Source organism: Aquila chrysaetos, chromosome Z (assembly GCF_900496995.4).
Source record: "Aquila chrysaetos chrysaetos chromosome Z, bAquChr1.4, whole genome shotgun sequence".
NCBI lineage: Eukaryota > Metazoa > Chordata > Aves > Accipitriformes > Accipitridae > Aquila > Aquila chrysaetos.
The window spans coordinates 56,968,051-57,106,185 of NC_044030.1; the positions used below are offsets into that span (position 1 = coordinate 56,968,051).

Sequence of the window (138,135 nt, forward strand, 5' to 3'; positions counted from 1 at the left end):
AATCTTTCAAAACTAATGAAAAAGTAAATGGTTTCCTTCCCTTTCACCCTCTTCATATCATGTTCAGAAGACAAAGTAATAAAGTACAGCATAATCAGGGCACTGGGAATGAAGTGAATAAGCCATTTGCTGGAAAAGCAGTTATTCTCTCAAATAGGCAAAAAAAAAAAAATCTGATGTTGCTGTGTTCTTTCTTGTATACAAATACAGAACTAAATGGTTTGGGTTTGCTGTTTTTCTGTGGTTTTGTTTGTTGTGGCCCTCAAGAATGCGAACTGAAATGTTCCCTGACACAGAGAAGGACAATATACTAAAAAGGAACTGCTGTCTGAAACATTTCCAATGTCAAAGAATTCTAAATCATGCTAAGCATGTGCCATTCTTGTACCACTCTTCCTAGGCCCAGTAATGTCCCAACCGCCACCTATTACTGACAGCATCTTTATGCATGAGAGGGGCAGCATTCTCTCAAGGACATTCATAATTTACAGAGTTTTCATTGCACAGCTATTAGTGAAAAACAACCTTGACAGCTATTTTTCTGTGGGTGTTTTTTTGTTCTTTCAGTACGAGATGACTTTGCATTTTATGGAGAGAATACACGAGACTTTCTGTTCCCAGAGCACAAGCTAACTCCTGCATATCCTGGTGTGGATAGAGAATTACTGATGAAAACTTCTCCATATTTCCCAGGAAGCTGGCTCTTATCATATGTGTCTGAAGAAAGAAGGAATTCAGCTACTTAGTAGCAACTTTGTGAGGACTGGGTTTTGACTATCCCTTTGGTCCTCTTGAGCAGAGGGAGATGTTCATGAGCTCTTTTGAATATGGAAGTGCCTCAGAGAATGTACTGGGTTATGTGCTATCCTAACAATTAAATCTGTTAGCCACAGACAGTAAGAATAATCCTCTCTACATAGGCAGGTTAGAAGCCCTAACAGGAAAATTTTGTGTTCAGCTATGTATCTCAATCCACAGATTATGTGAAAGGACCTGGCGCTTAAAAGATTTTCAAGTTTCTTTGTACCAATTGCCTTTGAGGACGTCAGCTTTCTATCCATTTTGTTTCTTTCATGTACGGACCTTGTTTTTTCACTCTGCCTGTTCTCACTTATCTCCTGGGGATCTTTCATTTTCATATCTTTGTAAATCCTTCCAGTGCCCTTTCTTGCCAGGGGTCATTGTTTCCTGAAGCAGCAATATCAGCCTAAAAAGATTACATTTTCATCCCTCTCACTGTGTTATGGATTGGATTATGCAAAAGAAGCAATAAAACTGACTTGAATTTTATTAATCTGAGTCCGTTGCAGCTTAGAATAGCTTTGAACAGAGAGGAGCATCCTTCCTGCAGACTCAATTTTGCATTGATTCATTCAGAAAGTTCTTGTAATTACTCTACAAACTAGGAAAGCCATTATTTCACTTGAAAAGCTGGGGTTTCATGCATAAATTGCAGATACAGAAAATACTAGACTTAAGACAAACTAACTGCTAGAAAGTTATGCCTAATACAAGAACACTTTCTGTACATTTAGAACAGAAATTTAGAAATATATGCTCTGGTTAACCAAATGTTAAGTGTATGATTCTTTAGCTTGGTCCTCAAGAGCCAGCTGAAGGCAAACCAAGTGACCCGCCAGATGGATGAAGGAAAGGCTGTGGATGTTGTCTACCTGGACTTCAGCAAGGCCTTTGACACTGTCTCTCACGGCATACTCCTTGAGAAGCTGGCAGCTCATGGCTTAGACAAGTGTACTCTTCACTGGGTGAAAAACTGGCTGGATGGACAAGCCCAGAGGGTTGTGGTGAATGGAGTTAAATCCAGTTGGTGGCGGGTCACAAGTGGTGTTCCTCAGGGCTCAGTATTGGGGCCAGTTCTGTTTAATATCTTTGTCAATGATCTGGACGAGGGGATCGAGTGCACCCTCAGCAAGTTCACAGACGACACCAAGTTGGGAGGGAGGGTTGATCTGCTCAATGGTAGGAAGGCTCTACAGAGGGATCTGGGCAGGCTGGATCAATGGGCTGAGGCCAATTATATGAGGTTCAACAAGGCCACGTGTTGGGTCCTGCCCTTGGGTCACAGCAACCCCATGCAGCGCTACGGGCTTGGGGAAGAGTGGCTGGAAAGCTGCCCGGCAGAGAAAGACCTGGGGGTGCTGGTCGACAGCCGGCTGAATAGGAGCCAGCAGTGTGCCCAGGTGGCCAAGAAGGCCAACGGCATCCTGGCCTGTATCAGAAATAGTGTGGCCAGCAGGAGCAGGGAGGTGATTGTTCCCCTGTACTGGGCACTGGTGAGGCTGCACCTCGAGTACTGTGTTCAGTTTTGGGCCCCTCACTACGGGAAAGACACTGAGGTGCTGGAGCGTGTCCAGAGAAGGGCAACCAAGCTGGTGAGGGGCCTGGAGCACAAGTCTTATGAGGAGCGGCTGAGGGAGCTGTGGCTGTTTAGTCTGGAGAAAAGGAGGCTGAGGGGAGACCTTATCACTCCCTACAACTACCTGAAGGGGGGTTGTAGTGAGGTGGGTGCTGGTCTCTTCTGTCAGGTGGCTGGAGACAGGACGAGAGGAAATGGCCTCAAGTTGTACCGGGGGAGGTTTAGATTGAGTATTGGGAAAAACTTCTTTACTGAAAGGGTTGTCAGGTATTAGAACAGACTGCCCAGGGAAGTGGTGGAGTCACCATCCCTGGAGGTGTTAAAAAAACGCATAGATGAGGCACTTCAGGACATGGTTTAATGGGCATGGTTGATGGTTGGACTCGATGATCTTGAAGGTCTTTTCTGATCTAAATGATTCTAAGATTCTATGATTCTATTCTATGATTCAAAGAAGGTCATGATATTGGTAAAGGAAAGAAGATTTGGGGGTACCCTCAGACTAGCTCAGATCCAGCCAGAGAAAAGGCAGCATCACTTCATTTCTCTGGCTGGTTCTGGGCCAGTCAGATGCTGCCCTCACATCACCTATTCCCTTACCAATATGTCATCACCTTCTTTGCCTTCAGATGGAGAGCTTGTTTCTTTGCTTCTTCATCACTGCTGCTTCTGTTTTCTCCTCCTCTTTGAATAAGGGTAGAGGCAAATGTCGTTTGAAAGTACTGTACTGTGATTTCTGTCACTCTTGTAGAAGAAAGAGGAACTGCTAGAAATGCACGATTGAAAGTTGAAGGCAAGTGAACAGATTTTTTGTTTGTTTGTTTTTTTGTTTGTTTGTTTGTTTTTTAGAGATCAGTAGTGTCTTTTACACTATTTGTCATGGCATTACCTGCCTTGAAAGGCAAACTGGAATTCCTTTTTCACATCATTTTGGAAAGTGTCCTTTGGGCCACCCTGATCCACCAGGAAGACTAGCATGCAAATGGAGCTGCTAATCAAACAGTAAAGAGCTGTGTGTCTTCTCTGTAGTTCAAAGGATTCTACTTACCTTTCTTCACAATATTGGCTTTATGAGGAAATACGCCTCTTTTAGTCACTTTTGATTCTGCAGTTACAATGAAGGTCTTGAAGTGTTCTGATTATAAGGGGGATGAATATGCAGTGATTATGTTTGTAATCCTTTCCCCTTAACTGTTATTTTTAAGGGAATAGCACCAAAAATAGAGTTCTCCACAAGAATAACCATTACAGCGCTTCCACTTCAGTACATAAGGACAAATTATGTATTAATGGTAAGGATTCAGACCTGGTTACAATTTTATAACCTTTGACTGAGTCTATTTGAGTCTAGCTTTACTGTTGCCTTTGTATCTAGATACTTTAGACAGCAATGGTAGGTAAGATTTAAGGCCATGCTAGGGGTCCTAGATTTTGTTGTAACAGCAGCAAATCTGACTGACTGAACAGAAGTCATCCATTTCTCAGTTTGTTATCTGCTATCCCAGATGCTCTCATTTCCTAATTCTTAAGCAATTCTTTCCAAGGAAAGGCCACAAAACCAGATAATTCTTGCATTGCTTTCTATGGAAGATAAGATTTGATGTTGTTCTGATTTGATGGCATTTCACTGCCTCCTGTCTGTTGCTGACAGCGGTTTATATTTAGCTTTTATAAATGTTTCTCTTTGCATGCTTTTGCTTAGTGGATTCATGCTTCTCCTATTTATCATTGCATCCTCTGATCCAGACTGAATTGCAATCAGTTAGTCCTCCTCTGAGAAAGTGCTAGCAGTGCTTTCTGTGTTTTGTTTAGTGGCTATATATCTAATAGGTTATCTATTAGATAATATCCTGCAGGGACAAAATTCTGCCCTCCCTGCTGGAACAAAATACTCACAGCAGATAAAGTACTTTTGTTTAAGTAACAGCTGCTGAATTTGGCCCCCATAAATTGTCTCTTGACCTGAGATACTTAAAAGGTTTAGTTGAAGCTCCCGCAGAAGTCAGGATTTCAAGATTTTAACCAAAGTTCTGAATTTTCTAAGCTCACAAGTGTTTTTCTGAAGTACTTCATCCTTCTCTGAGCTCTGTGACAACCAGGAAACAATATTTCAGGACTGAGCCCTAGATGAGAGGTTATGCCACTGAGATAATGTGGAAGAGGATGGGATATATAAGCCCATGTTGACTTATTTCTGGTTTTGACTTTGCCACACTCTAACACATGATCACAGATTCTTCCATTTTGTACATACAAAGGTCCAAATTCTGCTATCGTATGGTCAGTTACTACTGAATTAATTTTGGCTTAGAGCTTAGTCTTCTTTGCAGGGAGTTACAAATGGCTTGTACCTGTTTTTTCTTAGGTAATTGTGAAACAGTGAATTCCTCTGCCAGGGCAAAACCAGAACAAAGAATCAAAGATCTGCATCTGCATCACCAAAACAAAGGAACTCATCACTAACACAATGCAAGACATCTGTGAAAAGGGATAAAAGCTACGGGGAAGGCATACAAGGTCCTTAAAATCACAAGATCCTTCTCTAAACACTAGAGACCGCTTCTGTGAACTCTGCAGAGAAAACCGGCAGCAGCCATCAAGACTGAGCCTGGGGTCTGCTGAGTGCAAATTAGAAAGTGAGAACAAGCCACTATTTGTAGTCAGACACGTAAGTTCTAAAACTGCTGTACTGCATTGAGAAGGTGAGTTTTTGTTAGTATTAATTTCATCATTTTTGTCTATCCTGTCTTGAACTACTAGATCAGCAGAAGACTGAAGAAATTTAGCAACAAATTTGAAAATATAAACAGAAATGTTTTTTTGTTCAGGATGTAATTGGCCTGTCAAACTCACTGACAGCTGGTGGAAATCAGGTCAGTCAGTTAACAACATTCAGGAAAGGAAAAGATATTACAAACAAAGAATTCAAAGACACATTTATATACTATAAAAATATAATACATTTTAACCCTCGCCTTTTCTTTTGGACATAAACCAATCCGTACATTTTTGTACTTGGTAAGGAATCCATGGGCAGTTTATTTCATATTTTTGAGACAGTCCTTCTGCTTCTTTCTGAAATCTCTGGGACTGGTTGTACTTACTGACAGGCCAGTAAGCTGAGGTACCTGATGATATGGCAGTGTTTGTCAGTCCCCATGGTTCTACTTAGATCCATCAAAGTCTTTTGTTAGTCACTGAAGTTAGTGGAAAGTGTTTCTGGGGTTTCATCAATAAACCTTTGAGTTTAGCCAGTAGGGTGTTCCATTTGCATGCTTCGAAGCACTAACAATTACTAGGACAGTGTACTTCTGACTATTTGCCTGGTTTAGAGAGAGGGAAACAGTGTTTCTCAGGTGATCAGTACTTGCAGGCTAAACTGGTCGCTATCTAGAGTAACTTATATTTGCCTGGGTCCTGGTCTTGTATTCCGCAGTGCTATTCCAGTGTGCAAATGTTTTACCAGCCCTATATTTAACAGTCATGTGTATATTAAGTGTTTCCACAAATATGTTAATCCGTGACAGGTTACATTCTTTAAATCCAGCTTTGTATGAGAATACTGAAATCATTCAGCTTGAGATGGACTTCTGGAGGTCACCTAGTCCAAACCCCACTTAAAGCAGGTCCAGTTAGATTAAGCTACTTAAGGCCTTGTGCAGTTGAGTTTTGAATATTTCCAAGGACAGAGATTTCATAGAATCTCTGGGCTGACCACCCTCATGGTAATAAAAGTTGTCCTTGTATCTAATTGGAACTTACACCATTTGTTCTTGCCCTTCCACTAGGTATCTCTCAGAAGAGCCTGGCTCAGTCTTCTCTACATCCTCGCACGAGGTACTCATAGACAGCAACACAATCTCAGAATCACAGAATTGTTTAGGTTGGAAGAGACCTCATGAAACCATTTAATCCACCCCCCCTGCTCAGGGAGGGTCAGCTAGAACATGTTGCCCAGGACCATGTCCAGTTGGGTGTTGATTAAGTCTGTGGATGGAGACTCCTCAACGTCCCTGGGCAATGTGTTTGACCAGCCTTACAGTAGAACAGTGTTTTCTTGTGTTCAGATGGAATTTCATGGTTTTTAATTTGCGCCCATTGCCTCTTGTCTTGTCTCTGGGCGCCACTGCAAAGTGCCTGGCTCTGTAATCTTCATTCCCACCCATCAGGTATTTATACACATGAATAAGATCCCCCCTGAGACTTCTCTTTTCCAGGCTGAACAGTCACAGCTCTTTCAGTCTTTCCTCATATGAAAGATGCTCCAGTCCCCTAATAATCTTTTTATGGCCCTTTGCTGGACTTGGTCCAGTAAGTCCATCTCTTTCTTGTACTGGGGAACCCAGAACTGGACACAGTTCTCCAGCTGTGGCTTTACCAGCGCTGAGTAGAGAGGAAAGATCACCTCCCTCCACATGCTTGCAATGCCCTTCCTAATGCAGCCAGGAGGCTGTTGGCTGCCTTTCCCATGAGGTTGCATTGCTAGCTCATGGTCAGTTTGTTGTTCACCATGACCCTAACTAAAGTCTTTCTCTGCAGAGCTGATCTCCAGCCAGTCAGTCCACAGCATGTACTGGTGCCTGGGGTTATTCCTGCCCAGACACAGGATTTTGCATTCATCCTTGTTAACCTTCATGAGATTTCTCTCAGACATCCTTTTGTCTGTCTGAGTCCCTCTGAATGGCATCCTACGGATCAGCTACTCCTCCCAGTTTTGTACTGTCTGTGTACTCGCTGAGGGTGCACTCTGGGTTGTTGGTGAAGATGTTAATGGTACTGGCCCCAGTATTGACCCTTGGGATATGCCACTAATGACTTGCCTCTAAGCCAGTGATCACAACCCTCTGGGCCTGACGGTTCAGGCTATTTTAATCCACCTCACTGTGCACTCAATCTAACCCATACTTTGTCAGCTTTTCTGTGACGATGTTATGGGATGCGGTGTCAAAAACCTTACTAAAGTTGAGGTAGATTGTATTGGGTCTGGCTGACATGGAGTTAATTCTCCCCATAGCAGCCCTTGTAGTGCTGTGCTCTGTCTTGGTAGCTAGAAAGGTGTTGATAACACAGCAGTGTTTTGGCTACTGCTGAGCAGTGCTTGCACAGCATCAAGGCTGTCTCTCCAACATTGCCCCCCCACTGGCAGGCTGGGGCTGGTCAAGATCTTGGGAGGGGACATAGCCAGGACAGCTGACCCAAACTGACCAAATGGATATTCCATACCATATGATGTCAGCTCAGCTATAAAAGCTAAGTAAGGGCCGGGGTTGGGGGGGGCATTTGTTATTTACGTTTGTCTTCTGGAGCAACCACTATGAGTACCGAAGCCCTGCTTCCCAGGAAGTGGCCAGGCATTGCCTGCTGATGGGAAGTAGAGCATAAAATCTTTTCTTTTCCTTTGCTTTCATGCACGACCTTTGCTTTTGGTTTGTTAAACTGTCCTTATCTTGACCCACGAGCCTTTTGTTATATTTTTCTCTCCCCTGTCCACTTGAGGAGCGCAACTTTGGTGGGCACCTGGCACCCAGGCAGGGTCAACCCACCACAGTCCTTTTTGGCGCCTGAACAGGGACATGACAATGGTGGTTTTGCATTAAGCATGCTATAGGTGTAGTAGTTATTAAGTGGCAAGCTCCTGTGCGGGTCATGGAGTTTGTTGGCTGCTTTGCCTATCTATTTTGCTGAGCTTGGAAACATGTTAATACAAATAATGGCTATGTGCTTTGTCCTAGCACTGATGGCTTTACAGTGCTGGGGGAGCTGTTTTGTGGGGAGGATGAAGGAACTTGGGAATATGCTGATACAAACAATGGCTATGATGTGCTTTGCCCTGGCATTGATGGCCTTGCTGTGCTGAGGGAGCTGTCTTGAGGAGGAGATGAGGGAATACATTTCCCTCTCCCTACCTGAGATTGATGTGGATGGTTTTGTTATGCAGGCTCCCTAGGTCCTTGTTCACCCTTATGTGAGCTGTTCAATACTACTAATTAATACTGGTGGTATATTATGGGGTTTGTGGAATCTGGTCTCGTCCTGGTATAAGAGAAGACAACTTTTGGGTGAGGCAATACTGAAATGTGCCCTCAAGCAGCCAGGCCCTGGGTGGCAGGGTGTATGGAAGGATTTGGGCAGATTCCTAGGACGGTTATCACCTCCCATAACCTGGGACTTTACACCTGAACAGGCAAGCAACCCTGGCAAATGGACACAACACCTGACAGAGGGGTGCCTTGCCTACACCAGTGAAAACCAGCAGCTTCTCACACTGTACTGGCGCCTGGCCTGTGCCTATTGAGCCTCAGTTCAGTACTCTCAGAGGACTGTGGTTGAGGCAGGGACCCAAACTGCATCTGAGGACACCATGCTTGAGATAGGAACCCAAACAACAACAGCTACAGTAATTGCCTCAGTAGTGAAAAAGAAACAGTGGACAAGGAGATCAATGGGTCCATATCATCAATTGGTAAGGGGAGAGGAAGAAGAGGAAAGGTTTGATCAAGAAGCCAGTCCTTCGACAAAGAAATTGGAGGAAGGACTGAGAGAACTTAGGAAGTGGAAACTACCTGGTCCTTGACCTCGTCAGAACTTTGAGACATGTGGAAAGATTACAGCTGCCCACCAGGTTAGTGGATTGCTGCCTGGCTGCTCCAGTGCTGGGATAACGGGGCCGACAGCCAGCAACTGGAAGGTAAGGAAGCCCAACAGCTGGGATCCCTTGCTAGAAACCGGGGAATTGAGAGAGGAATTGGAAAAGAGGCAGCAATTTGCAGTGTCTGGAGACGGCTTCTCTCAAGTCTGAGGGCAAGATATCCCTTTGAGGAAGATCTTGTGAACTCCTCAGGAAAGTGGACTGCTGCAGATGAGGGCATCCAGTACCTGAGAGAGTTAGCAGTGCTGGAAGTCATCTACAGTGATCTAGATGATGATGAGGTCTCCAAAGATCCAGAGGATGTCCTGTGCACACGGGCCATGTGGTGGAAGGTGATTCAAGGTGCCCCAGTGTCATATTCTAACAACATCCACTGCTCTCCCCTCATCCACCAAACCAGTCACCTCATTCTAGAAAGTTATCAGGTTGGTTAAGCATGGCTTCCTCTTCATAAATCCATGCTGACTATTCCTGGCTACTGTCTTGTGCTTCACATGTTCGGAAAAATGGCTTCCAGGATTAGTTGCTCCATTATCTTCCCAGGGATTGTGGTGAAGCTGGCCAGCCTGTTGCTCTCTGGATCTTTTTTCTTGCCGTTTTTGAAGATAGGAGTGCTTTCCTCCAGTCTTCAGGAACCTCTCCCAGTTGCCATGACGTTTCAAATATAATTGAGTGAACTTTCAATGACATCATGCATCTCCCTCAGCACTTGTGGGTGCAACCTCTTATGCCCTATGAACTTATGTATGTGCAGTTTAAGTTCTCTTTAATCTGTTCTTTCTGTGGAGGGTAGGTCTTGTTCCAGACTTTACCTCTGGTGTCTGGGGCTTGGGATTCCTCAAGGACAGTTTTACTGGTAAAGACTGAGGCAAAGAAGGAACTGAGTATCTCAGACTTTTCCATATCCTTCCTTGTCAGCACCCCTACCCCATTCAGCAGGGGCCCACATTTTCCCTAGTTTTGCTATTTATGTACTTGGAATCCTTTCTTGTTCCCCTTCACACCCAGAAATGTTGCCAGATTCAACTCCAGGTTGGCCTTGCCTTTCCTGGTGCTATCGCTGCAAGATCAGACAGCAACTCTATACTCCTCCTGGGTCACCTGTCCCAGCTTCCACTCCTCATACACTTCCTTTTTAAGTCTGAGTTCAGTTAGGAGCTCCTTACTCACTCATGCCAGTCTCCTGCTGCTTTTCTTTGATTTCCTACTTGTTGGGATGGAGCTTTTTGATCTTGGAGGAGGTGATCCTTGAATAGCAGCCAGCTCTAAGAGAACCCTCTTCTTTCCTGGACCATATTCCACAGGATTTTTCAAAGCAGATTCCTGAAGAGGCCAAAGTCTGCTCTCCTGAAACCCAGGGTTGTCGTCCTGGTTTTTGCCTTGACATTGCCTCTCAGAGTCCTGAACTCCAAAGTCTCATGGTCCCTGTAGCCAAGGCTGCCCCTGACCTTCACATCCAGAACCAGTTCTTCATGGTGTGAATTAACCAGTAATGTAGCATCCCATGACCTTTTTGAAACATCCACGCAATACTTAGCAACAGACTCCTAATCGTGCTGACCTGAGTTTTGACTTCATACTCTTTGCCATCTTACTGCCAAACATGTTAAAAAAGAATCACGGACTCACAGAATAACTCAAGTTGGAAGAGGCCCACAAGGATCATTGCGTCCAACTCCCTGCTCCTTGCAGGACTACCTGGCTCTAAACCATATGACTGAGAGCATCGTCCAGATGCTCCTTGAACTCTGACGGGCTTGGTGCCTTGACCACTTCCCTGGGGAGCCTGTTCCAGTGACGGACCACCCTCTCAGTGAAGAACCTTTTCCTAGTGTCCACTCTGAACTTCCCCTGACAGAGCTTCCTTCTGTTTTCTCGTGTCCTATTGCTGGTCACTAGAGAGAGAAGATCAGCACCTGCCCCTCCACTGCCCCCCGTGAGGAAGTTGGCAGTGAGACTTGCTGAGATCACACGAAAGCTCCAGCCTGTACCTGGCACTGGGGAACACTACCAGTCCTTTGAGGGGATTTATATTTTAGCATGGAAAGCAGAGGAAGTGTAGTGACTGGCTATCGGGACTATTGGTCTAGCACTAAGCATCTGTCTATTGATGTAATCAGTGCTTGGAAGGGGGAAAAAGGAGTCTTTTTCCTGCTTGGGGGCAGGGATCAAGTCAACAGGAATTGGGAGCCGAGGACGTGTTTCTCTGAGGAAGGAAGAACCTGCCTCTCACAGCAACAACTCTGATTGCTTCTTTCATAGCAGCGTTTCTTAACTTCTAAAGGAAGACATCTTGCTTTAGACTGATTTTCACTGCAGAGAGTTGAGGGCCAGTGCAGGAAACTGACAGCAGAAAAGTTGTTCTCGCTTCCAGAAATAATATGTCACTTCATATTCCTAAAACTTGTGTATGTTTCTTGCTGCACATTTTGTCCTGCAACTTTATGTTGTGTGGGAAGTCTCTAGTTATGAAATTAAATCCCCAAAGCAGAGAAAACTGTGTTTTAGAGGAGGTGATTTTACAAAAAATGTTTGCATTATGCTGTGTACATACTTTCGCACCTTTGAGGAGAAAAAAAAAAACGGACTAGAAAGGGAGGACAAACGAGTTTATTGTTGTCTGTGAAAGCTGGAGATGCTTTACATTAGAGCGAGGTTTTGTACGTTAAGAAGTGCATCTTCCTGTTATTTCTTCATTTTTACGTGGACTGGTCTAAATCATTCAGTGAAGTAACCTTGCTGTTACCTTACCGTAAGGTGAAGCAAAGTGCGAGAGCCGCACAAGATTCTCTTAAATTCCATGTGAAATGAGGTACTTGTAATTTGCTGCTGGTAAGAATAGAAGAGGGCTAATACCGCTGTTGGTATTACCACCTATCTCAAACAAATCTTTTTAAAACTAAGTGCAGGCTTGTGCTGTTTTTCAGTTCAGATGAACTGTTCACAAAAGAAAACACGGTTTGGGATGGACAAGCAGCAATACCTGGCTAGAAGGGGCAGAAGGTGAACATTTAGGCAGGAGTTCCAGCAAGTGATTTCCCCCTTGTTAAGCAGCACAGGCCTCTGAAGAAAACCGATCTTGAAGTCTTTCTTCTTCACTGACTGAAGCTGTATGTCTTAGTCCAGTTGTTTGTTGTTCCAGTGCGGACCTCCGAAGGTCCTCATCCAAAGTCCATTCGCATGAATAGAAATACTTGGCCGGGGCGGGGGGGAACGGGGGGGGGGGGCGCGTAGCCGAATCCCTGCGTCAGTATGATGTTGTACCAATTTTCATGTGTCATCTGTTCTGCCCCTTCTCACATGCAAGCTATTCATAACCCAGTCGGCATACTGGGAAATGGCAAAAATGTCATACAGGCTAGGACGATCTGTACACTTCTTTTCTGAGAAATAGCTTGGTACAAATCAGTCCTTATTCACGCATATTTCTTTAGAGTACCCAGAAGTTTAAGAGGCATTATCTAATGGAGGCAATTTCACAGTAGCAGTTTCTCCAGATGGAAAGACTGCAACACAAGTACATCATGTAACCGAGATTACAAAGAGCATTTCCTGTAAGAAACATTTTGTGTGATATCTTTTTTACTTTAGTGCTAATGTATTGAAAGTACCAATATAAGATTAATTGCCAATCATAGTTGCGGAAATACTTCTTTTTTTTTTATAGCTTCATCTTGTGATAACTGTGAAGCGTCAAATACCTCAGTTAAGGTAATTGCAAAATAACAAGTCGAATATTGTGTCTCTTCTGTTACTACGTATTCTAACAGAACAGTTCCACGAGGAGGGTTGGTGGTTCAGAAGACAGTAATGGGTAATTCTAGTTATCTGTCTCAGAGAAAATGTGAAGGACCGTGATACTTTGGCATAGGGAAGATGAAAGCCCCACAGAAGTAAGCAAAGCTATTAAAAAAGAAAGAAATCACTCAAATCCTTAATTTTGCAAAAATATAGTGATAGACGATACTGAAGTTTCCCTGCCCAACTCTACAACTGTTTACATCTTCACAGACCACGTTTTAGTAAAAACTGTAAAGAAGCCTAACATCTAAGTGTCCTAAAACTAGGGCGGAAGGGAGGAGAGCAAACGACTCTTTGCCAATGCCTGCATTTCACTTGGAGGTATAGTAAGTAAAAACATACTCGTGTCAGCACTAGTCTAACTTGCTTGACTATTAGCAGCAGCAAAACCCGTGTAATATGATCTTGAATGGGAGTTTCTTGTGCAAATACAACCTTTGGTCTAGGATTTCTTGTACGGTTGCTAAAGAAAGTCACTGCTAGCACACTAAAAGACCTGAACTGACTTGAGAACCAAGTCAGCATTTTGTCATATGCTGCATTGCTACATCGGACTACACGGCAGTTGTACCCAAGAAGTTGTAGCTGTGTCAAATGTGCGGAAGTCTTTCACACAAAAGCTGTAGCTGGGATACATCATTATAGCAACACGATAGAGGGTTGCTTTGCTCTCAGTCATCACTTCAAACCTACCTTAGATTAGCAGTAGCAGAAAGTAATTCGTATTGATAAGAAAAGGCTCTAGAACCATTGCTCCGCATCTGCAGGTGCAGCCATGCGCTGAAAGGTTTTGTGTCCTGACCATCTCTGTCGAGTACTGCTCAACCAAAATACCAAACTTGTAGCGGAAAAGCATGTTTGCTCTTCGCGTGTATTATTCTTGGTCATCCTCTGCCTGTCATTCATTGACTATCCTCTAGGTTCAGTCAGACTCCAGCCTTTGTCGCAAGGGACTGGTAGAGCCAAATATAAAGGTGTTTCATCTATTTTTCATGCCCGCTCATTAATAATTGAACTGCATCTGCAGTAACATCAGAAAGACCATTGAACGGACAACAGTGAAGCAGCAATCATCTAAGGTAATTACAGCCAGAAAAAGGTTTGACATCTAGTCCCAGCTAAACATCTCAGCTCTTTCCATAGATGATGTTCCTTCATAAAATCACCATCTAAGGCAACTGGGGTGTATCATATACCAGCAGTTCTTACCTCTCTTCACTGATTATCTAACGTGGACGACTAGTCAAAAGTGGATGCCAAGCTTTCATGTGGCCAATGTCAAGTGAGATGAGCAGCGCGCATACTAAACTGCAGCTGGTATTATCAGAGGAGCCAGATTAACTTTGAAGTGAACCATACCACATCTCATCACCTGTTCTAGAGACTAGTATTTGCCTTCAGCCATTTTCTTTATCCTCCTCTGAGTAAAGGATCCTTGAAAGGCATAAGATAAGTGTCTGATGAATGGCAGGCTTTTTGGAGAGGCGGTTTTAGGCCCTATCAATTAATGCTGTTGTTTTTCTCTCAAATATCAGGCATGCTACTAATTATGTCTGGTATCAAAGATGAGATCAAACGGTCTTTCAATATCTCCCTGCTCTTCACTGAACCAAACTGCTTCCATCACAGAGTGGGCTGCTACTCTGTTTGTTTTTCATTGTTTAGTCCCAATCCACTTGAACTCCCGCTTTGCAAATGAAGGTGAAAGTGCAGGTTTTGCAAAAACCTCTCTCAGGGCACTTCCGTGTGGCACGTTTTTCCTGATTCCCTCACGTGTCAAGGGCCAGCTCAACTAGTTGGGAGGGATGCTCATTAGCTTAATGCAGCAAAGTAAGCTTGTGTACGTAAAGACAGGAGCAGCTTGCTCATGTTTCCTGTGGTGTCCTACCCTTCTACGAATGAGACGGTATCTCGCTAAAATAATGAGTTTAATTAGCTTTGTCAGCCACTCATCAGCATGAGGGATTCTGCCTATTCTTGTTAATTATGGGCTATAGTTTTAAGGGCTTCCATTTCATGTGCCTCACAGTGGGTCTGCATACCTGGTTTACGTTTGGTGTTACAAATTTTCAGCTCACCTCTAGCGTCCCCCTTATTCTTCCTTTCCATAAAGTGGATGGCAACTTCTCCCTTCCTTTCTTTCCCCCGTTGCTCTCTTTTGCTATGTTATGTGTCAATTCTAGTTACGGAAATTTGTTTCCTTATTCCCCAGATGATCAGGGAACCATCTGAACAGGCTACTTCTGAACATGATTCATCATCTCTTGGAACAGATGGACCTGTGAGTTACTTGCATTATACTCCCAGTCAGAGGGATTCAGCTTTCCACCGTGCAGCTTCTTCTGCTACCTCCCAACACCTCAAGTCACCAAGTCCTGTTGGGAGTCCCTCTGCTTTTCAAAACAGGTTACTAATTCTTAATCAAATCAGTTACCTGAGTGACTTTGTGCTGTGAGAACACAAGCTGAATGACCAGAAAGATTCACTTTCTGACTTCTTGGGTAAACTGAACTTAGGATTCTCAGATAAACTTCAGTAGGAAAATTGTGACAACTCTTCAGGAAATGCTTTCTTTGTACGGCTATGTAGAAAAGCCATGGCTGACCTAGCAAGTCTCCTTCAGTGGCTAGGACTAGACACTTGAGAAGGGGGTGTGAAAACCCACGTAGAATACAACTGCGTGAAGAAATACCCTGAAGAAAGTTCTTGTCTCCCCTGTCAATTGATAGTTGCCTTTACGCCCTGAAATGTGAGATTTATGTTCCATGCAAATTCTTTATTTCTGTTTATGATACGCTTTCATTATCATGAAATAATTTTCTGCAGCTCCCTGGAGAGTTCCGCAGTTGAGTGATGCCTCAGGTAGACAAATACAACGGATGTGTTCCCGTCCATTGGTTTCACTTTTATTGCTTCTGAATTTCACAGTGTGTGCTCATGGTCCTTGTCTGGAGAGGAACCGAGATGCAGTTGCCCTCCTCTCTAGCAGACAGCCACCTGTGTCATTCTGTTTGAACTGGATGACCCTCCCTTTCAATTTGTGTAGGAAGAACGCCACGCGCTCCATGCATGAATGCTCATTTGGGTCAGGAATTTTTTGTGGGATGAGCATACGGGGTTAAGAGTACTTTCTGAGAAGCGTGAGCAACCATTCTCAGTGTTTGGAGGGGCATTGCCTGGCTTTGGGTTGGAAAACCCGCAGCATCTATCCTGTGCTCTCCTTTAGGCCCAGCTCTCAGAGCAGACAGAGTCACTCTGAGCAGTGAAATACTAGACACGATTGGCCGCCAACTTTGGGGAGGAAAAGTAGGTAGACTCCCACTTCTACACAGAGTCGCTTCCTTCTCATCTATGTAGGGCAACTCTGTTATGCTGTTTCCTTGCAGGACCTTTGGAGAGCAACGTGCAGTGGTACCCTGTGGAATGCAAGTTTATACCAATTTCTCTGAGCAAAGGTTCAGCTTGGGTATCTGTCCTCTACCAATGCTACTGAGTGAGAGAGCGCTTTTGAGTGTGGCAGGTCTTGCTTAATAGACAGACAGATAGAATAATGTTGCTGACTTTCTGCAGCCATATTCTGTACCTTCCAGTTCAGCACCTGCCATCTACCCTCATCGTGACTCGGGTGAAGCGAGTCTGATCTAAAGTTACTCGCTCCCCAAGAGAAGAAAACGGCAACTGCACAGACAGTTCAACTTCTCGGCAGGCCGCATAAACAAGCCCCAAATGTAGTCTGACCCTGGAGGATACAGTTTGGAAAAGTGCTGCAGGAGCTGCACCCGTATAAATCCCTTGCCTTGCTGCTGCTTTGCACAGGGGAGAGTTTTACTGAGCCTTCACTATTCTGAAGCAGGACCAGATTCTGGTAGGCTCTGAGTAACAAGGTTTTGCCCCACATACATACTGTCTTGAAGGGACCGTTTTGTTTCCCTTTATGTACTAAGCATACTGGGGATGTGTATTTCCTTCCACACCCATCATGCATCTGCGTGCAAACGCTCACATGGGCACACCAGGACAGAGTATTTTTTCTATCAAGGAAGGCTATTTTTTTATCGCTACTCTTTGAGACCTCAGTCCAGCACTGAAACACAGGTAATCTCAATTTCACTACGGTGAAAAAACAAGACGACTCATGGGACTAATCACAAGAAGTGCTTTGCCGGAGGAGTCCCTTGGTCAGGAGTGGTTTCTTCCTGAACCATTCTGTAGTTGTCGGGGCCTGATTTCCACATCCGATGTAGAGCCTGTTGGACATGAGGGCTGATGGGGAATTTGGGAAAATGATGGCTAGAGTGGGCTGGTCTGCCTTTGGCAACTTAGGGAAATTTCTCTCTGGCATGGAGAAGCCCCAAGAATACAATGTTACTGTGCAGCCTTATGAATGGCCTTTTCAAGCCAATTTTACAGACATTGAAAACAGATTTCCATTAACCCATAACTTGGAAGAGCAAATGCAGAGGAGTAATAAGAATTGTGGTGTTCTGTTCTGTTCTGTTCTGTTCTGTTCTTGTTTCGTTCTGTGTTATTTAAGTGAAGGGGCCTTCTTTTGTAAATGTGATGCCTTTTATTCAAAAATATGAGCACTCCTGCCATGCGTCAGTATTTCACCTGGGTGGATTTTATCTGGGAGCCTGCTTTGTCATATCTTTGAGCAAATGAATTACTCAGCCTTTTCACAAATGGATTTTGAATCACAGAACCACAGAACAGTTGAGGTTGGAAGGGGCCTCTGGAGGTCACCTGGTCCAACCCCTCTTTTTTTTCCTTAGGTCTTGAGGTTCACTCTTTGCTTGGGCTTTCTGATGCTTTCATTAAACCACATGGTATTTCTGTGAGGTGGTTAAGAGAGGCATTATGTCCACCTTAAAAATAAATTGCAGAACCAGCGGGAAACGCTTTATCTTCATCCCAGCTGGATATCGAGGTAATGGCAGAACAGGCAGGAAGCTGTCGAGGGATTCAGGTGCTAAGCACAGGAGCTTGATACCATTTGGGATGCCTTGGTCTTGCTTGAGTCTGAAACCCTTTGTGAAAAGTCTGTTTCTCAAAGCTAATTCTTAAGCCCAGTTTGCTCAGAGATCATTGTTTAGAACTGTTTTGGATAAAGCGCTCTTCCAGATACTCTGGTTCTTGGGCAGAAAAATTATTCTTGTTTCTGCAGGTGGAACAGCTCAGTGACTGCTCAGAACATGCTGAGACTGATGCCTCTATTCCACCTGGGTGGGGGCTTCTTTTTGTATTATACTGTGTCATATCTCTTACTCAAAGATAAAATCTTTAAATATCAAAATCTAAATTTAAATGTGAATTTAAATTTTATGTCTCTAGAATTTCTTTTTTTACTATCTGATGCTGGATAAGAGTGGCTAATTAATTATACTGTGGTCTCAGCTAGAATTTTCACAAAGGTATGAACTTACTGGCTTATTACTGATGCAGATGGAAGTCTTTGAGTCCTTACTCTCATCTGTATTTTCTCTAGGCTAGGCACCTGAAATTACCACTAAAATTCTACAGCACTGGAACTGGTGATCTGGAAGGGTTGCATGTTTATAAAAAGAGTAAAGACTCTTTGCCTGCTTAATAATTATATCATATATTCTTCCTCCTACATAAAAAACCTTGTTGAAAGGGATCTTTAATAGATGTAGTTGGAGCATCACTTTTAATAAAATACTTTGAGTAATTGAGAAATACACAGGATTTTATTTTAAATAATTTAATGAAATCTTGTAGGTTTTCGACTTAACTGAATGTTAAATTTTCTGGGAAACACAGTTAATCTTTTATGTAGGAATGATTTATCAGAGTAAAAGAGGCTTGCAAAAAAAACCCAAAACACAAACCACAACCATATGCCATATATAAATAGTGGAATAAGCCCTTAGTCTTTGGAGGGGTGCCAAACTATGGAGAGCAGTACCGGCTCTGGCAACGTCTTGGTCTAACAAAGACCAGCCTTCTCCAGTGAGTAGTACCAGTTGATTTGGACATAAAAACATGCCCTGCAAAAGCTGGCCCTGTGCTGATCTAGAGATTCAGCAGGACACCTGAGGAGCACCCAGGGTGTTCCTGTGCAGACTGACACCAGTCACAGATGCAGTACAGCTCATGAGCATAGTATCACACCGGCATGGCTACAGTGGTTTCAGACCTCAGCTCAAACCTGCCTTTCTGACGGCACTGTACTAGTTCAAGATGAAGCTTTTTAGAGGGAATCCTCCCTCTAGGTTGCTTCATGTAGATATTATTCTTGGCTACATTCCTTCAAAAAGAAGGGACAGCAGCACAGCAAGGAGGTGGGATCCTACAGCACAGTGAAGCAGAAAGCAGATGAACAGACAGGTCTCTAATAGTGATAGAAGGAAACTTCCTGTGGACCTGGGATGATTGCTGAAGAGTAGCTGTTCAGTTGACTAAAATCAACCCAGCAAGTAAGGACTTATCCTGGACACTGACAGCAATCAAGGGGAGGGTCTCTTATCTCTCTGCAAGCAGTCTGTCTGCAGACATGTAATGGAGCACAAACTATACTGGATGATACTCAAGTCTCTCCAGGCAACTATCCCAGATAAATAACCTGTGTGCTCCTGAAGCTTGACTGGTTGGTCACAGATAACATCGAGAGGGATGGTGAGCAGGAGAATATGATCATCTCCTGGTAGATTAAACAAGCAACCTGTTGAATTTGGAATCTTCTTAATGGTCTTTATGGAAAACCACTTTAAGGTATACATTTAAGCAAGCAGATCACTTAGGGGATTTTGAAATAATCCGTAAGATTCTTCATGGCCCGGAGGCTCTGGTGTGTGAAATATAACAGGATACAAAAATGAAATGTTTTTTATTAGAATGATCACCTTGTTCTGAGGTAGTTTTGTAAGGTATTGAGTTAGCAATATCTGGTTTATTACCATCTCAATAAGGTATGTTCTGGATATTTTAAACACAGCGTAACCAAAACTAGCACTCAGTCGCTGAGGCAAGCAGCTCCAGTGATGGCAGGATCTGCAGCGGAGTGCTCCAATGCAGTGCACAGGGCAGGTTCCAGAACCGGGGGAACCTCATGGGAGCCAAGAGAGCTGCCGGGAGCCCGCAGCTTGCGCCACAGCTGCTGACAGGACCTGGGCAGGGCCAGGAGCGATGGCAGCCAAGCCGCCACACCTATAAAAGAAGGCCCTGGGGTGCGCTAGTGACCAGGGTGGGCAAACAGGGTGTGGGGTGGCAGGCTGTGCAGGAAGGGCCCGGAAGCTCTGCCAGCTCGACCAAGGAGCAATGGTATCCAACCGGCAGAAAGCCATGGCCTCTCTAAGCTCTGCACCCACCACGACAGACACAGCTGCCCAGGCAGAGCTCTGGTGGGAACGTGCCACCACGCCGGTGCCAGGCTGCAGGCTGTGCCCTGCTCTTACGCCAGTACCAGAGTGCAGCGGTGAGCACACCTGTGGGAGGTGCGCCCAGGGAGAGGAACTCCTCCACTTAGTGATAGTGCTCTAGGAGGAGATGAGTAGGCTGAGAAGTATCAGGGAGTGCAAGAGAGAGATAGACTACTGGAATTGCACCATACCATCCCTAGGACAGGCCCAACAGACAGACAGAAAGCATGATACAGAGGATTCCCTATCCTCTCTCCACGTGGCTGAACACAGTGACCTAAGGGATAGGGGCCAATGGTGACAAGTTCCTGGCTGGCACAGCAGGTGCATCTCCTCTGTGGCTACCCCACCTTCCCAGGTCCCCTGGCATAGTAAGTACAAAGCTCTGCAAGTGGAACCCAACAATAACGAGGATGATGGTTCATCAATGTGTGGGTTTCAGACTCAAGCACAGACCATTCTGATGTGCTCTTTTAGAGTTACTAGAGTCAGTGTCACAAAGATAAAGGAACTGATCCTGTGTCCCGAGTAAAACGAAAATCCCGCTGGATTTGATGTAAGTCTTGCATAGGTGAAGACTCCAGGATGTGGCCCACTGGTTCTTCATACTCTGTGTTACTCTGTGTCAGCCGTCTCAACCTGGCCATGCAGACAGGGTTCTGAGGCTGAGAGGACAGCCCAAACTCCTTGTTTCCAAGAGAAGCTATGTGAGGAATTGGCCACATGACGGGCACGCTACACTTGTCGTCACACTGCTCAGGACACTGTTTAAGTGACTGTAAGGAAACCCTCAAGACTGCTTTCAGTTACATGCAGGCAAATCACCTAAAGGTAAGACCACTGCACAGGGGCAGAATTTGGTCATTTTTCACTCACAAAAGTTGAATATCAACAAGAAGATTAAAATCAAGCATGGCTAAGAAAAAAACTCATGCAAAACCCTTAGTATGAATCTGCTGGCATTTGGGAAGGATGTGTTTAGTCACCATGTTTGGCCTTTACAATCTCAGTGAAGTGCACTAATGCAAAATTAGAATATGCACACGGATTCTGCAATTGTTAACTGTGCTGAATTTATGTAGACTGCTTTATGGGAGTTTCACTGAGTTGCAGGATAAGAGCATCTGCCGTTTGATTTGATGGCTGCATGCAACTATAACGCCTCAGAACTGGGACTCAAGCAAAGAAAAAACGTGCAGGAATGTGACCCTGGAGAGAAAGGGGCCACTGCAAATACGGTCTCTTACTCTTCAGCAAGTCTTAATCACAGGTTTTTCAGTTGTATTGCCACCAAAATGGACAGCGGTAGTTTTTACTGTATTTTGCCAGTTTTACTCGCTCCGTTGGTACAACAGAGCTGACAAAGACTTCTCAGAAAGTCCAAGAGAGCTAGATGCTCCAATGCCTTTATGATGCACCAAAGTTCAATAGCTTAACACCTGCCCTCTTTCAAAATCTAATCAGAAACGCTACACAAAATTCCCAGTGCAGAATCTATTTTCCATGCTGACACAGGTGCACAAATGAGGGAGACACCCACCCTGTGAATCTTACAGAAAGCAGTTATTGGCAGACTTTTAAAACTGTTTTCATGCACAAACACAAAACAGAGAGAGAGAGAAACCAGTGAATTTCATATGTCCTTTTTAGAACCCTAAGTTTAGAGTCTGAGTGACTGGATAGCTAAAAACATGGAAGAGGTGGCAGTCACTATCACCTGCAGTTCCAGAATGAGGAAATAGGATCGCTTAGACTATTTGCACTACAGTTTCTCTTGCTGGTACTGTAGCTCACTTACAATCTTTCTGGATCTGGAATAAATCAAGTATATCAAAAGGCTAAGGCTTAAGCTGCTTACCTCTCTAATAACAACTACTTTACTTCTTTGAGTTGTTGTACAAGGAATGCCTCAGAGAGAGAGAGACCTTCTTTCAAGGACATCATCAGTTTCATTCTTAGAAGCTCCCTACCAAAGACACCTCAAGTTAATTCATTGCTTACCTTCAAGAGAACTAATAAAAGTATCTAGTCCGAAGTAAACCTTTCACTTGTTTCCAAAAGAGTTGAACCAGTTCAGGGCAAAAGACACTGTCCTCTGCCCCTTGCAGCCTTCTCAAGAGTTGGGTGCCTCATTATTAAACCGTATTTTGGCAAGACAGGGCCAAACGAAACGCCAAAAGAAATTCACTGGGCCTATGCCGCCATCTAAAGGTCTCTGACTGACAGAACAGCTACACTGAATATAATGGGATTCTTTGGGATTACAAACTTTTTATCACCAGAGAAGTGTTTTATGTACTTAGGTAAGCAGCAATCAACATTCCAAAGGGCCGCTGAGAGTCAGAGGACAGAAGACAACCTAGGAACCCATTCCTATACGTTTCGAATATGCTGCAGGGTCAGTTCTCAATCTCAAAGTCATTCCTGCGTAAACTCCGCCGAAGTAGATGTAACTACACAAAGTCTTAGTCTGCTTAGGACAACTGCAGAAAATTGACTTCCTCGTTAGAAAATGTAATGCTGGTGAGAAAAAAACCAGTTTGATTTCATCAAGAATTTTGTTCTTCAGTGTTTGAGGTCAGATACAGTAGGAAGACAGGACAACAGCAGCTGCTATCACGCTCACCAATAGATAAACTATTGCTTCTGCTGGCTGTCTTTTATGTGTAGCACTTTCTAATAGTAGGTTCATAGGTTTTATTGCTCTCCCTCCTCTGTTTCATAGTTGAGAGTGAAAATAAACTCTTAGGTTCTTAAGGGGATTGGCATACTACGCTGCTCGGGGAAAAACTAGGACTTCCAGTTGAGAGTGGAAGCTGAGTATCTATGACAGTAAGCACTATGTATTCATGATGCTGTGCCTGAAGTATCAGTTGTGCAGTTTTCCACCTCCTCCCATTCTCAATTCTTGCTAAACAAGTTTATTCTGGGTACTGAATTTTCCCACAGCTGTATTGTTAAGTATAAACAGATTAGCAAATGCCATTTCAGGTGCTGAAACAAACAGCGGGCAATCATGCTACAGGCAAATTTAGTGGAAATACCAGGTAAATACAGATAAATTTAGTGGGAAATATCATCCGAGGGCTTGGAGTTTGGTGACGTAAATTTCCCTGGCTGAACCATCTGACCCTATCCCGGTAGACACTTTTAACTGGTAAGTAATTAGGGAGCTGTGAGCCACGTGCCTCTTTACAGCAATTGCTAGATGTGTTAAATAACGTAGTCTGTAGAACTAGAAAGTGAAAGGAAATGTTAATTTGATTTCTGTGTCTTGCACTGGGCTAGCAACACTGATTCATTCATCGTCGTTCATACGTTCCCTTTCTTTTCTCTAGGGTGGTTCCTTCAGGCTACTCAAGGCTAACCAAGACTTGCGATGTTTGCGTAACTCCAAACCATAAACAGATCCTACCAATTAGCTAAACAATGGGAAATCACCTCAGTGAAATGGAGGGCCTTATCCTGAAAGCCTGACTCATACAAGATCTCTTACCATCTAACTCCTACAATGTGATAAGCATTACAGTCTTCTCGTTTAGGCTGTTTTACAACCCAAAAAGTTAGAGAGCAAGAGCATGAATTCTGTCACTTCTGCCATCCGAGGTGGGCAACTCCCATTCACAGTCTATACAGAAGAGGGAGCCATTCCCTTGACTGTGAAATAAATACCTCAGGCTTGGATTTGTCATTGAAATAAAAAACAGTGACAGACTGAAATAGCCTTCTGTCTGCCAGTGTGGAACAGCAGGGTTGCAGTAGCCTTTTTGGAAGATGGGGAGAACAGAGACACATGGACTGTAGGGAAAGGCAATGTTCTGTCAGACCAACTATTACTACAGTAGCCAGAAAAAGAGAACAAATACAGTGATTCACCGGTTCTCTTGTCAATGACAATGGGCTCACATGGACGCAGGGGTTTAGTCCTTTGTTTTTGAGGTCCCAAGTGCTATTTAAACCTACATGTTTTCTTCTGATGCTACAGACACCACTGCTGTGCTCATTCACAAACAGTAATCCAAGACATCCCTTCTAGCCTCTGTTCTGTGGCACTGTGTAGCAACACAGCATTCCTGGACTTGGCCAACCTTGTCAGGCAGATAACTGGCTGCCAACAACTAAAAAGGCATATGTATGGACCAAGGGTAGAATGGTAGCTAAATGGGCAAAAATCCTGACATGCCAGAAAGGGTAGATAACCAGGAGACACTGTCAGTCAGCACTGGTGGCCCTTGACCTGTAATGTTAATCCTCAGAGAAGCAAGCTGCTGCTTGGCCTGTGCTGAGGTGAGGAGATTCCGTTGATTTTCTCCCAGCTGAGATCCAAACAGGAATTTAACCTACCAAAAGAGATCCAACAGTCATATCTCAGTTCCCCTCTGGAGTGACATAATTTGATCCCTTTGGGTACATTATTTCTAATGCCTCATTCGTCACATCCCTTCAAACCATCATTTAAAATCATGATGATCCCTGCATCCCTTCATATCAAATCCCCAAATAGGGACACACACAAATAATTCTTCTTTTGTCCCTTTTCCCTTTCTGGCTACTTATTTCTTCCTGCTGTTTTCCTTAGGTCTTATACTCCCAGTGGAGCTCTCGTGCCCTCTCCTTCACTCCCAGCTCCTGTTCCATTACTGCCCTCCAGACTTGTTCTGTTTTCCTCTGCATTCAATGGTCTCTTCCCTGTATAGCCACGCTTCCCCACCTTATCCTTTCTTCCAGTCCTCTCTGCTTCTCTGCGTATTCCGTGAAGTCTCTTCCCCCACACTTCTGCCTTTGTTTCCTCTCTTTCTCCCTGGACACTCTTTCCTCCTCCTCTCCTCTCTTCTCCTGATAGCTACTCCTGCCCAAAGCAAAGGTTCCACAGGGCAAACACATTGCTTCCACCCCATCAGCCTTGCCCTCCTGCGCAAACTGCAGGGTCTAGACCTTTGGAAGAACACAAGACAGATAAGTCTGCCAGACATCTCAAAGCAAAGTTCGTGTTACTGCCATAATCTCCATACAGTCTGGACATATATGCCATGTAAGAATTGCACTGCCATGGGAACCAGTACCAAGGTGAAAACAGCAAAGAAATGAAGACACAGGGTAAGACTGACTTGCAGTACCTTCCTGCTGGGAGGTTAAGATTCTGGGGCCTAAATACAGGCAGCTTTTCTGGCATTTTAGACAGAAAAGAGCAACCAAACGCCCATGCAATGCAGCGAGACATGAGGGAAGACCGACAGCAGGCTCATGTTTGGCAGCAGCAGCCCACACAGGATAACCCAAGGCATCCCAAATGGTATCAAGCTCCTGTGCTTAGCACCTGAATCCCTCGACAGCTTTCCTGCCTGTTCTGCCATTACCTCGATATCCAGCTGGGATGAAGATAAAGCGTTTCCCGCTGGTTCTGCAATTTATTTTTAAGGTGGACATAATGCCTCTCTTAACCACCTCACAGAAATACCATGTGGTTTAATGAAAGCATCAGAAAGCCCAAGCAAAGAGTGAACCTCAAGACCTAAGGAAAAAAAGAGAGGTTGGACCAGTTTTAAAAGTCTGCCAATAACTGCTTTCTGTAAGATTCACAGGGTGGGTGTCTCCCTCATTTGTGCACCTGTGTCAGCATGGAAGATAGATTCTGCACTGGGAATTTTGTGTAGCGTTTCTGATTAGATTTTGAAAGAGGGCAGGTGTTAAGCTATTGAACTTTGGTGCATCATAAAGGCATTGGAGCATCTAGCTCTCTTGGACTTTCTGAGAAGTCTTTGTCAGCTCTGTTGTACCAACGGAGCGAGTAAAACTGGCAAAATACAGTAAAAACTACCGCTGTCCATTTTGGTGGCAATACAACTGAAAAACCTGTGATTAAGACTTGCTGAAGAGTAAGAGACCGTATTTGCAGTGGCCCCTTTCTCTCCAGGGTCACATTCCTGCACGTTTTTTCTTTGCTTGAGTCCCAGTTCTGAGGCGTTATAGTTGCATGCAGCCATCAAATCAAACGGCAGATGCTCTTATCCTGCAACTCAGTGAAACTCCCATAAAGCAGTCTACATAAATTCAGCACAGTTAACAATTGCAGAATCCGTGTGCATATTCTAATTTTGCATTAGTGCACTTCACTGAGATTGTAAAGGCCAAACATGGTGACTAAACACATCCTTCCCAAATGCCAGCAGATTCATACTAAGGGTTTTGCATGAGTTTTTTTCTTAGCCATGCTTGATTTTAATCTTCTTGTTGATATTCAACTTTTGTGAGTGAAAAATGACCAAATTCTGCCCCTGTGCAGTGGTCTTACCTTTAGGTGATTTGCCTGCATGTAACTGAAAGCAGTCTTGAGGGTTTCCTTACAGTCACTTAAACAGTGTCCTGAGCAGTGTGACGACAAGTGTAGCGTGCCCGTCATGTGGCCAATTCCTCACATAGCTTCTCTTGGAAACAAGGAGTTTGGGCTGTCCTCTCAGCCTCAGAACCCTGTCTGCATGGCCAGGTTGAGACGGCTGACACAGAGTAACACAGAGTATGAAGAACCAGTGGGCCACATCCTGGAGTCTTCACCTATGCAAGACTTACATCAAATCCAGCGGGATTTCGTTTTACTCGGGACACAGGATCAGTTCCTTTATCTTTGTGACACTGACTCTAGTAACTCTAAAAGAGCACATCAGAATGGTCTGTGCTTGAGTCTGAAACCCACACATTGATGAACCATCATCCTCGTTATTGTTGGGTTCCACTTGCAGAGCTTTGTACTTACTATGCCAGGGGACCTGGGAAGGTGGGGTAGCCACAGAGGAGATGCACCTGCTGTGCCAGCCAGGAACTTGTCACCATTGGCCCCTATCCCTTAGGTCACTGTGTTCAGCCACGTGGAGAGAGGATAGGGAATCCTCTGTATCATGCGTTCTGTCTGTCTGTTGGGCCTGTCCTAGGGATGGTATGGTGCAATTCCAGTAGTCTATCTCTCTCTTGCACTCCCTGATACTTCTCAGCCTACTCATCTCCTCCTAGAGCACTATCACTAAGTGGAGGAGTTCCTCTCCCTGGGCGCACCTCCCACAGGTGTGCTCACCGCTGCACTCTGGTACTGGCGTAAGAGCAGGGCACAGCCTGCAGCCTGGCACCGGCGTGGTGGCACGTTCCCACCAGAGCTCTGCCTGGGCAGCTGTGTCTGTCGTGGTGGGTGCAGAGCTTAGAGAGGCCATGGCTTTCTGCCGGTTGGATACCATTGCTCCTTGGTCGAGCTGGCAGAGCTTCCGGGCCCTTCCTGCACAGCCTGCCACCCCACACCCTGTTTGCCCACCCTGGTCACTAGCGCACCCCAGGGCCTTCTTTTATAGGTGTGGCGGCTTGGCTGCCATCGCTCCTGGCCCTGCCCAGGTCCTGTCAGCAGCTGTGGCGCAAGCTGCGGGCTCCCGGCAGCTCTCTTGGCTCCCATGAGGTTCCCCCGGTTCTGGAACCTGCCCTGTGCACTGCATTGGAGCACTCCGCTGCAGATCCTGCCATCACTGGAGCTGCTTGCCTCAGCGACTGAGTGCTAGTTTTGGTTACGCTGTGTTTAAAATATCCAGAACATACCTTATTGAGATGGTAATAAACCAGATATTGCTAACTCAATACCTTACAAAACTACCTCAGAACAAGGTGATCATTCTAATAAAAAACATTTCATTTTTGTATCCTGTTATATTTCACACACCAGAGCCTCCGGGCCATGAAGAATCTTACGGATTATTTCAAAATCCCCTAAGTGATCTGCTTGCTTAAATGTATACCTTAAAGTGGTTTTCCATAAAGACCATTAAGAAGATTCCAAATTCAACAGGTTGCTTGTTTAATCTACCAGGAGATGATCATATTCTCCTGCTCACCATCCCTCTCGATGTTATCTGTGACCAACCAGTCAAGCTTCAGGAGCACACAGGTTATTTATCTGGGATAGTTGCCTGGAGAGACTTGAGTATCATCCAGTATAGTTTGTGCTCCATTACATGTCTGCAGACAGACTGCTTGCAGAGAGATAAGAGACCCTCCCCTTGATTGCTGTCAGTGTCCAGGATAAGTCCTTACTTGCTGGGTTGATTTTAGTCAACTGAACAGCTACTCTTCAGCAATCATCCCAGGTCCACAGGAAGTTTCCTTCTATCACTATTAGAGACCTGTCTGTTCATCTGCTTTCTGCTTCACTGTGCTGTAGGATCCCACCTCCTTGCTGTGCTGCTGTCCCTTCTTTTTGAAGGAATGTAGCCAAGAATAATATCTACATGAAGCAACCTAGAGGGAGGATTCCCTCTAAAAAGCTTCATCTTGAACTAGTACAGTGCCGTCAGAAAGGCAGGTTTGAGCTGAGGTCTGAAACCACTGTAGCCATGCCGGTGTGATACTATGCTCATGAGCTGTACTGCATCTGTGACTGGTGTCAGTCTGCACAGGAACACCCTGGGTGCTCCTCAGGTGTCCTGCTGAATCTCTAGATCAGCACAGGGCCAGCTTTTGCAGGGCATGTTTTTATGTCCAAATCAACTGGTACTACTCACTGGAGAAGGCTGGTCTTTGTTAGACCAAGACGTTGCCAGAGCCGGTACTGCTCTCCATAGTTTTGGCACCCCTCCAAAGACTAAGGGCTTATTCCACTATTTATATATGGCATATGGTTGTGGTTTGTGTTTTGGGTTTTTTTTGCAAGCCTCTTTTACTCTGATAAATCATTCCTACATAAAAGATTAACTGTGTTTCCCAGAAAATTTAACATTCAGTTAAGTCGAAAACCTACAAGATTTCATTAAATTATTTAAAATAAAATCCTGTGTATTTCTCAATTACTCAAAGTATTTTATTAAAAGTGATGCTCCAACTACATCTATTAAAGATCCCTTTCAACAAGGTTTTTTATGTAGGAGGAAGAATATATGATATAATTATTAAGCAGGCAAAGAGTCTTTACTCTTTTTATAAACATGCAACCCTTCCAGATCACCAGTTCCAGTGCTGTAGAATTTTAGTGGTAATTTCAGGTGCCTAGCCTAGAGAAAATACAGATGAGAGTAAGGACTCAAAGACTTCCATCTGCATCAGTAATAAGCCAGTAAGTTCATACCTTTGTGAAAATTCTAGCTGAGACCACAGTATAATTAATTAGCCACTCTTATCCAGCATCAGATAGTAAAAAAAGAAATTCTAGAGACATAAAATTTAAATTCACATTTAAATTTAGATTTTGATATTTAAAGATTTTATCTTTGAGTAAGAGATATGACACAGTATAATACAAAAAGAAGCCCCCACCCAGGTGGAATAGAGGCATCAGTCTCAGCATGTTCTGAGCAGTCACTGAGCTGTTCCACCTGCAGAAACAAGAATAATTTTTCTGCCCAAGAACCAGAGTATCTGGAAGAGCGCTTTATCCAAAACAGTTCTAAACAATGATCTCTGAGCAAACTGGGCTTAAGAATTAGCTTTGAGAAACAGACTTTTCACAAAGGGTTTCAGACTCAAGCAAGACCAAGGCATCCCAAATGGTATCAAGCTCCTGTGCTTAGCACCTGAATCCCTCGACAGCTTTCCTGCCTGTTCTGCCATTACCTCGATATCCAGCTGGGATGAAGATAAAGCGTTTCCCGCTGGTTCTGCAATTTATTTTTAAGGTGGACATAATGCCTCTCTTAACCACCTCACAGAAATACCATGTGGTTTAATGAAAGCATCAGAAAGCCCAAGCAAAGAGTGAACCTCAAGACCTAAGGAAAAAAAAGAGGGGTTGGACCAGGTGACCTCCAGAGGCCCCTTCCAACCTCAACTGTTCTGTGGTTCTGTGATTCAAAATCCATTTGTGAAAAGGCTGAGTAATTCATTTGCTCAAAGATATGACAAAGCAGGCTCCCAGATAAAATCCACCCAGGTGAAATACTGACGCATGGCAGGAGTGCTCATATTTTTGAATAAAAGGCATCACATTTACAAAAGAAGGCCCCTTCACTTAAATAACACAGAACGAAACAAGAACAGAACAGAACAGAACAGAACAGAACACCACAATTCTTATTACTCCTCTGCATTTGCTCTTCCAAGTTATGGGTTAATGGAAATCTGTTTTCAATGTCTGTAAAATTGGCTTGAAAAGGCCATTCATAAGGCTGCACAGTAACATTGTATTCTTGGGGCTTCTCCATGCCAGAGAGAAATTTCCCTAAGTTGCCAAAGGCAGACCAGCCCACTCTAGCCATCATTTTCCCAAATTCCCCATCAGCCCTCATGTCCAACAGGCTCTACATCGGATGTGGAAATCAGGCCCCGACAACTACAGAATGGTTCAGGAAGAAACCACTCCTGACCAAGGGACTCCTCCGGCAAAGCACTTCTTGTGATTAGTCCCATGAGTCGTCTTGTTTTTTCACCGTAGTGAAATTGAGATTACCTGTGTTTCAGTGCTGGACTGAGGTCTCAAAGAGTAGCGATAAAAAAATAGCCTTCCTTGATAGAAAAAATACTCTGTCCTGGTGTGCCCATGTGAGCGTTTGCACGCAGATGCATGATGGGTGTGGAAGGAAATACACATCCCCAGTATGCTTAGTACATAAAGGGAAACAAAACGGTCCCTTCAAGACAGTATGTATGTGGGGCAAAACCTTGTTACTCAGAGCCTACCAGAATCTGGTCCTGCTTCAGAATAGTGAAGGCTCAGTAAAACTCTCCCCTGTGCAAAGCAGCAGCAAGGCAAGGGATTTATACGGGTGCAGCTCCTGCAGCACTTTTCCAAACTGTATCCTCCAGGGTCAGACTACATTTGGGGCTTGTTTATGCGGCCTGCCGAGAAGTTGAACTGTCTGTGCAGTTGCCGTTTTCTTCTCTTGGGGAGCGAGTAACTTTAGATCAGACTCGCTTCACCCGAGTCACGATGAGGGTAGATGGCAGGTGCTGAACTGGAAGGTACAGAATATGGCTGCAGAAAGTCAGCAACATTATTCTATCTGTCTGTCTATTAAGCAAGACCTGCCACACTCAAAAGCGCTCTCTCACTCAGTAGCATTGGTAGAGGACAGATACCCAAGCTGAACCTTTGCTCAGAGAAATTGGTATAAACTTGCATTCCACAGGGTACCACTGCACGTTGCTCTCCAAAGGTCCTGCAAGGAAACAGCATAACAGAGTTGCCCTACATAGATGAGAAGGAAGCGACTCTGTGTAGAAGTGGGAGTCTACCTACTTTTCCTCCCCAAAGTTGGCGGCCAATCGTGTCTAGTATTTCACTGCTCAGAGTGACTCTGTCTGCTCTGAGAGCTGGGCCTAAAGGAGAGCACAGGATAGATGCTGCGGGTTTTCCAACCCAAAGCCAGGCAATGCCCCTCCAAACACTGAGAATGGTTGCTCACGCTTCTCAGAAAGTACTCTTAACCCCGTATGCTCATCCCACAAAAAATTCCTGACCCAAATGAGCATTCATGCATGGAGCGCGTGGCGTTCTTCCTACACAAATTGAAAGGGAGGGTCATCCAGTTCAAACAGAATGACACAGGTGGCTGTCTGCTAGAGAGGAGGGCAACTGCATCTCGGTTCCTCTCCAGACAAGGACCATGAGCACACACTGTGAAATTCAGAAGCAATAAAAGTGAAACCAATGGACGGGAACACATCCGTTGTATTTGTCTACCTGAGGCATCACTCAACTGCGGAACTCTCCAGGGAGCTGCAGAAAATTATTTCATGATAATGAAAGCGTATCATAAACAGAAATAAAGAATTTGCATGGAACATAAATCTCACATTTCAGGGCGTAAAGGCAACTATCAATTGACAGGGGAGACAAGAACTTTCTTCAGGGTATTTCTTCACGCAGTTGTATTCTACGTGGGTTTTCACACCCCCTTCTCAAGTGTCTAGTCCTAGCCACTGAAGGAGACTTGCTAGGTCAGCCATGGCTTTTCTACATAGCCGTACAAAGAAAGCATTTCCTGAAGAGTTGTCACAATTTTCCTACTGAAGTTTATCTGAGAATCCTAAGTTCAGTTTACCCAAGAAGTCAGAAAGTGAATCTTTCTGGTCATTCAGCTTGTGTTCTCACAGCACAAAGTCACTCAGGTAACTGATTTGATTAAGAATTAGTAACCTGTTTTGAAAAGCAGAGGGACTCCCAACAGGACTTGGTGACTTGAGGTGTTGGGAGGTAGCAGAAGAAGCTGCACGGTGGAAAGCTGAATCCCTCTGACTGGGAGTATAATGCAAGTAACTCACAGGTCCATCTGTTCCAAGAGATGATGAATCATGTTCAGAAGTAGCCTGTTCAGATGGTTCCCTGATCATCTGGGGAATAAGGAAACAAATTTCCGTAACTAGAATTGACACATAACATAGCAAAAGAGAGCAACGGGGGAAAGAAAGGAAGGGAGAAGTTGCCATCCACTTTATGGAAAGGAAGAATAAGGGGGACGCTAGAGGTGAGCTGAAAATTTGTAACACCAAACGTAAACCAGGTATGCAGACCCACTGTGAGGCACATGAAATGGAAGCCCTTAAAACTATAGCCCATAATTAACAAGAATAGGCAGAATCCCTCATGCTGATGAGTGGCTGACAAAAGCTAATTAAACTCATTATTTTAGCGAGATACCGTCTCATTCGTAGAAGGGTAGGACACCACAGGAAACATGAGCAAGCTGCTCCTGTCTTTACGTACACAAGCTTACTTTGCTGCATTAAGCTAATGAGCATCCCTCCCAACTAGTTGAGCTGGCCCTTGACACGTGAGGGAATCAGGAAAAACGTGCCACACGGAAGTGCCCTGAGAGAGGTTTTTGCAAAACCTGCACTTTCACCTTCATTTGCAAAGCGGGAGTTCAAGTGGATTGGGACTAAACAATGAAAAACAAACAGAGTAGCAGCCCACTCTGTGATGGAAGCAGTTTGGTTCAGTGAAGAGCAGGGAGATATTGAAAGACCGTTTGATCTCATCTTTGATACCAGACATAATTAGTAGCATGCCTGATATTTGAGAGAAAAACAACAGCATTAATTGATAGGGCCTAAAACCGCCTCTCCAAAAAGCCTGCCATTCATCAGACACTTATCTTATGCCTTTCAAGGATCCTTTACTCAGAGGAGGATAAAGAAAATGGCTGAAGGCAAATACTAGTCTCTAGAACAGGTGATGAGATGTGGTATGGTTCACTTCAAAGTTAATCTGGCTCCTCTGATAATACCAGCTGCAGTTTAGTATGCGCGCTGCTCATCTCACTTGACATTGGCCACATGAAAGCTTGGCATCCACTTTTGACTAGTCGTCCACGTTAGATAATCAGTGAAGAGAGGTAAGAACTGCTGGTATATGATACACCCCAGTTGCCTTAGATGGTGATTTTATGAAGGAACATCATCTATGGAAAGAGCTGAGATGTTTAGCTGGGACTAGATGTCAAACCTTTTTCTGGCTGTAATTACCTTAGATGATTGCTGCTTCACTGTTGTCCGTTCAATGGTCTTTCTGATGTTACTGCAGATGCAGTTCAATTATTAATGAGCGGGCATGAAAAATAGATGAAACACCTTTATATTTGGCTCTACCAGTCCCTTGCGACAAAGGCTGGAGTCTGACTGAACCTAGAGGATAGTCAATGAATGACAGGCAGAGGATGACCAAGAATAATACACGCGAAGAGCAAACATGCTTTTCCGCTACAAGTTTGGTATTTTGGTTGAGCAGTACTCGACAGAGATGGTCAGGACACAAAACCTTTCAGCGCATGGCTGCACCTGCAGATGCGGAGCAATGGTTCTAGAGCCTTTTCTTATCAATACGAATTACTTTCTGCTACTGCTAATCTAAGGTAGGTTTGAAGTGATGACTGAGAGCAAAGCAACCCTCTATCGTGTTGCTATAATGATGTATCCCAGCTACAGCTTTTGTGTGAAAGACTTCCGCACATTTGACACAGCTACAACTTCTTGGGTACAACTGCCGTGTAGTCCGATGTAGCAATGCAGCATATGACAAAATGCTGACTTGGTTCTCAAGTCAGTTCAGGTCTTTTAGTGTGCTAGCAGTGACTTTCTTTAGCAACCGTACAAGAAATCCTAGACCAAAGGTTGTATTTGCACAAGAAACTCCCATTCAAGATCATATTACACGGGTTTTGCTGCTGCTAATAGTCAAGCAAGTTAGACTAGTGCTGACACGAGTATGTTTTTACTTACTATACCTCCAAGTGAAATGCAGGCATTGGCAAAGAGTCGTTTGCTCTCCTCCCTTCCGCCCTAGTTTTAGGACACTTAGATGTTAGGCTTCTTTACAGTTTTTACTAAAACGTGGTCTGTGAAGATGTAAACAGTTGTAGAGTTGGGCAGGGAAACTTCAGTATCGTCTATCACTATATTTTTGCAAAATTAAGGATTTGAGTGATTTCTTTCTTTTTTAATAGCTTTGCTTACTTCTGTGGGGCTTTCATCTTCCCTATGCCAAAGTATCACGGTCCTTCACATTTTCTCTGAGACAGATAACTAGAATTACCCATTACTGTCTTCTGAACCACCAACCCTCCTCGTGGAACTGTTCTGTTAGAATACGTAGTAACAGAAGAGACACAATATTCGACTTGTTATTTTGCAATTACCTTAACTGAGGTATTTGACGCTTCACAGTTATCACAAGATGAAGCTATAAAAAAAAAAGAAGTATTTCCGCAACTATGATTGGCAATTAATCTTATATTGGTACTTTCAATACATTAGCACTAAAGTAAAAAAGATATCACACAAAATGTTTCTTACAGGAAATGCTCTTTGTAATCTCGGTTACATGATGTACTTGTGTTGCAGTCTTTCCATCTGGAGAAACTGCTACTGTGAAATTGCCTCCATTAGATAATGCCTCTTAAACTTCTGGGTACTCTAAAGAAATATGCGTGAATAAGGACTGATTTGTACCAAGCTATTTCTCAGAAAAGAAGTGTACAGATCGTCCTAGCCTGTATGACATTTTTGCCATTTCCCAGTATGCCGACTGGGTTATGAATAGCTTGCATGTGAGAAGGGGCAGAACAGATGACACATGAAAATTGGTACAACATCATACTGACGCAGGGATTCGGCTACGCGCCCCCCCCCCCCCCGTTCCCCCCCGCCCCGGCCAAGTATTTCTATTCATGCGAATGGACTTTGGATGAGGACCTTCGGAGGTCCGCACTGGAACAACAAACAACTGGACTAAGACATACAGCTTCAGTCAGTGAAGAAGAAAGACTTCAAGATCGGTTTTCTTCAGAGGCCTGTGCTGCTTAACAAGGGGGAAATCACTTGCTGGAACTCCTGCCTAAATGTTCACCTTCTGCCCCTTCTAGCCAGGTATTGCTGCTTGTCCATCCCAAACCGTGTTTTCTTTTGTGAACAGTTCATCTGAACTGAAAAACAGCACAAGCCTGCACTTAGTTTTAAAAAGATTTGTTTGAGATAGGTGGTAATACCAACAGCGGTATTAGCCCTCTTCTATTCTTACCAGCAGCAAATTACAAGTACCTCATTTCACATGGAATTTAAGAGAATCTTGTGCGGCTCTCGCACTTTGCTTCACCTTACGGTAAGGTAACAGCAAGGTTACTTCACTGAATGATTTAGACCAGTCCACGTAAAAATGAAGAAATAACAGGAAGATGCACTTCTTAACGTACAAAACCTCGCTCTAATGTAAAGCATCTCCAGCTTTCACAGACAACAATAAACTCGTTTGTCCTCCCTTTCTAGTCCGTTTTTTTTTTCTCCTCAAAGGTGCGAAAGTATGTACACAGCATAATGCAAACATTTTTTGTAAAATCACCTCCTCTAAAACACAGTTTTCTCTGCTTTGGGGATTTAATTTCATAACTAGAGACTTCCCACACAACATAAAGTTGCAGGACAAAATGTGCAGCAAGAAACATACACAAGTTTTAGGAATATGAAGTGACATATTATTTCTGGAAGCGAGAACAACTTTTCTGCTGTCAGTTTCCTGCACTGGCCCTCAACTCTCTGCAGTGAAAATCAGTCTAAAGCAAGATGTCTTCCTTTAGAAGTTAAGAAACGCTGCTATGAAAGAAGCAATCAGAGTTGTTGCTGTGAGAGGCAGGTTCTTCCTTCCTCAGAGAAACACGTCCTCGGCTCCCAATTCCTGTTGACTTGATCCCTGCCCCCAAGCAGGAAAAAGACTCCTTTTTCCCCCTTCCAAGCACTGATTACATCAATAGACAGATGCTTAGTGCTAGACCAATAGTCCCGATAGCCAGTCACTACACTTCCTCTGCTTTCCATGCTAAAATATAAATCCCCTCAAAGGACTGGTAGTGTTCCCCAGTGCCAGGTACAGGCTGGAGCTTTCGTGTGATCTCAGCAAGTCTCACTGCCAACTTCCTCACGGGGGGCAGTGGAGGGGCAGGTGCTGATCTTCTCTCTCTAGTGACCAGCAATAGGACACGAGAAAACAGAAGGAAGCTCTGTCAGGGGAAGTTCAGAGTGGACACTAGGAAAAGGTTCTTCACTGAGAGGGTGGTCCGTCACTGGAACAGGCTCCCCAGGGAAGTGGTCAAGGCACCAAGCCCGTCAGAGTTCAAGGAGCATCTGGACGATGCTCTTAGTCATATGGTTTAGAGCCAGGTAGTCCTGCAAGGAGCAGGGAGTTGGACGCAATGATCCTTGTGGGCCTCTTCCAACTTGAGTTATTCTGTGAGTCCGTGATTCTTTTTTAACATGTTTGGCAGTAAGATGGCAAAGAGTATGAAGTCAAAACTCAGGTCAGCACGATTAGGAGTCTGTTGCTAAGTATTGCGTGGATGTTTCAAAAAGGTCATGGGATGCTACATTACTGGTTAATTCACACCATGAAGAACTGGTTCTGGATGTGAAGGTCAGGGGCAGCCTTGGCTACAGGGACCATGAGACTTTGGAGTTCAGGACTCTGAGAGGCAATGTCAAGGCAAAAACCAGGACGACAACCCTGGGTTTCAGGAGAGCAGACTTTGGCCTCTTCAGGAATCTGCTTTGAAAAATCCTGTGGAATATGGTCCAGGAAAGAAGAGGGTTCTCTTAGAGCTGGCTGCTATTCAAGGATCACCTCCTCCAAGATCAAAAAGCTCCATCCCAACAAGTAGGAAATCAAAGAAAAGCAGCAGGAGACTGGCATGAGTGAGTAAGGAGCTCCTAACTGAACTCAGACTTAAAAAGGAAGTGTATGAGGAGTGGAAGCTGGGACAGGTGACCCAGGAGGAGTATAGAGTTGCTGTCTGATCTTGCAGCGATAGCACCAGGAAAGGCAAGGCCAACCTGGAGTTGAATCTGGCAACATTTCTGGGTGTGAAGGGGAACAAGAAAGGATTCCAAGTACATAAATAGCAAAACTAGGGAAAATGTGGGCCCCTGCTGAATGGGGTAGGGGTGCTGACAAGGAAGGATATGGAAAAGTCTGAGATACTCAGTTCCTTCTTTGCCTCAGTCTTTACCAGTAAAACTGTCCTTGAGGAATCCCAAGCCCCAGACACCAGAGGTAAAGTCTGGAACAAGACCTACCCTCCACAGAAAGAACAGATTAAAGAGAACTTAAACTGCACATACATAAGTTCATAGGGCATAAGAGGTTGCACCCACAAGTGCTGAGGGAGATGCATGATGTCATTGAAAGTTCACTCAATTATATTTGAAACGTCATGGCAACTGGGAGAGGTTCCTGAAGACTGGAGGAAAGCACTCCTATCTTCAAAAACGGCAAGAAAAAAGATCCAGAGAGCAACAGGCTGGCCAGCTTCACCACAATCCCTGGGAAGATAATGGAGCAACTAATCCTGGAAGCCATTTTTCCGAACATGTGAAGCACAAGACAGTAGCCAGGAATAGTCAGCATGGATTTATGAAGAGGAAGCCATGCTTAACCAACCTGATAACTTTCTAGAATGAGGTGACTGGTTTGGTGGATGAGGGGAGAGCAGTGGATGTTGTTAGAATATGACACTGGGGCACCTTGAATCACCTTCCACCACATGGCCCGTGTGCACAGGACATCCTCTGGATCTTTGGAGACCTCATCATCATCTAGATCACTGTAGATGACTTCCAGCACTGCTAACTCTCTCAGGTACTGGATGCCCTCATCTGCAGCAGTCCACTTTCCTGAGGAGTTCACAAGATCTTCCTCAAAGGGATATCTTGCCCTCAGACTTGAGAGAAGCCGTCTCCAGACACTGCAAATTGCTGCCTCTTTTCCAATTCCTCTCTCAATTCCCCGGTTTCTAGCAAGGGATCCCAGCTGTTGGGCTTCCTTACCTTCCAGTTGCTGGCTGTCGGCCCCGTTATCCCAGCACTGGAGCAGCCAGGCAGCAATCCACTAACCTGGTGGGCAGCTGTAATCTTTCCACATGTCTCAAAGTTCTGACGAGGTCAAGGACCAGGTAGTTTCCACTTCCTAAGTTCTCTCAGTCCTTCCTCCAATTTCTTTGTCGAAGGACTGGCTTCTTGATCAAACCTTTCCTCTTCTTCCTCTCCCCTTACCAATTGATGATATGGACCCATTGATCTCCTTGTCCACTGTTTCTTTTTCACTACTGAGGCAATTACTGTAGCTGTTGTTGTTTGGGTTCCTATCTCAAGCATGGTGTCCTCAGATGCAGTTTGGGTCCCTGCCTCAACCACAGTCCTCTGAGAGTACTGAACTGAGGCTCAATAGGCACAGGCCAGGCGCCAGTACAGTGTGAGAAGCTGCTGGTTTTCACTGGTGTAGGCAAGGCACCCCTCTGTCAGGTGTTGTGTCCATTTGCCAGGGTTGCTTGCCTGTTCAGGTGTAAAGTCCCAGGTTATGGGAGGTGATAACCGTCCTAGGAATCTGCCCAAATCCTTCCATACACCCTGCCACCCAGGGCCTGGCTGCTTGAGGGCACATTTCAGTATTGCCTCACCCAAAAGTTGTCTTCTCTTATACCAGGACGAGACCAGATTCCACAAACCCCATAATATACCACCAGTATTAATTAGTAGTATTGAACAGCTCACATAAGGGTGAACAAGGACCTAGGGAGCCTGCATAACAAAACCATCCACATCAATCTCAGGTAGGGAGAGGGAAATGTATTCCCTCATCTCCTCCTCAAGACAGCTCCCTCAGCACAGCAAGGCCATCAATGCCAGGGCAAAGCACATCATAGCCATTGTTTGTATCAGCATATTCCCAAGTTCCTTCATCCTCCCCACAAAACAGCTCCCCCAGCACTGTAAAGCCATCAGTGCTAGGACAAAGCACATAGCCATTATTTGTATTAACATGTTTCCAAGCTCAGCAAAATAGATAGGCAAAGCAGCCAACAAACTCCATGACCCGCACAGGAGCTTGCCACTTAATAACTACTACACCTATAGCATGCTTAATGCAAAACCACCATTGTCATGTCCCTGTTCAGGCGCCAAAAAGGACTGTGGTGGGTTGACCCTGCCTGGGTGCCAGGTGCCCACCAAAGTTGCGCTCCTCAAGTGGACAGGGGAGAGAAAAATATAACAAAAGGCTCGTGGGTCAAGATAAGGACAGTTTAACAAACCAAAAGCAAAGGTCGTGCATGAAAGCAAAGGAAAAGAAAAGATTTTATGCTCTACTTCCCATCAGCAGGCAATGCCTGGCCACTTCCTGGGAAGCAGGGCTTCGGTACTCATAGTGGTTGCTCCAGAAGACAAACGTAAATAACAAATGCCCCCCCCAACCCCGGCCCTTACTTAGCTTTTATAGCTGAGCTGACATCATATGGTATGGAATATCCATTTGGTCAGTTTGGGTCAGCTGTCCTGGCTATGTCCCCTCCCAAGATCTTGACCAGCCCCAGCCTGCCAGTGGGGGGGCAATGTTGGAGAGACAGCCTTGATGCTGTGCAAGCACTGCTCAGCAGTAGCCAAAACACTGCTGTGTTATCAACACCTTTCTAGCTACCAAGACAGAGCACAGCACTACAAGGGCTGCTATGGGGAGAATTAACTCCATGTCAGCCAGACCCAATACAATCTACCTCAACTTTAGTAAGGTTTTTGACACCGCATCCCATAACATCGTCACAGAAAAGCTGACAAAGTATGGGTTAGATTGAGTGCACAGTGAGGTGGATTAAAATAGCCTGAACCGTCAGGCCCAGAGGGTTGTGATCACTGGCTTAGAGGCAAGTCATTAGTGGCATATCCCAAGGGTCAATACTGGGGCCAGTACCATTAACATCTTCACCAACAACCCAGAGTGCACCCTCAGCGAGTACACAGACAGTACAAAACTGGGAGGAGTAGCTGATCCGTAGGATGCCATTCAGAGGGACTCAGACAGACAAAAGGATGTCTGAGAGAAATCTCATGAAGGTTAACAAGGATGAATGCAAAATCCTGTGTCTGGGCAGGAATAACCCCAGGCACCAGTACATGCTGTGGACTGACTGGCTGGAGATCAGCTCTGCAGAGAAAGACTTTAGTTAGGGTCATGGTGAACAACAAACTGACCATGAGCTAGCAATGCAACCTCATGGGAAAGGCAGCCAACAGCCTCCTGGCTGCATTAGGAAGGGCATTGCAAGCATGTGGAGGGAGGTGATCTTTCCTCTCTACTCAGCGCTGGTAAAGCCACAGCTGGAGAACTGTGTCCAGTTCTGGGTTCCCCAGTACAAGAAAGAGATGGACTTACTGGACCAAGTCCAGCAAAGGGCCATAAAAAGATTATTAGGGGACTGGAGCATCTTTCATATGAGGAAAGACTGAAAGAGCTGTGACTGTTCAGCCTGGAAAAGAGAAGTCTCAGGGGGGATCTTATTCATGTGTATAAATACCTGATGGGTGGGAATGAAGATTACAGAGCCAGGCACTTTGCAGTGGCGCCCAGAGACAAGACAAGAGGCAATGGGCGCAAATTAAAAACCATGAAATTCCATCTGAACACAAGAAAACACTGTTCTACTGTAAGGCTGGTCAAACACATTGCCCAGGGACGTTGAGGAGTCTCCATCCACAGACTTAATCAACACCCAACTGGACATGGTCCTGGGCAACATGTTCTAGCTGACCCTCCCTGAGCAGGGGGGGTGGATTAAATGGTTTCATGAGGTCTCTTCCAACCTAAACAATTCTGTGATTCTGAGATTGTGTTGCTGTCTATGAGTACCTCGTGCGAGGATGTAGAGAAGACTGAGCCAGGCTCTTCTGAGAGATACCTAGTGGAAGGGCAAGAACAAATGGTGTAAGTTCCAATTAGATACAAGGACAACTTTTATTACCATGAGGGTGGTCAGCCCAGAGATTCTATGAAATCTCTGTCCTTGGAAATATTCAAAACTCAACTGCACAAGGCCTTAAGTAGCTTAATCTAACTGGACCTGCTTTAAGTGGGGTTTGGACTAGGTGACCTCCAGAAGTCCATCTCAAGCTGAATGATTTCAGTATTCTCATACAAAGCTGGATTTAAAGAATGTAACCTGTCACGGATTAACATATTTGTGGAAACACTTAATATACACATGACTGTTAAATATAGGGCTGGTAAAACATTTGCACACTGGAATAGCACTGCGGAATACAAGACCAGGACCCAGGCAAATATAAGTTACTCTAGATAGCGACCAGTTTAGCCTGCAAGTACTGATCACCTGAGAAACACTGTTTCCCTCTCTCTAAACCAGGCAAATAGTCAGAAGTACACTGTCCTAGTAATTGTTAGTGCTTCGAAGCATGCAAATGGAACACCCTACTGGCTAAACTCAAAGGTTTATTGATGAAACCCCAGAAACACTTTCCACTAACTTCAGTGACTAACAAAAGACTTTGATGGATCTAAGTAGAACCATGGGGACTGACAATCACTGCCATATCATACACTTCCTCTGCTTTCCATGCTAAAATATAAATCCCCTCAAAGGACTGGTAGTGTTCCCCAGTGCCAGGTACGGGCTGGAGCTTTCATGTGATCTCAGCAAGTCTCACTGCCAACTTCCTCACGGGGGGCAGTGGAGGGGCAGGTGCTGATCTTCTCTCTCTAGTGACCAGCAATAGGACACGAGAAAACAGAAGGAAGCTCTGTCAGGGGAAGTTCAGAGTGGACACTAGGAAAAGGTTCTTCACTGAGAGGGTGGTCCGTCACTGGAACAGGCTCCCCAGGGAAGTGGTCAAGGCACCAAGCCCGTCAGAGTTCAAGGAGCATCTGGACGATGCTCTTAGTCATATGGTTTAGAGCCAGGTAGTCCTGCAAGGAGCAGGGAGTTGGACGCAATGATCCTTGTGGGCCTCTTCCAACTTGAGTTATTCTGTGAGTCCGTGATTCTTTTTTAACATGTTTGGCAGTAAGATGGCAAAGAGTATGAAGTCAAAACTCAGGTCAGCACGATTAGGAGTCTGTTGCTAAGTATTGCGTGGATGTTTCAAAAAGGTCATGGGATGCTACATTACTGGTTAATTCACACCATGAAGAACTGGTTCTGGATGTGAAGGTCAGGGGCAGCCTTGGCTACAGGGACCATGAGACTTTGGAGTTCAGGACTCTGAGAGGCAATGTCAAGGCAAAAACCAGGACGACAACCCTGGGTTTCAGGAGAGCAGACTTTGGCCTCTTCAGGAATCTGCTTTGAAAAATCCTGTGGAATATGGTCCAGGAAAGAAGAGGGTTCTCTTAGAGCTGGCTGCTATTCAAGGATCACCTCCTCCAAGATCAAAAAGCTCCATCCCAACAAGTAGGAAATCAAAGAAAAGCAGCAGGAGACTGGCATGAGTGAGTAAGGAGCTCCTAACTGAACTCAGACTTAAAAAGGAAGTGTATGAGGCCGGGACAGGTGACCCAGCAGCGATAGCACCAGGAAAGGCAAGGCCAACCTGGAGATTTATCTGGCAATGTTTCTGAATGTGAACGCATGGAGGTAAGTTTTTGTTATTGATAGCTTTTCCCTATCATTTTATAAAGAGAAAGAGGGTCTTCATGGGAAAGTAATCCTTGCAGTTTTAAATTTAATTTTCCTCTGAAAATGCAGAATGTAGCATCACCATGTAATTATTTTTTATTTAATAACAAATTACCAAGCTTCAGTGACCATGGAAACCCATGGATCAGTCAATTGCTTTTATAATTTTAGCTCCTTTTGCTGCATCATGGTGACAGTTGTCTTTATCTGAATTGGGTTACTGACTTGTTTTCTTGATTTGTCTTTGAATGTTGTGGTTGATGACATGGTTTCACAGGTTTTTGACCCTGAATGGTAATACCAGGGGATAGAAGATACTAATCACATGTCTGCCTTTATTACAGAAGATAGCTTGTAACAATATTCTTGCAACATTCTGTTATATTGAAGTCCCTATTCCCTCCTAAAACATACAGTCACTGCATTTTAAATTAAAGGATTTTTGGTAAATGAATGTCAGTGCCCTTCCTGCTAATGTGCAATGCAGTTCTTATCTTGAGCTTGCTGAACAGGAGAAGAGCTGTATTTCTGCCTAATACTGTAAATTGTCTGAGATACGCTGCCTGCAACTCTGGTGATGAAGAAAAAAAATTACCTTGCTAGGCCCTTTGATTCTTTGCTTTAATAAGCAGGGAAAGCATATTGATCAAAAAGAGGCTGTTTGTACATATGCCCATAAAACAAACAGCCTGAGCAGGACCTCTGAGAACAGGGAAAGAGAGTATGTCATCCTACAAGGATCTTCAAGCAGGAGACTGTTACCAGAGCTAACTCGTGTATTTGGCAAGAAGAGTCACTTACTGGGTGACTAAGAGAAAAAGTTGGAGGGTTATGAAAAAGGATTAATAACATATCTTGGCACCTTAAGGGGAGAATATGTGAAAAGGTGGAGAGGTCAAGTCAAGGGGCCAGGCTTTGTGCAGCTATATCTTTCATTTAACTAGTGTAAGCTGGAAAAGGAGAGTCAGTACAGATGTTTCTGGGTCTGCAGGAGTCCCAGACTTATGTATAGTTAGAGTAGTAAGTCCCAATAGTCAATCTTGGAATGGGAGTAAATATGAGACACACTGTTTTCTTCTCTTCTTTTCTCTTCCTGTGTGTCCTGCCAATGTGTCATGCACTTAGCATACCAAACTTGAATCTTGGTTACTTGGGACCAAGGTCTGTAGGACTGATATTCCTGCCAACAGCTGCGGGATGAGTAGCCCTCCAGAAATGGTCCATGGAAACCAGATGGCTGTGCATATTCTCTCTGATTGTGCTTGCAGTTTGTGTTTGCTCCACTATTGTGGTTTCTTCACCAGTTTGGAGCCTACATGTTTTCCACTCTATAGTCCTTCACTACATCTTTACAATGCACTGTACTGCTTTCCTCTTTCTGCCTAGAACAATGTATTCTCCCTTTATTGAGGTATTCTGTGTGCTGGGGCTTCTACTGATTTCAGAGCTCCTTCATTTGCTTTTAATTCAGAGGAGGCTGCTCTTCAACTACCACAACTCTTTGCTCATCCCTGGCTGCAGCTCAGCAGAGCCCACACCAAGAGGCACCATTATTTTTCTCTCTTAAAGATACTTATTTTTTGCCATGGCTGCTGCTTTATCTCCACATAAAATTTTTAGCTCCACCCAAAATTTCTTCTATTCTATTTGCAAATATCATAGGCGAGATTTTGTTACACTGAGTTAGCCAGTGTAACACCTGTCTTAGGTACACTCATACCTTTCTCTTAAAAAATGATCTTGTTGCCATTATCAGTACTCAATGGGAGTTATTCAAAGTTTCAGCTAGATGTGCTCTGGGGAACATTAAATGACAGTGACTAAACCAGCAGTTAATATACTGTTCTCTAGCTAGTAGCCCTTGTGGCACTGTTTCAACAGGGACAATAACAGGAGATTTTTAAGGTAGTTTCCTAATACAGCTTCTGTAGTTGGATTCTGATTTTTTGTAGCCTCCAGTTGGAGGCTACAAAAATTGATTAGTCCCCAGCTGGTATTGATCTGCCAGCTGTTCTAGTGTTAAGTCTGCCTTGAAGCCCTCTGATAGAACAAAATAACAGCAAACAATTGGATTTCTCTGCTGACATCCAGCGAACTCTAGTTTTGCACCAAATGTCTAAATCCCTTCCCGCAGCAGAGCGTGACCCTCTCAGGACATTTGCAGCTCTGTAGACACTCAGAGATGTTCCTTCTAAAACTGGTCAATTGACTTTAAAATGTATTTTAAAGATCTATTTTGAGGCTGGCCACATCTAACTACAGAGATGACTGGAATGTCATGGGTTGCCAGTCATTTCTTAGCCTCACTCTTGTTCTTGACTGGGTAAAAGAGTTTCCCACTGTAACACAGACTGTAATAGCAGATTAAATACTAGTATTTCAAGGAGATTGTATGATGCAAATCTGCTTTCTTTTAGTGTGTTGAACTAGAAACCTGTGCTACTATATGTCTCTTTATCATTAGGGCAATGCTACAAAGAAGAAGCAGAAGACCAAGCATGCATGTTAAACAACAATTGCTGCAAAAGCAGCGATCCACAGACTTTGGGACACACACTGCAGCCCTATGCTCTGAGAGACCACAGCCACTGCAGCAAGAGCAAGTGTTTTGTTGGTAAGTCGTTATAAGGACCATAAGGGCTCTTATATGCAAACTGCTTTTCTGAACCTAGTGGGCCAGTAAACATGTCTCCCACTAGGGTAGAAGATGACGCCCTGGAAGTGATTTTCCAGTTATTGCAGCACCCTGAAGCAACAGCAAGAGGCTGTTGAACACAACAAGGATGTTTTCCAAGGGTTCCACTGGCTGCATTCTGAAGCACTGAGGAGGCATTTGAACACCCAGATTTACCCCACCCTCAATGTAGCAGGAGTGATGGTGGCGGTAGCAGATGACCCCATGGCTTTTGTGGTTCTTATTCAGCAGTGGGAATGGCTGATCCTGAGGTTCAAGGCGAGACAATACATAGGAGAATACAGCTTAGTTAATTTAGATCAGGTGTCACTACATGAAGCTTATGAAAGATTTGTTCAGGCTGTAGAGCAGATTTTTGATCATTTACACCATCTGTTTGAACCTGATGATTATGCCCAGCTCTGTCTTGAAACTGCCAGCATGCATAACTCTTTGTAATCTCACACTATTAATTTATGCTGTATGAAGGCTGCAAAATGTTTAGACTCAGTCAGTACTGTTTTGCAAAGTAAAAGAGAACTATGTTTTGATCAGTCTTTCTACCTAGCTACCATTATTGTAAAAGCCATTAGGAATGGGGTATGCAGAACCCTACAGTCTATCTTTGATTCCAGAACTATGGACAAAAAGTGGTGTTATTTAATTCATCTAAATAACAGTCACAATAATCTCTGTTTTGCTGGGAGCCTTAGGCAGACCTTACAGCTGTGAGGGATCTAACATGCAGAATTGCTACGTAAAGCAAAAGAGCTACATGACAAACTGGGGTGGGCTGTGCACAGGAAGGTCATGTTGAGTGACACCTCCTTTTCTGAGAATCAACAACATATAAATATACTCATCATCCTCCTGTCTGGGGAGAAAAAGGGTTGGGGAACTTTTAGGCCAAATGATGGTCTTCAATATCTCAAGATCTGCTTCCTCCTTTTACATGATTAACATTATTATGGTGTTAAGGATGTTAGGAAGGTATTTGGGGTAAAAAAATTTTGTGACTTTGTCATACATTGTATAACCATGGCCACAGCAGTAAATATTATTGCTGGCTCTCCTTGTCTCACGACTGTGCAGTTAACTTGGGAACAGATAAGGTGCCCCAGGTGGAGGCTGCTGTGCAGGTCTGCGAGATGTCTGCAGAGGCACAAGACCCTGGCTGTTAAAAACCAAATTGATTGTTTGGCTAAGATTTCTATGAAAAATGTAAAGCCTATGTAGAAAAACATCACAAATGTAAAGTCTGGACGTGCAGGCTGTGTAACGTAAATGAGTACTGATGTTTGATGCCCATGATCAAAAATCCAGAGGCAGGGCAGGGCTTTATTATCTATGACATGGGACATAGGCAGGAAACTGGGACACATAACCCAAACTACATTTTGCCATGGAGTTAGCACTGGATGCCCCTTGGGATGAAGAAGAAGGGGCAGAAAGGAAAACTGAATGAGAATGGAAGGACACATGTCTTGTGGACTTTGTTCAGTTGTTTGTGGACACAAAGTTTCAGGGCTACACTTTCCTAGCACTTAATGCCAAAGGCTGGGATGCTCACTTTGTTGTTAGTCAGCTTCTGAAGGTAAGAGTGGATATGCAGTTTATCACCCAAGCCAGTGAATTCGTATGCATAGAAGTACCCAGCTTGAGTATATCTTTCACTGACTTTAAATTTTCTACCCATGAAATTAAGCAGCCCTCCCCAAGCTTTGGGTATTGAGGGCTGGAAAGGTTGTTTCTCCCATTTTTTCAACACTGCTGAAAACCGAATTCATGTGGGGCCTCTTCCACCACTGGAATATTATGGGGTAGATAGCATGATGCTTGAAGAGAAAAAACTATTCTCGACATGGCACACAGCTAGTCAGGATATTTTTGACTTGCAAAACCAACTGAGTTACTATTGCCAGCAAGATGTAGAAACTTTTGAAATCATACAGGAATGAGATTATGGTGATATCCTGTCACACATTCTATGAGAAAGAAGATAGTGAAAAGGTGAAGGTGAAGATCCCTTACAGTTGCACTATACTGGCCATTATTTGCATGTCCACACACTGGTTTGTATTTCTTAAACCTAACATGGTAGCGCTCTTCCTTCACATGGCTATCATTTGAGGAAAAAGAGATATACAATGCCCTTCAGTGGCATATGTATGTGGCTGAAAAGAAAGAATTTATAATCTGTCAAGCATTACAACGTGGTGAATATCAAATGGGATCCTACTTCTTGAACATCTATGCAATTATTAATGGGGTGCCAACAGCTTTTGAATTTAATGGGTACTTTTTCCATGGCTGTATCAAATGCTACCATGAAAATGACCAGAACCCTCTGGCGGGGACCACCTTTGGCTATTTCTATTATACAACACAACAAAAGAGGGACTACGTAAAGAGAGCTGGTTTTCAGATCAGATCTATGTGGGAGCATGAGTTGCCTGCTATGATGAAATCAGGTGGGAAGCTTGAAGTTCTTAGCCAGGACTAAACTGCCCACACCACTGGTCACCAGAGATGTGCTTGTTGGTGGCAGGACAAATGCTATTTGTCCATGTCACAAAGCAGCTTCCAATGAAAAGATAGATTTCTACGATTTTACTAGTCTCTCTCCCTTCATCCACAAAACAAAACAAGTCTTTTAGACTCCCCAGAGTTATTTTTGAGAATTTTGACACCCTGACAACCTGCTTTGGGATGGTCAAAGTAAAGGTGTACTTGCCTCTTGGACTGTTTTTTCCCCATGCTTCCTACGCAGACAGAAGTGGACAAGCCCCTTGAGACTCCTGAGACCTCTGACCAGGAGGAGTTGGATTATGTACACACACAATATCAGAAGAATGCACAAGTACACTAGGGCAACACAAGCATATTTATTCCTGGGACAGCCAGGGAAGTTGTGCTGTTCATAACCATGCTCACTGGTTCTGGAGAAACACAGGTCCTAGGGAGCCAGTTGCTCAGGTAAACACCTAGAAATGTTTCTTTGGCATAGGGGTCTGCTGAAAAAACTCAAGGAAGCTGTTAAGTGTCCGTCCTCACATGCAGTCAAAGACCACGTCTCCACTGGTTTATTTCTATCATGTTGTCAAATACCCTGTACACAATCATACTAACAGTGGTGATCAAGGCCCTTGTAAAGTGTACTTCTGCTCTCAGGTTTTCTGTTTTTACCTGAAAATAGAAATCAGCAGATTGTTTGTCTGGAGATAGGTCAAAGGCAAACTCAGTATAGCCACTGGTGAACTCTTCCCTGTCAACCATCAGGGAATGGCCTTTCATACTGCTGCCAATCATCTGAATGAGCTGTATGTACTCTCTCACACAGACATTCTCAAAATGCAGTGCTGGCATTGGGTTTCACTGGCATTAGTTCACCATCCACATACAAGGCCACAAAACTTATATCATAATGCTTGAAGTTGAAAGGGTTCTTAGCATAACAGCTCTTTAAAAGCATTGCAATCTATGAACCCAATAACAAGAATTTTGTGCAGCTGTTCCAGAAACAAATTTTCCTGGTTGCTGATACAGCTGCCAGCTGGTATGCTGGACACTTTCAAGCCCATCTGGTGCACTGGCTGTTTTGCACTAGACATTAGTAATGCCCCAATGTGCCCCAAACACGGTCCAGGTGCCACCCACACTTTCTTCACAAACAACAAGGCCTACGTAATGACCTGTCCCTGCTGGTGGGGAGCTGATCAAACAAAAACTGTCTTTGATGCACATCAGCTCATTTTTACATTCACGCTGTTCAACAAAAGGTTGCCTTGAAAGAACAGATCACCATGGAGCAGTCCAAATAGCTCAGTCCTACTCTGGCCCATCAGAGCCAACCAACCGTTGCCTAAGCCGCTGATTACCGATGTGATCCTGTGTGCCCACTTCCTGCTGCCTGGCTGTGTGATTGCAGAACAACCCCATGGAGAAATGCATTGACAATGTGTCATGGCTGTAATCAAGAGGCAACTCAATGAGGGTGTGACAGCTGGTCCCCCAGCGTAACCTCCAGCTAGCTGCAAACAGAGTCTAGTGGGTAACTCACGAGGCCCACAGCCTCACCAGCACATGGGTTGGACCTGTCAGCTTTTACAATCTTGCAGCAAAGGTACAGCAGGGTGTTGTTCAGATCTACATGATCTTCCCCATTCTCAGCTATGAAAAGTCCAGAGGTACTGACTTTTCTGCAACAGTAAAAAGTGAAGGCACCTCAATAAAAAGGCTTTTCTCAAAGCAAGTCTGTGTTGGGGACACTTCAGACAAACCCAGCATGGATTTGGTACACTCTTCTGAGCAGCCATGACTGAAAGCCATCCATTTAAAAATATATTTCCTTTTCTACAGGTAGAATGGGACCTCTTTCTCTTGGGTTTTCTGTTTCTTTTGCATTGTTCAGCCTGGCTTCTTGTTCTTTTTCTTCTTTTCATCCTGGCCAGGCTGTTGTCTGGTGTCCCCCTTCCTTTTTCTTTTAAGGGGCTGGGTGGACCTTCCCTCCGGGGCATGACATGCACTGCTTTCTTTTATGGCTTTTTGTTTGAACACAAATAAGTCCCATGCCTTCCTGATTTGCTGGCATTTCCAACTTGTTTGGGACAACCTTGGAAACATGTCCCAATGTGTTTTGCAGTATCTTGAGTGGTGCTGTTAATGTGTTGCTTAACAATTTCCAAACCCCTTTTCAGTCATGGGATGGTCTTTCTAAACAGGCTACAGAATTTACCCACAACACCCAACACCATGCTTCACACAAACCAGCTTGAAAACCAGGGAGACCATTGTCAGTCTGGGCTCTGTAATAATTCACATGCAAGGATGGGTTGCCATTTTTTACCATTATCATTTTGGTGTGGTTTCTTAAAATATTAGATACTTCCAGGGTTGAAGATGCAGTTCACAATCATTTACCCAAAGCAAAATGAGATGTGTTTATGCTGGTCAGTCGTTATTTCAATGCTGATTGTGTTGATGTGCTGGCATGCTACCAGCACATAGTGCAGCTTATCATACGTCACTGTAATGACCTCATTGTTATTATCACTGATCAAACACAGACTAATAATGGAATCACATATTCCCCAACAAGTTGGTGCTTTGCAAGATGTGTGTAGTGATGGAGCAAGTTAAACCCTCCAGTGATATCCATCAGACAGGGCAATTTCTTAGCAGCAACCTGCAGAGAAGCCTCCAAAATATGTGTTAGATCTCTGTTTGTGGAACAAGCGTAAGGATTTTATCCTCTTTAAGCTTTGTTTTTACTATGATGGGGTCACTGACCAGGTCCACTGCTGGAGAGTTGATGGCTGAAGTTCTCTTGTGGGGGTTAATATGATGGTTCACATGTTCCATCAACATGAAAGGGACAGATAGATAGTAGCCTTTCTGCAAAGTATACTGCCATATCTTACCCTGCAGTGGTATTTCAAAGGTAGCATCTTTGCTGATGTTATCCCAGCTGTGCGGGTACAGTATTTCCACCAGCACCATCTCCCACCTGCCTGAGGACTCAAGGCGCCTCACTAGCTCTACAGGAAAGTTCATGCTGGTGTATTGTGGAACGATGCCAGTGCTGGCATTGCTGGCAAGCATGATGTTCTATGATCCCCTGTTTGCCACCCGTCCTTTTTCCCCTGATCCGCTGCCAGGCACTAGATGTTCTGGACATGGGAATCTCCTGTCCAACTGTTAAATTTCTGGGCGCAGCCCCGACACTTCTCAAGCAGCTGTTTCCTTTCTTCCTTTCCCTTTTGCAGAGATGTTCTTCCCGATTCAGTAGATTCTGTCCTCTTCAGCATTCATTTTTTGAAGTTCTTCAGGGTAAAATGTCCCCTCAATTGCTTTGTGATCACAATCTGTTAAGTAGTGTGCAGGCAGCTGTCCCCTTTTCACAATTTCAGCTACTACAAAAATCTCATCTGCGAACATCTGCTCATAAACTTTCTCAAATCTCCTTTTTGTTCTAGAATCCCTGATAAGGTCTCCCTTTTTAAGCAGAGGCGCAAATTCTTTAAACTCAACCCCATATATGGTTTTCCAAACCCTTGTGGAGTTTAAAGTATTCATGTCCATAGGCCTGGCTCTGATAGCTTGGTGGAAGTTACAGTTATAGCTCTTCATGAACTTGGACAACATACCAACATAGCAATAAGTGTTGCATGTTGTAAAATATCTCCACACCTTGGTTTTGAGCATCCTGTTAAAAGGTCCTATGACAGAGGTTTTTACTTCATTATTGGTAATAACATGGTGAACATTATCTGCTTTAACAGCATGTTTAAAGACTGGTTTAAAAATTCTTTTCCCTGGTCCATCTGTAATTTCTCAGGCTTGCACTGTCTTCCGAGATTGTTTTAAAAGCCCCAGCTACCTCAGAACATGTTTTGCCTTTTGGAGCAATGGCTGAAGCAAGCTTGGATAAGATGTCTATCACTGATAAGATGTACTGAACACCATCATGATGATGGAAAACTTGCATATCCACCAAGTCTGCTTCCCATGGTGCATCCACCTCTGCCACAACCACCTGTTTCTTTTAAAAGTACTTTCTTGCTGCCTTGTCTAAGCTATAAGCACCCTGGTTTGCAAGCCAGTTGCCAGCTGGCTTCTGTAGAGATCAGCAGTTCACCTTTTAGAAGCTTCAAAAAGGGGATATATATCCCCAAAGCTTCCCACCTCCCCAGGAGGACAGTAGATCTCTGCTAGCAGAAGCTGTGGCATAGAGGTCTACTCCCACGCTATTACACCTGCTTATGAAAGGAAACACTGGACAATCAATTTAACTCAATTACAAAGAAACTTTGATAACAGGGTATGAGGAGAGTTGGTTAGCAGTCAGACTTCTCCAGGATTTTTCCTTTTTTTTACTTGAACACCGCTGTAACTTCTGTGCCCATGCTCCTTTCTTTGGTGGCTGCAGGCCCAGACAGGAAGGCAGACAAGTCATGGCACACTCCCGATTCCCCCTCAGTCAGACAGAGCTTCCTGAAACCTTTTGTAAGGTCATTGACCTACGGATAAGGCAACATATATAGCAGCAGCCTGCACCCCACAATGGTCTTACAGGTAGCTGGAAGATCCCCCCCAATCATGGGCAAAGGGAGCTGTCCCTGCCACCCACCCTCCCTGCGTGACACACCTCCAAATCCAGTTTGTGGTTCACAAGCCCAGCGGCTGGTTCTTCTGGTTCACATGGTCGGCTGGGGGATTCCCTTAAGGTCTTTTCCTTCTTGGTCCAGCTCATAGGATCGGTCTGTGCATGTGACAGGCTTTGCACCAGGGGCCCCTTGGTGGCCTCCTGGGAGGGGTCTGTAGCCCTCAGGCACATTCCAACATGTCTGTGCCCCACCACCCTTTTGGCATCCCTCTGCCCTTTTCAAGTCTCCCCCACCCCGGACATGTAGTACTTGTTCTGCAGACTGGTGAAGTGCAGGACCTTGACCTGGCCTATTCATTCCATTAGCTCTTATTAAAGAATGTTTTACCCATTTTATACCTTTGCTTTTAGGGCTACACATATTTCTGTATCTTGATAAATGTGTGTACATTATCTATTATATACTGTAGGATAGTCATAGTACCTCTATCATATAGTACAGTGTATAGTGTACCCATGTATAAATAAATAAAATGTATATTTATAAACATTTATACACTCCTTTCTATTTATAATTCTATATATGTATATATTATATATATCATTCTGGTGGGTTAGCCTTGGCCAGCTGCCCACCCAGCTGCTCTCTCATGCCTCCTCAACAGAACAGTGGGGAAAAATAAGATGGGAAAGGTCATGGGTTGACATAAGGACAGGGAGATCACTGACCAATTACTACTGTCACAGGCAAACCAGACTCAACTTGGGGAAAATTAATTTCATTTACAGCAAACCAAAACCAGAGTTGGATGGTAAGAAACAAAATCTAAACCACCTTCCCACCCAACCCCCCCCACTTCTTCAGGTTCAACTTCACTTCTTCATTGCTGACTCCGCTACATTCATCCCACCCTGAGCAGCACAGGGGGATAGGGATTAGGGTCAGTCTGTAACAGCTCCTCCCTGCTGCTCCTTCCTCCTCACACATTTTTTTGAATCGTGATGATGATGTAGGTTTCTGGGGGCCAATTGAGACTGTCAACAACAGTGCAACATTTGATAAATCCTATGAGAAGTAGTGGGTCAGAAGAAAAAAAAATCTCATCCACTCAAGATTTTGCCTTTGCCAACAGCCAATGGAGATACTGGCTTCCAAAAAGAGTATTTATAGACAGGTCATGGCCTTTCTCCATTACACCTTCCGCCCTTTCAGCATGCAATACTGTTCTGGTTGTCAAGGTGCTGTGACTTGGTTGCTGTTCCTTGCCTGGTCTGCCTCCTATGCCCTGGGAATCCTGCCTTCCTTGTGCTCTGCAGTCCGCCAAGCGCTGCCAGGTGTTGGGCATGGAAAAGCTGCAGGCAGAAAACATGGAAAGAGGAAAAACAGGAAAACTCTGCCTGGCTGTAGCTCTGCACAGCTGTGCATTCTCCATTGTTGGGCATCTCACTTGCTGGATGACAGGAGATGCTCCAAGGTACATTGTACATAGTCAAACAGGGCCTGAAACTGTAACTTAGAGGAGGGACCTAACATGAATTTGGGGGAGTGACTGGTTGTGTCTCTGAAGATCTCAAACTGGGCAGTTTCTCATCTTAGCAGGGAAGATTAAAGAACAAATGACCTGCACATGTCAAGACTGTTTTTATGCAGTTTAAACACTGGTGGAGCTGAAATAGCTGACCTATGTGTGCATGTTGACAGACCTGTGTATGTTCATGTCCAGGTGCTTTCTTTTCTTAGCGTTAAGAGTTGACTACAAGTCCCCGAGTATTTCAGCAGGAATGTGTGAGTGGGTAACCTTGTCTCCCATGACTTAAAGCCCCACATGCTATTCAAAATGCAGGGTCCAATCCTGTGATAGCTTCTGCAGCCCCAAAGACCCTACAGGAGCATAACAACATGGTGGAAAAGCCCAAAACCTGCAGGTGCTTTTCTGAAAAGAGACTGTCCACCACTCTCCAAAGCTTCCAGACCAGGAGGCTATAAGAAGAGGATGCATTGTCCATGCAGGATGTTTCCACATATATAGAGGGTACATACTCAGAATACTGTGTCAGGAAAAGCATCCTTGGACTTAACACTATTTTCATATATGGTTTGGTCTCTTGGTGGTGAATAGATGGCAAAATAGCATCATCAACCCCTGCTTAGCTGAATCTGATCCATATAAATAAATAATAAATAATCCCCTGCTTAGTGTGTTTTTAACAGTATACTCCCAACGCAGATCATCCATAGTTAGAGCACGTTCTTGCAATCTCAGCACTGTGCTCTTAAGCATTTATTTGATTGGAAGAAGACAGTAATTCTTGCCAAAGCTACAGCTGAGCCACTAGTGAAGGTAACATAAATCCTAAATTCAACTGGCTTTGTTTTTCTTGCTATACCTGAAGGAACTGAATATTCTATAGTGAGGATAGGATGGTAGGCTAACACAAGAGTAAAGAGAGAAATTATTTATTTAAAACACATTAGGAACACTGTTCACAGTACATCATAACAGGCCGACTACATAATGGGATGATCATAAAAGGGTGACTTAAAGCAAAGAAAAGACAAAGCATAGATTATAGGCTAGTTGTGGAAACTGGTGTTTTTTTCCCTCCCATAAGCAAAGCTGTACGAATAAAGACTGTCTCATACTATTTCTGCACAGGTAAAAGATTGATTTACTCAATCTGTGCATTTTCTTTATTTTGTATAAACATACCAATACTTAGATTAACACTTCCATATAGTTTACAATGTTTAATTTAAATACAGTATTATGTCTCATTGACTTGTTGACTTAAGGTGCAATTTATCAAAACCTACAGTAAATATGTTCTTCTCTTAATCAGTTCTCTTTGGCACGCTTCTGGTTTATTTAAATACAAAAGTGTAGGATTTAATTGAGTATATAACACTGCAGAAACTTGAAGGGTTTTTTGTTAGCATGAGTGCAATTTTAGGTTTACCACAAGCTTATTTACAAACAAAGAACTGTATATGAATTTCAGTTTACTTTACATAGAAAATGGCTATCATCAACTTTAATGTGCAAGGCAAAAAATATTTGTTACAGCAACTCCTCCCTTGAGAGAGTGATTTTTGCACCATGGAAATCTTGTATAAAATGTTTTAGAAAATGGAGATTTCTTACAAGGAAGTTCTTGGTGCTTGTTATCCTATAGCAAGCCACCTGAAGACATGACTTTCTGGGTCCAGAAATGCTTCATAAGATACAGTTTAGCTGACACGTTGGCACTGTAGTAGTGTTGCAGCTACAAACTTGCATGTTCAACTGGCAAACTAAACCAAGGAGCAAAAACCCAACCAGTCTGTGTAAAAAGTGTAGTGACAGTGGCTTCATTCTAGAAAAAGGTATGCTTCCTATATTCTTGATATCATACCTGTTTTTATTCCAAGGAGGAAAGGTTTAGAATTTGCACTATGCATTGCTATATCATCTATTTTCATCTTCATGACCTCTGCCTACTTTTGGGCTGATTAATATTTGGTTAGAGGCAAAGGTGAACAACAGTGAACAGACTTATTTCTGCTTCTGATGGAGAAGTACTAGGAGGCCATCAAAGTGGACCTAAATCAGTGAAGCATCACTTTACAAAACCTCTTCAGACGCCAGAAGAGCAAACCCACAACAATCTACGTCACATCTGAAGGCCAATCCCAGCAGATGGCATTCATGTGAAAGGCATGGGGAAACCTAGCTACATAAACACTGGAAATCCTTGCATGCCCATTTATTTCACAATTAAAGAACAATGAAACCCTGTTCACAGTAAAACACTTATTACAATGCCTTTCTGGTCTCTTCCCTCCTGAATCACCCAAGTGGTATCCTCTCAGCTGCAGAAATGAGTATTTTGGCACATGATCAAGTTACAGTAGGTGTCAAGTACAGTGCAATCTGTTCAGAAGGCAAGGATGTTAAAAGGGATTTCATACAGGTGCTTTGTAATGTGGGTAAGATGTGAACTGCTGTGCTACTCCTGAGTAAAACATGTTTGGCTGTTCCAGTGAAGATACCCATTTATGAGCATGCTGATTCCAAAGAGGCAATTGATAGCCTCAGCAATAGTGTATATTCTTAAAAAAAAAAAAAAAAGTATTTTACAACTGTCTTTTTCTTCAACTTATCAGCAAGGACTAAAAGTGGTGAGTTCAAATTGTTGGGAGAGGTGATGAGAAGGGGGCAGAACTTGTAAGGAGAATCAGAGTCTGTGTAATAAATCAAATGCATGTGAGATGCAATTCATTCTCAATTATCCTTTAAGCTTTTTGAGATATTGCATATGGCCATGTCCTTTAGTGTTCCTGTTCTACCTGAAAGCTACTGGCTTTAGAACTGAGATGTCTGCGTGAAGGATATGGTGTCAGACTTATCCACAGCAAAGCCTCCATTGACATACGATTTCTTGGTCTCTGTTTCATCATTATCAAGTATTGTTGTTTCCAAGGCAAAAGGATTGACTATGTTGACTTCAGAGGTGACATCCATCTGCTCCAGCTCCTTTTTAGAGAGCTTCTCCACTATCCCTGTACCAAAGGCATCTCCCAAGACATTCACCATTGTTCTGAATCGATCCCTATGGAATAAAAATGTTGTCAGACAAACCACTCTGTAAGTTACTTAGAAAATCCTTTAGTAAAAAGTAAGCTACTCCAGCAAATGCAGAGCTGTTTTTTTCCCCAGTGCAGATTTGTTGTAATTCTCCAGTTAAAAGAAAAAAATCTTGTAGAACAAGAAACAGAATTTCCCCCACATGTATTTGAACAAACTTGGAGTCACTTTCATAACAAATTAATTTGTACAGGGTGTGCAAAACTGCAAGTCACATCACTAGTCTGTTAGAGCAGTAATCACACTGCTGTGCATAGCCTTACAAAATGTTGTAGGGATCACTTCTCAGGCCCTGAAGTATGCTACACAGCTTGTTCTCTTTGTGATGAGACTGCTTTTGTTGGGAGGAGAGACTATGGGGTGCAGCAGAAAAGTCTGCATTGTGCCTTTTGTCTTTCTAACAGTCATTTCCTCAGCCAGAAGCGTGCCTAGCCCAGTATCTTCAGTATTCTGGCCCAAACCCTGGAAATGGGAAAGGCTATCTTCTGTTAGCTTCTCATTGTTAATGGACTGAAGTACAAAATCACATTGAACAAGTCACTTAGAGGAATATGATACTTCTGTACTGTTGATTTTTCTCCCAACAGGAATGTGACTTGCAGGCCTTAAAAATCTGCCGCTACTTGTCAGAGGAGCAACAAAACCAAGCAATATAGCAAAGTTTGAAAATTGGTGTGGGAGTAAGGCAAAGACAGTGGAAGGTCATGCTTCCCTGTTTTTCTTTTCAGCTACCCAGCACTGCAAGGGCTTTGTGGCAGAATGAGTTGTTCTGCCTGTGGAGAGATGTTGAGGTGGGTATACTCACAGATAGAAGGGACTGCAAAACCAAAAGTGAAGTAAATGAGCCTGTCTTATATACATATTCTTCAACTACAACTGCTGATCTCCAGTGCTAAAAAGTGCCCATGTATTCTCCATATTCATAATACTTCGATTCTATTCTCAAAATTTTTCTATTCTTCTTTAAAAACATGGAAGTACTCCTCAAGCCTATGTAATAAAACCTTGGTAAGTTCAGAATTAACTAGAGGATTGTTAATGAGCCACTAGTAGCAGGTTGCAAAATAATACATATTAGGCAATAAGTACAAAAGGCGAAAGTGTTAATAATCTACACAGCATCATGATGTGCATTCCATCTGCTGAGGTGCAAAATGCACTGGCAATGATCCCTGGTACATGAAATTAATCTTTAATTTGCTTTACACAGCGAGACACTTTAATCTGAAAAATATCTCAGTTAGAATCAGAAACAGCTTGAATTCTTTGTCTGTTTCATGGTGGAAAAGCTAGCTTCCATGTATTTGTACTGTGCCTAAGAATCACATAAATTGTGGACTTTCAAAGTGGAGATGAGATCAGATTTGTAAAACTATGATTTCTATGAGAAATAGGGAATTACTGTTCCCTTTCTCTCTCTCACTCCCCTAAAAGAGTTAGAGGGCATCAAATAAAATGATTAGGACATAGATTAAAACAAACAAAATTAAATATGTCTCTGTGCTACACATTGTTAGGTTGTGGAATTCCTCTCCACAGGACTTGTGGAAATGTAAAAGTTTATATGGGTCCCAAAAGCAGTGAGGCATTCATGGAAGAAGAAGAAATCTCTTGAGCACTGTTAAAACAAAACCCACCTCTAGCTCAGGAATTCTGTGAAGTGCAATTTGCAGAAGGCTAGGAGAGTACTTTGGGAAAAGAACCAATATACTTTTGTTCTGTTCTTACACTCTTCTTCAGATACCTGCTCTGAGCCAGCAGTTTGTACTGATCTTCCCCATTCTTAGCAAAATTAAATGCCAACTGGGCAAAGAGGAGAGCTGGAGAAAACAAAATTATTGTGGAACATAGCAAACAAACCTATTAGACCCTGTTGCAGACAGCTGATGGGGAGAATGTACTGGAGCTGTTTTGTTTGGAGCAATTAATGCTTATACAGAAATTGAATTCATTCTTGGATCCATTCAACAGCCCTGGTTTTCTGGAGATTGGCATATCTCTCTACAGCTTGCAAAATTGAGTTATATAATCAAATAAATTATATATATATCTGTGAAATACATAGATTGCTGCCAGATATCCTTCAAGAAAATGATTGGAAAGGGTGGGGGAGGAACAGGAATGCATTTACCTTGAGTGTAAATATGAGCCTAAGAAGAAGACATGCAGAGACTATGAAATGATTAAGATCTCTGCACTGATACTAATGAATTACCATCCATGCTGAGTTGCTGCAGGTGAACAAGACCTTGGTCTGAGCACTAAAGCTCGCAGCTTAGGAGACAAAAAAGCTGTATTACAACTAAAGCTATACTCCTTAAGTTGTGAATCCTGTTACTCTCTCAGTGAATCATGGGACAAAACTGAATGCTGATGTCCTTCTGAACTCCAGAACACACTCTGTGATTCTTTGGGCTTTTGCAAAAGTAGCAGAGAAACACCTCTGTAAATTGAACAGAAAAGATTTCTGGTGAAAATGCTTTTCTCCAGAGAGAGGTTCTTAATGGGACTGAGGGATTTTGATGTGCTCTGAGGTGAGATGGTTGGGATCAGGCACAAGGAATGCTTTCTGAGCTTGCATGTATGTGCTTGTTGAGTAAGGGGCTGGGTCTTTAAAAAACTCTTAGTGAAGAAAAGCCCTAGCAAAGTAATGCTGGCAGCACAGACCCATGTACAGCCTGCCACATGTGTGCATGTGGCGTCCAGAACCAGCTCTTCTTAGTTCATGTTGTGCTCCACTACCTATTCACCAGTGTATGGATTTTATGTGCTTTGTGGAAATCAGCTTGTGGCTACATTTCATTTTTATGAATGGCGTACAAATTTAGCATAACATGGTGGCAGCTGACACTCCAGAGGCACTCCTAGGTACTGTCAAATTTGTTTTCCTGAGTATTATGGTCATGATTTATTAATGCTGTGGCCACTATTGTAAGGTTGACAGCACTTCTGGATGTGAGATTATTCACTGCCATCCCATGCAGTGGGACTTCTTTCAGAATTAAAGCCACTACTGCATTCAACTCTATATTGAATAAGCCTGGCCATAAGAAGAATCTTTCTCCAATTCCTGCAGCAGTCCTAAATGATTTTGTTGCTTTCTTTCTCAGACCCACATGTTCCCACACAACTTATGTAAACATTAAAAAAAAAGAAAAATAATTATTGAATGCCTTAAACTTACAGAAGCCAGTCAACTGCAATGATCAGAGTAACATCCTCGGCAGGCAGGCCAACAGCGCTCAGTACAATCACCATGGTGACGAGTCCGGCTTGGGGGACACCTGCAGCCCCGATGCTGGCTGCTGTAGCTGTGACACTAAATCCCACATAAAGCCCAGAAAAGGCATTCAGAATACATGTTGCTCACAGAAAACCTATTTTTCTGTCACAAATAGGCTTATTTCACTGCAAGAAGCAAGCCCAATGTTCCAGTTTTCCTCCTGAACAGTATCAACTCAAAGTCTGGTGACAAGTTTATGGGACAAGTCAAGTATAGATACTGTTATGGTTACACTGCAGAGTAACAGGCAATCCAAGACTAACAAGCAAACTGGACTGATCAGAGGTAGAGGCTGAGTTGCGTTTGCAAGTGGAAGAATAATGGTAATTTCCAGAACGATGCTGTATACCAGCTGCATGTCCTGGCCCATCCCACCTCCTCATCAGGTTGCACAGGCAAGGCCCCGGACCAAGAAGTGAGAACATTACTTTCTGTGCTGTGAATGATAGTTTCAACTTTCCCATGGGGTATCCAAAGTTAGTGTACCGTTCATTAAAAAAACCCATTTCCAACAAAATGCATGTGATGGCTTTAGTCTTACCTAATGGTAACTATTTGGCCAATATCCAGTTCTAAGTCATTCAACTGTGCAATAAATACAGCTGCTACTGCTTCGTAAAGAGCTGTGCCATCCATGTTGATGGTAGCTCCAACTGGAAGAACGAACCTGGTAATTCTTTTGTCGATGAAGTTTTTTTCTTCCGCACAGCGGAAGGTGACAGGCAAAGTTGCTGAACTGGCACATAGATAAACACATAAAGTAAGCACAGGCAACAGCATATCGTTTCCCTTATCTTTCCTTTTCCTCAGAGCCTGATCTGCTCTAAGACTTAGGATCTAAGGCAGGCAGGAAGGGTGCACCATGAAAAAGCAAAGTAACTTTTGTTATCTCTTCTAATTACAGGAAGAAATAACAAAGTCTTAGTTATCCTCAAAATAACATAGCAAAACCGTCATGATGTACACAGTCACAGAAACAGCGCAACAGCTTAAATTTTAGCAAGTCTGTGACTAATGAACTGAATGGCAAAGAACTGTCTCCTCCTGGGAGGGGCAGGCTCTCATTTGGTGTAAGGCCAGCACAATCTATAGTGGCCCTCTGGGTACTACAGAAATAATGATGAAAATAATATTTCAACCTCCAGACGACTGAGAATTGTACAGGTGAAATCAGGGTATGTAACAAACTAGCAATAAAATCAGAGTGCAAACAATGCAATTACTACTAAGAACATTACAGAAAATAAATGTTTCTTTTGTTTACCTGGAAGAAATCATGAGGGCTGTCAGAAGTGCCTGAGCCATACCCATGGCAAACCGAAAAGGATTTTTCCTTACTATTATTAAGTAGATCAGTGGCAGAATTATAGTGGAATGGATTGCAAGTCTGCAAAATAGAATGCTTTAGTTAAACAAATGGATCCATCTCATTGTCTTGCTTTAATAAGACAGTGATAATAGTTCTGTCCTCATGTACACTTATGAAACACTAAAGGTGACTTTAGTGACACCCATGTTCATAATTTAGAGTATATAATCTTAAACAAAACACAGACTAATGCTGTTCTGCACTTTCTTTTGGAAGGGAGAGAGAGATTATTAATTGTCTCTCTTTCCAAAGTAGAACAAGAATTAACTACTATATTGGAAATAATTTTAAACTGATGAAGATGAGAAAACTAAAGTAATAAATAGTATTTAAACTGATATGCAGAGGGCGATTTGAAATAATGCTAAAACACTCCACTATCCTGCCAAATCCTTACAATGCAGACTACAGACAAATCAGAAAAACAAAATGATTTTTCTAAGTTTATCTGCCTTTATTATAGAACACATTTTGGAATTAAAGGTAAATATGTTTCCCAGTCAGGGAAAGACGAAGTCCACATCTTTCTGCAGAAACTTCAAACATGATCCTATAAAAAAATCCACACTTACTTTGTGGAAAACTCTGTAAGCTTAGGTCTACAATTAAAATGTAGTGAGGCATTTCAGACTGTACAAATAAGATATGTGTAGTCTTGCCATCTTTAATGTTGTAAGATGCTGAAATACTGTCTTTTGAAACTATTAATTTTTAAAATTAAGTGTGTTGACTTCCAAAAGGTCAAATTGTCCTCTTGACTTCAGCTGCTTAGGTGTATTTGCCTGGATATTTGGGTGGGTCTCAGGGACAAATTCATCCTTCAAATTGTGCATTAATTTTGAACATTGTGCATTAATCCTGAGTGCATATGAATGCAGAGTTTTGTGGGCATTAAGATTAGAGGTAAACAGCCTGCTGTGAGTATATTTGAAATGAAATATATGTGAAGGGTATGTGAAATATTTCCTATGTTCCAAGGTTGCAAGCAGCTATAGCAACATCATCTTCTTGTGAATCATCATAGCCTGGAAACATAAAGCCCAGAACTGTTGTCATGCATAACCTTGCGATTTTTACTCTGTCCTCACAAGATGTTCTTGTGAATGGCACTGCATTTTAATAGTGCTTTGTGATTTCAGAGTAGCTGATAAAGATAGCCATAAATCATGGTACCGTTTGTTCTGCCAAAAATAGGCAATTAAGAGAGCAGTAGCCACAGTACAGAAATCCACAACAGCACTAAAGATCACCCACAAAACCTAACTATTTGTGTCCTTGGAAAAATTACCTTTTTAAAAACAACAGGCATAAAGTTTTCATTCTGCATGTAAACAAATTATTTATTTAGTGGAATGTAAATAACAGCATGCAACGTGTATTGATAAAATTTTGTAAAGAACTCTAGGAAAAAACCTAATAATTTATACAATGGTGCCTGAGAACAAACTGAATTCTTCAGAACATATAGAAAGAAAAATAAAGTAGTATGCGTGTTGTTGGGTGTCTTAACAAAATGTTGATGAGAGCAAACATTTCAAGTATGTCTACATCTAGAAGCATACTGACTTCCAAATAGCTATTTTGAAAAATTTAGATCTGCACTTTTTTTAGTGGCATCATGAACATGGCATTATCCAAAATAAAGTATTTGTGCATACCTGCTTTGCTACTACTGATTTTCATGAAACAAATTTGAAGTAATATATATTTTCATGCATGAAATGCAACTCCCAGCAAGCTGCAGAAATTTTTTATACCAAAAATCGTAATCAGCAACCGAAAAGAGAAATTCTAATAACATTCAATTTTAACATAGGAAGAATCTTGTCCCTCAGAATCCCAAACTGGCATTCCTTATAGCGTCCAGAGATGCAGTTGCCTTGTTGCTTTCAGAAGAGACAAAGGCATAGGCAAGAGAGACTCTGCTTGCTGCAGCTTCCTTTTTTTTTTCCACCTCAGACTCTGAGTCCTCTGACACTTGTACTATGCCTCCTACTTTGATTTTCCTCCTCTGTGACTGCTAACATGTCCTCATCCGGACACCTCAGCCATTAGAAATGAGAGGGTGAAGATATTTAGTGGCCAGAGCAGAGGCACTGGGGGAAGTCTGTTCCCTCATGGTGACCTGAATGAGACATAAAGACTGAGATGTGTTGCAGACAATGGTGGTGAAAGCTGGTAGGGCTGAGAATGTGAAAGGTCATGAATAATAAAGCTGGGAAGAAGGTGAGAGAGAAGATAGGCTGGAAAGGGAAGTTAAAAGAAAGGAAGAGGAGGATAAGACACACCAGCCCTCATTCTCCTGCACATTTTTCCTGATAGGGAATACAAGAAACATGTTTAAGATAAGTTGTAATTCTCAGGATCAAGCTTAAGAGGAGGATGATAGACAGCTATGGAAGATGCTGATGAACAGAACACACCGCAAACAGACAACGTCAAGCAAATAAGGATGAAACCCAAAAATATGGTGGGAATAGCAGAGTTTAAGAAACAAAGACAAAGAAAGAGCACAACTTCTTCTGTTTGCCAAGAGGTGGGAAAAAGGGTATTCTTGCAGGCTGGAAAACACAGAACAAGCACCTTTTCCCTGCAGCCTATGGCCTTGTGTGTACGTTGTCATCTTTGCTTCTGTGATCCGATTACAACATGCTCTCCCTGATGGTCAGTTTTGCAGAGAATGTGCTGCTGTTAGCCCTTCTCCACAATACCCTGAGCATCACCCACTGTAGGCCATCCCATAAGAGACAGAAAGCTGCAGAGATCTACCCTAGCACCCATCAGGGAAAACTGTGGCATGTGCAAGGCAAGTGAGTTCAGTGGAACAGAGACTTTTTATCTTCAGGGATGTAGAAGTAGGCACCCTTACTATATACAATCTTTTTGATGGCACCTGGGAACCTACTTAAAATTGTTGTGCCTGTCAAGCTCATGGTTACCAGCTAAACAGGAGACTATATATGATGGTAGTTTACTTTGCAATCAAAGTACTCTGGAGAAGGCACTGTGTCTTCACACACATCTTAAGGAAGATAAGCCCTGTCACAGTACAAATAGTAACCATTAATAGGTAAACAGTCATAAAACTTGCTATCAGATCTAAAACTGTAATACTTGCTATCTGATCTAAAACGGAAGTCAAAGGGCAGTATCCATCCAACATATTCCTCCTCTGAGTTAATTGGAGTTAATAACATAGAAAACCTGCAGAAATGATAGTGTCATTCTATAAATGACTTCTACCTAACTTGTGGTCATGGTCTCACTTATAATTTATATAGAAAATATTAGTCTCTTGATTTACAGTCTCTTGGTAAACACCAACTTCTGCATCCTTTAAAAATTTGATTTCTTTTCCAATTCTAAATGGAAACTCACAAAAAACTGCATTATGCATTAGATAAACATAACTTGCACTCATATCTGTAACATTTGCAAAAGTCATGATTCAGTGCTATTTCTGGAGCTGTAATTTTTACTTAGAAAGTCATTATATCTCAAATGATTTTTGAACAGCTAGTCCAAACATACTGGCTTATGCATAAACCAAAACAACTCTGAAATAAATACGATTATCTAGCAAAGATTAATGCAGAAAAGAGAGATCCTTCTTGACTATTTATAGAGAAGTTTGCATTCAAGACTAATATATTACCCTTCTCTCTGCTTGCTCATCAGAAAGTGTGTGAATGATGTTTGAGGAATAGCATGCATATGCATAAAGTGGTGGGAAGGAAGCTCTTGAACAACTCTGAATCTAGCCTCTAGACAAAACATGAATAAATCCTTAGCATACTGAAGGAATTATAGGACTGGATGCTAAGGCAATGAACCAAGACAGCCTAGAAGTTATGCTTCACTGAATTGGAAATAGAAATTTAAATGCATTTAACTTATTGGGACTGTAAAATCCATCTATCTATCAAAAGGGTTCTTTGTAGGATACTTTCAGAGATATATTTATAACCTATATGACTTGGAGCAGTTAAGTTGCCCCTTCTAAGGCTCCACATGTGCAAGGCTCCACATTGTGCAGGTGTAACTGCCTCCACCCCAGACTGTTCTACACAGCAAAGGGTCTAGAAAAAGAATAGAAAAAAATGTTTTGATGCTTGGCTAAGTTATTCAGATAGCAACTGCTTCTTTTGCCACTTCACCAGCTACCTTTGCCTTAAAGGAGTAACTAACAAACAGTGCAATTCCCAGGGCTTCTTTTGATGTCAGCTGCCAGCTCTGCACTGTGGTGGGAAGGGATCAGTTTCCTCTTTGGCATCATTTATTGTGCACTGCAATTACTATGCATTTGTATTGGGCAGTGGAGCTGGTCCCATGGAGGTTCCCAACTTAATCCAGATATTTGTGTATTTTCAATAGGCTGGCAACTCCCAATAAGACGTAACTCACAACCTCACCCTTTTCCAACTTCTCCTAGTATATAACAGAAGCATTACTACTCTCAAAAATACAATGATATTACCTGTTTCAGCACCAAGCTGAGAAGATGAAACAACAAACACAAGAACAGCCTTTGCTTTTTTTTTTTTTTAAATGCAAGGCAGTGACTTTTTAAACAAAAATGTGCATTCAGCAAAACATGCATTCAAAACATCCTCACACATCCTCACATAATTTTCACTGACAAGAATTTTTGTCTCTGACCTAGAAGAGGCTGGGTGTTGTAGATAATTGAGTTGTAATCAACTGAGCTCTAAAAACTGCAAGTGTTTAATTTAATCTTTAAGAAATTACATACCCACTCAGTACTGTAGCCATATAAAGGCCCAGTTTACGAAAGATTTCCCAGTCCTCAACTTCTATTATCTTCCCAGCAATTAAAAACACGATACCAATTGGCATATACCTAGAAAGCAAAAATAAAGCAATTAAAAATGCATTCTGAGAAATATGGCATGCTCACAACGGAATAATTTCTCGCACAGTATAATTTTTTACAACAGATGGAAGGTTGTTTTTACATTCTATTACACAACTGAAGATTTTTTTATATTCTATTATACAACTAACTTTATTCACTTGCAACAAGACTGCAATAGAGGTGATGAAAAAAGATTAGAAAATCAGAGTAAATGTACCCCTATGCATAGTCTAACAAGTGCTGTATGACCTGGTGTCACAGAATATAGAGAAGTTGGGAAGGGGTATGAGCTTCACCCTACTGCAGCAAATGTTTATGCATAGCTATAAGCTTACTTGGAGGTGGAAGTTTGCAGGGCTGAGACCAATATCTGTGCATTCTGCAATCACACACAGATGGGAAAGGTCTCCTGTGCTTACAGCAGCTGCCTTGCAGCACTGGGGGCTACATGTGGGCCACCTGCACAGAATAAGAGTGATTTTAGTATGTTGGGATAGTACAGTCATCAGTGTGTTGCTTGATGGAGGGGTCCCCATCCCCCAGTAAATTTACACAAGGCCATGCCTTACAGACATGAATAGCTGCATGGGCTACTGCCTACAGAAAACTCAAGGCAAAAATCAGGACTTATGCTAGCACCAGCTCCACTGCATTTCTTTTAGTACCAGAGAGCAGACTGTCACAGAGACAAGTTGTCACTTCAGAGCTTTGAGTAGTATAAATTAATTTATAAACTTGTGAAAATATAAAATGTATCTATCTAAAAATATAAATTATAAATTTATAAAAATGTGTGTGTGCTATCTCACAAATAAAATAGTACCTTGTCCCTGTCCAAAGCAAGGACTCCTAGTTCCTTCTGAGCCCTGAACTGGGTAAAAGCAGAACTAATTCCTCACACTACCAGCATCAAACTTTACCTTATTCAAGACAACTGCTCCCACATCTGTAGAAACACAGTGAGCCTGTAGCCACAGCTTCAGGCACATACAAGACACTGGAGAGTCAGCTTATGGGTCAGATCCTGTATTTGTAGCATGTGCTAACTCTCAGGTGTCATTAGTGGTAATTTGCTGCAGAGTGAGGCAGCCTATTTCATGGGGCTATAACTCAGTTGGGCAGTGAACCAGCTGCCTAGTATAGGACAAGCTGCAGAAACTAATTTACATTTCTTTAAAGGCAGCAAGAAGTGTGTAACTAAACCTTGGACAGGTTTACTCTTTTACAGGCATCTCAGTGTGCTGGGATGGAAGAAAAATCCATGGAATGGACAGATATGATAAGCCACTATTTGTGTGAAACGTGGATATGAGCAGAGTATTGCAGTAAATGGCACAAAGTGCTCCATACGTAGGATGAAACTCTGGAAAGGATTGTGTGTGCTTGTAGCCCTGATCCTGTAATTGTGATCTGCATGGACAAAACAGCTGTGGAGTCCAACCAAACACTATCAGATGAGTTGCTGCATTTTTAATTTGTTTTTCCTGTCTGAGAATATTATAAGAGAATATTGTGAGAACATTGTCTTTGTTGTATTTTGTATACCATTTTGGATTTTGCTCTGTGCTGTGGCTTGTATATTAATTTATATTTCTAAAGGAACTTAGCTCCAAGGACAGCTATCCCGTAACATAATGGCTATCAGGGAATAGTGTTCGAGACTGAGAAGGGCATGTGGGTGTTAATGCTTCTACAGTCCTCAAATCACTAGTGCAGTTGTACTGGTTTGATATAAACTTCTAGCAAGAATGCCTGAAAAACTCAGGTTTCTTGTGTACCAGTAGGACTGTTTTTTTAGTATACAGTAAGCGGAAGCCCTGTCTCCGGTTTCCTCAAAAGGATCAAATTCTGTAGAAAGGAAACTTTTTACCAGCCTTTCTTTTAAAGTTGTTTGCTGTAAAGCACTATAACAAAGCAAACATGAAGCATGAGTCTGCTCCTACCTCTTAAATCACAAAACCCACTTAAAGAAGTTGTTAGAAAATGCCAGTATGTCCTTGGACTTACCACATAATTATCTGAACTATTCTCATTGTAGCTTCGTTCAGTGCATTGAAAAAATCCACCAGCACTTGTCCTTTCTCTCCCATTTTCCCAATAACCATTCCAAAAACAAGACAAAAGACGATCAACCCCAGCACATTGATGCCATCAGAATACATGCCCACGATTTTGTATTCTTGGGTTTTGTTCTATAGATGAGATTCAAGAGAAAGAAGTTACTATCTGAAAACACTGAATTTACTTTAAAGAGTTCTAAAATGAAAACATATTTAGATCTTTCTTTGAAAAGACACGGAGCTCTTCCCCAGTCATTCTACTCCCTTTCTGGCAGTGCCAAGTGGGCAAGTTCAGGAATGAAGGTAGAACTAAATTGCCTTTGAAAGCTTTGTATTTTAAAGCTATGCAAGGATCTGACCAAACCCTAGCAGGGGATAAAGCACCTCTTAATTTATGTTGCCCTTTCTATAGACTTCTGACACAAAGTATGGCAAGGTCTATGTATCCGCAGTCATGTCTTCAATATACTCAAGACATACTCCCTACAGTGGAGAACAAAACACAGCTGATGTAGAATCCTTGTGGTTATTTCTGAGGAACTCGAGGGTTTATGCCTGGATTTAAGATAAATAGTCTATTGCATAAGAACTGAGACAATGGTGTCCAATTTTGCTCCAAGTTTAAAATCTATTGTTCAGCTGAAATCAGTGAAATGGCACAATTTACAGCAGAACTGGATGCACATAACATAAAAATCTTACTAAATAGATAGGTATTTGCACATTCCTCTGTGTTTGTGCAGTATGAACATGTGAAGAAAAGGGTGTAATTCTTCACTACATCCTGCTTCAAGATTTAATTTATGTCTTTTCACATAGCTCATGTTCCCATGCTCTCATTACTATGAGATGAAATTTGGAAGTATAATAAAATGCATATTGATTCAGTACTGTTCATAGTTCTGTGTTCATATTCTAACAAATTCCTTTCTCCCTCTCCTTCGGTGTAAGTCTAGCCTCTATAAACCACCAACACTCATAAGCTTTCCAGACCTCTAATCAGAGGCTTGTTAAACTTCTTCTTCACTTTTGTCTCTTTACATTTTTTTTGCAGAGTAACAAACTATTAATTAACAAATGCCTACCATTGTTTTGCTTTCCATTAAAAAAAAATTATTATGATTTTCCATTCCTTTCTTTCTGCAGTGCTTACAGTTATCTCATTGCTGCTCAAACATCTTGTGCTGATATACATCTAGCCTTTCCACAGTGACTGTTTTCTCTAATTTCTCAGCAAATTGACAGTTCATTAGCATATACATTTAATGGAGTATATGAATGGAGTATTTTCTCACATTATCTTTGGACTGCTTAATTACCAGTGGAGTCCTCTGGTGTGCTTAAACCTACTTGAAGATCCTCATAATCACCTCTAGCATTTACTTATTAAGTTTTGTGCCCTTGCTAAAATCTATCTATCTACCATTTCCTTCCTTTTCTCAATCACTAACCAAATCACCTAAACCAAATTTATTCTATGTTCTTTCTCCCCACTTTATATATCATGAAGGAATACAACAATAAAGGTCACACCTCTGAAGCCTCTGCTGTCGCAGCAGTTGTAACAGGTTCTTCTGTAAATGTGGAGCTATTTTTATCCACGCCAGTTGTAGGTTCAACTTTCTCACGTTTGGTTTTATACTGGAAAAGTTTTTTTAAAAAATAGAAGAACTTATTTAGAAACATGAGGAAACTGAAGAATGGACAAAGGCATAGCCTTTGCCCAGTAAAAATAAGGGAAAAATGAACCAAGCAGACTTGAACGTATCAAACATAGACAAACAGGTTATTTCTCAATTCATGTGAGCCATCATGGTTCTGTACTTCAGATGCTGTAGATCAAACAAGTGATTCACAGATAATATGCTATGAATTCTGCACCCCAGGCTCTTGGATGCCCTGTGGACCTGGTGTAGTCTTGTTGGTGATAAGATACATCCCCTTATCATGAGTCCCTGAAGGTCCTGTGCACCAAGCAGACGAACCAAACAGATTTCTTCTTCCCCTCCCTACCAGCCTCAAAATTCCTGGGCACCAGCCTGACTACTCCCCTCCATACTGGCCTTGAAGGTCCCAGGCACCTGGCCAGCCAGCTGGTGGTGACAACCCCATCACAGAAGAGGGAAAGCGTAACAGCACCCAAAGCACTGTCCATAAAATCAAGCAGTTACAAGTCCTAAGGGACAACCTGGACCGGAGCTGCTGCCGGACAGTGAGACCCAGGACCCCCCGATGGCCAGGGACACCTCCACCATCGTCTGCTTCCTCTGAGGACTGAGAGAGTGACTCATATTCTTTTATAAGTTTTTTGAGTCTAGATCATGATTGTTACATTGATACAGCAAACCAACTATTAAGATTTGACCCAATCTGCAGAGGGTCCAGGTGATTAGAAACCATAAGCTAAGTGGTGCTATTATAGAATTGTACTACACTGATTCTGCCTATAGAAATCCTGTGCTATTCTGATTATAAATTCTGTGCTATACAAATGATAATATCCTATTAAGAAAATAAAACTTTAATTGTAACTATGATTTAGTGCTGTCATCATTCTGCCAAGGATCCCTAAAATAACCTGTCTGTCCCCTTAGTGTCGGGTGACAGTAATTAACATATGAGAAAAACTACATGAAGAAATTTTATAAACTGCAAATATGTTCAGTACTGTGCACAGCAGGACAGTTAACATCATTTCCTAGGAAAGGTTAACTACCTCACATACAAAGCTCAGATAAACTGATAGGCAGCTGCTGGGGAGGACAAAAAAGGGAAGCAGAGAGCATCACAAAACCCAGTATTTACAGATAAAGATGACTTAATCTGAAGTAAATCTGATATATAAACAGCAGTTTCCTCTTTAATCTTGCAAATCTCACTTTTCCTGAAAGATGTCTCAAATAGACTCTACCAATTGGCTGCCTTTTCCTTAAGGTGGATCATCAGGTCTGGCAAGGGACATTAGACACAAGACACATCAGGGTGAGGGCTAAGTTATGGGGACTTCATCAGACACTGAGGGTTTTTAAGAACAAGGAAATAGGTCCTCACAACATGGTTCTTCTACCTCTGCCTGTCCCAAAAGGAAAAATCTTGTCTTACACACTGCTTGGTTTCTGCACCCAGCTCCTAAACAGTGTCTTTTTGCAAGGGATGATCAAGGACTTAATAGCTGATAACAGAGTGTTTATCACAACGGAAATGAAACCAAGATACCTTAAAAAGAAGTATTTTTATGGGAAATTACGATAGCCCTGGACTTCTCAGAAATAATTCTTAGCTGACATAGTTTTGGGGGATATAAAAGAAGAGTAATTTTTAGTCTGCAATGAAAAATACAGTAGCGAAGAGGAATGTTCAAACTTACCTGTTGAAAACAGGCCTGGACAAGGTTTTCTGGGAACATATTCCTGTTAAAAAAGTAGAGGCATTTCAACATTATAGCATACTAAGACAAGTTGTTCATATAAACAAAATGTTAAAATCTGCTGCTTGAAAACCAGATCAGGTTGTATTCCTTTATCAAGAAAGCAGTGCATTTAGCACCATCAGATATAAAGTCCAAAGAAATTAAGGGTTCAGGACTCCCAACGATCAGTTGACTGTTTTCCTGCTGTTGAATTTTTAGGCTTATTTTTCAGTTTTTGACATTTCTGTTGGTAAGCTACTAAACCCAGTGGGTTTCTCCCTGAGGCATCATCTCCATCATTTGCATGAGGAATATAGGACACACCATTTTTATAGGATTTGTCAAATATAGGCAGAACACCCCCCCCATAAATGCTGTGGTGGAAGAATCAGATATTTGATGTGCTCTATTGTAGTTTTGAATTCAGAAATTAATCTTGGCTGATGGAAGATTCCCATGTTATTCCAGGGTCAAGAACAATTTTCACATACTGAAAAATTAGGAAATTGGATCAGAAGCAGTGCAATCCAGTTGTATGCCTCCTTTCCAACTGCCAGTTTCAGATTCAAATGATTGCAGAAAAAAAGCTTTAATTAGGTATTTATTGAATACCCAGTCCAGTGCAGAAAAAGGCAGTTTTTATATTGAAGCAGAAGGCTTTATCTCCCTTCCAGATCTTTCACAAACTCCTGCCTTTATTTTTCAAATTTTTAAAGCAAAATTTCTTCAAAGGCAAGAGTAGTTTGTACAAGCCTGGGATTTTCCTTAATCTTTACAAGCCTGTCCGGATTTGGATCTTAAATCTAATGAACATAAAAAAATAGGAAAAGTAACTATACCTTTAAAACAGAATTTCAGATCTCAAACTCCTGATTACAGTCTTAAATTTGTTTACAAGAAGTTGAGCTATAAACTGTAGCAAAACCTCAAACTACTCTGAATTACAATTCACAACGCTTCTTACTATAGGAAGACTTTTTTGTGCATGGAACTACATCAGTCCTGTGAATTCCTGTGGAGATGTTCATGTGGAAGTTACTGGTAACAGACTGCATTGAGTTTTATAATGCAGCTGATTGCAGAGTCTCCCTCATTGATTTCTGGGCAAGTGACCATGAGGAATGAGATGAACTATCTAAGGAGATGCCAGTCTGGTCATGTACAGGCAGGAAGAGACAGAGGCTGGTAAGAGCTGTGGGGGGCTTTGGGGTTGAGGACTGTTAACTATCTCACAAACCAACCTCAGAGAAATTGAGTTGTTCTTAAAGAGGTCTACCTTGATCTGTGGTGGGGCAGAGATGCCCCAGATGACAGCAGACATTTGCTATTAAATAAGACAGTGACTTTTTCGGGGCAGATATATATATGTATATGTATATATGTGTGTGTATATTTTACAAATGTTGAAGAACTGTGTATCTGGAGTTTCATCTGCAAATGTCAGTCACATTTCCTGAAATAAAAAATGCTGAGAAAGCCAATTTTAGATATGTGGCAGTTGATTCTTACATTATAGATTAAGTAAAAATTCTACAAAAAGAAAATAGTGGGCAGGAATAGTGATACAAAACAGAGACTAATTGCAGCTGGAGAAAAAAAATAATCCACAGAAACATTTTTTAGGGAACTACTTAGCCACTACTGGAAATGCAGCCCTTCTTTGTGAATTTTTTCTAATTCATTAAACACTTTAGCTCTGAAAACCTGCTCAAGTCTTCTGCAGACTTTTCTAGGGGTTTCCTTCTTCTAACCACTTTAGGATGCTGATGGGGAAAGACTCATTACAAGGTTGCCTTAGATAACGGTGATGCAGCAAACCATGCAACCCTAAGAAACCTTTGCGTACTCCGTCTGTTACTCTACATCCTGCCTTGAGGAAGGGAAACAACACTGCAATTTCAGGTGGTTGTCTATGCTGGATGACACAGAAGCTGCCAGTCAGTAACTTGCCAACCATTCAATCCTTTCTGAATATTTTCTTCATAATAGGTAAATCTTGCATATCAATTTCTGCGAAGGAGGGAATTTTTGTTGTCATTGGTTTATTAACCGAAGTCTATGGTGTAAAGAGAAATTATTTTAACAAACTGCTTTGAAAATACTCTAAAATGTCTAACCTGTTAGAATACAAGTTATTCTCTCCTTATTCATCCATGCAACATTAGAAAGCATTTTTAATGTATTACACATCACAACTTCATTTGTATTTGTTCAGACTTCTGCAACAAGGGTATGGAAACTATAAAAGAAAACCTCACCTGATCAGATCCAGCATGGCATCAACAGTACTGACTTCTGGGGTACTGCCCACTCTGTCGATCTCATTTGCTGTTTGAGGCACTCCAGGTTTAATGGTCACAACTAAGACAATCCCTGCAGGAAGAGAAGCAGAAGAAGAGCTCACAGTGCAAGCACCGGCACTGGTGCATCCTGCCTCAATATATCTCGTGTAGCTAAACTCTTCGTGAGCTAAACTCACCAAATGCTTTGCCTGGGTGCTCATGCAGGGTTGTTCAGAAAAGAGAAGTCTACAGGTGGTGTCCTTATATCTGTGGGCTCCCCCAACACAGGAGCTACTTGCAGCCTTGTCACTGGACTTGTGCACTCTAGCTTTGCTTTTGCATGTATGGTACTAAATCACTACTGCTCACCAAGAGGGTAAATCACTTCAGCTGGGCTTCAGCTGAAGTGGTCTGCAACTTTTGCATGGTGGTATTTTGAATTGCTGTTTACCTTTTCCCTTATGCAGCTCTTCTTGTTACTAACTAGCTTTCAGATATGAATACAAGTGCATTGCCCTGTGACCTCAAAGTACAACAGAATGTTTTCATAAAGTTAGTTAGCAATAAAGTTACGTAAGAGAAGGGCTTCAGAAACAGACTAAAATAAAAAATTATGGGCAAGAAATACTAGCTTTGACCTTGTGAATACTAAAATCAATGACGAATTTTCCATCTACTTTAGTGGCTTCATTTTAGGCATTTTTACTATTATATGATATACTAGGCCTTTCCAAATGTATGTTATTTTTTCTTTTTTCTTTTTTTTTTCTCCCCCAAATCCAAACAAACCTAAAGCAAGTGAAACTACTACATCTTACTGTAGGGAGAAAAAGGCATTTGGATGACTCTTCCAACCAGCCAGGAACAAGGCTTTCTAATGACAGCTGTGAATAAAAGCAGAACTGAATTTGCATAACTCTGCAGTGTGAAACAAGTAATATCACAGCATCATAGAATAACTTAGAATAGCAGAGACCTCTGGAGATTGTCTGGTTTAACCCCTCTCTCAGGGTAGGGACAATTTCAAAGTTAGATACACATTAATGTTAGTCTTTATTAATTTTCCTCACTATGTATTCCCAGAAAATTCCCAGACAGATGAGATAGCCTAAATGGTGTAACTGCAGTGATATATTATTCTCAGTGATGCAACCTCTAGAAATTAATCCAGCCTTATATGCCTGTATGTGATTTTCTATTGTTAAATACTGCTTTGCTTTACAAGTAGGCCACATACAATGTACATTTTGTCATTCAAATAAATACATGTTTCTTTTTAGTGGGTGATACCTAGGCACAGTATTCACTCAGGCTCAACAAAATACAAAGATAAACCACAAACTACATGACAGCTGATAGAGGAGGGTTTAATTTTATTTCTTATTTAAGAAGGCAGGCTGAAGGTGTTTGTTTAAGCAAATATGGAAGATTTCAAGGTTGCTTTTAGGGAATGAACTTCCTGCAAGAGGAGATGTGGACTTCAGAGAGGTAGGAGTAGAGCCTGGCAGTGACAGAGGGGACAAAAACCTCTTAAGAAAGAAATGAGATGACAAGGAAAGCAGTATTTTCTGTCATTCTTTCAGGTGAGACACATTATACATTGTTGCATCTGAGAATCAGTGACAATCTATCGTTCTGCTATTGAGGAAATGAACTTTGTAGTTAAGGGTGGCCTTTGACGTTCATTCAGCTTTCCCACTGCTGGTCACTGATTACCTAAGCAGACAGCTCCTCGTCTTCCCTGAGCTGAAATGTACGGTGAAATTGCCTGTGGCTTCATATTGGATATTAATACAGCCCAACTGTGAACAGGGGGACTAACTTCTCCCTGTATCTGGCTACAAGTATGTCAAGATGTTTGGTATGAATCCTGTCTCTTCTCCTCATCCTGTCTTGGGAAATTAGTAATGTCACAGTGCTGTGTGCTTGTAATTAGGTGATGCTGAGGATTTTAAAAGTTACAGTATCACAGAGTACCTAGTATTACAGCAATGACTGTAGTGCAGAAATAATATATGACTGCGCGCAAACCAATCTTCCCAGAAACGCTGGAATCCAAAGCAGCGACACCTGCAAAAAGAACGACAAAAACAAAGTAAAAAACATTCTTACATGAAACTTGTTATTTTCATAGAGACAATTATTTATTGTCTCTTATTTCTACGCAGGAAATCTTTCCTTATTCAAGATCCTTCTAAATACCTAACTGACGTTTGCACTTCTGAAAAATGTCTGTAGCTGACCAACGTATTTGCTTCTGCTTCTTTGCAAAATCTGTTTTCCCTGGATTTTTCTAGGAAAAAGATAATTGAGCTTTTCTAATTCCCTGATGTTTGTGATGAATTAGACTTCTTTGGTTTATGAAATTATGTTACAATTTATTCCATATTCACTTAAATAATAGCTTCGTTCTTTTCAGATCTGTAACTTCTTGGCTTTAAAACTAAAAGCCAAGGGAAGGGAGCTGCTCAGGGCTGTTACCCCAGGTTGCTCAAAGGCACATACAAACAAGTAAGGCACATTTCTGGTGGGCTTGCCTTCATTAACAGGTTTACTTTTTTATTTTGACTAAAGCTTTTCTGAAGTCTGGGCTGTTCCCACTCCTGTGCTTGTATCTCTCATTGCCAGGAATTGAAGACAATTTTTGTTAATGAAGGTGGGGAAAGTGCTGAGGCATGTGTTATACTGAGGTCAACTTAACTTCTGGCAACAATATTATATCAAACTGCTCATGAAGTATTTTTTAATTGTTTAAAAGATTTACAGTTATATCTGTACACATACAATTCAGTAACCAGGGTAAAATGAGCATTGTGACTGTAAAACTTGACTGTCTATAACCACACTAGTTAATAAGTCACTGCTATCTCTTTATTATATATTTGTGATCCATTTATATTTTTATGTTTATTGAGTCAGATTATCAAAGACTGGCCAGATTCCCTTGTATAGGAAAGCAAAAATACCACGAGGATATTTAACCTCAGAGATGCATGACTTTGTAGGAAAAAAAATGAAGGTTCAAAAATGAAGGAAGAAAAATCAAAAGATCTTTCTGACACAAATATAACTTATTGATCTTTGAGCTCATCTTAGCAAGCATACTTCAACCATGTGTTCATGTCTCTTTCAGAAGGTATATTAACAGCAGTAACAACTTGTGCCTAGAGCATTCATATAATGCCTCACTTGTTTTGTTAATTGTTACTCAAAATGCAAACAGTACTGGGAGAGGAGAATGAAGGTTATTTTATTTCATCATCTATTTGATTATTTTGGAGTCTTCCATGGGATAGCGTATCATCAGACTGAGTACAGAAGAGCTACATATACATGCAGAAATCATGATGTAAAGACTATCTCACTTGTACAGCAGATAAGGATAATAACAGAACTATTCATATGGCAGGGGAATACAGACCAATGCACAGAAAAAAGCAATGCCGCAGCTATTACAGGAGGCTGTCAGCACTAAGGATATTGTTTGAGGCACAAACAACAGAATGGACACAGAATCTGGGCCATCATTTTTATTTCTCACCTTGGGAACTGGGAAAAAACAGGTAGAAAGGAGGACTTTTGCATTGCTGTGGGCTCAGCTGTGGAAATTATGGCAGTGAGAACTCTTGAGAATGGATAGTAATAAATAATGGGTTCTGTGGACAACAGAAGAGCTGGTTTCAAAGGCTGTCAATGTTGAAACTTTTGCACCTGCTATTAACTTAGAAGACTTTACATAATGTTTTTAAAAGATAGCAAACTGGTATTGCCACAGTACCATATGTTTTAATATAAGGTTCATAAAAACTAGAAATCGTGGAATTTTATTCTAAAACTTGTTGTATCAACTGTCAGTAGCTGTTAGACAGACAGTGGAGGTAACATAATCATCTTTTCATGGGATGGAATGCTTCACAAAGCTTGCCTTAAGATTTTTTTTTTGCCTGACAGTCTTGCTGACTCAGCCAACAGCCTAATAATCATACAACGTTACTTCCCTAGAGTACTCAGTTATAAAGATTCTACAAGTAGTATGACATGAAGTTCCAGCCTTTCTTCTGGATTCAAATTCAATCCCTTTGCAAACTGTTACACTCACTGGAGTTACAGAGGTATAATTAAGGAAAAACTTTGCCCCTGCCTTTTTAAACTGGATAATGATCCTGCTAGTGAGTGAGCTGTGCTAGAATTCATCTTGTGCTTCCACTGTCAGGTTGGTGCTTCTTTGCTAGTAGCTATAAAAGCACGCAAATCAGGCAGGCAGACATGACTGAATAAGTATGAGTATGCTCTGACGATGATAAGGTGTGGTTTGATTTTTTTTGAAAACTGCTGTACTCCGAAATAAAACTGCAATCAGGATTATGCTTCCATGTAGAGAATGCAGTAGCATTCACTACAAGTGCCACAGACACAGGTTTGCACTGCATTCTTTATGCTGCTAAGCTCCTTTTTTTCATGTTAGCTTGCTACACATAGGAAAACACAATATTTAAAAATAATTTCCCTCCAAATATATCCTACTGTTATTAGTGAGCAATTCATGATATATTATAATTGGTAGCTACTGGCCGCCTTCTCAAGCCAACTGAAAATCAATTTTCCTTTGAAATAACATCATGGCTTTATAATTTCTTTGGATATAACTGAAAGAGTTAATGGAGGATATATTAAACAAAGCGTACAACTAACACTGATTTCACTTCATAAGAAAACTTAATTCTCAAACTAAGATGGCACACATGCTATTCAAAATGGAAAGCCTGCAGTAATGTAAGTCAAGATAAAATCACAAACCCAGTGTAATTAAACTTGAGTATCTACTGTGGATTACCACTAAACTTTTATAAGTATTTGCTCTTTCCCTCCCTCAGCCTATTCCCCAAGTTTTAAATTGTTTAAACAGGTTTGACCAGATAAACTGTAAATGTAGTCTTCTGTACAGAATTTAAACAGGCATGATGGATTCTCCTCCATCCCTGGGCATTTCAAAACTGCAGTATTTCAGATTAGTTCCTTAAATTTTCCTGCAAGAGATATTCTAATTCAGCTACAGCCACTGAAGCATGGAATGCAATTCTGTGGCTGTGATACACAAGATTTAAGGGAGATGATCACAAAAGACACCAACTGGTGTTAAAATCTGTTAATCTATCTACCTCTCTGCCCATGTTATCTCAGCAGAACAGAGTTAAGGTTTTAATGTCTGAAGCCAAATCTGGGAATCAATTGCCTATTCTTCTGCAATTCAGCTTCCATTTTTTCTCAAAAGCTCTTTGTACTGTTTTTCTCTTTTTGCCCAATTCTCTCTAATTTGCAACACATACACTTGTAAAAGAATAAAAAAGGAAACAATCAGTGAAATCAAGTCTCTCACATCTCTTTCTTGTCCCAGGACCTACAACCCTACCAAAATGAAATGCTGCACTGTATATGCACCTTTTTTTTTTTTTTTTTTTTTTTTTGAGGAAAGAATGGGAGGATAAATAATAAGACTGATGTTAACAATTTTGTTTGACAGAGTATTCAAAGGCATCAAAGTACAACAGGGATAAGGAAGGTACAGGACCCTCAACAGAACAGAAGAGGCACATACTTTTGGATAAGATACATAGACATCCCATTTTAAATGCTGAGGAAAAAAGGAAAACTCTAATCCAGCTGTCGCATTGCGATAACTTTTTTTATTCTGTGCATGGTCTTTTTTTACTTAAATTTTTTCCTTGGTATTGCCAGGAAGCCTACCAATTTAATTTATTTTATTTTTACAGCTGTTATTTCTTCTCTATTACTAGAGGATGCCCAGGACTTTCCTCTTCAAAAAAATAGCCAGAAAGGAGGACAATATTGTGAAACTTGCAAAAAATCAGAAGTGGAAAAATGGAATGATTACAACTGACCAGTTTAATCCTGTGTTGAGTGCAACTACTGATTTTTGCATGTGGAATATGTTGTGTTGCCAAAGTTAGACACATAGCTTCTCTGACTCTTTAGAACCCGTGTCTACCTGGTTAAGTGCATCAAACCAAGAGTCCTCTTAAGACTGGATGATGGCACCATCAGTCATTTGCAATTTTCGAAGTACCTCTAAAATTTCTTTCATAATCTTGTTTTGCTGTACATATTTATGCTTCCCTGAAATGCTACTGTATAAAGCTACTTTACCTAAGGGAACAGTGTGATTTAAACAAAACAGCCTAAATATGAAACATGGTATTCCAGAGATTTTTACCAGTAGCCACTGATGGAAACATTAATCATTCTTTCAGTTTCTCACAGACTTAAAAAAATGACACTTTAGTATAACACAAGGTTGCAACTTCATGAAAGACCAATATTTACTTGTCCATTTTCTCTCTGACAAGAGTGATTATTTTTTTTCCATTTTGGTGTCACAGGGGAACAGAGAATGTTCCTAAACAAAGCTATACTTTTGAAAGTGCTGGAAAAGCTATAATGAAGTCTTGAAAAATCATTGAAATATATGTTTCAATGGTATTGATGCTGTTGAAGCTCCATTCAAATCCAGGAAATTAATTTTCTAAACTTTTTGTGATAAACGCTTGTCTTTTTTTGCCTTCCTGCTTGGAAAGGTTGTTTTGGAACATTCTGAACACAAACCAGTCCTCAAATTTTCTTTCTTTGTCCTCTTTTCTGCTGCTAATGACAACTCCACTGCCATTTAATCCAACTACCAACAGAGTCAACGTCTTTTCACTGCTTCCAGACTGGTCTACAGCTTTGTCATTGTTTCCTGGGAAAAGTAATAAGATTCTCAATGATTTCTGTACTTCCCCTTCAGTTTTCAAAAACAGTTACTCAGATCTTTGGGAATACAAATAACACCTAATGTTTCAGGTAAAATAAACCAAGTAGCTAATAAAAACTCTGCAGGTACTCGAGTCAGGTAAATCATTCAGACAAATTTATAGTCACAAACCAGACCTGTCTGTGACTCCCAAATGGCCCCTGAAATGTGAAATACTCACAAGTTTTTGTTGAATAAAAATCCAGCTGAGGTATTTCAACCCTGCACTAGTGTGCCAGCAAAACTGCTATGGAGCAGTGTAATTATATATCTCTGCATCTGGTAAAGACCTGTGGACTTTGCAACAAATCCTACAGCAACATGCTTCATTCACTGTGTCTGAGGCATTTATTCAGAAAATAGGGAATTCCTGTTCTCTTCCTCTCCTGACACAAGAGGAGTGGAAAGTGCCACAAACTAGCTACATTGCCATGTAGCAATTTCAAACTAGTTGTAAGGAAATATGTTTCATCACCTGTGTAACTAGATTGCAGCCTGTGTTGTCTTTCAGCGTTGCTGAGGCCAAGAGCTAAGTAGGAGACAGATGTATTGAACCTGTACAGAGGTTGTAGCAATACCCAAAATCACAGCATTTACTATAACATGAAAGATAAAGAAACCAGTTGTTTCAGTTTATAGCAGTATCAAGCTACTAGATCAGACTGAAACCTCTGTGATGTGAAGTTATTCTGCATCTGGATATTATAAAGCTTTTTTATCTTTCTCTGAAGCTGGCCATTAACACAGACTTAAGAGCTGATGGCAGTTTCTAAGGAGCAACCTATGAAGTCAGGTAAAAGCATCAAGTACTCATTAATATTAACCTTTTTGTTTTATTTAATGGAGTGCAGGAGACGGAACCACTTACACTGCATTAATAAAACCTTCAAAGATGTTGAAAGGTTACTACCCCATTAACTCCTCCTCCTATTTTGTTCCTGCCTGTTAGAATGACCTTCATTTCCCACATAAAATAGAAATTTTATGCTGGTATCAACATTTGGGAACCTCATAATAAAATCCATTGTAGAACTACATTTTTATACAACATGGAGTGGATAGCCAAGTGACTGACTGCAGTTGCTATCATCACAGAAAAATTACCAACACTTGAGAGATCTACTGTCCGGGATAGAACACTTGCTCTGTACCACAGGTACCAACCCTAGTCAAAAACTGAAACTGAGTGATCCATGAATTATAGATGATTCCCCCTCCCCGCCCTCCATCCCTCCCTGAGATGTGTACAGTTGGGATAAATATTTTAAACTGAAACAAGCAAATCAGTACCCAACATGATTAAAACTCAAGTAAACAAAATGCTCTCTGTACAAGATGATATTGCACTGTGCTGTTGTGTGGTCTGTATCAGTGTTCACTTTGGAGGCCTGTACAAATGCGCACGTGTCCAAATGGCTTTGGCATGAGGTGTAACAGTGTAATTCTAGAGCTGTTCACTGTGCTTCATTAATCCTGTGGTCCTGTGAGACGTGGGAGTGAAAAGGGTTGCATTAAGGACTGAAAACAATCACAGGGCTCTTCTGACTCCCAGTGATTATCATCTTAATGGTTCCCTAGGGGGTAATACGTACATCCTTAGAGTTTGTCATACCATTCTACAGAGGTGTCCCAGCTGAGTACAAGGATTTAAGCTTCCAGGTGTTCTTTTTCAACACATTATGCGAGACTACATCTACAACCTGCTGGTGTGACTGACTTTGCTCAGCAGCCACAATCATACCTAGAGGCCTTGGCATTTTTTTCTTCTGCTCTACGAATTTCAGTGTCATCATCAAGTGCATCTCCTGCAGTACTTCTTAGCTGTTCTCAAAGCTTCTGAAGATCAGTAGAAGCTGACAAGACCTGTTTCTTTCAACACCTCACTTCATCTGCATGACAAATTGATCATTAAGTATAAACAGCAAAAGGCTGGGCTGTTTACCTCCCTCTGCCAACGCTGCTACACTTGATGATCAAGATGTGAGTCTTCTCTGTACAAAGATCGATGCCACTTAGCCAGCTCCTAGCACTGGTGGCAGGCTCTTCTCCTTAAGTGTGACTCAGAGCCACAGGGAAGAGTCTGGCTCAAGGGCCTTCCATGTCCACACAACTGCCAGACATATCGTAGCTTTCTCCATTAGTTTTAGGAGCTAATCATAGTTTGGAGGAGAAATAACTGAAGTATGGCACACATCAACGGTACACAATTCTCTCAGGGTTCTGATACCTAATTCACTATTGTAACAAAAATATAGCAACAAAAGTTCCTAGAAGAGTAGAATGCTATGGCTTTTACACCTTCTCGTCTATGACTAAGATGTTGATTCAAGGACAAAATGCAGTTCTAAAACTGCTCCAAACTGCCATCAGCCTTATTGCTTTAATTGAGGAATTTCTGCAGATGCTAGAGGAATCACAAAAGGATTCTCAATTTCTCCCAGGTGTACATGTTTTAATTCTTCCCTTCTGTCTTGGCTCTTCTGGATTCAATGTGCAGTCACTAGGTCATAGAAGTGATACAATGGACATCCAGGACAGTCAGGTCCATTTAAAAATTTTTTACAGAATGTTGCAACAGACATATGAAAATAGAAAAACATAGGAGAATCTTAAAATGCATATAGAGAATTTCAGTAAGCAATCCTTCTAAAGTGACCACAATGTTTCATATAAAAATAGTAGTGTTGTTTTATTGCCAGGGGTGCACTATGTTATGTGTTGTTGCAAAAATACAAGATTTACTCTTTGAAAAATACTAGGGCGGGGGGAGGGGGGAGGAAAGAATGAAGCAGTGCAGGCAGAGTGCTCTTGATAAATGGATAGCTGTATGAAATGCGTGAAGCTCCTTGGCTTAAAAAATTTCAACTGCATCTAACAGTGTGGTATAACCTCTCCATTCTAGTTTGGTTTTTGGAATGTCATTTACCTCATACTGACCATTCTCATTTAATCCTCTGATCATCACAGAGCTGGTGGTCAAGTCATAACAGCAATCTATCTTAAAGGCAAGTGACAATTTTGAATTAGTTGCCATACTTTTCTTCTACTTGCAATGGGAAACACTACTAATACTAAAACAGTATATATCTTCAGAGAGTGACACATGATTTTTGCTTGAGGAACGGAACACAAAATTCTAGCTCCAGTGTTGACTTGTGTAGCAAGCTTATTGCTTATTTTCTTATTCCTCTATGTGTCTAAGAGAATCCAAATTTGCATTCTAGTTCCATGGGCTACTGCCAGCTCTAGTCAGCTACTGCCAGGAAAGGGAGGAATCTCACACGTATAAGATTAGATTTCATCCTATTTCCATGTAAACTTTATCATTGTCTGATAGTTGGGTGATGGATACAAGTGGGAAAGTTTCCTTTTCAGAGCAGGGAAAAGTTTCTTTTACAGAGCAGGGAAAAGTTTCCTTTTCAGAGCAGGGAAAGGTCCTCTCTGCTGTCCTGTGAATCCGGGACAGTTCATAAACATGAAGTCAGGTTTGGAGAGATCTTTGTGCTCACAGTGCTTGGCATCACCTACACCATCTCCCTTGTGACTCATCAGTCCACAGCGATTCTTCCTAAACAGGGACACATATTGCAGTTACACTCCCTGAGACTCAGAAAGGAAGACTAGGACTAGACAATAGACTAAATGTTAAATTCACCAACTAATCTGAACTTTTTTCACCCATCCAGTCTCTCAGTCTCTTGGTGATATGGCTACATCCACTTTGGATGTCTGCTTTTGGAAGCCAATCCACCATTACCTCTTCATTTCCTGTGTGAAGAATGCTCCTCTCAGGGCTTCTGAAAAAGAAGAAAGAGTACCAAAGCCAGCTGTCCTCTGTCCTTTTGTCCTTGGCCTATGCTCACTTTTTGAAAGTAAAACCATGCTGTATACACTTCAGACAATAACTGCTGCAAGGGGAATCACCGTAAAACTGGTGAATTCAGAGCCTGTACTTTATTGAAGCCATCTTTGACTCATCTGTGATTTTCCCCTCTTCCCATTCCAGACTCTGAGCCTTTCCTTTCCCGTTCTGCCCTTTTAGTTGTAACGATCTTGAAGCACAAGTTTACCCTGACTGTGATTAATCTCCTGAAAGCTCACTTTCTGCATATTCTCCCTGAAATCTAAGTTTACAAATTAGGTTCAACAGGAATTATTGTTGTTTCCTTCCAAGGGCTGAATGGTGAATCTTTTGCTCTTTTCCCCTTTGCACTGTGGAATTGTCTAGGAAATGCAATACTGCATCCCTTGCATACAAACATGACTGTCAGGACCAAACAAGTAATCTACAACTGTCTACTGAAATACCATCCACATTCGGGACTTCAGACAGCAGAATTCTATGCATGACTTCACTATTCACCTGAGACACAGGACTCAGATGCTGCTGTTTTTACCTATAGATCATTCTCAACCATCTTTCACTTGATATGCATCTCATATAATTTTATTTTTTCCTCCTGTTTACTGTGTCATGGGGCTCTGAATGATCTTTTGTAACTAGTCTTCCACTAGCTAACTGAATGACATATATAGGTAAGTCTCATTAGGTGGACAGTTCTGAGTCAGATGTTGGCTGCAAAGATCAGTAATGAAGAATCTATGTCAAATGGAAGCCCCAAAGACATTGAGATATGCAGTCTCTCAAATGAGATTTTTGGTGACCCACTACCTCTGTCTTTAGTGTTTGTTATTAGAAGTCTTCCATTCCTATTCTGTCAGTCCCTCTATAACAGCAGTTATTCTGTCTATTCAAATTTCATTGTTACTTACTGTAAAGGAAAAGGATTTCTATGACAGCTTGTAGCAATTACCTTTTCAATAGACTTGATAGAAATTTAATTAATCTCTTTTCTTTGGAGCAAACGATTGTTATTCCACTAGTATTGTTGTGTAAATGCAACAGAAGAATGTCTTACAAATGAACTGAAAAAAACTAACAAATTGGGGGAGTGGGGAGAGAGAGAGAGATGCATGCAGCTAATGAATAAGCATCTGTTAGTGCTCTTTAAATACCACAAAAAATTTAAATCAGAAAATTCTCAATTCCTACTTACATGATCTAGTGAGACTACCACTGGATTAGCATGATAAATCCTGGTCTTCTAACTTTGAAGAGGCATTGAAAAAAGATTATTTTTTTTTTTAAAAAAAAACAGACTAAAGCATGGAATACAATAATAGTTATAAGGAACATTCCAAATACTGAAAGGGGATATCTTGGATAATTTAAGTTGGGGTTGAAAAAGTAGTTATGAACCTTTTGAAATACCAGATAGAAAGGGAAGAATAAATGGGAGATGAATAGCTTATGGCAATGAAAGAGGCAAAATCATTATAAAATGGAAGGAAGTTCAGGTAAGTTGTAAAGAAAAATTTCTGAGCCTGGATATCAGTTTGCTAAGGGACTGTTGTGCTGCCCTGTAGGCAGTTGGCACAGACAGCATTGCAGCATTGTATTATGATCTTTCCCTAGAGACCTTATTGGACTACATGCATAGAAAGAAGGTATTAGTACTGCCTTCCACTCCTCTTATTTGCAAACAGTATCACTTGTAGGAGAATTTTAATTTTCCTCTAGAAAGCTCTCAGAGGTTATATAATCTCAAGTTAATGCCTTTTCAGGAGATATGATGTTCCTTGGGTGGAATATAATAATAGCTTATAAGGAGGGAAGATGACACGTCAATCTGCCAAGATGGACAGGCTAGCAAGATTCGTAACAGAAATCAGATTCAGTTCATGGATGTAGCAGAAATATAGCCTCTGCACTGTTGCAGGTGAAATATGCATGAATACAGAAAACCTGGAGTACTGACACTACTTGAATTTACCTCAAAACTACTGGTGGTAAAACATATAGGTGAACAAGTTTTAGCTTCCAGACTCTTAAAAAGAAAACTTTAACATGACACTACATTTTTTAATCGATCATGATGTCCACACACAGGGAAATGGAGTAAAAAAGTGAATGCAATCTGGTTTACATAGTGGAGTTGTTGTTTGCATCCTGAGCTCCAGAACAGAAGAGCAGAAGACACTAACTCACTTCAGACCCATCCACAGTGGTGCCACCAGTGATACAGCTGGGACATGAGGCAGTAACTGCCAATGCTGCAGAATGGCTGGTGTTTTGGGGCTCTTTGCCCTTGAGAGCTGGTGGTAATCATGCTCCATGAACCAGAAGCACACTTCAGAGTTTTATTACTATAATTTAAAACCTTAAATAATGTAGGGGCTGTCTCAGTTTCATAAGGTCAACTGATATTGATGGGAAAGGAGTAGATGACTGCGACAGAAGTAATCCAAAGAGGATGGCACAAAGCCTTGTCCATTAATAGCCCATGACTCTGCAGTCCTCCCTGCCTCAGTGACTGCACATGGACAGCGGGGACAGGACCTCCAGTATCCCTCAGTACAACTGAAGGCAAAACTCATTAACGGTAGTGAAACATTTTCCGTCCTTTGCACAACGTACATGATACAAAGGGACAAGGTGAGTTTCCTGCCTGAGCCCAGAAAACTAGTTTACTAATATTATACAATGGACCTGCTTTCTTGGAGGTTCTTTTGGCTTCAGAAACATAGAAAAGCAATTAAAGAACATGCAGGTATCTCAAGAGACAATCTCTGAGTATGTTAAGCTAGATCAGGGATTCCCCAAGGACTGACTGGAAACTAGTGTGCCTTCTGGTGATGCACAGGGCCTGTTAAGGATGCCTCAGTCACACAGCATCTCTCAGTAACTGTGCTTCTCGGACTCGCAGAAATGGAAACTGCTGAGGCAGCTGCCACTCCAGGAATTGTGATACCAAAGGAAGCCCTGCATTATAGGAAATAAAATAGATTTGTTCTCCTGCCATTTCCTTGTCTGTGCTCCTTTACAGTAGTTTACATCTGTGGACATTTTATATCTAATGGAACTGGCAGGTCTATTCCTGAGCATAGGCACAGCCTCAGTGTGTTTTAACTTCAATTACTAATATAGTGGATGACAAAAAAGCTTGTTTAAGTCTGAACTGTTCTGACATTCACAGATAAACATGAGAAATAAGAACAATCTGATTAATACTTTACTTAATGATTTTTTCTCATTGCATTCCAGCTCTTTTGTCTCCCATTTTGTACGTTTTGTCTCCATTCACCAAACTCAGTGGCATTGTGATAAAGCAAACTAGTAACTTCTCAAACACAAATCCAAAGTAGGAAACTGACACTTTAATTTTGAACAATGCAAAAGAACAAATAATCTGTTCAAGATACCCATCCATCAGCCACAGCTCAACAACCTCTTTCCACAGGGAAAGCAATGGTTTCTGCAAATGGGAAAAGTCACATGGGCTAGGTACTTCACTGGGACATTTTTCTCTCTCACGCAGTTGTAATAGGCCATTGTCAGCTAGAATAAGCCAGATTTGTTGCGGAACCATTACCTTTGAGCAGGAAGCGCAAATAAAAGAGTATGCAGTTGGTACTGGGAAAGGTGGAACTGAAGGATGCTTCAGACAGTACCGAAGCAGTAATCAAAACAGGCCCTGGCGTAAAGGGTTTATTTCTATAGCCATGGAAACCTAGTGGTTGGAGCATCGTCAGACCCACAGCAAGGCAGATATTGTATTTATAGGTCACATACAGCTACCTCAGAAAGGCAACTGATACTGTCTTTTTTTCACTGTTCTTGAGGTATGCTGTGTGTAACCTACAAATACCTCATCAACTGCTTTAAGGGATTTTGGTGTTCCCCATAGCTGACCCTGCACAAATTCATGAGCCAGAAAACTCCCATGCATCTGTTCTAGCCTCTTTGGAGCTGCCTGTGAAGGCTAGAGGTGCAGGGAAGGTCACAAACATAAAGAAAAGCTTTATTAATATTTTGTCAGGGAGAAAAGATAAGAAATGAGGGAGAGGTTATTGTAGAACTTAAAAGAGATGTTGAATAGCTGATAAAATTGTCATCAATATTGAGATCTGAGACATGGACCTGCTGTGTTGTGTGTCACATTTTTTAACCTAAAGCATGATGCAGAAAACAGAACAGACATGACTGCTACACAGCTGAGATTTCTGGCATTTATGGGTAACCCTGGAAACATCATCAAAAAAGGTCATTTATCACATATGTGATGTCAACTTTTAGGGGAAGTTTTTGACAGAAAATATTCTAGCCCTAAAGAAAGACCTCTGCATCACGGTCCATGGCTTGTAGTCTGAATAATCGATGAGACAGGCAATCTGAAATAACCCCAGTTTAGAAGGACTGATTGAAGAGGGATGGGAAGTAGAGCCATGGCACTTCAGTAGTATCTGGAGCGCTGGGGGTGTTGGGTTAAGATCCAGATCTCCTAACACTAGCTACTAACACGGGACTTATGGGAAAGAAGGCCAGACACTTTGTGTGGATTAATTAGTTCCAAGCTGCGCATGTAATTTTCCTCAGCTTGTATCCAAGTAGAGGGGAACAACTGTTCAGGAAACTGGACAGTTGTCTCCAGCCTAAGTGCTGTTGCAGTCCAGACAGAAAACAGATTTGCAAACATTTACTGCCATTACATATCCTGTGAATCTCAGTTCATGAAAAAGAAGGCTAAAAGTGATTAAAGTGGACTAGTCTGCCCAGTATGCAGACATGTGATGAAATATACTGCACAATTCTAGAGAATTTTCTTTCTCTGACTGATACTAGAGTTGTGGATTTCCAAGACTTTCAAAGACATTTTATAGGCTTTTAAGCAGTCCCAGAATGACTAGATTTAAGCCTCAAAACTCCCAGGAAGCACACAAGAGATCCCTTTCAATTCTTTCTCCCTAGAGGGCACCTAAAAATAATATATTTCTGGTATTTGCCTACTAATTTATTCTTTTAGAGCATTACTTCAAAGAAGTGGATTTGGAGTGTGGATTATTACACTCAGTACAGATGTAGGTCTGGATGTCATAGCAATGGTCTTGAGTAACGCTCTAGGTTTTTGATTTTCATTTTCAATCTTCCTATGCCACTACAGAAGGAAACAGAAAATATAAATAACTCCTTCACATGAATGATGCATTAGTGTACTATTAGCTAATTTGAGGGATAGAAATCTCATGGAGATCCAAAAGAGCTAAATATTTTGAACTGAATTATCAGTGGTGGCCTTATGGGTCAGAGTAAATTAAACTTATATCTGCAATCCATTAAAATAATTATGAGAAGAAAAGAGCAATTAAAATTCGGCTCTGAGGCAGACTAAGAATAATTTAAGAGCATGGCACTACTCACACTCTTCTGTCCCCAAAGCAAGGACCTATTAAACACTCTTTTCAAATTTTTCCAAACAAATAAATGCTTAGCACTTATGTTAGTTTTTTATTACATTACAGTTCAGCCTCTAGGCAGGTCAGTGGAAAAATTCCACAAATTGCAACTCGTACGCTATGTAAAATAAGTACATAAACAATGCCTTTCCTCTTTTATACTCTGAGGAACTGGGTTTGTGAAGGAAAACCACATTCTACAAAGCCCTCCATTTAACCAGAGGGAGAATTTTGCCTTTCAGTTTGAAAATAGACTGTATTCCTCCTCTAATTGAAGAATTCAGTGAGAATTTTCCCACTAAGATAGGATTTCTTCCCCAAAGTTAAAACTACTAATAGTTTAAATTTTGCAGAAACTCCTGGAATCTCAAGGAGTGATGTCCACCATCACCGTCTTTGCTGTGGGCTTGATTTATATCATTATGTCCAAATGGACAGGGATCTGGTCATGGGACATGTATTTGTGCATAGCTCACTGTCTCAAAAGCATGTGTGTAAGTTGATGCTTCTCAAGATGTGACATTACCTTTTAAGACACTATAATCCTAAAAAAGAAAACTACAGATTCTATGTTCAATAACGTCTTGGTGATGCTTGTACAAAAATGTTACTAGTCACCAAAATCCAGTATTCTGACATGACATACATTCACAGAATAACCTCCTGTAAGCATTAAAACTTCCTAGATGCCTTTGGACCCAGCATCATGGTCTGGTTACAATTATGCACCAAATAAGCCGTTGCAATTGTCTCTGTGCACACTCTTAGCCTGCAGCAAAGGCACAATAACATGACTTAATGTTTAACTTTCTCTCACAGTGAGTTAAGTACCATCCCCTTAGCTTGTGAACTAAAAAGACAGTCATTCAGGCCCAGCTGTTGTGTTGTCACTAGTTTTACTGCAGAAACTTCATATGCATTGGGGCCCTAAATGTCTGCCACTGAGCATGTGAACACATACCCAGGTCTGATAGCTGTGATCATCAGGTATAAGCCCTATAGGGTTCTGCATAATATGCAAATCCTGAGGAGCTGGGCATACTCAGAACACACCTAGTCCCACCAAAACAGCCAGCTTGCAGGTTGTGGTGCTATCCTTGTATATCCTGCGTTTAGTCAATAAAGTTGAGGTTAGTTTTGAGGAAAATGCTTTTGTGTCTCATTCCAGGGAAGGTTCACAGCCAAATGCAGAGACATGTGCCCTTGCCACTAACAGTGAAGTGCCTGTCTTGTTTACAGACATAGCTGAAGACACATCCGGGATCCTCCTTAAATTTTTCATTCCCCTCCTTATTCTATTCTTTACAGTATTTTTTGAAAGTGTGAATTTTGCTTTTGTGCTAAAATTCAGAATTGCAAAGAGGTCATGTTGTCTACCTTGACTTTAGTAAGGCTTTTGACACTGTCTCCTGTAACATCCCCACAGAAAAACTGACAAAGCATAGGTTAGATAATTGCACAGTGAGGTGAATTGAAGACTGGCTGAATGGCCAGGCCCAGAAGGTTGTGATCACCAGCAGAAGTCTGGTTGGAGGCAAGTCACTAGTGGTGTACCCCAGAGGTCAGTACTGGGGCCAATACTGTTTTACATCTTCATCAATGACCCAGTTGATGGGGCAGAGTGCTCTCTCAGCAAGTTCACAGATGATACAAAACTGGGAGGAGCGGCTGATACATGAGATGTTTATACAGCCATTCAGAGGTACCTGGATGGGCTGGAGAATTTGCTTGAGAGAAATCTCATGAAGATCAACAAGGATAAATGCAAAGCTCTACATCTGGGGAGGAATAATGCAAGGCACCAGTACATGCTGGAGGCTGACTGGCTGGAGAACAGCTCTGCAGAGCAGGACCTGGGGGTCCTGGTGGACAACAAGCTGACAATAGGACAGCAACATCTGATAGCAAAGGCAGCCAACAGCCTCCTGGGCACCATTATGAAGAGCACTGCCAGCATGTGGACGGAGGTGATCTTTTCCCTAAACACAACACCGGTGAGGCCACACCTGGAGTACTGTGTCCAGTTCTGGGTTCCCCAGTACGAGAAAGAGATGGACTTGGAGTGATTCCAGCAAAGGGCCACAAAGATGATGAAGGGTTTGAAGCATCTCTCACATGATGAGAGGCTGAGAGAGCCGGGACTATTCAGCCTGGAGAAGAGAAGGCTCAGGGGGATCTTATTCATGTGTATAAATACCTGATGGGTGGGAATGAAGACGACAGAGCCAGACTCTTCTCAGTGATGCCCAGACACAAGACAAGAGACAATAAGCAAAAATTAAAGAACATGAAATTTCATCTGAACAGGAAAACACTGTTTTACTGTGAGGCTGGTCAAACATGTTGCCCTGAGAAGTTGTAGAGTCTCCGTGCTTGAAGATATTCAAAACCTGACTGGACATGGTCCAGGGCAACCTGCTCTAGCCGACCCTGCTTGAGCAGCGGGGGTTGGACTAGATGATCTTAAGAGGTCCCTTCCAACTTCAACCATTCTGTATGACTCTGTGTGAAAGAGGAAAAATGACTCGTGTGCTTTATGATTATACACAAGCCTACTTATTCAATTCAAATGCACATTTCTGATGCTTGGAAGGTTACCATATTTATTTTACAAGAGGCAAAATATCTCATCATATCCTGAAGAAGGATGCAGGTGAACAGTGAAAACCATCACGCACAGACACGCCTAGTCCGTTTGCTTGCCACACATTTCAGCACTACTTGCACACAGGCAGCTAGTGCTTTTGCCTTCAAGAGTCACAAAGCTATACTCCATTGAAGTAGCTTCTGTTCTGTTTCACTCTTGTTTCCTTTTTCTTGCCTAAAAACCTAACATGGAAGTGTAGAAAAGAAGGGCTTATTTTTTCTATGTGAATTGGATATGCCAAGGTCAGAATTGGAGCATCTCATTCTCATCTCTGTGTATGAATTTAACTCCTGTAATGTGCAATCTTTAAAATCCAAGCTCGTGTTAGTTACAAATGCAGTTTACTCATACTGGAATGTTAAACATTAAATAGCAGCATAATATTTTTAACAGCATGATTCTTGTTTCCCCTTGCAAGTGCTGGACAGGGATACATTTAATAAATAATTCATTTCAAAGTTATCCTAATGACATCATTTATTTCTGAAGACACAGGCCCAACTTCAGTCAGAAATAAAAGCTTGTTCAAAAAAAGAAATGTATTAGTCTTGGCAGCTTTTCCTGGATCTCCTGTCACAGACTAAAGTTCAATATGAGAAAAGTAGAGTTCAGTTTTCCTTTGCTTTCTGTCTGATTTCCTCCTCTATATAAGAATGGTGCTGTCCTGTATATTAATTAAAACACCAAGCCCTTTTTATTCCTCTCTCTGTTCTTCTCTCCTTTATGTACTAACACCTGTTTCATCTCCCTTCATTCCTTTGGACACAGCCCTTGACTATTTTCTGCTGTCATTTCTCACTCTGCCTCTTGCAGCTTTCCTTTCTGGATATCTCCATCTTGCAGCTCTTGACATTCTCCATTTCAGTTCTAACACTGGGTTCCTATCACCCTGCATTACGGATATGCCCCAGAGGCCCTGGCAGCTTCCCTTAGGCTCTTCTTGTCATAGGCCCACTTTAGGGTGTGCTGCGGAAACTAGTGGTATTTTTGGCCATGAACTTTGAGGGGCTTTGGAGTTTGTATTCAATATCCTATTCTTGAAAGCACTTTCACAGCATGATTGAAAATCCCCTTTCATTTTCTGATCAGAACACGCTCTCCTTTTCTGCAGTCAAATGTCTGATGTATTTCCATGACCATCCAACCAAACAACAAACACCTGGACATGAATACACGCCCAATGTAGAGGCTTTGTGGAGATGTAAGGGGACAGTATAATGACAAACGTCTCCTGATTCATTGTAGGAAGCTAAAAGAAAATAGTCACAACCCTTATTCCCCCAGTAAAGGCTTAAAGAATAAAGAATAAAGACAAGTTTGTTTGTCTTGCTTTACTTTTTTTTTTTTATTATTTTTCCCCAGAAAGGCTATTTGACATTCAGTTCTGTTTCTTCGCTTTGGGTTTGTTCTGGCAACTCTTTCCAAATCTTTCCTACCAGGTGAGCTGTTAACGAATTCTAGCATGCCATGGCGGGGTTCCAGCCAACAGCTTGCTTGCTTCTTCCAAAAGAGGGAAGCTTTGCTCTGCTTTACATAACCCCTTCCTGGCCACACAGTCTCCCTCCCCACGCTCTTGCACTTCTCCAAAACTCCTTTGAACTAAGCATACCAAACAGATTTTTATTTTTTTTCCCTAATTTATAGTTTTTTGTCAGGTCATTGAATTGAATGGACTCACAGAAGGATTTAGCAAACACCAGAGCTCATGCAAGGTACCTCATGGGAGTTTGATGAGACTAGGGAAGTGTAGGTGAGGAATCTCCTCTTTTTATGACAGTAAGCTATGAGATCAGCTCTCCCTTTCTTGTGAAATGGTAACGCGAGACTACTTACAATAGTTAACTCTGTACCTGAGAATATGCAGTTGCAGCTTTGGGCTTGCAATTTGCAACTGTTTAACCCACTCCTGAAAACAGGGAGAGATACGAGAATCTATAAACATGTAAGTTATTATCTCACAGGTCTTTATAACTTAATTACCAGGTAATGGTGCTAATCCTTCGAAATCCATTCTCATTATATATAGAAAAGCTTAACCTAAATGTATGTAATCTATAATTTTCATTATAGAGTTCCATCAAATTATTTTTAAAGGTTATTTCTTTTAGAAAGAAAGCTAAACCACAATGATAACCTCATCAGCTAACAGTATATTTCCAGTCATACCTGTGATCATACTTGATATGATTAATGGCAGAATGATGAGTTTGAGCATTCTCATCAGCACTTCCCCAGGAAAGGAAAAGTAGAATTTATCCAAGTTAGAGAGTTTGCCATATTCCCGTACCAGCATGCCGACTCCAATACCTAAAAGGCACATAAAAAACGTGACAAAAATTAGCAGTAATTTATAGTAGAGACATGGGGAAAAAGGAAGAAAAGTAGGAGAACAGTAGAACAAAAGGAGCGAGCAATAGACACATTTTCACAGCCATGGTGGAACTTCTAAAGCAAATTAGAGAAGACATGTTTCCTTTTCTGTTCTATATATTGATGATAGGCACAGTAATAACACATATAATTCTGAACTTGGAGGATGTCTTTAGGAATGTCTTTGGAAAAATCTTGATTATGCCCTCTGATTTTCGCCCTCTGATTTTCAGTCCAGTTCAGCAGTGGCTTTTTACCTGCTTTCACTAGCTCTAGAAGACCCACAACTGGCATTAAAAAAATCAATATAATATATAAACACTAGCAAACATTAAATAAAGTGATGTAATATAAATATTTTAGATAATTTCTATTGGCAAAAGTATGTCTACCCAGTGCAATACTTTCAGTAATTGCTGCTCTACATAATTAGAAAAGAGTGTGACTACAATCACTAAATTAATTTAATAATTTCCAGGAAATTAATCGACAAAAACACACTCAGCTTATTTCACACTCATTCCACTGCATGACCGATCTACAAAATACGAGACTGTAAGTTTAATCAGTGATTGATGGCACAAGGCGCCTTTGTACTTCCTATCTTTGGATTAAATGAATTATCAGGTAGTTCTAGCTTCTGAGACAAGTCACAGATAAGACTTCTACCAAAAGAAAATAAATCATAGGCCAAAAGACAAATTTCTTCAGTTTGACAGGCAATACCTTAACTTTCCATTTCAACATGATTTTCAAATTAAAATCACTGGTATAGGAAATGTGTTCATCAGTGTTCAGAAAGCATTATGACTGTTGTTTCACATACAAACTTTGTAATGTTTCAGTCCTGGCTAAACTGAGTAGTGAGAGATCCAATTTCTAACTGGATTCAGTGAGAGACACAGCAACTCAGAACCCTTCATTACCCACTGAGTGCTGAAAGGTCTTATTCATGTGAATAGCCTCACTGAAGTTAATGGAATTATTTACATCCTGTGGTATTTTAGTGACATCAGAGGTGTGTATTTTGCAGCAGAATTGTTACAACAGCACAAGAAGGTGCTACCAGTAAACCTTTACCAGGCTCTGTGGCTCACATAAACTTGCAGGGTGCCAGGAAAGCTGTTAGTGCCCAAGCCAAATGTACCTCTTCCCCCAGTTTTATTTTCGATGGTATACAAGGCATTAAAGTTAGATATTGCTCAAGAAGCTGGTGTAAAGTTTGACTAAACAGGCTTATAGGATATGTTCCTTATTTTAAGTGATTGAAGTGGTGGCAGACAATGCCAGCAGGTTCGAAACCAGACTTAGGCAAATCCACAGACAACTGGTCCTTACTGTTGATACTGAAGGAAACAGACAGAGATCCCATATCCAATTCTCTACTAAACAAGAAACTCATTAACATTCTTTTCTAGAAAGTAAGGATTTTTAAAAAAATCCTCTCTAAAGATTCACCATGGCTGTGGTTTGTCCTAGTTCACACACTATCTGGATGTTAGTTGATGCAAAAATATAAACCTCTAGCTACCTTCACAGAGTTTGTCTCTGAGAGCATGAAAAGATAATGAACCCTCTTTTCTGTGCTCTATCTGTACCTGCAAAAACAAGCTGAAAGAAGATAGAGGCAGATTATAAACTCCTACTACGTCTTTCCTGTTAATAAAGAGATAGAAAATGAACAAGTTAACTTTCATTCAAATAGGCTGCTCTAAGCAACTATTAAGATTTCTGATTTAGGTGTCATCTGTGCCAGTGAACACAGACAGTTTAAATTTCTTGCAACAATCTTGAATCTTAATAGCCTTGAAGATATTTGCAATATTATGTAAAAGCCCTTCATCAGTGAATGATAAGACACAATGATCTCCATTTTTAATCTAGTGACTGAACTGAATATGTTGAAAATAATTAGTCTACACTTTAAGATAAAGTGACCAAGCAAGATAAATCTCTGTTTATAAAATGGTTACATGTATTGAAGTAAGTTGCTAAAGCTCTGATCCTGAAAACACCAATGTAAATAGCTGAATCTAAGCATGCAGGTAATCTCCATGTCTTTGGACTATTCACACGACTTAGGGTAGGCATATGCTTAAATTGCAGAAAGACAGGACTGTATGTTTATTAAAAGTTGTGTAATGCCACTGTACTTTGAGCAGGTGTGACTAGGACATGTTCTAATCAATGTACCTTTCATTCCAGGTGGTGACTGACCTGTTTGACCAGCTGGGAAGTTCGATCACTGTACATTTAGCAGGATTACTAGCAGCTAGAAAGATTCACCCTCACTTTCATTCTTCAGAGTTCTCTTTTCCACTTCTTCAGATTTCACTACAAAAACTTCCCACATGCTCTCAAAATTTTAGCAGGGTTTCCTTAAGCTTTTTCACTTACATATTTAGTTTAATTTTTTTTTTAATAAGGATATTATTTATCTAGTGGCAGTAACTAAGAATAGATTTCCTCATTCCAACAATCTCTTGAAATTGCATTATTGCTCTCACTTCCTTGTTCATGCTATTCCTTTACCAGACACAGCACTTATATCCATATTAACTTGTGAAGCATGCCAAAATACAGTAAAATGCAGCCACCTTTTAATTTGAGCTAGCATCTAGCATATGCTGCTTGAATTTAACATGGGATTATAAGAAGAAACTTTATTTTGTAACAGTAACAAAAGAAGCTTAGAAAGTTAGCAGAATTAATTTACTTATGTACTGGAAATGGGCATATATAGAACTTTTTGATCCTCCTCTCAATAACCAAGTTCAACTGGATTTTTTTTCCTGGGAATTACAACGCACAGAAAGTGTGGCCCAGCATAAACATATTTCATATAGTCACCAGTGCTTTTAACATCACATTGATTACAGCGGTCCTAACTAAGTATAGATGAAAGTCTTATGAAATGTTACTTTTTCTACATGAATGCTACTAATACTCCACCATTTCTGAAACTAATTCTTACATGTGCGATTACTTCTAAGAACCACAAAACACCCTACAGCAGGCAAGGCCTCTATTGTATATTGGGATTTTTCCTTTCTTTTAATTTCTCTCTTTTTCATTTGTGGACTAAGTTACTTCTGCTTTTTTTAAAGAGTAAAACATCACTTCTCCTGCTTGTTCCGTTCCTCCTTCCTCAGCTTCAACCACTCCACCTTTCTTCTTGTCCATGCTAAACTGTTTTTCTTTCTTTTCCATCCCCTCTCCTTGCTTTTCCTTCTTGCCCACATAGCTAAGTTAGGTTATGAATTTTACCACAAGAGCAATCCTCTAGTTATGGCTCAATGGCATGTACCGCTTAAGGTCCAGGTTTCTGCAATACTGGGCAGAAGAGAAGAATGAAGGTGGAAAAAACAGTATAATCCCATGTCTTTAATTTAATTTTCTAAGGCAAATATCTCCTTGCAACTGTGCATTGTACAGCACATCCTGTATAGCATGGTGTCTACATTTTCTCTCCCAGCAGCCACTGACACAGAAAGCAAAAGGTGCAGTCCGGGTCCCTGGGATTGCAACACATGAATAGGCCACAAGACAATTTTCTTGTCTGAACCCATATGAAACAACACATGCCTTGACTCCTTGGCACTACTCTCCCAGGTAGCACATAGTCTTTTTACAAGCTTGGTAACAGACCGAAAATCCTTCAAAGAAAGGCTGTAAATGCAGACTAAGAGAAGTGAGGTGTGAGCGTGAGAAGAACAAGAGAAGAAAAACAGAGTGGAAGAAAATAGCTGAAAATGAGCATACCAAAACAAATCTGTCCGCACTCATCTTTCACGTAGTCCCAGGAGTCCCAGCATAAAAAGCTAGAGGGAATACATGCTTCCTCTGTATGGGATGACCCATTTTTTACTGTGTTACCCAGAGAAAGGGCAGGAGGAATTACTGCAAGGGGATAGCACCTGCAACTGGCTGCACTGCATGTAGCACTCAACATCTGCCAAGCCTGAGGCTTTCCAGGGCCTAGGAGATGATGGCTGTGTGTAACAAGGTGGCAGAACCAGTCTGGCCTATGTACGTGTGTGCTGTGAGCGAACCACAGAAATCAGATAAAATGTGTCTTGGGAAGCCATTATCTTTTAGGTTCTGCATATCTGCAAAGCTAACTCTGTCACATTTGGGTATCTGGTGAACACTCATTTATCACTGTCGTGGTTTAACCCCACTGTGAGCGGGATTAAACCACGACACCCCAGCCAGCAGCTAAGCACCATGCAGCCGCTCACTCACTCCCCCCCAACCAGTGGGATGGGGGAGAAAATTGGGAAGAGAAGTAAAACTCGTGGGTTGAGATAAGAACTGTTTAATAGAATAGAAAAGAAGAAACTAATAATGATAAAGATAACACTAATAAAATGACAACAGTAATGATAAAAGGATTGGAATGTACAAATGATGCGCAGTGCAATTGCTCACCACCCGTCGATCAACACCCAGCTAGTCCCCCGAGGGGCGATTCCCCCCACCCCCACTTCCCAGTTCCTATACTAGATGTGACGTCCCATGGTATGGAATACCCCGTTGGCCACTTTGGGTCAGGTGCCCTGGCTGTGTCCTTTGCCAACTTCTTGTGCCCCTCCAGCTTTCTCGCTGGCTGGGCTTGAGAAAGCTGAAAAATCCTTGACATTAGTCTAAACGCTACTGAGCAACTGAAAACATCAGTGTTATCAACATTCTTCGCATACTGAACTCAAAACATAGCACTGTACCAGCTACTAGGAAGACAATTAACTCTATCCCAGCTGAAACCAGGACAATCACAATCTGCCCTACATCTAGAGTATGTCTTTTGGCATATTGCTGTTGTTTCTGAAATGTTGTCTAAGGAAAAAGGCAAATTATTTGCATGGGAACAACTACAGGGCTACTACATTTTTCTTCAAGTAGTGTGCTGCAGTTTGTAACAGATTTGGAAATGAGTAAGAAAAGAAACACATATCCTGTTCAAACAATTTCCATAATCTCTGGGCTTATCTATACCGGCACACATGGGGAGTGTCACAGATTGTCCTACAGCTATTGTAAACTTGTAAAAATGTGCTGCCCTCTCAGCAGCCACCTGAGCAACCAAATGTGGAGACTATTTACAATTTTTCAGGGAGTGATGGCTAAATCCTTAAGCCATTTTTGTATACTTATGTGGGGTGAACACCATTCAGATCTTGAATTTGAAAACTCAGAACCCGTGAGTAGCTGAATCAGTTCGGGACATGCAGTATGATGTGACTAGTTACTTGCTTTACATCATTACCATTGTGGGTCAGATGCTCTTCATAACATAATGACACCTTTGATAACAAGATGGCATGATATTATGTACCTTTACTTTCTTTACCTTCATTCACTGGTAAAACAACTCACGATTTAGAAACAAGTAGCTGAAGTGTACACATAGACATGCCTGGTCCTATTTCTCCCTGAAAGAGAATATAAACCAGATAAAATTGCTATCTAACAGGTAGGACTCCCTAACATGTTATTTGCACTCATGGACGACAACACTGGTAGGGGATGCATGATGTTAATTGGCAGGGAGTTCTCACTCCATCAGTGTGCATGACACTGCAGAAACAGCACATCACCTTCAACTCCCCCTGACTTTATTATGGGAATGATCCTTAGGAATTAACCATAAAGACAATGAGAAAAGAAACCCAGCATATATTTTTTGAGAACAAATAATCTGTTTTGTAAAATGATATGTTCTGAATTACACCACGCCCCTCTCTGAAAAAAGTTCTGATATTTATTTTTCCTGTTTTCATATAATTTTAGCATGTAGAAACTCCGTTTCACTGGAGCAGAGTTAGTGATTCTGGCTGATACTGATAGACACTGGGGGAATTATAGGAATTTTGTTTTGATATGGCACTGAAAGAAGAAAAAATGTGGGCATGTCTCATGGTTCAAACCCGATATTATTTAATTTTACTGTAGCAACATGCATTGTGCTATTAACAAAATAATTAAGCTCTTCAAAATTTCACATGCTGTTCATGTAACAGACTAAAATACAACTACTTCTATCATATTGGTGCGTCTTAATTGGATTATCAGCAGATGATTCACGGAACTGAAAAGGCCGGCAAACAAAGTTCACTGACTTGATCTGAAACACAATACAAAACATTCAATATAAACATGTCAAATTGCAGGACAGGCAGGCAAGATTTTTGCAGTCTCTGATACAGTCTGAGTCCTTTAGTAATATTTTATAAAATCCATTTTGATTCTGTTCTCTCTAGAGCTTCTGTAATATCACTGGCTGTCTCTTAACTACAAAGAAATACACAGTGCCACATACAAAACACTAAAATAGAGGGTGTAGGAGAAATTATTACTTATAATATTACTTATAAACTTTTTATTTCAGCTTATTAATTGAGCTCTCTTTGCATTATTTTTAACATTTTCTAATGTTACACATTTTACTGTTTTACACTCTACTTGACGATTAATATTCCTTCCAATAAACATACTGATGTTGACTGAAGAAAACAATATTCTTAGAAAACTGCAGGCAACTGCTGAGGTAGGGCCTTAGAGTCTCTGGGGTACAACTGCATGGCAACTGCTCTTAACTCTCTGGATGCTGGTGTTGCCCAGACTACCAGCTTGCTTACAAAGATATGTGAAGAAAACTTCTCTCAGAAATCTTCCAGAAGAGAGTTCCTAAGTCAGATCTTGGTCTACTGAAAAATATTTAGTAGGAATGTATTGGAGGAAGGTGTGCTCATTCCTCTGCTGTGGTGAGACCCGCTGTGTCCTCTCTCTGATTAACCTGTTGAGGGTGCAGCGGTTGTAAATTCCTTCACACCAATGACACGCTATCATCTGACTGCAGGTGAGGGAAGTTCGGGTGGACAGTGACTCCCTGTAATGCACCTTCAGGAATGAAGGCAAGGTGGAGCACTAACCAGAGGGGGAAAAACCAGCTTCTCCAGTGTGGGGTACTCCTCTTACTCACAGCAGGCGCGAAGGCTGCTGCAACCGGCAAGGTCACGTAACTCCTGCTACTTTCTGTGCCACGGGAACCTGTAGCAGGGCTGATAACACAGAGCAATCTGTAGCAGTCACTGGTAACACAGAGTGGCCTCTCTGCAATACGGTCCTGCACAGGACCCACCCCACCCTTAATCAAACCAAGGGCAGTTATTTCATTCAGCCAGGAAAAGGGAAATAATGGCCATTCTCCTCTGACTATGAGTGACCACAGTTCTGCTGAATGCTGAACCAGTGTTCCCCCAGAACAGCAACATGCAGATGGCTAAGCAGTTTGATAATTTAACAGTGTCTCCTACTAGACTCTTAGTTTCCTCTCATTTATTTAAATATGCTGTAGATTAATTTCATGTCTATGTATTTTCCAAATATTTTCAGTATGCAGACGTAAATTCTACCTGAGAAAGCCAAGATAAAAGAATTCAGTTGAAGGAAAGAAAAAAAGGTTTTGATCATGCTTCATCTGTATATGTATCTTAGTACACTAGCAAGAACTGCCATACAGAACCCACCTACAGGAACAGTCTATTAACATACAGAAAAAAACCAGACATGTATTGTGAAGAACACTCTCCTTGGTAAGTCCTTAAGTCTGTTAAGATAAATTAAGTTGTATCAGAGATACAATTTGCCTCTTTTACGGCTTTTCAGCAACTTGGTGACTCATTAGATTTGTGAAGTTAAGTACAGTACTTACAACCTTAACATAATAAACACCATATTATCAAGATTATGTCATAAATTAAGTAATCTGAGGAAAATGACAGTTCTTTCCCAGCAGCTATATAACCTGCATGTCCTCATGAATTTGGATGTGTCCTGGTGAAAGCACCTGTTCTGTTGGGGAATACTGTGTGAAACTTGTTAAGGCTTCAGAAAAAGTGAACTCAAACTGGAACATAGGCAAAGAAGGACTGTAGAGTGATGAAAAGAATGAGGAGCCTGCCTTCTCAAAGGAGATTGAGCTTGTCCAACAGGGATGAGCGAGCTAGAAATACAGAAGATGGTTGAATGGCAGAGAAAGAGCAGTGTTTTAATAAATGGATGCATATTGAACCTCAATACATTTAGACTGGAAATTGTAAGGCTTTCAACAATCAGACTGATTAATATAGCTTCCTAGGAGGATATGCAGCACCAAGAAGCCTATCCAGCTTTAAGGTGGAGCATGATGTGTTACAACTTTATCTAAAATTGTGTAACCTGAAGCAGCAGTAGACCAGATGTGATAACCCAGGAGGTATCCTTCTATCTCCTGTTCCTGTGTTTTACAGTAAAATTGAAATGTAACATGACAAAGATAACTTGCCCTTCTTCTTTTGCAGACCTTCCCCATGACCCCTTTCAGCTGTCACTTGTAAAAACACTACCATTCTCCTTCACTCCGCCCATCTGCAACTTGAGAGCCTTCTTTAATTATGACCTCTTTCCTCTGCAGTCATCAAGACATGTACGGGTCTTGTTGCTTCCTCCATGTCTCCAAATCTACTCAATTTTACAAAACAGTACTTTTGTTTGGACCCCTTTTGTCACTCATTTCAGATACTGTCATGTCCCCAGTTCTGGTGTTCCTAGTGTCTAACATTTTGCTCAAAATGGCCTAACATATTACAACACCAATGGCACCATTCCAATGCCAGACAAAAAAATTAGAGCTTCTCATCCTTTCTTATAAAAGCCTACTGATCTTCTGTTCTCTTTCCACAACATTTGCTTGCTATCCCAAAGCTATATGAGCACCTTTGTACATCCTGTATAGCCCAAGAGGTATTAGCTCAATAGAGCACATCAGGAAAAATACCTCTTCATTTAAGACCCCTGAAACACACCAGAAACTAAATGGTTGGCAATGGTATAAGAAAGGTGAAAGGCTAGTAATTGGGAATATCTGCCAGATTCTCACCCTTGTTACAGCTTCTGTTTTAAACTGTGATGAGAGGAAAGGACAGTAAACAGGACATACTGTTCTAGCTATCCCCTTGCTGGAAGGGCAGTGGAATGATTCTGACTGTAATAAATTGAGATAAGCACCCAGAAAGGCAATATAGTGGAAACTAAATAGAGACAGATAGTGACATGCAAAAACATCATTATTCTGAAACTAATGAAGACATCAAGGTGTTGAGAAATCAGAGATATGACCTAGAAAATTACTTCAGATTAAGCAAGGCCAGGTTGTTTGTGGTTCCAAAAGCATGAAAGGACCAAGAAATGGGTGTTTTGCAATATACCATAAATATACTTAGATTATATATAATCCATAGAAATTGTTATCACGTCACATTTAATCTTCTGGCATGCGATAGCATTGTCATGGAATGTGCAGTATGTGGAACAATGGTAGGCAGAAGAATAAATCTGGAACACTAAATACAATTCAGCCCTGATCTTCAGCATAATATATGATAGAGATGTGATCTCACAGCATGAGACACTGTTGTGCAGCCATAAGTAAGAATGCCTTCCACAAATCCCATGAGGCTTTTGTAAAAAAAAAAAAAAAAAAAAAAAAGGTAGCTATGCAAACAGTGCAAGTGTTGTTTGTGAGTAGTCTCAACCTGAACATTATCTATTTGTTGGGGTTTATAAGAAGAAAGTGTCTTTATGCTTTGTTAAGATGTAAACAGAAAACAAAAAATATTTTTGTAATTACATTATAGTATTTTCCCTTAAGTAATACTGGGAAATTGGAAACAGTAAATATTTTGCTGCTATTAGTATTGGTTTTATTGTTTCAAATGGAAAGAAATATTTCATTGACTTTGGTAGCTTTGGGCCTTTGTAGAGTGTAAATTGACCTCAGGCTCACTCCTTCCACAGCTCCCTTTATTTAAAAGTTCGGCTCTAGTAGTAGTTTCACTTCATTTACATAAAGTGAAACCCTGGCTTCATGTTAAAACAAGACACAAAACACACGGATAACAGGAAAACACTTTACATGCCAGAAGAACAAATAAAAGTTAGGTTTTCTTTGCTTCAAAACAGCTCAAAAGCAAAAGAGGCACCATGCTTAACTTCAGTTATCTTTGGTTTCTTTTGTTGGCTGAGTTTCTGGCTCAGAGCATTTTTGATCCTCACTAGTATGTGAAACTCTCCGGTGAAACTGTTAGCCATTCTGCATTTTACTTCCTGTCTTTAAAATTAAATCCAGCCATTCTTTCAGAATTGCTGGCTTTCACACATTTCTGAACAGATCCCATCCTGTACTGAACTGTATGCAGTGTGACAAAACAGACAGATAAGCATCACAACTGTCTAAAGAGGCATAAAAAGTCACAAGTACCACCTGTGCTGTTCTAAATCACACCAGGAAGAAACCAGAGTCTTCTGTTAAATTTCCATGCTAGCACAGTTGATTCGGAATGTCAGGACTTCACTTGTCATAAAATCCGAATTAATAAAATGTTACGTTTCAGAATTCAAGAAAGGAATCAGATGTTTCCTTTCCAACTATACTTGTCACAAACTGACAGGGTAATAATTCCTTTGCTTTAGTATATTTCCTGTAATTTTTTTCCTGCTGTGAAGAGGTCTGTTTTTGCTAGTGTATTTCAAGAGGCAATTAATCTGCTTCATTGTTTGCAACGTTCACCCTATATTGTGCAAGCAAACGGAAATGGTAGCAAAGACAGCCTAAACTAAGCTAACAGGCCACTTTTTCATAAAGCTGTGAGGAGGTGGAAATGAAAAACAGTGAAGCCTTACTCCATATCCAGAATGGGATTTTTATTTCTAAATTACACTTGTCAGAAACAACTTACTGGGAGAAAGACTTTATGGGGTTTAGAGGCTACAGGCTACATTTGCAACAGATAATTCCCACCCTCAGGAGTATGGTGAGCTCCCTGGATTCAGGGTGGCCTTCTGCGTGGTGACAGGCCGTCAACAGAGTGATAGGTTACTAATTGTTCTGTTGTTGCTTTCGCCCGGTGAGACATTCATTTGTGTAAGAATGCACTGGTGGACTTCCAGGAATGCTAGCATGTGCTGACACTACTCTGACATGGATGAATTTTAAAGGCACTAGTGCTTTTAAAAGCAGCTGTCAAATCCCCTCATACCTGTTTACAGGGGGAGCCTAACCTTTCAGTTAGCAGCTGTGAATGCATCTGACAATTATTTTTTTCAACACAGACCTGTGAACAAAAAATATTCTTGTTGGGAGATATTACTATTTAACACTATGATACAAAATATTAATTTTCATTAAAATTAAAGAGAATAAATTTTTTGCATATGGACTGCTGCAGTGATACCATAAAGCACAAAACAGAAGCTCCAGCGGCTGCTGCACTCATCAAATCCTGGCAAACAGCAATAGCCACACCACTCAAAGTTTCTGCAGTGCTGGTGTTACAGATAGGAACTATAGGAACTATGTATATTTTAACGTCACTCTCAAATGCAGGGAGAAAAGGAGGTCTGAGGCCAGCCTCAATCTTCCAACACGGGAACTGCACAGGCGAGATGTCTGATCCCGCAGAGGCTGAATAAGCTCCACTTCAGAGGTGCAAAAATGAGGTATCGGGGCATGCTGGAGACGTTCACCCAGCCCCTCCCTCTCCCAGTCACTTCATGGCTGCCTCGCACCGCCGCTTCCCGATTCCCGCAGCTCCGCCCTCCGCCTGCGCTCCGGCCGGCCCGTCCCCGGCTCTCCCCGCAGCCACCTCGGACAGCTCCCGCCGCTCCCCGCCCGCGGGCGATGGCACCAAAGCCCCGTTTCTCCTAAGATCCGAGACGTACAGCGGGAGTGCCGAGAGCCACGCGTGTCCGTCAAGAGGAGAACGAAGTAGGAAGTTAATGGCAGAGCGCAAAAATGTTCATCGCTGCCTCACACCGAAACAGCATTTATACACCTCTGGTAAACAGGCTTTACGGCTGCCTGGAGAAAGGATACCTGGCATTCACAATCTCTGGTGACTGGTGGCTGTATCAATCTAAATATTGCATTTCTCATATCTCCCTCGTGAATATCTGAACAATTTCAGTGATCCACACGTGTGCTGTTGAAAAAAAAAAAACCTTCAGGGTCACAGGCAGGCTCACAGGTATCTGAAGTTCTGAACTTAGTTAGGAAGTGACAGACAGACACCCCGTTAAGCGACCAAAAAAAAGTACTTGTGACCTGCACATTTATGCAAACTGAATCTCTCAGAATCATGTTCCCCAACCACAGAACCGTTACAAAAAGACACTGGTCTAATCGATTTGAAAAATGTAAGTACTTAAAAAAAAAAAAAAACAGCAACCTATTTGTGTGTACTCTCTGAGTATGTGAAAAGATCTCTGCTTTAGTACAGTGTGCTACTGCAACTCAGTGCCTGAGACCGTATGTACTCCAATCACTTACACTTTAACTTCCACTGTAAGAAGAAAGCTGTTCTGCTGAAGAATTGACCAGGACTACAAACTATTAGGCTATGATCTACAGACTAATGAATGAGTAAGTATTTACACATCATCAGCCCTTTACCTTCATGACTGGTTTGGTTGTGTTACAGCAGTGACCTCTTGGAGACAAAGCGATCATAAAAAATAGATGCTCTATGAAGTGTGACTTAAACCCTCCCTTTGCAATTGTCCTTTGAAAATCTGTTTCAGGGTGAGTAGATTTCAGGGATATTTCTGGTTTATTTTGACTTGATTGTACAAAGTGGAAGCAATATAACTTTCTTTATTAAAGGCTGAAGAAGCACTTGAAGTAAGTTGACTTTTAAATTGCTTTTCTTAGCTTGGCCGCTTTGGGCTCAGTAAGGCCAGCGGACCAAAAAGATGCAAGATACCTCTTCTTTCGCAGTTACCTACCTGAGGCTGCTACTTGCCTGCCCCTCTGCCTCCCGGAGAAGGGCAGTGAGACAGGGAAGGTGCAGATGAGCCCAAATCTCTCCTCTGGTCAGCAGAGATGACGGACCGCATGCCCAAAGTACACACCAAGAACTAACGAATGATGAACTCACTTCTCAGGCCCAGTATTCAGGCAAATCTATCACTGAAATTATACAAACCGCAAGCCTCAGAATTAGCCCTTTGGTGGTCTGAATCAGAATCTCTACTAAGGTAAGAAAAATAACCTCTTGAGTCTCAAGTTTTGTTTTCTTTGAATAATACATACAGGTGTTTTCACCAAAAAGATGTGACATTCTAAAGATATTTTGTGTACAGATTTTAAATAATTCTACCCCGCATCCCCCAACTGCTATGAAAGAAATTCCAATGTTTTTGGAAATGTAAATGACAGGCAAATGATCGAATGCTTCAAATACAACACACAAAATAATTACTCTTGAAGGAAGAAGTGTTTGGAATTCTGAGAGGTTTCCGTCTGCTTCTGTCTCCTCTTGTCAGAGGTGCACACAACAACTAATCAGGAAAATTTTTCAGCTTAGTAAGTGTACCAGCAAAGATAAGCATATTTCACTAGGATGCTAAACACGGCTCTGATAATGATGAGCAAAATCATGATTCCATATGATAGTGCTGGAATATCAGGCACTTTGCAGCACAGCTGGACAGCTTTCACAGTAGATTTCCACAGCTTGCTGCATTTGTTATTTCCACTCCTCACTCATGCATACTTTTCTGAAAAGTCTAAACATATTTTCTGCTTTCAAAATGATAAGCAACACTCTTCTGTTCATGAATGCTAAATTGTTCCTCCAAACTAAGTAGATTAATAAACCTCAATTTCCTAGTGTATATTAAAAAAAAGAATAAATACGTAAATTTAATTATGAAGGTTTTGTGGACTCCAGGTATATTACAAACATTCCTCAAGCTGTAATAAAAAAATACAGCTCAACTGGGCCATCCTTACAAGGGTTTCACTGTTCTCCTTGCATAACTTACTTCATCTCCAAGAAATACTGAAAATGCAGCAGATAGATAGCTAATTGCAAAATGTAATTTGGTCCAAAGCTCAAGGAATATTTATGAAGACTCTATTTGCCATATTACAGAGCTCCCCTGAGTTCTGGACTGTTAATTACAGTGTAGCAGGTAGAGAAGTCCAAAGACTCAGGAGGTATTTGGGTGCCTGTCACTCCCTCACTGTGAATTCCCATTGGATATTAGGGGGACCACTGTCAAATTGTCCCCGCAGTTCCCACATTGCCAGGCTTTGTGGCTCTCAGGGAAATCTTATTTCAGAATGATCAGCTTGTAGGATCACATCACTGACTTCAGTTCTACCTACATTCATTGAAGATAATGACAGGGGAATATTTCTAAACCACTTCTGTAATTGGGAAGTAAGTATGTCAACTCATAGAAGTGTACCTGCCAGGAGTACAGGAAAAAGCAATTGTATGCACACAAACACAGACACATACACACACTCCACAAAAACCTTTCCACTTACTAAAGAGGTGAAAAAGAACTGAGAACTGTCAAATACTGAATGCATGGAGGAAAACACACATGTATATATAAGTACACCTCTGATCATATAAATAGCTGGCTAGAATTCCAAGAGAGTAATTCTCTCCTGAACAAACATGCACAGAAATAGATATGTTCCAGTCAAAATTCAAATCGGCAGAAAAGTCATCTGAAAGAGACCCATCAAACAGCAAATGCTGTTAATGAAGTACTAAAAGCAGCACTTCTCTACAGGAGCGGTAATGCGAAGGAAGCTCTCCTTGCTTAGCATCAAAATAATCACCAGGAGAAAATAAAAGGGCGTGTGACTATGACCAAAATTACGTCCCATGGAAAAGTCTCTTCGGCCAAGTCATTGGACAGCTTCTTTTAGCCCTCTTGCCCGCCTGTTCTTAGTAAGATGGCGTTCAACTCATTTCTCCTTCAGAAACTTGTCGACAAGCAGAGGATAAACCCTCCTGTCTTTACAATGACACCCCTGAAAACCCCACTGAAAGCTGGATGGCAGTGCCAAACTTTTTCAGCTCCACTGCTTGCTTAGGCCATCAGAAGCACCCCAAAGCCACTACCAATGCTCTCCTGCCCAGCAGCGTCCATCTCAGCAAAGCTCCAACCTGCAGACTAACCCAAGGCGCCACGAGGCCGCCCTGTTCCCCCGTGGTCAGTCCCGACCCGGCGTGCTGCGGTCCCCCCCAGGGTGTGCAACGCGGCCCAGGGCACAGCCCGCCGTGGGTTGGCGGCCAGGGAGACCCGCAGCAGCCGTGCACGAAGGGCTCACAGTCATCCCGTGTACTTGCCGATTTTTCGTAACACGTTTTTTTTACCTTACTAATTACCAGACCTTCGTCACACCGGCTGGAGAGACGCATGCGGGGGGGAGGCCCGGCCCAGAGCGACCCGGGCACCCCGCTGCCGACCCGATCGCTCGGGGGCGGGGGGGCCTGCGTTCACCCACGCGAAACCCCGTTTCGGACCGGCCGCCACGACACCGTGCCGCTGCGGACCTGTTCCCCGCAGCCACGGCTACGCGACGCCCCGGCCCCGGAGCACCTCAGCCGGCCTGCGCGCCGCCGTGGGAGGGCGCCCGGCCCCCCTCGCCCGCCGTTAGAGCCATTATTAGCCTTCCACGGAACCGGCGGCGGGCGGAATCGGGGGGGTGGCGGGGGGGACCGCGGATCGCCCCTCACTGGCGTTGCCCGGCGCTCTGTCGCGGGCCCCGGTCTGGCGTCGCGCCGGCCTTGCGGCGGGCTGGGCCGTAACGTGCCGGGCGAGGCCGGGCGGGGGGCGGCGGCGGCGGCGCCGCACTCCCACCCTGCCGCCCGCCCCCCCCCCCCCCCCCCGCCGCCTCACTCACCCATCAGCACGGCAGCCACGGTGCTGAGCAGGAGCCAGTTCTTCCTCAGGAAGCCCGGGCAGCTGCATCCCTTCCTGCCCGCCTTCGCCATAGCGGGGGGCGGCGGGCCTGGGGCGCTCCACTCCGTGCGGGGCCGAGCCGAGCCGAGCCGAGCCGCCTGCCCGCTCGCCCGCCCGCCCGCCTGCCTGCGCTCCGCGCTGCTGCGCCCTTACAGAGGGGAGGCGGAGACGTTGCACCTCACCTGGCAACGGGAGAGCCCGACCCTCCGCCCGCCCCTCGGCCTGCCCGCCTGCCTGCCTGCCTCCCTTCCCACCCCGCCGCACGCCCTCCGCCCCCCTCACGCCCCGCTGCGGGCCCAGCTGGCCGGGGGGTGAGGCCCGGCTGCCCGCCACCTCTCCCAGCTGGCTTTTCCCGCATGCCCGCCGGGGCTGTGCGTGGGGCACAGCGTCCTCCAGGGGAGCGGGCGGGGACTCCCCGCTTTCCCGCGGGGCCGCCGCCCGCAGCGCTTCACCTCTCTAACCGCAGGGCAGGGCAAGGGGAGGAAGGAGCAAAGGTGGCTGGTGGGACCTGCCAAAGGCTGGCGACCTGCAGCCGTGGCTGGTGGGGCGCCATGCCCAAACCCCGGTGCCCCAGCTTGCTTCCCTGCTGTTGTGCCCTTTATGCCGCAGCCCGCCGGGTTTTGTGCCAAAGAGGTGTGCGAGCGAGCCCTCACGATGCCTGAGGAGCCCCATGCCGGAGGGGAGGTTGTCCCATGGCAAGGTCTGTGTTGCCACACCGCCTGCCAGGCAACCTCCATGCTCTGCAAGGTGGTGTAGGAGGCCCGCAGCTCCGGGCAGAAGAGTTGTCCTTGGGTGTTGGTGGCTGCTGGAGAGCCACCAGTGGTTGTGCTGGGGGTAATCTCTGGTTAAATATTAAGGGGGAATGTTCTGCCCTGTACTCCTGGGAGGAAAATCAGGAGTAGAGAGTACGGAAATGGCTTGTAGGATTTCCCGCTGGAGTTTTATCCTGGGAAGTTTAAATACCAAAATTGTGAAGAAGCATTTATTTCTCCATGCAACTCCTTGACAATGGTCTCCTTCCCTCTCCCCACCCATAAGCATGATTAAGGTGTGTATAATACTGGCACCCAATTCCCTGTGGGATTGTGGTAGGTAGGGTTTTCAATATCTCTTCATAATCTTGTTGATTATGATTTTCAAACTTAGACATTAATTGGTAAATGTAAGAAAAAAAAAGAAGACTGCTGTTGTCTTGCTGAGTGACATGAAAGCGAGCGCAGAATGAAAATTACTAAAAAGTTAAATCTTAGTTAATTACACTGGACACCATCCATTCCAAAACACACACTAGTGAAGTTTGCACGATTTCTGTCTGTGATGAGCGGGTAGCTAAGGCCTGGGGTATATCAGCAAAAACTGCAACTGAAACCTTGTCACATTTCTTCTTCACATGGATCTGGCTGTTCTGGATGACAGCTTGAGGAAAGACAAACCTGTACCTTGCTGAGGCAGGGAAGAGCACTGAAATCCACCTGGATGAGAAGCAAAAGCCATCATCTATCCCAAGTGTTAAAATCTAGAGCCAGATATAGAGACTCCTAAAAAAGTGGCCTTATTTTTCAAATGTGTAGAGCAAGTGCAGTAATTTGTCTGTATCCGCCACCATCAGGAAAATTTAATTAAAAAAAAAAAACAAAAAAAAAAAGGAAGCCCAGTGGTAGAAAGGAAGCAGATGAGTTAAATATCATATTAGTTTAATTAAATCATCAAAGGTTCTAGACCACTTAAAAGGAAAGCTGGCATACTACCATGTTACAAAGCCACAGAAAAAGCAAACAAAAAATAACTAATGCAAAGAAACAGTAAGAAACACCATCACTATGTCCAGACTTTGGTAGAGAAATGTGGCAAAGTATGAGTGGCACTGATGAGGTATAGGAAGAAAAAGGCGCATGAGGTTTCACGGTGGGCAGGATTAGGCTTATCCTGGGCAGAAAGAGCTCTGGCCTTGGTTCTCACTGCCACAGAGTGTAATTTTATTTGTTATTTCCTCACACATATATTGGGAGTCTCAGATGTTGCTTTCAGTAAGTAAAAGGACTGACTTGACCCAGGAGGCAGGGAGGTGGTGCCTTTCTGAACAGCAGCAACAAAACCAGTTGCAAGACAACTTCAGAGTTTAGGCCTTCCTTTAATTTTCTCTTTGTTTGCTTTCTCATGCATCCCTTCTTACAAGCTACTCTGCTTTTCTTTTGAGCCGTTTTGGTGAGCTAGAGGAAATAACTGCAATACAATGGTTCCTGAAAACCAGCTAAAATTAAGTTAGAGTTTACTTCTTCCTCCATGGAGTTTCTGTGGTTTGTCTGTTTCTCTGAATGCTTTAAGCATCCTTTTTTTCACATTAAGGATTTCATAGTACCACTTTGAGAGAGCTAGAATTGTCTGCAGCACTCTTAGCACAAAAAAATGCCCTCCTACTGGTATAAAGCAATGTGATCGTAGCTCATATATGCCTTTCTGGAGCTTGCAATATCTTGAAGGAGTTGTGCAAACTTAGAAAAAACATAATACAATTATGCTGTATAACTTGTGAAGGCTAGAGACATATCTTATTTCCATCTTCTGCAACAGCAGAACAATATAAAGTTAATTGTATTGAACACCTCTACATACTTTTTGTTTTCTGACAAAGTACAATGTTTCTGTTCTTTTCTGCTAGTGTTTTGTCCCTAAAAATATTTGAGAAAAAAAGGATGCCAAAATTTTAGGCTAGTGTTTTGTCCCTAAAAATATTTAAGAAAAAAAGGATGCCAAAATTCTAGGCTTTTTCTTAATAATTTGTCTTTCTTTTTTTCATTTTATCAAATGTAATTCCATGGACATGACCTTGAAAAAAAAGAAGTTGGTAACTTACAGCATCCATAGAAACTTAAAGAAGCATTTTTAAAAAGACATAGGCAGGTGAAATAGAGATGTTTTAAACATCCTGATGAGCAAGCTGTTTTTAATTTGATCTTCCTATTATAGAATGACAGACATTGGCTTTGATCCTGGATGTAGAGTCAAGCTGGCAGTTTCTGTATGGGGAGCTATAAAAAAAACCCTGTAATAAAAGTGTCCCAATAAAATGGAAAAGAATTAAAGGTAGCCCCAGCCCATGGATCATTCTTGAAATGCTGAAGTTATTTTAAAAATGAACTCTGCTGTGGAAAAAGACCGAAAGAACTAGTACTTTGGGAGACTAGCTGCCTGTACAGCTACCAAGCACAGCTGCTGAGCAAACAAAAATCTAAATTCTAATTAAACCATTTTTAGCTTTGTGTGATTTTGAGACATCCTGGAATAACTATGAAATGAATAGGATGTATGTGTGAAAAAAATATCAATACACTTCATGTGTACAGATGATAGGAATACATTCTTTAGCTATATCGCTCACGGTTACAAAATTCTCAAAGTAGACCATGGGTAAGATTGTATGCTTGACAATATGGTTTTATTTTTTGTGTTACATTTTTTTTTAATGCTAATGAAATTTACAGAGGAATCAGTCTTGAAAATCTGAACATTTGCCTGGGAAAAAGTGACATGCATTTACATGTACCATTTTTTCTTAAAAGCTAAGCTAATCCAGGTTACTTTGTTGTAGACCTAGGATCATACATAAATAACTATTATATTGACAAGTTATTACCACATGGTGACCTGATACATAAGTAGCCCTGTGTCTCAACATTCATTTCAAATCTGTAGAACTGTCTTAACTTTTTAAGTGAATTACTTAGGAACATAGCAAGTAATTTCAGACTAGGAATATTTTCAACTTTTTGAGGCATTTGAGTGTTTCAGTGCTGCGAGAGTCAGAGAGGTCCTACAAGAACACATACAGTACAGTATAGTGCACAGTGTAACAAGTGGAAGCTTGCCTTTTCATACTTCTTAAAAAATATTTTCAGAGATTGTAGTTAAGAGAGGAAAAAGCAATTGAGTTTTACTTATTTAGTCCTTCAAGTTTTTCTACCTAGGTCAGCCTATTATTATCATTTGTATAAGCTTTAGTGACAGTTGTTTTGATCCATAGAAAACTAATGAGTGCATTTTCCTCATAGTTTATGGTGACCATAGATAAGAAATCGCATCACAGGGAATTGCTGAAATTGTGCGTATTGCATTTTTTAAAATGCTTTGATAAAACAACAGTATTTAGCAAAGATTTCAAAAAACAGGTGCTAATAATCTACCTAGAATGCAGGTGGAATAATTGAGTTTGCTTTTTTTATTTGCAACCAATTGGAAAATTTGCAACTTTTTTTAACACCATAAAGCCAGGAAACACGTACAAAATTTCGAAACACAGGGTAATCAATTCCTGTCTAATATATCTCATCCTAATAAGAAAATAATCCAGTCAAAAGGATACTATTTCTAAGTACTGTGAACGTTTCCAGTTGTCATCCTTTGGCACTGGACCATGTTGCTGCACTGGCTTCTTCTATCATTAAAGTAACTGAAATTCTTTTATCTTTGGAATACAGTAAGTTGAAGAGCAAAATCTTTATGGAGTTAACTAAGCATGAGCCATCAAGCACAATGCTTTTATCTCTGAATTCCAGAATTAGGCTATTAGCAAATTTGCCTTGCTTTGGTTCCACTCTTTAGCTTTCTAGCCAAATATGAAGGCTGAAATTAGAGGTGGAAATGAAAAGTGTGATTCTGGATGCAGTTCAGTGAAGAGCCAAATGAGGCTCAAGGAAATGCACAAAGCTCTGACTTATATGTGTAAGAGTACTTTACTGTAACTAAGCACCCAAAATTGCAGGATTTTTCCTTATAGCCTGGAACCTGTGCCTCCTGACAATTGACCTCAAAGTTTAACTGCCATATACACTATGTAATACAGCTGGATAAGCAAAAAAAAAAAAAAAATCTGGTGCTGAGCGAACCTGTAAAATAAATAAATAAGACCTCTTTGACAGATGCTCAGCCTGTCGCCAGGGGCAGAGCTGATGGGGTGCTGTCTTTTATTTTTGGAGGGGATACTGGTTTCATGGCAGTAATGTCTTTGCACACAGAGATCCTTTTTAATCCAATGTAGGTTAGATTTAACCCACCAGACCCCTTACTGGTGTATTTAACTAATCCAGCCCACTCATATTTTTTAAAGGCATATCTATTTCTATTCCAGTAGCTGGTTCTGAATACACAGAGGGATCCTTGTTATCTACTTATAACTTCCAGCAAGATTGCCAGTAGCTGCTTTATCTTCTGTTTGCATAGGTTTTTCTACTGTCTTACCAAAGTAAACCTTATCAAATTAGTAATTTTTCTCTGTATTTTCCTCAACTGGGTTTTTTTCAGAATTGTTGAGTTATTGGTCAAAATACATTCCCTGTAGGTAAAATGGTCTGGATTTGGCCTAAAATTAACAAGAGAGGAGGGTTTTCTTTTTTTCTTTTCTTTTTTTTTTTTAATTAAATGAAATCCTGTGCCAGATCAATGTGATTTTTTAATTTTGTTGGAGCCAATGGGATCACAGCTGGGAGGAAGATGACAGCTGCAGATGGGATTTTTATTTGCTAGTTCATAGCCCTCTAATGCTGAATACCTTTTTTCTACCAAAACCCAGTTTTGTTCCATCTCAACTAAACGTTAGTGTTTTATAAGCCATTTTTCACTATGAGATCAGAAGAACCCACCTGTGTCCAACTAACATAAAAGAGTAACTATGAAAACATATTAGTATTCTTTGATAATGGTGGACCTATTATACTTTTAAAACCTTGGATCTGGAATGCTATGTTCTAGATCACTTCTATTTTTTTCTAAGTTGTGTTCCTGGTACCAGTAAGAATACTGTGAATATTGCCACAGATTTTGATGAAAGCTGGAAGAGACCGTGCCCATGTGATAATTAAAGGAATTCCTATCAGTTAGAAATGCTTTGAATTTTTTCTTTCTTGTTTTAAATAGCGTAAACTTTTCATACAATGGTTGTATGTTTGCCTGGCTGCAGACCTTCTATGTTGCAAGAAGGGAGGCAAGCAGAATGGGAAGGTGGCATTAAAATGTGTTTCACAAATGAAGATTTAAATGGTAGCTATGTACTTTTAGAGAGGGTTGAAGGAAAGCCATGCTCTGAAAGTCATCAAGGGCAGATATGTTTTCCAAAGTCCAGCAGTTCTCATTTGCCTAGAAAGTATGATGACATAGCTGTGAAGTGATCATGAGCCGGCAGCTGTGTAAATCCAGATGCATAATATGGTAATGGTTTTAAAAATGGTTCTTCCTTTTTCTTAATTATTCGGCCAATTAGGTGTCTATACAAAGAGCTAGACAAATATGACTGCAAACAGTTTTCCTTCCTAATTGCACAAAACACCAAGGATGAGTACGAACAACACATATTTCTCACAGCACCCTTCTTTAAGCCTCATGTGAGAAGGAGTTCTGGTAGTAATAAGAAATTATTTCATTTTGCATGATGATTAAAAATTTCTGAGTTTCTGCAAAGCATTTAAAAATGCCTGGCAGATAATATCAGCATGGAAGGGATGAGATTTGTGGGGAAGGATGATGTCTTCATGGGAAAACTTGTATTCGGTAACAGATTTTTAAATGTTTATAGAAATTCATAAAGGTGCTGTCCTCAACTGATTGATAGGTCCAGGTGTGAGTGAGGTAGGATCAGACAGAGAAGGTAAATACATCTGCAGTCTGCAGTAGAGGTTGACCTTTTGATTTCTGCAATAGCTTGCCACCTGCTGATTCAGAAATGTACACTGCTTAAGGAAAATCACTTACAGGAATTTGAACTGGACCTGACACAGGTTTCCAAGATTTTTGGGCCATGGATCTGGCATTATTGTTTGCAGATATGACTTGCTATTGGCTGTTGCAAAGGAAGAAAGGTATTTAATATTGCTTTTCGGCACACCAATATCTACAAGGCATCTCCACCTCAGAGCAAGAGTTACTTCACAGTAGCACTGGCATCTGACCTCCAGGACCATGTGAGAAGGCTGGATCCTCACGGTACTGGCAATCAGCTCTTATCATCTTGAAAAACTAACAGGTAGAATTATGTTAAACAAATACCATTTTATTAGTAGAATAGTAATTTGTTCCACAAATGAAGATGATGATATTGCCTTGCCATGTTGCAGTAACATTGTTTTATCTCCGTAGTGTGCAAAGTGCCTATGTATTAATATATGGTGACAGTGAACTAAGGGCAAAGTATAGGATAATATTCTGCTGCTGCTCCAGCAGTTCTGCAGAATGACTCGTTATGGGATATATCATACATGTAGCTACTCTAATACGTAAGTAATTATAAAATTATTGATTCCTGCAGACAGTTACTCTTTACCACTCTTCACAAATGGCATAGATGGAATTGGAGGGCTCCGTTCACCCACATGCCATTTGGAGACTTATTTTAATGAAGACATAATGAAGCAGAACACTTTCTTGATAGAAGATAATGATAGCAAATGACAAAATTATTTTAAAGCTCAAGCCTCCTGGTAACACATTGAAATGGATGAGTGGGTGAACACTAATTTGGAGAACGTTAAGCAAGTTTGAGGAAATAGGTTAACTTACATACACAAAGATCTAGAAGGTGAATTGGTGAAAGGCATTCAGAATTATTGGCTATGCAACTCTCAAAGATTAGTTACAGGCACATGATCTGACCTTTTGGGTTATTTCAAGAACTTGAAAATGCTCGGTGCCCCTGACATCCTTTCTAGCCAGGGCTAAACAATCATCGCATTGCAAATTTGTCACCAGGAGCTTTATCACAAGACTTGGAGTATTAGCGGGCTGTGTCTAAGAATCAGCTTTTTTAGTTGCCTGAACACATTAGAATATTAACACCCAGTTGTAAACTAAGATTCTAGCCCAAAAGAGTGTGAAGAAAAAGTTGGAAATTATAACAGTAATGCACTGGAAATGCTCTGAAGGCAGGCAGAACTCATCTTCTGTAATTTTTTTAAATCTCATGATGTTTAAGCCAGCTTCACCATTTTCTAGGCAATGACTCATGATTTTTTAACTCCTTTGGTTGGCAGCCCTGTTCTGTACACATCTGGGGAATTGTAGTTATTCTTGACAGTCTTATTTTGTAGACTGTAAAGTCTTTGTGATAGGGACATCATTTCAAACTGTATTTAAGTATTGCTTTTTCTAATAGAGTCCTGCTCCACAACTTGGTCTTGGGGCACTTTAATAATATTAGTAATAGTAATAGTAGTAGTAATAGTAATAATAATAGCAATAACAACAGTAATAATAATAGCAATCTCTAAATAATAATCAGGGGAAGGCCATTTGCAGTGGCCTCTATGCCCCAAATACCTTACCTCTTCAGTACTATCAGCATAAGAAATTGGAAGGGAGGATAGGAAACCCTAATTCCTGAAATGATTTTGCAGATATCATTTGTCTTTGAAGAAGATGATAACATTATTTTCTGGCAGGCAGTTTGGGCTGCAGTACGGAGCAAAATATGCTACTTGCATTTCTGTTGGGATAGACAAGTACTGACTAATGGCAGAGGTCAGGAAATCAGAACATGAAGGTGCATTTGGAGAAAAAAAGGGAGAGCAGCAGAAGAAAAATGATGCTGAATTCATCCAGGAGTACTGGGATCCTAGCTTGTACTAGCAAACTCATGTTGCAATTCAATGCATGTACTTACTTTTGTTGTCTGGGAGAATATATGCCTGTAATGGCCCAACTGCAACTGACAGAAAATTAGGACATTTGGGAAAAATTGTGTAATAAGGTTCTGGCAATTAACTTCTGCAGCATACTCAGTACTATGCTTGATGCTGGGGTTACTATGGATCTTTGAAATTTAGGATAAGCATAGGTGGAGTGTAAGACGTTGCATTGGAAATGTGCCTTTAAGTCATACTCACTTATATTTTACAGAAAGACTGTGAAACAAAGTATGTGTAGAAGGATTAGTAAAACTGCAAAAGTTTAGTGTTACCTGGCATCTAGGGTCGCACAGGAATTAGAAACAACGTCTCTGTCTAATAGGGCTACATGAGCAGAAAACAAAGAGGCTGTTTTTCTTTTCTTTTGTTACTGGGGCTAATATATAGGGAGGAACTGAAGCAGATTTTTCCTTTGACATTTCCTCATTAAAAATATTTTTGTGACCCTATCTTATCTGATGACTGATCTGCACAAGTATTACGCTTTGACTCCATACCATGGGGCTCCAGGCTAAGACTGTGACTCTGGAAGAGGCAGGGAACCACGCATGGCTGAAAGAAGGGAGGTGGACAGGAAGCAGCAGCAGATCAGCTTTTCTGTCTTAAGAAAAGACCTCTGCCCTCCTCTGAAGACTTCTGAAACGTAAGAGGGGTCCTTATTATCCACCCTCCCATACCTATGAGGGATTGCTGGTGGAGGATAAACCTGACCCTTACAGCTTTCATTCTGTGTATCCTTTCTCCATGCTTTGAAACTTCTTCTGAGAAAGACAGAATTTCTGCAAGAGCTGGGAATCAAAAGCTGGCAAAGGATGTGTCGCCTCAGGAGGAACAGGGTGACCACTATGTATTAGCACGTGTGGTGCGTTGACCCTGGCTGGATGCCAGGTGCCCACCAAAGCCACTCTATCACTCCCCCCTCAGCTGGACAGGGGAGAGAAAATATAACAAAGGGCTCATGGGTCAAGATAAGGACAGGGAGACATCACTCAACTAATTAGAGTCATGGGCAAAACAGACTTGACTTAGGGAAAATTAATTTATTGCCAATCAACCAGAGTAGGGTAATGAGAAATAAAACCAAATCTTAAAATACCTTCCTCCACCCCTCCCTTCTTCCCAGGCACAGCTTCACTCCTGGATTCTCTACCTACCCTCCCTGCAGCGGCGCAGGGGAATGGGGAATGGGCGTTACAATCATTTCATCACACATTGTCTCCACCGCTTCATCCTCTTTAGGAGGAGGACTCCTCACACTCTTCCCCTGCTCCAGCATGGGGTCTCTCCCACGGGAGACAGTTCTCCATGAAATTCTCCAGTGTGGGTCCTTCCCATGGACTGCAGTTCTACATGAACTGCTCCAGCATGGGTCCCTTCCACGGGCTGCAGTCCTTCAGGCACAGACTGCTCCAGCGTGGGTCCCCTGTGGGGTCACAAGTCCTGCCAGAAAACCTGCTCCAACATGTGCTCCTCTTTCCATGGGTCTGCAGGTCCTGCCAGGAGTCTACTCCAGCACGGGCTTCCCACAGGGTCACAGCCTCCTTTGGGCACCCACCTGCTCTGGTGTGGGGTCCTCCACAGGCTGCAGGTGGATATCTGCTCCACCATGGACCTCCATGGGCTGCAGGGGGACAGCCTGCCTCACCATGGTCTTCACCATGGGCTGCAGGGGTATCTCTGCTCCGGCACCTGGAGCACCTCCTCCGCCTCCTTCTTCACTGACCTGGGTGTCTGCAGGGTTGTTTCTCTTACATGTTCTCACTCCTCTCTCTGGCTGCATTTTCTGTGCTGCCGCAACTTTTTTTCCCTTTCTTAAATTTTTTATCCCAGAGGCACTACCACCGTTGCTGATGGGCTTGGCCTTGGCCATTGGCGGGTCCATCATGGAGCTGGCTGGCATTGGCTCTGTTGGACATGGGGGAAGCTTCTGGCGGCTTCTCGCAGAAGCCACCCCTGTAACTCCCCTGCTACCAAAACCTTGCCACACAAACTCGATACAGCATGTCTTCACAAACTCACATGAAGGGATGGCTGACAAATTACAGCCCTCCCTGAATTGCAGTGAAATGAACACCAGCAGCTGTAGCTATAAGGAAATATCTGATATTTGAAAATTTCCCATGGTTTAGAGGCAATATTGAGACTTGAAGTTTAGCCATTGGGATTTGGTTCAGCTGGCCTGGAAATTGTAGGCCAAATCTTCATGGTTGCAGGAAAGCCTTAAACAGCCAAGCACCTGTTTCAGTGCATTAGCTGCAGAAAAAGTCTGCTAGGAACAAGGAGGAGAAATGAATGCAGTGCAGTGCAGAGGAGCCAGGTGAACGCTTGGTCAGTGTGGTAAGTAAATCTTACGCACAGCTGTTAGTATACAAGAGACTGTATTTTAGTGCAAATTATGCAAGCAGTTTGTACAGTGGTATGGTCATTGTTTCAGTATATCATGTGAGGGGCATTGTTGGTAGTAGTTCACAGGACACATAGGATGTACTGTCATTCCTAGTGTCTTCTACCTTGTAACTATTTCAGTCCTGTTTATTCCTTCCAGTGCTTCAGTTCTTAGGGCTGTGAAATGAGGATGATGATGCTTGCTTCTCACCAGAGATCCATCTAACACTGGTAAAGGAAGAGTGCTGCACAGAAAGTAAGGATTTCTAGTTTATTAGTTACAGTAGCCAAAGGAGAAGTCTTGAGGCTTTGCCTTAGGGCTTTAGTCTACCTGGTAATTATCTTCTAAGAAATCCTTTAGCTAGAGATCAGTAAACTAAGAAGTAGGAAATAGAAAGAAAAACATCATAAATTACCTTTTTATTTTTTGAAGTGTTAAAATATGAGGTTTTTAACACCATGTTGTCATGGAAATGCTGCTGGGCTTGAAGCAACTGACTTTTCGAGCAAGGCAGAAACTTGTAGTCACCAGCAGCAAGTATGACATCAGCCTGTGCTTTTAGCAAGCTTTATAATTAAGTTTATCCATGGCAGTTTAAGCATTTTCACAGTTCTGACAGAAATGTCCTGTGAGAACAAACAAATCTTTCTGAAAATAGCCTTTAGAGAGGCAAAATGCTTCTGAGAAGTAGCAGTGGAAACTCTTTGTCATCCAAGAGGACATAAAGTCCCTCCATCCGTCAGGACTTAACCGCAGTACAGCAAATTTGCATGGTAAGGTTTTCAACTGACTGAAATACAAAAGTATTTTAACAAGTGAGCAGCCCATTTTGTCCTGTGTTTGCAAAAGGACTGCGTGAAAGTGACCCTGCACTGCTGCTTGGTGTCAGTGTGGCTAGTTCAGAAACCCACAGAAGGCAGCCCCTTCCCATGGCAGGAGCAGAAAGTATTCAAGAAGCTCTTTGCAGATTTTCTTTTATGTGTATATAAATTCTTATATGTATATGTGTGTGTGTGTGTGTGTTTGTATGCTGCAGTGAACATTGAACTCTGTCCCCCTCTCCCTGCCCTGGCCCAATTTGTGAAGAGACCTCTGTGCCAGCACGTCCCCCTATTTTTGTCCTCTTTTCACCTGCTAAAGAACAGAGGATGACCTGGGACAAAGTGTGTAGCAGAACGTTATCTTTCAAGCTAACAGATTCAATTGTTGGTTTGCTTCAGAATTTTCAGAGGTGTCTCCAGCTCTCCACGTTCTCTGGATCTGGTGACCACATAAAGATTTGACCATGGCAGCAGTCTCTCATGCAATCAATCAGCAGGAACGAGTAAAAACATGTTCTTTGTCAAAGCAGGAGTGACATTACAGGAATCATGTTGTTGGATAGTCTTCACAAGATCAGCTTATATTGGGGAACTCCTTTTCATCTAATGCGTCTGTGGGGTATTCCAGTTGCATCAGTCTAAAGAAATCCTGATTAACCTTAAATGCTGTTATTTTGGATTGAGACGACCTGTTTTCTCGAAACTAAAAGTACGTTCTGCATTGCAAATTAAGATTTAATGTCAGGGATAGAGCCTGTTGTAGCATTGAATTACTTAGTCTCAAATTTTGTGAACGTGAAGGTCAACAGTAGGATCTTAAAATAGAGCTTATTATCAGCTCTACTGTGACACCATCCCAAGGACAAGCCAATGAATCATGTGTATAAGGTTGTTTGGAAGAGGCTGTATGTTGAAAATAACCATCTAACGATTTCTTACTTTGTGGTGAATGAATATGTGGATAATTTGGGGCTGATAGTCCTTTCTACTGGCTTGTTATGTCACCTTTATGGGAAGGTAAGGAGGAAATTCTGATACATATGGGGAGATGTTTGTTCAGGAAAATTACTTTCAATGGTGGGTTGCTCACTTAGTTTTCAGATCCAGTGGCACTACAAGTGATCACAAGGTGCAAGAAACAGCAAAGAATTCAACTCGGTGTGCTGGTTTTGGCTGGGGTAGAGTTAGTTTTCGTCATAGTAGCTGGGATGGGGCTATGGTTTGGATTTGTGCTGGAAACAGTCTTGATAATACAGAGATGTTTTTGTTATTGCTAAGCAGTGCTTACACAGCGTCAAGGCCTTTTCTGCTTCTCACACCACTCCACCAGCGAGCAGGCTGGGGGTGCACAAGAAGTTGGGAAGCAATAGAGCTGTGACAACTGACCCCAACTGATCAGAGGGATATTCCAGACCATATGATGTTTTGCTCAGCACATACAGCTGGCGGAAGAAGAAGGAAGGGGGGGATGTTTGGAGTCGTGGCGTTTGTCTTCCCAAGTAACCATTACGCGTGCTGAAGCCCTGCTTTCCTGGAGATGGCTGAACATCTGCTTGTGGATGGGAAGTGGTGAATGAATTCCTTGTTTTGCTTTGCTTGTGTGTGTGGCTTTTGCTTTACCTGTTAAACTGTCTTTATCTCAACCCACAATTTTTCTCACTTTAACCCTTCCGATTCTCTCCCCCATCCTGACATGGGGGAAGTGAGTGAGCATCTGTGTGGTGCTTAGTTGCTGGCTGGGGTTGAACCACAACACCTGGACAGAATAAGGCAGAAAAATCTCAGAACATGAGATTTCTGAGTGTATGTGCTGAGACTAAAATTGAATATGCTGGACTGAAAGAATCAGTTAAGTTCTGAAGATCTGTATGCCAATATTACTAATGAAATCATCCTAACTCGGCAATTTGTAAGAACTCTTTTCTTAATAAAACATCTGCTGAATGGAGTAAACAGTCATAATTTTCTTTTTGTTTTGGTTGCCTAGGTTTTTCTCCGTTTGAAAAATAAAACATTAAATATCCAGTAGAAGCCATTTTTTTGCAAGGAGGTTTGCAATTCATTGTTTAAAATGTTTTTCCAATTACTATTATATGTCACTTTAGCTGTGAGCATGATGCTGGAAGTTCCTTATTGCAGTTTTTCTGAATTCTGGAAGAGAAGGACCTGAACACAAAAAAGAGGGAGTTGAGGCAAACCAATGAATTCTTGTGAATGAAACAACCAGAGGGGCAGCCTGGACTTGGGAGTGCACAGTCTGCACCTATCATCCAAGACACAGGAAGATTAGTCCATGGCAGCTTGATCCATTATATTGAACCCTTTTTTACCCCATCTCTTCTACAAGACAGACTATGTTATTCCTTCAGAACATGTAGAAAGTGAGATAAACATTTTGGGTGGGAGTAAGTCAACAAAGAAAGATAGGCAATGGGATCTTCTCTGGTGGGACATGATAAACTCTGTCCGGAGCCAGAAGAAAATTGCAAGTTCCTATAGTGCTTGCCACAACTTATAGCTGTAAATAAGGAACATAACCTAGGGATGGTATCGTTACAAGTCAAGGTGGAATACATTGTCCTAATTTTCTTGGGGAAATCACACCTGGATCACAAGGGGAATCATCATGGCATAGACTTAACAGTGCTAGAAGACTTGCTGTGAAGAGGTCTTTTCTAGACTTTCTCATTATAACCCTGGACCAATTCCCCTATAAACTAATTAGAAAAACCACAGCCATCTTTAGCTTTGCCAGGTCATCACTTGCATATATAAAGGCCTTAACAAGTGACATGGCATTTACATGTGAAGCATGACTTTTCTCTTCTTTAAAGTTTAATATTTTCTGCTAATGGAATGAGGAAATGCTTTGGATGGCCCAGTGTAGCAAATTTGAAATCTAAAAATATGCCAGGGTCACTATTTTTCTTGTGAAGCTGTTGTGTGTAATTAAATACCAAATTTTTGTTTGAAGATGCCTTCTGGGTAATAGTGATAGTGCTGGCATTACGAAAAGTCCTTAGCCGGGTTGCCTGCATACTATCTTATCAGTAAAAGTTTTATGAGTTTTGCAGGTCTGCTGCAGAGTGACAAGTCAATTTCAGAGCTGTGGCTACCTACAGCTACCAGTATGGTGCCTGTAAGTTGGCAGCCCTTCTCTTTCTCTAGTCTGTGGGTTCAGCTGGCCTTCTGCCATTGCATATGTCAAGTTCTCAATGCTTTTTTCACATTTTGCCCCTTTCATGCATCTAATAGCCTGCAGCAAAGCAATGTGGTCCCTAACAAGGTGTCAGTAAAAGCTGATAGGGAATTTGTTGATGAAGAGAAAACTAAAGAATTACAAAGCTTAAACAAGAAGATTAGAAGACAGAAAAATATTTTGCCTCATCTCCCTCACTGCAGGCAAACTAGTATTACTTTTTTGTTTGTTGTTTTCTTGATGGGAGAACAGATTCACTGAATATATGCACATTTAATAAAATCAATTATTTGGCATTGTTATAATTTATTATTACCAGATATATATTAAAATATATTAATATATATTTTGTTCTATTTTATTTTGTTCTGCTTTATTTTCTTAGATTTTATCTGCATATGCTTAGGGGCCAATTCATTCTATTCATCTAATTTCCCTTTTTATCACAGAACTAATCTCACTGCAGTCAGCGAGATTACTGGAATTGTACTAGAAAAACTTCTATGCATGTATATTAGGCACAATTATTTTTTTTTTATAGTTCAAATTTAAGCCTGCACACAAAAGACAACAATAACAAGAAAAGTTCTTAAATAGTTGTTTTTTCCTGTGATAATTAATTTCCTATTATTTACATAGCATTATCTTGGTTGTATAATTTATTTTGCTGAAATTGTAGTATCATAAACATAATCATAATCATAATCATAATAATAACTAGTGAAATAATTCCAATGCTTTTATGCAAGAATAAGATCTGTATTATCATATTTCTTAGGAGCTGTCATTTAAAATAAGGTGACTCCTTCCAATTGCTTCCGTTACTCCGTATCATTTAATAGATTCCTTATTGCTGAGTGGGACTGTAAAAATTCAGTTCCTTGAAATTTTAAGTAGTTGGAGAATAGGAACTTAACTGGAAATAGTTCAAAATTGCTTAGGTCTTGTGTTCTCAGCAGTAGATAAATTGGCTCGTTTTTTGTCATGCTATGCCTGCCTTTGACTTGCTCATCTTCAGCACTTTGAAAACTAGGCTTCAATATCTCCAGCTGGATGCTCCACATCACTTCTTGCTTTGAAAATGCTAGTCTGATCATTGTGTCTTGACTCCTTCCTGAGAGCAGTAAGGATGATCTTTAGTGCTGTATTTTCCTCATTTTATCCTACCATGCATATACATTGTGCTTTCATTTGTTGCTTTTATTTGCATCTGTGGTAAATTTTCAGCATACTTTGCTTTGTACACTTGGATCTGCAGGCTAAACATGATGGATTTGTCTGTCTCACTCTCTCTTCGTGCTCAGTGAAAGTGTCCTTGTGCCATCAAGCACTTGTTTCACCTCACTGCATTGCAACAGAGCGTACACAAGCAATCACAATACTAATGCTGTTCTAAGAGGCATACTACTTAAAAAAAAGTAAGAAAGATATGTTTTCTTCTGAATGTCTTAGGGACAAGGCAGTCCTACCCTTAATTTTGCCATGGACCCTTTGAAGTCTCTGACTTCAGCAAGCTGGATTGTGCTCTACTGTTACTATTATTCTGCTCTCTTTATGTGCCTGATTGAGAAATTTATGTTTTGAAGGTCTAGAAAGCCTTCAGTGCCTATGGTGTAAAATTCTTTACTCAGAGAGACTCAAGAAGGTCCTCTGCTGTTCCTCTGTATTATAAACCATGTCTAAATTTATTTAAGGTGATACTGGGCAGATTGCATTTGTCAAGGTAGGAACCTTACAGAGAAATTGAATTACTTAAGAGTTTATTTTCAGAGAATGATGCTTTCTTGCCCATTTTTATTAATTTTTGATCTACATTGTTTTGGAAAGAGAGAGAATCTGATTGTGAATTATCTGTAGGTTCAGTTACAAGGTACTTGAAAATGGCATCTGCTTTTGGTAGAAGACCTGGTATCCTCTGTACACGCTCCAGACTTGAAAGAGGAGGACAAATGAGAGGGAATATTGTCATGACTAATGAGTCAGTCATGCAACTGTTGTCAGATATATGAACTGTCAACTGTCTTACAAGACCTTGACAATCAGGCTGACATTAACTGCAAAGTCATTGCTGTATCTGTAATTGGTACGTATTTCAATTGTGCTTGTTGCACAATCCTCTGTATACCATCCATAAGAAACATATATCTGTATTTTCTGTATATGGGAATGTTGCCAGGTTTCAGAAAAAGATCTCTTTGTAGAAATACACAGTGCACACTTAAGAAAAAAGGATGCTCTTTGTATCATCCAGGTTTTCCTTCCTACATTCCTCCACACAGTGAGAAAACACCAGGTTCAGTCCAGGCTGGTTATTTTCCAAGTAAATGCAAGTTATCCTATGCTGCCTTAAACTGCATTTTTCCCTGAAGCTCTATTCAGAGAGAGTGATCCTGAAGGTGTGCTCAGAGAGCCTGATTCATGTGCTCAGAGTAAGGTGGAGGTTGTGAGCAGGTAGGCAGTCATTACTCTTCAGATTTCCATGGAATTCTAGGCAATTTCCCTGAAAAAAAGGCTGATTGTGTGTGTGTGTATGTGTGTGCAAGCAGCATAAGTAAGCACAGCCTTGCAAAAGCAGTGAAAAGAATTTTTTTTGTGTCAGCCTACTCACCAAGTCCCTCCTGTGGCTTAGCCAAAACACTCCATATCTATATTTTCATATTGATATGTCTCTTTGTTGAGATCCAGGAAGACAAGAAAAAAGGTATCATGAGTTCCTGAGTACATTTTCACTAACTGGTTATATTTCTTTGCAAAAATATCAAACACTTGCTATTCGTTGCTTAGAGAAATCAACAGATGCTCTCAAAACAAATGTGAAAGACCTATAATGAAAAGTAGGTTATGATTAATAAAGTTGCATTTATTCAATGTGTATTCTGTTTTCTCTTGGGCAATGAATACAGAACCACACTGACAGATATTAAAGCAACTGGATTATGTTGTTTGGTAGAGATGGTGGGAAAGGAAAGCAAAGGGAGCAATCATTAAAGAAGCTTTTGACAGAGCTTTCTTCATGCTTTGTAATATAAATGAACTGTAATCTATGTCATTTTCTGACTACATCAAATGCTTGTTGTGGAGAAAAGGAACGGTTTGCTTGACAATGGTAGTAGCGGTGCTTTGCTTATGCTGGAAACAAGTAATAATTATTCTTTTTTTTATACATCATAGAATCATAGAATTGTTTAGGTTGGAAAAGACCCTTAAGATCATCAGGTCCAACTGTTAACATAACACTGCCAAGTCCACCACTCTACCATGTCCCTAAGCACCACGTCTACACACCTTTTAAACACCCCTAGGGATGTTGACTCAACCACTTCCCTGGGCAGCCTGTTCCAATGCTTGACAACAATGTTGGTGAAGAAATTTTTCCTAATATCCAAACCAAACCTCCCCTGGTGCAACTTGAGGCCATTTCCTCTCATCCTATCACTTCTTACTTGGGAGAAGGGACCAACACCCACCTCACTACAGCCTCCTTTCAGGCAGGTGTAGTGATAATGTCTCCCCTCAGCCTCCTTTTCTCCAGACTAACCTACCACAGTTCCCTCAGCCGCTCTTCTTAAGACTTGTGCTCTGGACCCTTTACCAGCTTCCTTGCCCTTCTCTGGACACGCTCCAGCACCTCAGTGCCTTTCCCGTAGTGAGGGGCCCAAAACTGAACACAGTACTGGAGGTGTGGCCTCACCAGTGCCCAGTACAGGGGGACGATCACTTCCCTGCCCCTGCTGGCCACACCATTTCTGATACAAGCCAGGATGCTGTTGGCCTTCTTGGCCACCTGGGCACACTGCTGGCTCCTATTCAGCTGGCTGTCGACCAACATCCCCAGGTCCTTTTCCACTGGGCAGCTTTCCAGCCACTCTTCCTTCTCCAAGCCCGTAGCGCTGCATGGAGTTGCTGTGACCCAAGTGCAGGACCCGGCCCTTGGCCTTGTTGAACCTCATACAATTGGCCTCGGCCCATCGATCCAGCCTGCCCAGATCCCTCTGTAGAGCCTTCCTACCCTCGAGCAGATCAACACTCCCATCCAACTTGGTGTTGTCTGCAAACTTACTGAGGGTGCCCTCGATCCCCTTGTCCAGATCATTGACAAAGATATTAAACAAACAACTGGCACCAGTACTGAGCCCTGGGGAACACCACTTTTGACCGGCCGCCAACTGGATTTAACTCCATTCACAACCAATCTCTGTGCTTGGCCATCCAGCCAGTTTTTTCCCCAGCAAAGAGTGATAGCAAAGTGTAACTTCATCAAGGAAAAGAATGAGGGATTTTAGAATAAAGACACATGAAAAGCACAGGAAATTGTGTAGGGAACACCGTTCGGAAGATCTCGCGATGTCACGGAAAGGTAGAAGGCTAGTCGTCGCCTCCCTATGACATATCAGTAATCCCACCTACCGTTGTTAGTATAAAAGGAATTAACTGCGCAATAAAGGACGGAGTTGGCACTCACACCATGTGTGTTATCTGTCTCTTCCCTGGTCCAGGCCGACCAGTGATCTAATCGTGGCACCTTGATATGTAGCACTGCTACATAGTGGTGACCCCGACATGATCGGCCGCACAGGCGACGATGAGGCTTGCGCAAGCGATTAAGGTATTAAAGGTGTTAGCTTATGAGGTGGGTGCCCGCGGTTCGATTAGGAGGGGCCCCACGGGCGAATGCATCCAATGGATGCTGCGCCGGGGGGACATTGAGTTTCCTAGATAAGTTTTGAGCCCCCCAAATTGGGGAGAGATTCGGGAGTCCTTGCTCCGATCCGAGCGCGGAGCTGCTGAACGATCGCAGAGTTGGGGGAAGGTGGAGCAGGTGGTCGCGGCGGGACGGGAGGCTGAGGCGTGCTGGCTGGCGGCGCGAGCTGCTGCGTCTGCGGGTGCAGCGCCGCCTCGGGAGCAGCGGGGACAGCGCCCTCGGGGACAGCGGGGACAGCGCCCTCGGGGACAGCGGGTCGGACTCAGACGGAGCGGGCGGCCGTGGAGCGGGGCTCGCAGAGTGGGCCGTCTTTGATCGCGGACATGGGCACGGAGGGTGCGGCGGAGACGGAGGTTTTTCCTGCAGAGGCGGCACCAGCAGGACCTGATGCGCCCCCCCCCCCAGTATCCATGAGAGGAGTTGCGGCGGGTGCTTCGGCAGCTCATGGGGAGGGACGGTTTGCAACGCCTCAGGCACAGGCACAGGGCATACGCGGGCGTGACTTTACGGCACTTGCAACAACTGCCTTGGCCGCACTTGGGCGTGTCGCGGCCATGGATAGAGCGGACCCCCCTTGCATGAAAGTTCGGCAGGGGATTGCTGAGAGGTTTACTGCCTTTTTAGATCGGCTTCAGCTTGCTGTGTAGGCGGCAAACCTCCCGGAGGCGGCTAAAGAGGCGATTGTGCTTGAATGTGCTAGGGCTCAAGCTAACCCACAGAGCGCAGCGCTTGTCTCTCATTTGCCAGCGGGTTCGTCCCTAGGTAACATGACACGCCATGTACTGGAGAGAGAGCAACACCGGGAAGCGCGTCCGGTAGTGGCGGCCTTGCAACAAGTTTTGCAGGCGGGTACGGCCTGATACTGCTTTTGAGGAGGCAGTCTGTAAGCAGGCCGCTAATGAGCAGGATTCTGATTCTGATAGTAATTCTTTTGTATCAGGCAGGGTGGACTCTGAAAAAGAGCCGGATTTATATCCCTCATTACCTCCGCCGCTGCCTCCCACGGCCTCTGCGCGGCCGGGACCGCTGCCGTGCCGCCACCGTCCCCCACCCCCCCACCCCAATCGCCTGGTACTCCCTCTCCAGGGTCTGCAGAACTTACAACGGAACCTGGCTTTGCTGCACTGCCTGTATCTCCTCCTGCTACTCCCTCTAACTCTGTGCCTCTGTCTAATCCATGACGATTCACTTAATAATTTGGGAAAAAATACACATAGTTTGATGCAATGCTGTCGAGGAAAAGCTCTACAGCAAGGAGATACCATGTTTACTTTTCCTGTTGTATGCACACCTGCCTCAAGAAATGCAAGAACCTCAAGAGTTAGAGTTCTTAGGATCAGTCATCATGAATCCCTGTGTGATGTTTAATTACACCCATAACACCACTCAAAAGGGTCAGAATGTAAATGCTATTTTGCCTGTATGTAGAAATGCTACAGCTTGGTGTAACTATATCTATTCCAGAATATCACACTCTTTTTTCTATTCCAGCTGCTTTACCTACGCGGATGTTTTTAATTTGTGGGAATAGAGCGTGGGAGAGGAATTCCATCGAAACTTAACAGGAGGCCATGTAGCCTCGGACGACTTACGTTACTAACACCCGATATTAATATGATTCACAGTAAAAGGCTCACGATAACTGACACAGGTTTAACTGGATGGCTAACAAGTTTGGGAATTACGGGATGGTTGAAAGATTTGCTTATGCATGGCTTAGTTATTTTAATTGTAATATTAGCAGTTGTAATGATTGTACCATGTATCATAAAATAGTTGAACGTATGATTGCAAAAGCATTTCATGTAACTTGGCTTGCATAAAAATAATTTAAAAAAAAAAAAGAGAGAGAGAGAGAGGAAGAGACAGGGGAAAAAAAATTAAATTAATGAAAACAAACGGCTGGAGAGGGGGAAGAGAGATGCGGTTGCGGAACACACAGACATGGCAGCTGAAGAGTGAGAACATCTAAGAGAAATAACCCTGCAGACACCCAGGTCAGTGAAGAAGGAGGGGGAGGAGATGCTCCAGGCGCCGGAGCAGAGATTCCCCTGCAGCCCGTGGGGAAGACCATGGTGAGACGGGTCGTTCCCCTGCAGCCCAGGGAGGTCCACGGTGGAGCAGTGTGCTCCTGAAGGACTGCACGCTGGGGAGGGGACCCATGCTGAAGATCTTCGTGGAGGACTGTCTCCCGTGGGAGAGATCCCACACTGGAACAGGGGAAGAGTGCGATGAGTGCTGCCACTGAGGAGGATGAAGTGACAGAGACAATGTGTGATGAACTAATCGCAAAACCTCATTTCCCGTTCCCCTGTCCAGCTGTGGAGGAGAGAGTGACAGGATAGCTATGGTAGGTGACTGGTGTCCAGCCAGGATCAACCCATCACATAGACAAAATGCATTGTAAAATAGAATGAAATTACATTGCAATTGGGAATTTCAAAAACAAGGGCTCTGTGTAACTCCTTTACAAGGGAATGAAAGTGTATGTGATTGGAATTAGGTGAAGGCACATTTGCAAGGTGCATTTGCTCCTAATATTGCAGGAGGGACCTAAGACCTTGCACAGATATTACAAGATCAAATGGGAAATATACGAAATTAGCAGAATAAGGTGTTTTTCAAAGAATTGTCTAATACTGTTGAATGCTTAAATCCAAAAACATGATTTGAAGGTTTAAATTTGTGTATCTGAATTTATATTGCTATTGGAGAATTATTAATCATTTGTGTGTTTGCAGCAATCAGAATCACCTGAGCAGCAGTACGAGGATTGCGTCAGTTCGAAGCTAGAGTCCTTGCTGCCTTCCTCGTGAATCTGATGTTCCTAAACAAAAAAGGGGGCGATGTGGGAGCAGCTCGGAACGCCTGGCATTTGTTTTCAAGAGTGACCGTTAGAATTTGTTGTGCTGCATGTTTGCCAAGCCTTGAAGAACTAGTTTTACAAGGTCAGGTTGGAGGATGGCCTTGTGTAGGCCTGGGAAGATGTGGCTGAAGACAGTCACGAGTATGTCTATGGAATGTTTTTATCTTTAACTGTTCTGAGGACTGGCAAACATCCCAGCTGGGTCAGATATGCCCTCCTGTGCTAGTAGTACTGGCTGTGAGTCGTTAGTACTTTCTGGATCTTTGTTGAAACATATATAAGTTGGATTCTTTTGTGAAATAAAGGGAATCTTGCACGGGGAAAAAAAAAAAAAAAAAAAAAAAGGGCAAATTGTGGGAGATTTCATAGAAAATGGGGGGAACATTTCTTTGAGCCTGATTATTTAGAGTTAGCATAAGTAGCCCGCAGTCAACATGAGTGGACCGGAGTACGCTCCCTTTAAGCCACTACAGTATTTGCATGTTACCATAGACACCTATAGTAAATATATTCTCGCTACAGCGCACAGGAAGCAGAATAGCTTGGTGGTTGTACAACACTGGCGTGCTTGCATAGCCCAACTGGGGATTCCACAACAGATCAAGACGGATAATGGTACAGCTTATACTGCGGAAAAGGTGAAACGATTTTGTGCAATCTGGGGTATAGCCCTTGTACATGGCATTCCTTATAACAGCACCGGCCAGGCCATTGTAGAACGCCCTGCTAGATCGTCTTAGGGAGGGGGACCAGGCGGAGCCCTCCTGCTTACGGGATAATTCACCTGTTCTCCGTGCACAGCGTCTCCTGTTAACTGCGTTAACTTCATTAAATCAGACAATTCGGGGGGACCTGGACCAGACGACGGCGCAACGACATTTTACGAGTACGGAAGAGAAAGGCCCCTACCCGTTGGTCCGTGTGCGTGATCCCCAGACACGCCAATGGGACGGACCGTTTGAGCTGCGTTGCCTCAGGCGGGGGTACGCCTGTGTACAGATACCTGAAGGGCTACTGAAATGGGTCCCTAGTCGCATGGTTCGTCCTGTCCTAACCTCATAGTGTTTTGAGTGTTTTTTCTTTACAGATTGCTGTTATCCTTTCCTGGCTTGTGATGTCTTGGGTATGTGCTACGAATTTCTGACGCTGGAGCAATTAATAAACAAGATAACAGAACTGCAGAAGCAAGAAGGCGCTGCAAGACCTTTATAGCAATTAAGAAAACTGTCATTTCGGCTTAGAACATTTAGCTGCGGGATGGGGACTTAGGAGTTGGTTTGTATCTTTGTTAAAAATCGGGGTTTCTTTTATTCTTGTGTATTTTATTAGATATAATGTTGCTTTTACTGTGTTTAATTAATTGTGTTCATATATCTTGGAGGTCACCTTAGCCAACATAACAGGTCAAGATTCTCTGTGCACTGCAACCACATCACAAAGCCCGTGAACCAATAGACAGGATGGCTATGACTTGTGCGGCACGTCTGGCCAGCGACCGCATGTGCCATAGGCTCCCTATGTTTCAACTGAGGTGAATTTTAGCACCCGCTGGCCACGTGTGCTGAAATCTGTTCCTCTGCAAATGTACAAATACCGGGATTTTCCGAAGAGCATCGGGCTGGTGTACGGCAAGGCCATCGTTGCCTCTGTGGGGACGCCCACGTAAAGCTGGCACCTACCGATTGCTGGGCTGAGTTCGCGGATGGTGGTGACTAGATCTGCTAATGCTCTTCTAATAGAAAAAGGGAGGGGGAATTGTTGTGGGAACATATTTAGCTAACGGTCACAAGAGCATTCCAGACGCCTTTAGAAGGCCTTGAACAGAATAAACAAGAAGACAAAAATAAGAAAGATACCAATTAGAAAAACACAGGTGCATATTCCACGATAAAGAGAACTTGGCACAAACAACCTCAATTCGGCAGTTTATCTTGACCAATTAGACTGAGATAAGTCTCGTATGTTTAGTTAGTATGACCAATTATATTTTATGTTTATGCGCGTGTGCAGTGTTGATGCAGCCAATCATTGAGTGCAACTGGACGCGTGGACAGTGCATGAATAGTGTGTGTAACCAATGGGAGCTAGTTGGACATGAGGAGGGGGAGATGTAGGGAACACCGTTCGGAAGATCTCGCGATGTCACGGAAAGGTAGAAGGCTAGTCGTCGCCTCCCTATGACATATCAGTAATCCCACCTACCGTTGTTAGTATAAAAGGAATTAACTGCGCAATAAAGGACGGAGTTGGCACTCACACCATGTGTGTTATCTGTCTCTTCCCTGGTCCAGGCCGACCAGTGATCTAATCGCGGCACCTTGATATGTAGCACTGCTACAAAATTGGTTATTAAATAATACCAAAACATATGGCTAGGCAGATGCAACAGAAGGCACCAAAACATATAAACTCTCAATTAACTGTGACTAAATTACAATCTAACCTTTTTATGAATGCTGTGATCTAGTAAGGAATTGACTTCACAGAGGTGTGTCCATTTTTGTGCTATGGAAACAATGCTGTAATTATAGGCAGTGTTTAGCATGTAATTAGGATGCAGTCAGAATTCCATGAATCCAAATCCTCTTGTAGGACACCATTAAACAGCCGGTTATGGTGGAGGGGATTCCTCACAAAAAAGATGTAGTGCAACAAGCTTATCCACAGATGAATTCAGGCTCTGAGTAGATAAGGCAAGGGAACAACAATTAATTGAAAGACCATTGTGTTGCAAAGCATATGGATTTCAAGGGTGGACCTGGGATAAAGGATCTGGTTTTATTGCTACTGAAGTGTTTAAGAGGGCTAATGAAGGAAGTGTGTGTATGTGTGTATGTATGCTTATCACTAACAAGAAAAATCATAGTTTCTACAGATTCAATTACTACAATAGAACAGTTTATATATATATGTATCTTCAAATGTAGTAAATCCTGTACTTCCAAACTTGTCAATTATAGCTATGTAATCAAACCTGACAAGAATTTTATTAGAGTTGCATAATCAATCTTCAAAAGCCAGTAGCTTCCAGGATTAGTTTCCACTGGACTTTGATTCCTTTCTTATATATATATATAGTTACATAGTTTTTAATTACAATGCCATGTGACATTTTGTTACACAGGATCAGAGCATTGATTTCACAGAAATAAACAGACCCAAAAAGGCATAGATAACAATATGATGCTATCTCTGCACAGCATTTCCAGTCAAACATGCAGATCTGCATTACAAGCACTGGCCTACTCCAAACCAACAGCCACCTTTTGCTTTTTCTGAATTTGCATTTATCATTCATACAAAGCAGAAAAAGTATCCTGGAAGCACCAGTAAGTGTTAAGAAAGGTTGGTTAAGCTCTTCAGCACCAGATGTGAGAAGCTCTTGCCTCACCGCTGCATGCCATCAGGACTGGGAAGCAGAGTGACAGTTGTTTTGTGATCTGCCCTCTCTTCTGATGCCCTTCTACCCGCAGCATACAAAGTTTCTATCCAGTTTAAGGTGGGCTTTAAAGTTCCTCATGGATGTGTTGCCAGCATTTTTTAACTTCAGCAAAGCAACATATTCTCTAGTCCTGTTCTTAGAAATAACAGAACACTTCCGCCAAAATTTTGTCATTAAAATTAAGATAAATTATCAGTCCTTGACAGACAGCTGGTATATACAGTTTCAGGTTGGGTGATTAAATTTAAAGAAAACTAGAAAAGCTGAAAGTCAGGTCAGAATGGGAAAAGGCATGCCAATTTAGCAAGTGTACCAGTCCTCAGCATACAGTTTT

At 42.0% G+C, this 138,135-nt stretch overlaps 1 protein-coding gene across 1 annotated transcript; it reads right to left on the reverse strand.

The window, feature by feature from the left end:
- Nucleotides 1-55,328: 55,328 nt before the first annotated feature.
- Nucleotides 55,329-111,947, reverse strand: SLC1A1 (solute carrier family 1 member 1). The gene is made up of 12 exons (XM_030004790.2): nucleotides 111,658-111,947; nucleotides 95,706-95,846; nucleotides 76,768-76,860; nucleotides 74,767-74,881; nucleotides 72,467-72,509; nucleotides 70,633-70,740; nucleotides 69,047-69,231; nucleotides 66,917-67,024; nucleotides 62,059-62,181; nucleotides 61,336-61,530; nucleotides 60,696-60,830; nucleotides 55,329-57,476 (listed from the first exon to the last, which is right to left on the reverse strand). Exons 1-12 carry the CDS (start codon nucleotides 111,746-111,748, stop codon nucleotides 57,230-57,232), a joined length of 1,584 nt encoding a protein of 527 aa, XP_029860650.1. The 5' UTR covers nucleotides 111,749-111,947; the 3' UTR covers nucleotides 55,329-57,229.
- Nucleotides 111,948-138,135: the final 26,188 nt, after the last annotated feature.

Coding starts and splice junctions, on each gene's coding strand:
- SLC1A1 (XM_030004790.2), bottom strand. CDS start 111,748: ATGGCGAAGGCGGGCAGGAAGGGATGCAGCTGCCCGGGCTTCCTGAGG. Junction 95,847..111,657: donor CGTGGCTGCCGTGCTGATGG/GTGAGTGAGGCG, acceptor TGTGCCTTTTAG/GTATTGGAGTCGGCATGCTG. Junction 67,025..69,046: donor ATAGTTCAGATAATTATGTG/GTAAGTCCAAGG, acceptor TTTGCTTTCTAG/GTATATGCCAATTGGTATCG.